The sequence below is a fragment of the Anopheles moucheti genome, chromosome 3 (genome assembly GCF_943734755.1).
Source record: "Anopheles moucheti chromosome 3, idAnoMoucSN_F20_07, whole genome shotgun sequence".
Lineage (NCBI taxonomy): Eukaryota > Metazoa > Arthropoda > Insecta > Diptera > Culicidae > Anopheles > Anopheles moucheti.
In genome coordinates, this window is record NC_069141.1 from 6,446,344 (window position 1) to 6,586,576 (window position 140,233).

General features: G+C 44.7%; 5 protein-coding genes across 8 annotated transcripts in view; 2 read left to right on the plus strand and 3 right to left on the minus strand.

The window, feature by feature from the left end:
• Positions 1 to 9,653, plus strand: part of LOC128302164 (potassium voltage-gated channel protein Shaw-like) — a 16,907-nt gene extending 7,254 nt beyond the window's left edge. The window contains exons 3-7 of one of the 2 annotated variants that reach the window (XM_053038914.1): positions 1,970 to 2,164; positions 3,631 to 3,849; positions 4,425 to 5,043; positions 5,214 to 5,357; positions 9,625 to 9,653. In XM_053038914.1, coding sequence (XP_052894874.1) covers positions 1,970 to 2,164; positions 3,631 to 3,849; positions 4,425 to 5,043; positions 5,214 to 5,357; positions 9,625 to 9,653 — 1,206 coding nt within the window. The remainder of the gene's footprint in view (positions 1 to 1,969; positions 2,165 to 3,630; positions 3,850 to 4,424; positions 5,044 to 5,213; positions 5,358 to 9,624) is intronic. The other variant, XM_053038915.1, reaches the window with a different exon arrangement.
• Positions 9,654 to 40,151: 30,498 nt separating this feature from the next.
• Positions 40,152 to 41,062, minus strand: LOC128305880 (uncharacterized). The gene is made up of 3 exons (XM_053043510.1): positions 41,046 to 41,062; positions 40,805 to 40,957; positions 40,152 to 40,737 (listed from the first exon to the last, which is right to left on the minus strand). The coding sequence occupies exons 1-3, from the start codon at positions 41,060 to 41,062 to the stop codon at positions 40,152 to 40,154; spliced, it is 756 nt and encodes a 251-aa protein (XP_052899470.1).
• A 4,694-nt stretch (positions 41,063 to 45,756) lies between these two features.
• Positions 45,757 to 85,801, plus strand: LOC128301852 (potassium voltage-gated channel protein Shaw). Of its 3 annotated transcripts, XR_008287355.1 has the most exons (8): positions 45,757 to 46,484; positions 49,909 to 50,026; positions 57,458 to 57,652; positions 57,767 to 57,985; positions 58,977 to 59,580; positions 59,823 to 59,912; positions 83,429 to 83,983; positions 84,051 to 85,801. XR_008287355.1 is itself a non-coding variant. In XM_053038500.1 (7 exons), exons 1-7 carry the CDS (start codon positions 46,282 to 46,284, stop codon positions 83,866 to 83,868), a joined length of 1,869 nt encoding a protein of 622 aa, XP_052894460.1. In that variant the 5' UTR covers positions 45,757 to 46,281; the 3' UTR covers positions 83,869 to 85,801. The 3 variants fall into 3 exon arrangements, 2 of the variants coding, with proteins under 2 accessions (XP_052894460.1, XP_052894461.1); XM_053038500.1 differs by having other exon boundaries at positions 83,429 to 85,801; XM_053038501.1 differs by lacking the exons at positions 83,429 to 83,983; positions 84,051 to 85,801 and adding an exon at positions 79,063 to 79,417.
• Positions 85,802 to 88,359: 2,558 nt separating this feature from the next.
• On the minus strand, positions 88,360 to 92,714 carry LOC128304772 (uncharacterized). The gene is made up of 4 exons (XM_053042002.1): positions 92,291 to 92,714; positions 89,826 to 89,975; positions 89,575 to 89,738; positions 88,360 to 89,499 (listed from the first exon to the last, which is right to left on the minus strand). The coding sequence occupies exons 1-4, from the start codon at positions 92,712 to 92,714 to the stop codon at positions 88,360 to 88,362; spliced, it is 1,878 nt and encodes a 625-aa protein (XP_052897962.1).
• A 6,057-nt stretch (positions 92,715 to 98,771) lies between these two features.
• Positions 98,772 to 118,780, minus strand: LOC128303785 (ecdysone-induced protein 74EF). Its single transcript, XM_053040847.1, has 4 exons — positions 117,075 to 118,780; positions 99,685 to 99,873; positions 99,363 to 99,608; positions 98,772 to 99,287 (listed from the first exon to the last, which is right to left on the minus strand). Exons 1-4 carry the CDS (start codon positions 118,347 to 118,349, stop codon positions 98,907 to 98,909), a joined length of 2,091 nt encoding a protein of 696 aa, XP_052896807.1. The 5' UTR covers positions 118,350 to 118,780; the 3' UTR covers positions 98,772 to 98,906.
• Between the last annotated feature and the right edge of the window lie 21,453 nt (positions 118,781 to 140,233).

Genomic DNA, 140,233 nt, shown 5'->3' on the forward strand with positions numbered 1-140,233 from the left:
AAGGAACTGAAACACCCCTTTTTCGCCGGAGTGTCGAAAGACACCCGAACGGAACGGAGCTTTCCCCGTGTTTCACCGACCATGGGGTGGATTGCGTGCCGGCATTAAACTGTCCTTGCGTCGAAAAATGTTTCGCAATGTCATGCCGCTGTCATCGGGTTGACTTTCACTTTTCGGCCCTGCTCGTGGGCTTGTGAAGCGTTTTTCGCAGCGACCGAAGCTGAGAAGAGCTCGCTGTCCCACGTCCGGGGTTGTTTCCCGGTTGCCATTTTAGATACTAACCATGTACTGGTTTTTGACGACTTTCAACGCACGCCCTTTTGTTAAGTACCGTCTTTGGTTGCGGCAGTGTGTAGCCGAGGTGAACAAAATGATACAAAATTGCAAACACACAACCACACACAGAAACAGGCGATGACAACAACAAGCGTGTAAAAAGAAGCCATCCCGTTATCGAGCGAAAAGGATTGTTGGTGCTGAAAGCGAAAGATAAGGGCCGTGGTCTATGGGGCTTTCGTTTTTTTTTCTTTTGCGATGCCAAGGTTGTAATGCAGACGTCGGGTTTATGCGTGTACCGGTAATGGACACCGACGGGACCTTGAAGGTGTCACTCTAATCTAATAATGATGGCCATTTTCACGCCGAACAAGGGTCTGTGGGAACGACACGAAAACGGTGTTCCGTTGCTTCTGTTTATGTGCGGGCAGCAGTACAAAAAGAATATCGGTTCTCTTATCAAGCTATCGGCGTTCGACAGTAACATTACAATATTTATGAACGACAGCGGGTGCTCTACCTTCAATGTGACCTCCAAAAGGGCCATAAATTCAATTCTGTACAGCAAAACGTTCGATGCGAATTGAGTCTTGTTAAGAATTAAAACTGACATGAAACAAGTAAATTTCCACCATTGCTGCCTTAATTTGCTCATTTCTTTCTCCGGTGACCTTGAAATCAGCTTAATCAGCACATCCACGGGACAGACAATGCAAAAAAAAACAAACAACAAACAATTCCTCTCCCAAAACCCCTGCGCTCGAAAAACACCAGGCGTCTCCATCGCACGGCAAACATGAAAGACTCGGAAGTTTGTTTCCAAAAATGATTAATGAATTGCGCCCGATTGTGTTTACTTTTGCATTCTATTTTCCTCCCTTACTCCATTCTTTCTCTCACCCCTCATCGCCCCCGTTGCTTATCTCGCTTATCCTTAACAATCCGTTTGATTTACGAACGGCAAAATGGCCCATCCATACGGGGGACTCCCGAATCAGAGTGGGATTTAGTAGAACTTTCGTCCAAATCCTTTCGTTTCAAGGGCTATACAAAAGTTCTGGGTTATCATAAACCTGGGGGGAATTTAAGAAAAGGGGAATCTTTTATGTCGGGTACCATTGTGGTTCCATTGATTAGTTTTTCACGTCCTTCGAGCTGGTTGCGGCATCGACCTTTAGCGATAAACAACCAAACGTGCCCGATGCGGGAGGCACTCGGGAGGTGAAATGGGACATTTAAATTCGAGCTTCGTTGATAAACATTTGAACCACCCCATCCACGGAAGTTCGAGTTCTTCAACGGCTGTATGATTAATGAACATTTTGGGTAAGGGCCCCGTTGGACTCTCAACCTTCAACCCCGTTATCGGTTACATAAAACGAAACAAATCATCTCCAGTCCGGATGCGATTGGGAACCAAGCTTCGATTGCTGGTTGGTTGTAAATATTCGATTGGATTGAGTTGAAAGCAAAAACCCCCGATGATCATTAATTTTTATCATTCATTCCTAAACCCCACACCTTCGCGGACGTCCATTTCCCACGGGTTATCGCATAGGTTTTCCTATTAAAATGCCATCAATAAAAATATATGCACCCCCATCCATGGCACCGTCGACAGGGGAAAGTTCGTTTCTAATTCACTGTTTTCTTCTCTTTTTTTTTCTTCCCGCACACACACTCACAAATATAGCATCGGAACACACAAGAAACGTTGGCTGTTTTAGATAGATTAGATTTAGATACGGAAAAACCGACCGACGAGGAGGTCGCGAAAAAGTTCGGTTTCGAAGACGCTTACAATAAGGGCAAGGTGAGCTGGTGGCAGCACCTGAAGCCACAGATCTGGTCACTGTTCGACGAGCCGTACAGTTCCAACGCTGCCAAGGTAAGTCCATCCAACATCATGCAACATCTTTCATTCAAATGTCCGGCAACAGGAGACCACTGGCTGGCAGAGCGTGCTTGAGTGATAAATCGATCATATTCAGACAAACTTTTACTTAAAGCCAAACAGCACGAAACGGATGGGAGGGAAAAGCCATTTTCTTAACATCATTTACCATGATCGAAACTATTACTTTTACGCTGTAGAGTGAAGGAAGTTTTTCCCACCCGGGCGCTCTCTCGGTCTCTCCATTCATTAATAATCCAATCTCAACTCAGCCCTCGATGCGTCAATAAACTAATTCAACTTCATTAAACATCTCACTCCCTGGGCACTGAAAACGCTTCGGCAAAACGTTTCGTTAAGCTGTTGCAAGAGTGCGCAAACAGAGCCAACCAAAAAAAAAACTGCATAAGAAAACATCTCACTGAATCTGTAATTTATAACTTTTCCATCGAGTGGAAAACTCGACCCCACCCATTTGGAAAACTTTTACCACTGAGCCGAGTGGGTCCATTTTGTTTTTCCTCCCGCCAAGGCTTTTGTGCCTCGGTGTTCGCATTTTTGCTTGGGTGACGAGTGTGTTTGATATTCATTTTTCTTGTTTTGCATTTTCTTGATGCCCACGTGATGGGTGAGAAAATGATGTGGCCTTCGAACGTAACGAACACACACACACAAATCTGGTTCTTGATTGAACACCGAGGATAGTGGTGCGGCTGGTAAGCCTGGTCGGTGGAAAAGGTCTTCAGTAAACAAATCTGTCAATCAACCAGTCGATTGGGTTTCCCTTCGTGCCCTTCGTGTACGCGGCCAATCAATGATGCACACCCCGACTGATGCTCGGGGCCATTTCGAGCAACCCGGGCAGACGTAAACCGATGTGACGATTACGTATTGCATCCTTTTTTTGCGTCGGTATTGCAAAACCACAAAACGTCCTTGGGTCGTTTCGGTTTATGAAGGGCAAGTAATTCCGATGTGATTTATAGGTTTGTTGGTGCATCCATTTCGGGGTGGGAGCAAAAGCCAATCATGGAGCGGGCGATTGTCCGGGTTTGACCAAGGAATGACTACTGGTCAGTTGGAATAGATTGCAAACAAGCCCCGGAGCTATAACCCAGAGAGCTCTGTTTGCCTGTCTGGTACAAGCGATATCTTTGATCGTCCTTCTGGATGACCCGCAGCGTGCGACGTGCCAGACGTCCACGAAGAGGTCAAGCTGAAACAGAGAAACGCTGTGTTTTATGGTTAAATGCAAATTAAGGAATCGCACTCGTTCTCGACCAACCCGCTCGGTTGAACCCTCGAGGAGATTGATGACGGTTACGGTGGTCAAACGGCCAGTAACGGCTTATGATTATTATAATGGGAAAGGAGCTTAAGACTATACCGCTACGGTTGGTAGCCCCCCCAACTGACTCACTGATCACTCGTTTGCTCTTTCGCTTTCCTTTTGTTTACAGATAATCGGTATCATATCAGTGTTTTTCATCTGCGTGTCGATCATATCATTCTGCCTGAAAACCCACCCGGACATGCGCGTCCCCTACATACGCAACATCACGGTCAAGACGGCGAACCAGAACACGTCCTGGGTGCTGGACAAAACGCAAACGAACGCGCACATTGCGTTCTTCTACATCGAATGCGTGTGTAACGCATGGTTTACGTTCGAAATAATGGTAATTTCTTCTCTCGTTTCACAGTTGACTAACATGTGATTGTGATCGTGAAGGATTTAAGTTTTTTTCCAGTATCTTCGTGTGTCCTGTGGAATCTTTTCTTATTTACTTTTACAGCTAATATATTTTAGCAAACGACGAAACGTAGTTTGTCTTATATGGCGTCTGTCAACGGATGACTGTAGCCCTCTCTCTGTCTCTCCCTGAAAGCGCTAAATTAGTACCGTGATCTACAATTGAATATTCTTGCCAGATTGGAGCCCTGATTAGAGTTAACACACTTAAGAAACTAGCATACAATCGAAAATAAGCATATTCGAATAAGAATTAGCTCACTGAATTAGCTACTTGAGTTTTCTAAACAGCAATGACTGTTAAAAATCCAGATTTCGAAGAGCTCCAGAGGAGAACTTTTTCTAACTAACGATCTACGAAAAGCTGGATGTCTAAGACAATCCTGCTACGCCTTCTTCGTATCCTGACGACGGTACTCTTCATCCATTTCAGTTCAAACTTTCTAATCTTTCTTCTACTATTTTCACACAACTAATACTTCTGATCTCTGCCCCTCCCAGGTACGCTTTATATCGTCGCCAAGTAAGCTAAGGTTCATTACGTCATCTGTAAATATCATCGACTACATCGCGACACTCAGTTTCTTCATCGATCTGATACTGCAGCGGTTCGCATCGCACCTCGAGAACGCGGACATCCTCGAGTTCTTCTCCATCATCCGTATCATGCGGCTGTTCAAGCTGACGCGCCACTCGTCCGGGCTGAAGATTCTAATCCAAACCTTCCGGGCGTCGGCCAAGGAGCTCACGCTGCTGGTGTTTTTCCTCGTGCTTGGCATCGTGATATTCGCCAGCCTCGTGTACTACGCCGAACGGATCCAGATCAATCCGCACAACGACTTCAACAGCATCCCGCTCGGGCTGTGGTGGGCGCTGGTCACGATGACCACCGTCGGGTACGGCGATATGACGCCCAAAACGTACATCGGCATGTTCGTCGGTGCGCTGTGTGCGCTGGCCGGTGTGTTGACGATCGCCCTGCCCGTGCCCGTCATCGTGAGCAACTTCACGATGTACTACTCGCACACGCAGGCACGAGCGAAGTTGCCGAAGCGAAGGCGACGCGTCTGTCCGGTGGAGCTGTCGAGGCCACCCCGGCTGCCAGGTAATTGTAACACAAGTACGTACAACCAATCGCACAGCGCTCTTCGGCCATCCGCACACACCCCCAGACTATGTCCAGAGATACCTATCTTGATGCTGCTTTACTAGAAATTGGGGACTCAACACCCAAAGCGTAGACCCATTCTCTTCTGAACTGTTTTTCGTGGACTCCACAATCTGTTTCAGGTCAAGCGGGCCCAGGTGTCTGTAATACCGGTTCCGGTAAACTTCCTTCCTCCAACGCACCAAGCACGGGCAGCATGGACCAAGCGATCCGGCGGATGAACGCCAATCGAACCATAACGAAGGACGTCATACTGCCCAAGATGGGTAAGTGATTTTTGCCCTGTCCTTCTCTACAATAGACGTTTGATGTCGTTTGATACCTTCACTAACTCACCGTAGCCACTTCTCGTAACTTGAGCTTGAACGCTTTCGAAGTAGCATCCTGCTGGGAGAATGTGTCGATTAATGTACCGATTGCATAGTTTGTCCACACGTACCGCTCTATGCTGCCTTCCATTCGAACGCCTCTCCAACACACTCTGTCTGTCTCTTTGTTTCTTTCTTCTCATACCTATCTATTTCTTCTCCTTCCCGCAGCATGATGTGATTGCAGATTTATTCTTGTCGCTTACTATCTCTCCAAAGCCTAGCGCAGTGTATGGGTGCATTCGGGCACTGTGCGCCAAAAAAATATAAGGAAATGGCACCCCAAAGTGAAGCGTAGAAACATAGAGATGAACATTACATTTGCACCATGATTTTTAGTTCTTCTTCAGTTTCAATACTCCCAATGGGAAGTTCGTCTAGAGTAATGCTTCCGTACAGTAAACCTTGCTCTTTCTAACCATCTGGTGCATCCGCATCACTCACCGTAATGATTTTGCCATGTAATATTTGCGGACTGTATGTATGTGTGCGTGTGGCTTTGTGTACCAAACAAATAAAAACCCTATCCATTACTGTGTGTATTGAGCTGTTGGAAGGTGCACCACTCGGTTACAATACTACCACCTCGAGAACGTCAGCCGAAACGAGTTCTCGAATGTCAGAAGGTCTTTCGGCGAAACCCACAAATCGGTACGAGATGAGCTTGTCAATCCGCACAGTGGATCAATTCCACGTCCAAAAATCCAATCAAACGACATTCCCAACCATCATACCGACGCCGGCGTAGTAGTTGACCCTGGGTTACGTGGCGCGCGTGGAACTCATCATCAAAAGCTGGCAGGCTGTTACCATCACCGAATCTCATCAGATCGTTAGAAATGCGAGGTGGATACTATGAATCTCCAGTAGTAGCAGCAGTAGCAGCAGAAGCAGCACGGTGCAATATAATCGGAAGGGCACAAAATTACCGGAAATTGGATTCCAACCGGCAAAACCGTGCGGATCGATACGGCACGACGGGTACGGGAAGGCATAAAGCTCGGCGGAAGAAAACTTTGCCACGAACGGCGACGTAACGCATCCAGCGACGAACGCGCGTCCGAACCGGACGAAACAAAAGTGCTGCGGTTGTTGTTTTGTAGAAGGTAACCGGATTTCGGAATCGGAATCGGTTCCGTGTGTGAATGTGCCGCTTCGTGCTGACTAGAATGTAGCTTTAGATGTGTAGTAGAGCTTTCGCTGTCCTGTCCGGTATGTTGCTTGATTTTTCCACAGTACTATGCAAGCCTAGCTGTTATATCCCGTATCTAATCACCCTCTCCCTTCCCCGGCCGTTTCCTGTTCCCAGCCCATGAAAGGTGTAGCGAACCGTGTCCTCATTGATCCGATTGCGATTGGGAAACAATCGTTACCTACCAATCAATACGGTGAAACCGAGCAAAAGATTGCAAAAGCGTCAAATTTCGCAACCATTGCGGCAAACAAACACGTTCCCCGTCACGCTCAACCGTTGAAACTGTCGAAATATCTGTTGCATTCGAGGACCATCGTCGTTCCAAGCTGAGCGTCGTTCGGTCCATTAGAATGTCTTCTCCCTCTGTCTGACCGGGACACTCTGTTGACAAAACCTACCCGCCCAACTGGCCGGGCTGTTGGGAGGAGTGTTGGGTTGAATTAGCATAATTTATGCAGACTGTTTGTTTTCGATTTGCATCAAAGACCTTCGCCGGGATCTCGGGATCAGTGGCAGCAATGACTTTCCGTTGGATCCGTTGTATCCACCCGGGGAGAAGTGCAGTGAAGAACAGTAGCGAAGAACCGGCATGCTGGAAGCCACCCACCCGATAGAAGACATTAAACGGCGAAGCATTTGGTTTGTGGAGAACATTTGGTATTCGAGTGTGGAAAAAGAGAAAGTTGGAATTGTTCCGTGGTGTCGTTGGAAATTCGATCCGGATCAGACGCGCAACGAAAGGCGGAGGAGTGGTCGCCGCAATGTCGTTGTTCTAGTGAAGACAAAACTCGGAACCATACGGAACCGGCCGACAAGTCGAGCAGCTCAAATACCGTTCAATGTCACGAAAGAAAGTGGACTAAAGACGGAAGGATCGGTTGACAGCAGGACAGCTTGATCGAATTTTTGGAGCGTCGTTGCCTCTTCTGCCATTATCTCCCAGAATGACGATGTTCCGGCTCAACTTTTGATCGCACGTGGTAACGGGGCGGGACATACCTACACGGTGACATTGACATCCGAAGGGATTTGAATGACAAACATTAGCAGGTTTCGTGTGCTTTCGTTATTGTCTTTAGAAGACCACGCCAAAGGCAACATCACGTTCGTTAGTTTTCGGTGTTGTGAACGCCTCGCCAGAGTGGTTCACATTGGTGCGAATGGTTATGATAATGGGAATAATTTCGAATAAGTTCGTTCGCCGGAGTGTATTCAAATAATGTTCCATTCGGTTGATGGTTTCGCTCGGTATTCCACGTGATATCGCATTGATTTTGTGGAAATAGAGAACCGGTCCTCTGTGGACAGGAGATAGATTTTACATTTTATGGTACAGTAACATGAACTACTTGACTGCCCTAATTAAGTGATCCTTTGTGTCTCACTGACATCTGTTATGTACAACGCAAAAATATCGGGTTCTTTGTGTCGTCGTACTAAATCTCCGATTCCAAAACCGACGCAAAAACGGCGCTAAATCTCAGCCCTCACAGCACCAACATCCAATCCATAAAACCGACACTTTATGAAATCCCATATCCTGACGTGAGTCTAATGAGAAAAACGAGCTTTCGTGTGGGTATACCAAAAAAGAAAAAGGAAACGGAAAAGCAACCCAGCCGCAACTGGTCCAAAAAATGAACGAAACCATTAAACACTTGTAGAAACTTTTAGCCGCTTCATAAAACTGTCCCATTCGCCGTAAACGGACTCACTCTTTTTTTTGTTGCTTCAGAGCATCCCTTCGAGGTAGCAATCCAATCCTGAGACTCCAGTGAAACTATGGTGGCCACGTGTGGTGAAGAAATATTATGTGAGTGTGTCAAACACACGAAGGCAGGAAGTAGATGATTAAAACCATAAACTGTGAAAGAAGGGGCCGAAATAGCAGCAAGACAGGCACAGTCAGTGCCGTGTGTGCTGGTGGGTCCCATGTTTTTCCCATCGGTTGCCCCGTATGCCTACGATGATAGCTAATGGGTATGGGTACCACACCATACAACATGTCCATCTGTAAGATTTCTGTAAACTTCATGAGAAAAATGCTTCTTTCCCAAAAAAAAATAAACGAAACATCAAACCTCAGGACAACTCCCCTACTTCACGAGAATGAAATAAAAAATGTCCTGGTTCGCATCCGATCCCGGAAATGTTATCATTAAAATACAGACCACTGCTCGTTATGGGTGTGTTCGTGTTTGCGACACGAACTCCATGTTGGACGTCATTTTTATGGCCTGTCGTCTACACCGGACATCGGAGTCGGTCGGATCTCGAGCAAATCCCCAAAAGGACACATTGCTTTATCGAGTTTCGGACGGCCACGACGGTACGGGAAAAGGGATAACATTCTGCTCACCAAACGCAGGAAACCTTTTCCAAATGACATTTGGCGCGTATAAAACGCTTTAACGTAACCGTGCGCCTGAGTGCTGTGGTGTGCTATAGGAAATGGAACCACCGTAGAGTATTAAAAGATGGAACATTTCATTAAATTAGGTACAACCTTATCCTCGTAAAACGCAGACCAATCAATACCCGATTGTTTTATGAAAATTTCTTCTCCGCAGCATGTATGAAACCACGCAGCACACTCTGACTAACATCCCGAAAGGTAAAGCTTACACTCCACAATCAATCCACATAATACAGTTTCAGAACTGTCGCTTGTAAATTGCAACGCTGGACAAACTCTATTTCGTAAATCAATACAATTTCCAGCCCGTCAATCGCATCGGCTGCATCGACCGGACATCGGACACGGATTCGCTACACCAGAAAAGTGCCGGCTTCGCTCCACTCTATCCTCAATCCTATTAACTGCAATTTACTGTTACTACCACACAACCTCACTGCTTCACCCTCCGGTGCGACGATCGATCATTGTTGCGTCAGTTGTTACGGGTGAAGTTTCCAACGTCCCGTTTCTGATTGCTCTTTCTCTGCTCTGCCTTCCATTCTTTTTTTCAGAAACAAAAGAACCAGTGGGTAACGTTTAAAACCCACCCGAGGGTCGGCCACGTTACACTCAGACACGGAACAAGGCTACACCGAAGGCCCACATTTCAAACTGTCGAGCGGCTCCAGCAGCACCATGTTCGTCTTCAAGGCGTCTTCTATCCAATCCAGCAAAAGATGTGTGGCGTGAGCGTCTTACCGAACGGCGAGGACAAAGAACATGGAAGGGTTTGGGTTCTGCTACAATCAATGCCCGGCCTTGGAAGTGAACGGATTGTGCATCCCTCGGTATCCCCAGGAACATTTCATTTAATTATCAACGCTGTATTCGACAACACACACGCACACAAATCCGTACGGATCACCAACAACGGATCAGTTTCTCATTTTATCCGTATCCACAAAAAAAGCGAAAAAGTAAAAGTAAAGCCCTCAGTAAACCTTGACCCTTGGCCTTTGATCTTTTGCTGCCTGGGGCCGATTCTTCTGATCCGACCGGCTCTGTAGGGAGCGCTTGGAATGGAAAACTTTCCCGATACAAAGACGGTAAACTTCACATCCTTCGGGCACGCGGCAAGTTGCCCGCCTAGGAACAAGGAACAAGCCCGCTAACTTTGTCTTACCAAGTTGACCAAGCTTCGACGGGAGGAAACGGAAAAGACAGAACGGCACCCGGGAAGTTCTAAATCGTTTAAAAAGCCGGTAACCTTCCACGTCCGGTTGTGTTGAAATGATGGATCGACAGAACATCTCGCCGTGCGTGCGTATGTGCGCCACAGCGGGAAAACAGACCGGGAAGTGGAAAAGTTTCTCCCTTTTTTAAATTCATGTTCCCTTCTTCCTTGTGTGGAGTGATTCTTTTGAAGGTTTTTTTTTTGCTGTCCCCCTCCGAACCAGCGGGTCCCCGGCTGGATGGAGGAATATTCGGGGGTCCTGGTTTGAACGCCCATGCTTATTGCTTTTGAGAACAGCAAAGAAAAAAAACCCTCCTCCCGGCAGATGGCGGGAACAACCTCAAAATGAAAAATGGGCCAACTGGAGTCGGCTAAACCGGCACAGAAACGAAACCGTCTGGCGTCTGTGCGTTACAGCATTTGGGACTGCTTGCTGGACCATTCAACTGGTGGGATGCAAGTTATTGGGTCCTTCGAACCGGATCAGATTGGTCGTTTGTTTTGTTTGCCTTGCCAGAAGGAAATGTTCCTTTTTGCTCCGCAAAGGATACGGTACGAAGACACCATGATTAATATGACGTTATGTTTCTTCTGTGAGGATTTACCTTTTTTTGAGGGGGGAAAGCTCTCACGATTCTCCTTCTCCTCGGGTTTGTTCCAGTGGAACGAATACATCCAATAGATGGCAGATGGTTCCTGAAAAATATGTGCCAGACTGTTGGCAGCCGGGCATGGAAATGAATCAACGCACTCAACTCGCAACTCGCTGCGGTCATGTCGCTGTGGTTGACGCGTGTTTTGTAAATAATATGGATCGATCATGATCCACACACCACACTGGAAGCGATCAGCGCGAAGGGGAAGAAATGGGAAAAGCAAGACAAAATACTCCCGCCAACCGTATCGATAACTAGTTAAGTAAACAAAGAAATAATATTACATTTAAACCAACAAAACAAACAACCACAAAAGCGACAAACAAATGAAATCATCCGATGATGGTCGATGGCTGCGATAAAGTTTAGAAGAAAGCGAGAAAGAGAGAGAGAAGAAAAAACAAACAAACATTGTATATTTTAGAAACAAAAGGCAAATCGAAAAGTGATAAAACAGTTTAATTCCAATTGGAAAAGATGGCGGATTCGAACGAAGAACGGGACGGGGTGGGTCGGTGGGAAAACCTCTGGCCCGCAATGCGTCCCGGAAAACAGCTTCCGTTCTTTTTTTCCATTTGCTCTTACTCTTTCACACACACGCACACTCACACACTCACTGTCACACACACAAAATCACACATACGTACACACAGAAACATACCCTTTCTTGCAATAATTGCTCTTTAATCGTTTGCGCCATTTTGAGCTAAACGTACGTACAAAACACTCGAAAACGGAAACAAAACATATGTCGAATAAAATGTCATTGGCGAAAGTAGTCAAAGATTTCATTTAATGCATCTCCTGTCGAACGAACGAGATTCCGATCGTTCCGTATTGAGTAGTATCGCGTCGGTCGAAGCAGCGACGATTGTACATATTGTTGACCAAAATAAATAGGTAACACTGTTACTATTAAAACTAAATCTCAAGCAAAACGATGCACCTACTATGGGCAATCGGGCAATATATCTCCTGTGTTTATGCATGTGCGTGGAAGGCGTTTGTTTGGAGATGATAGTGTAGATATGGAATGAACGAGAGCCGTACGGATAAGGTACCTTACTTGTACTTCATTTCCAACCGCTACATAATGCCTTGAAACGAAAGCTTCCTCGTTCCTTTGCATTGGCCGGTTAGATTCGTGCGTGTTACATATCTACACCCGCCACATAGAAACTCCCTTTTCCTCAAGTGCTTAATATCGTTCGCCTCCCTGCGATCATTGGTCGAGCCCAAAAGGCAAGCACAAACAGAGCGATAAACTCTCCAAACGAAAAGCAATAGCTATGCAGTCCAAACGTACACATACGTCCGCATTCGATGGCTTGCTCCTCTGCAACCGAAGGCTCGCCGGGGCCGGCGTAAATTAAACAACAAATCTAACTACCAATGGGACCAACAGAACCGCACCGCATAGCACCGCACTCTGTTTTCACCTCTACCGTTGCTAAAGGCCCTCCTCCCTCCCCTCTTATCCTTCAGACCTAAGGGACAAAAAAGTTTCCCCAAAAGCCGATAAAAGCTTCACCCTAGGAAGCTTTCAAACCACCACCAGCTGCAGTGCGAGGCGTGTGCGTAAGGCGGTTGGAAGAATGGACATTTGCATGTTTATAACGGGAAATGAATTTGTTATGAAGCTTCCCAAACCATCCCCTCCTCCTCCTCTTCCTTCTCCTCCCCACCCAACCAAGGATGGATCTGTGTGGGTGGGTGGTTCAGTTTTTTCGAGCACCACCACCGTGAGCACCGAAGTGAGTCGGAGTTGTTGTTGTGCTGTGAGTGAAAAAGTTAACCATCTCACCACACCGATGAGGTAGTGCTGGCGATGGTGAAACTGATTGCCTGGGACACATCTATGAAGCGTCTAAATTGTGTTTTTCTTCCCTTTTTTACGCCAACATGGCACTCTCAACCAGCGCAACTAGAAAACATGTTTGTGTTTGGCAATTTTAATTTGCATTTTAATACGTTTGTAATGAAATATGCAACCATTGTTGGATGAAGCTGTGAGAAAGAAGGTTTAACTTCTTACCGTAGGTTACATGAGATTGTTTATCGAATAATATGTTCACAATCAAGTTATTTCTACATAGGATTGCATACCAACAGGCGTTTTATTCTACAAGTTCATATGAAGCTTTCATGGCGATGTCGCCTGAAGGTATGCAATCGTGATGCATTATGTCTCTTTCTAACAATATTTGTTATTAATGTCTTAGATCGTTAAACAATTCTTCTATATTTCCAACAATGCTCGATGCTGCTAAGTTGTTTTTTTATTCTAAAAGCTTTTATTCATTTTGTATACAAGTACTTCAAAGTTATGAAATATTCAATAACTCTTACCTATATTCTATCTAGTTGCAAACACGATCCTTCCAGCTCGCTTAACTGAAGGCATGATCTTTTATCCAATCTTTCCCAAAAGTGGTACTTTCTCACCCTATCAGTAATCGCTCAAGCATTCTCGTGCTACGTGCCGCACTTGACTAGGCGTCACTTATTGTCACGAAGTGTCCTTTTTTTCGCCGGGTTGTAGGTTGTGTTTTATCTTTTAGTTTTCCCTTTCCGGCAAACCTGCAAACAACACTCACCCCAGTATCGACCCCTTATCATTGACACCACAACTTTTTTCCACCATCGATAGCTGTCGTTCATCGTTTTTCACCTCCTTAATCAAATTCCGATGAGACAAGCGGGGAACCCGTGGGTGCCACTGCTGTTGCCTTGGGACGTCCATGTTGTTTAGTGTGTGAGGGTGTTTTTTTTTGTTCTACAAACATCAAAACATTACCAAACACCCGAATTGTCTGCCTGTGGAAGAAACATGGCAACAAAAGTGTACGTTAGCGCATGCAAGGTAGAAAGAACAAAGCAGCGAGCGAGTGATAGCCGAAAAGATGGAACCATTTCGTGTCCGTACAAGGGGATCGAGGTGAAAAGAATTGGAAAACTTTTGCGAACCACTTCCACAACAGCCACCCATTGACCTACTTCGGTGTCCTGTCCCGATGCTAGGGTGGTTTCCTTCCAAAACCAGTTGAACGCTGGGAATAAGCTTAAGCTTTTAAGGATACGGCGTGTGTGTGTGTTGTGTTTTCCAAGGACTTTCATCGAAGAAGGTGAAATTTGTTTTTGTTTCGCTTTTCTCTTTCATTTTCTGTATGCTCATTTTATTCCACATTTTATCACACACACAGTGCATTGAAGGAGGTGAGGTATACGTTTGTGGGTAAATATCTATTCCACCACACTTTGTTTTCCTTCTGAGCTCAGCGTAAGGTGATAAAAAAGTCCATCTTGATGCTTTATAGAACCATAAGAAACAGGACGGTTTTTGGACGATTTAAAACACACGCATTCAGGGGATCTTCTAGTCGTGATGTATTTGCCTTTGGCGACAAAAGACGTTATTGTGCAAATAAAATACAAAAAGAAAATAACAAAATCGAGCAACAACTGCAAACATATGGGACAAACAATCAACCCGTCGAACGGACGCGCTCACGCTCATGCAACATGGTGACGCCATGGTGACTCCCGCCAGCACAAACAAACCGTAAGATTGCAAGGCAAGAAGAAGCGGAAACTTTACGCTCCAAACATGCGCCCGCGTTTGACACAGAGAACAGAGTAGCATGGTGACTTTATGAGCACAATCAATGGGCCGGAAAATTTATGCAAATAAGCACTGGCATCCAAACTTTTCATTTTGGTTTATTTTACTGCCTCTGTTTGTCACCGTATACTGTTTTTTTTCCTTCCTCATCACACATTTCAAACAGCTGCGGTTGATGGTAGCAAATAGTCGATGGAAGCATTTCCCACACTGCAGATTTAAGAGGTTAATTTTTGTCTCTTTGTTATGATTTATATACTTATACCCTTTACTTTATACTGTGGTGTTGTGAAATAACCATACCATAAAAATACAATAAATTGCATCCAATGGAGACGCCTGGTGCGCCATGCTTGTTACTGTTTCAATAAGGGTAATAATGTCCATGGTATTTAAAAAAAACAACCAACCAAAAAAAACAACCACTGACGTTGAAATGAGCCACCATTAAGCGAACAAAGCGACATATGGGATGAATAGCTCACCATTGTTGGGTGGAATGTGGTACACTTTCCGTTCCCAGTTCTAAAAGGCCTCCTGCCGAGCTTTTCATCTTAATCATTTCTTTCGTCCGTGCCCTTGATGAACTACCCGCACGGAAGCACAAAGAAAAGTTTTGTTTTGTATCACACCCAGCCCGCCATTTGTTCCGTACGAAGCCGCACAATAAGGCACTGTTCACTCAATGCCAAAGTGTTGCTGATTGATTGCAGGCCCCAGACCTTAGCAGCTGCGCACCGTACAATCAATTCGGAATTTCACAAATAAAAAAGGCCAAGTGATAATCGTGCGTTAATGTTGTAGCTTGCCTGCTGAAAGTTACAGCTGGTGGCAAGCACCTAAAAGCAACACAGTCGTTGGGATATGTTGGGTTTACCTCTTTAAGAGAGTGAGAGCCGTTAATGGCAGACACAGCGGAAGGTGATTAATAAGCGGTCATTCCATGTGTGGGATCCGATTGAGCGAGATAAGTGATGGGGACATGGTCCGTGTTTCCGAATATGAAAGAGATGGATTGGATGGGAAGCTATTTATTTTATTTCTGCGCCTCAGCTGATGGCAGCTGTTTTAAACGTCATCATCGGGTTTCAGCTGTGCCAGCAGTAGTCTCTACAATTGCTTGTGTGCTTCTCCTCGCTGCTTCACGTAGCACCTCGATGGCTAATGGGGCCATTTTAAATCACCGCACGGCAGGCGCATTACTTCTCACTTTGATTGAACTGTGATTTATATTAAGCAAAACCGTTATACGCATTTCCAACGTTCGCTCGCTGCTATGCATGAATTATGTTCTATGATAACGCACTCGTGCAGCTCTAGCATAAACTACAACAAAAAACATCAACTGTAAATAACTACCATAGCAAAGCAATGGCACGAAAGCGAAGCGAAAACATTTTAAAATTAATCAGCGCTAATGTATGCTGGTGTGTTTGAGTAAAAACGTTACTAAGCTCTTAAAATGGAACTCACTTCACATGTATGTCGCGACCGCGTACTGCTTCAATATCAAATAGCAAAAAAATACACACACACATACCACACACAGAGCTACAAATCACATTGAATGGAACTAACATTTAGTGAATGAAAACCATGAAAGCAGCAAAATAGTTTTATAACGTACCTTCTTCAAAGCTATCACCACACACAACCAAACACAAGCACACATAGCAAGCTAGCAAAAGGAGCGAATGATATTTATAATGCATCTTAAACGTAGCTCCAAACGTTCATTTTAACTCGTAAGATATCCTTCTCTTGATGTAAGCGAACATAAGAACGTATGGTAAAAAGAAAACAAGAAGAAAGGGACAAAAATAGAAAGTGAATAAAATACAAAACTGAAATAAAAGTACATTAAACTGCAACACAAAGCAAAAGTATTGTAAAACCCCCAAATATCAATCGTTTCACGAACTTACATCGAGCAAGTGAAAACTGAAGGAGGAACTAATAAAAATTCAAAAACATAACAAAACATTGTATGAGCGTAGTGTATTTGTACGAGCGGCAAGTTAGTTAAGGCAAATAAAAATTGCAACAAACGCAAGATCGAACATGATACTCATGGATGCGAGGGCACATTTGATAGGATACAACAACAAACAAACAAAAAACCTTAAACAATAAACAAAACCAAAACAAAACTAATATAAACACTCATCACTAATAATATGCATTTGATAAAAGATAAAGGATACAAGTTGTACATTTGGTTTTTTCGTTACAAAACCTAGACATTGATATCGGAGTATGTAAAGCGAATCGAATCGAGAAGAAATCTTGAAAGCTCCTTTTGCAGAAGGCAATAGAGTCGTGCAGGCTGGAAAAAATGTACATAGAACATACATAAACTTACCACACATGAGCAAAGATAGCAACGCAAGCAACAGAGACTGGATAATGTCTATATTGAATGGGACATGATGTGCTGCGTACACAAACCATACAAACGCACACTAGCTAAACGTGTTTTGTGTTCTTGTTTTATTCCGTATTCGGTTACTGCTAGAATGCAACTAAGTAAGACAGAACAAACGTTTTTAAGAGATGTTACAAATTATATCAGCTTGCTAATAAACTATTTAAAACATTAATTCGCTAATCGTAAAACATTTAAACCAGAGTTACAAAATGCGAATGAAACAAATGGTGAAGAGACAAACTAAAATATGCAATAAGCGTGCGCGTGTGTAAGTGTGGGGTTCTAGAAGGAGAGAATAAAAAAACAAATGAAAGCAGCACAAATAAATCGAAAGTATCACAAACAATACAAACCAAGGCGTGGTCCAAATGCAGAGAATAGCAAGCAAAAAAAAAAAAAGAAAAGAAAGAAAGAAAAGAAAAGAGAACAGAGCAAGCAACAAAAAGCAGAAGAGTAAATAATTTAGAAAACATTAAAATACACACACAAAACATCAACAGAGGAACGCTGCAAAGGAAAAATGAACATCTGGCGAAAAAATTACAATCGGCAAGTTGCACACAAACACAAAAAGGCAGCGGAAAAAGGGAAGCGGATTCGAAAAAGAAGAAGAATAAAACTAATGAAATACTTAAAGAAAAACAAGAAAAAGGAATCCATGTTCCACCACAAAAAAACAACAACAACAACAGACGAATTGTGCAAAAAATAATGAAACAAAATGAATAACTAACGAGTGTTTTTAATTGCTATATAGAAAAAAAAAAGAAAGAATTCGTCCAGCAAACTCGCGCTTTTCATACTTTGAGGAGAACAAATTCAACTCTTTGGTAAATGATGTGGAAACCAGGCGAGCTCTTTGCGGCAATGCGTTCGTGGCGGGTAAGATGTCATCTTGTTTCCGCAACGATGATGAGCACACAACAGACCCGATAACAGTTTGTCGATGGGGCAATTAATTATGCACGTTAGATTTTTTTTTGCTGTTTTCTGTGCATCTTTTTCGATACCTTTTGCTCTCACCGTGTGATCGAGAGTGTGGTTAAGTGCAAACTTTATCTATTTCACACGTTTTGCTAGCACCCGGCGGATGACGCTCGAAAGGAGCACCGTAATGAAAGTATAATTAATTAAATTGCTTTAAATTCTCATATAACCTTAATCACAGTGCGGGTGATGCTTGAAGTAATAGTGTGTGAGGTGCAAGAAATTGGAACGCTCATCTTCTCCGATTCCCACCGACATTCGGTGGCTCATATGTGGAGAAAGAGGTGATAAAAAGAGGGGATCGTTCTCAAGTGTTTTCCTTCCACCCCCATCGTCGCCATACCTTTCCCATTTGTGATTTTTCCACTACCCGTACCGAACTCGTCATATCAACTCTCATTAACGCTAATTTCCATTCGCGATTATTATCATTACCAAGGTCCGATAGGGAGCAATGGGACCGGCGAGGGATGTACGAGTGGCGAACGGTCCGCCATGCTCGTGAGAACACTCTTCATTACCGATGGGAGATGGTTCCCTCTGCTGGAATTAAGCACACCACAACTTTTTGAATCATTTAACAAGTTTTTCGGGTGGAAAATGAAATTTTACGACCAACTCTTAGTGTTAACACGTTTTCCTGCATTCGGGATCATGCCGGAATGGACCACCGTTACCAACCGTGCTTCGAACTATCGAATGAAATTACCTTAGCCGTTTAGATGAAATTTCGCGTTGCACCTACAACATCATTTCTCAAATTTCAAGATGCTTAGCGGAGATGTTAAGATTAATAACAAATGGTAAGTAAATTCCATTTACATTTTTATTATGTTTCAAAGGTTCGTATTGATGACCTGTCGTTTTGAAGGATTCAATTGAAATGGAAATTAATAATAATGGTGGAACTTTTGAAATCCATTTAATTTCAGCTTTTCTGAGGAATGCGGGAACTTTCAATAATCCCTAGTTCTAGTGATTAATATTCATGGTCTTAGAGCAAATGGGGCTTTCTAAATGTTAGCCCCAGGTCGTATTCAAATTGTGGTATTCAGTCTGCATAACTGGTCCTTTTGTACAGTAATAAATGAAGACATACACTTAATCGCAAATTAAAACTTTGCACAGTAAAAGAACGTGGCCGACCCCAAAAAACAAAGATTCATGATCAACCATCGTTGAAGTTATCCTAATTTTTGTGCGAAATATGATTAAACCCCTGCTTTATTAGTCAAAAAACCCATCAGACTACCCGTTACAAGCCCCCGTTACTGTTAATTCAATCAAAAGTTATTACTTTTGCACGGGTTAAAAAGGTTCTTTACGAGTGTGCTCTTGAAATCGAACAAATTTACCACCGCAAAAAGAAAACATTTCAACAGAAAATTCAACCATGGCAACCAAGCGCAACGAGCGTCATTACAAGAATGCCCTCCCACCTTACATCAGTGAGAAAGAGCGAGAGAGAACGGAACAAATGCTCTCATACTCATGCGGCAGAATGCACAAGGAATGTGCTTTATTTCCACTCCGACGCACATTCGGTCAACCATAATGCGTAATGAAGTTAATAGGGAAAATTTATGGTCCATACGGTCCTGTTCACCTTCGGGTTTTTTTTGGACACACCGGATTGCCACCATTTGCACCGTCTCCACTCTGGACCCTCCCTGTTTGAGCCCACATACTGACCACTTTGGGTTCCGTTTTGGCAATAAATTGAAAGATGACTACCAGATGCTGCTCGGCGGACGCTACGTTTCATTCCACCTTCAAAGGCGTCAAGTGGGAAGATAACGTTCCGGGAAGTCGAAATTCACGCGCCCCCATGGGAGACGCATCCAATGAACAAGTGCCGGAACAGTACCGCTTTGGCGGCTTCAAATCAATAACTTCGGTTTTATTATGCTCCGCGCCGGAGAATTGATATATTTTCCCGGTTCGGTTCGTAAATTGTTGCTCGCGCGAGGCCATACCGGAGGATGCCGGATGGAAGTCAGATGGGAAGGTAAGAAAAACCATCCACTCCCGAGCATAACTTCTTGACATAAGTACTTATGCCAGCGATAGAATCGAACGAAAAGTGTAACATCGGAATTGATATAGACAACCGATTCGGGAGAAGAAAAAACAGCGCTGGAAGTCGTACGCATTCGCTATCGAAAGACTTCAAACATCAAACACACATACTTGAATGAGTACCGTCACCATAACGAAAATGAGCGGAATTTAAATTTACCACGACTCGGTTCCGAAGTGATTGAAATTCCACTTGCCGGAAAAGGTTGCCTTGTCGGGAAAGTGATTCTAATGAAGGTCACACTTCAACAAACACGTACAAAAGAGTCACGCCTATCCCAGCGCGTGTTCTTCGTTCCGAAGAAAATTGTTAATGCAGCATGAAATGAAGGTATAAACTTGTATTACTACTAACCTCGGTGCGTGTGTGAGCACTTGGCTTCCATCAGATGTGATGTGATTCTTCTCCGAAGTTAATGATAAAGTGTCGTAAAAAAAGGCTATACTTTTACATGTCCTTCCCGTACCAATATCACATTCCAGCGAACTTTCTCCGTACATCGCTTTTGTCCGTGTTCACTGGTGGATGGGCTAAATGCGCCACACGATTTCCGGAAACCGTCATAAAACCGATACCACATGCTGCGAAACCATGGTTGGATCATTGCAGGACGTACAGCGTTGACGAATGGTCGACCTCATGTTGCGTGTGCATTCTGCATTCAAGCGAAACTCGAACATTAATAATGAAAATTCCAACCTGGGCCCGCCTGCATAGCGCTTTGAAATCGTTGGAATATCGTGCAAAACCCCCGAGCGAATGGCTTTAATGTACGATTATTTTATTGGTAAAATCTGTATTTGCCGCTGTATTTCATGGTTGCGTAGAAGCGGAGTACCGTTCCGTACGATCTACAATGCAAAAAAATGATAAAAGGTTCATGGCAAGAATTCGTACTGATAGAAAAGTTTTACCAGCAGCACGAGCTTTTCATCTTCCCTGCTCTATAGCAACAAAGTTGTTAACACAAAGCGAAGTGCATTGTTATGGAATCACCTCCATACCTGTGCCTATCGTTAAGAGTTGCCGTATTTTATGTTACAGCTCAATTTCACATAAGGTTCGAAGCGTCATAAATTAGTGAAAAAAAATCGTTAATTTTTCGGTAATAATTGTATAAATTTCACTGATTTGATTTCTTTTGACAGCTCGGGTTATGTGTTTATGATCAACATGAGGATCAATATTATGTTTTCATATTTCAGATTGGTAATGCAATTTATGCACGATGAGAAAAAAAGAGTAGAAAACGGAAAGAAAGAGAGAGGGAGGGACGGAGAACTAAAGATCGTACTTGTCTGCAATTTAGTAAAATTTGCTCTAGACTTAAACAGTGTACATTGAATCAAGAGTCACTGAATAACATGCTTTAGCGCCACGCTTCACTAAGCGCCTGAAAGTATGCTAAACATTTTCTGGTGATCGTCATTTATACAACAAAGATCTAAGTTATTTCACACAAATATTTCCCTCTGTAGCCCAATAAATTTTAAAACTGTCTTAGGATACTTTGGATCTTCAAAACCTAGACCATTAACTCAAATTGTATACATTTAGACGCTGGAAAAGTTTCAGCCTCTACAAACCAACAACTCTACAAATATCTCTATAAACACCACATTAACGACCCACACAGGTTTTGTACGTCTCACTCAGCAAAATGGAAATTAATAGAACATTTGATTATCATTCGGAAAACCACCGAAACAATAAACACCCAACACCGACCACCCCAAACTCACACAATAAGCATAATCGTTATCATTTTTCATTCGTTGCCTTCCGATCGTCAATGTCGAAGAATTGGCAAATAATAATGCGCTCTGCCACATTGTACGTGGATGTGTGTATCAAGTTTCCCACACGATTTGCCTGCTTCCACCGCAGACGAATGATCTATTCATCGTTCCCTAGCCTCCCTCAAATGCCTCTATTACACACTTCGTCCCGCTGGAATGGGTGAAATTGAAACTTGCTTCCCCCAAGCACGCTGGGTCGGTAAGGGAAAAGTCGATATATATAATGCGAGATAAAGTTTTGCCATTCGCGGGACGGGTAAAGCAAATGGAACTATGGCAAACCATCCTGTCTGCGGTTGATTGAGTGCTAGCAAAAAGGGATGAGGGGCAGGATGAGCGAAACCAGGCTGGTTTGTGTGTCACAAAGTGAGAAGCATGAAAAGAAATATTATGCTTACGCCGGCAAAATGCAGACAGATTGATAACGTAACGCACGGGAAGCTTAACTTTCCCCCGCTTTCGATGCAGCTATAAACGATGATGAAATATTGGGATGTTTTTTTTTATAACAATCGAACCGAACAACATCCAACAAAAAAGCCCTCCGATGGATGAGATAGAATGTACAACAAATCTTACATAATCAAGTCGGGCACGCCTCGCACATGAGCGTCCATTGTGCGGGAAATTCTGTGCAGAAGTCGTTCGCAGAACGCCAGTTAAATCACAACAACAAAATCTCGAACCACTCGAATCAATCCGGGGCCGATGTTTTCAGTACGAAATATGTGTGTTCCCCGTGAGCGTGATGTGAGCCACTCCTGCAGAAGATACTTTTCGTTTCACTGTATTAAAGCACTTTTTTCCCTGCGTACCTTCTTCAACGCTGCATCATACATGTGTCATCTGATGGCGCGGGTAAGGTTGCGAGGATATATGGGTTTTATTTTTTGCTACTAACAGCTACTACGGTTCGTTTTCTTACCGGATGCCGGTTGTATGATTGATGATGTTTGAGCTGTTCATGCTTTTCAATAATAGGACCGAAGCAGCTAGGATGGGAAAACTGAAAGGAGAATACACGAAAAGCTCGATCACACTCAAACCAGACGGTAGATATTATGTTCGACTTCCAGCTAGCAGTTGCAATGCTATGAAGCAGGCGTATTTCATCACTCTCGAGCTATTCCGCTATTGGGTAGGAGGAGATTCGTGTCTTAAAGTTGTATAAAAAACACTACGGATGTTCAACACCCTCGAGCTCCGCTTGATTTATCCACAGGTTAGTTGTAAAATTGTTGGAAATTAATACCAAAAACACACACTCGCCAGTGATGGTTGATTCCGTAACATCGAAAACTCCCTTTAGCGTAAATCAATTAAACCCGATGATGTTTCAACTGCTCAATCCCGGAACGACCATCTGCCAACACCGCAACGATAATTCCATTTATAGCGTATGCTGTTCGATTTTATCACTTCACTTCGCGCGCGCTTCGCCAATGGTAATGGCGGATCATTTGTTGCGATCTTCAATTAATTACACGCTTCTACCGGATGCATTCCGGACCATACCGAACTGTTCAACGCCGTGTACCGCGCTTGCAAAGCGTCCGAGGTTGGCGTTCGACAACTGGTGGACGTTTCGCTAACGATGGCCGGAAACGATAACTCAACGGATTAGGGTCGCCCACCAGTGAACGTGTACGGAACTGGCCGGAAATTGGAAAATGGAATGAGTGGTAGAAAATGTGGAACCAGCCACAACGGAACTTTTGAACCGAGGATGGAAGGCATGATTTTAATCGAATGATCAAAATCGTGTAACCCTGCGATTTAAGTTGTCTTATTAGAATTATTTCGATTATTCTTCGATATAGATGGTACAATCAACTGATATAATTTGTCGCACTTTACGTTTGTAACTTTCTATAACATTAGATATCACTTTGCGGTTTCGATCAGTGAGTAGTGCATGTTGGATGTAATGGTAACAGTATCAGTTGATCAGTAATCGTTGCAACAAGAGCACGAATCCAGAAAGATCAGAACGAATATCTACGGCACACATAATGCTACTCATTGGTTAATGAGCATGCAAATTGTAGCACTCTCACTGTACACTTCATATTATTTCCATTTCCTACCCAAAGGTCAACATTTACAACCTGTAAATAAACGGGCTAGAATTCATTATTTTCCAAGGTTACGAGTGCGCACATAATTACACCACCGTCTGTAAACCATCCGGGCCAATGCGCGAAAGCCTCACTCGCAACATTCATAAAACAGCGAAGACAAAAATGTCGGACCAAGAAACATTATCATTTGAGCCATTTTTTTTTCTGTTGCTACTCTACACGCAGGAAGGTCAACATTTCACTAGCCGGGCGTGTTCCGCACCCGAACGAACCACTTTGGTGGGTATGTTTTCTCGCTCCACTCGCTCCTCAAAATGCTGTTTCGTCAGTGCGAAAAAAGGGTAACGCAACAATTGCAACAGCTTCTAGCGCGTCCTTTTTGGACGAGTAAGTACCCCGTTGGTGGATTTTCTCACCCAGCCACTATACCGCTACTGGTTGCATTTTAATGACGATTTTCTAATTAGGCCAGCAGAGGGCAAACCGGACCGGGGCGTGTTGTTACAATGCTTCCAGGTGTGCGCTCTCAAAGTGTGAACGTGGAGTAGGCACTCGGCTGTATGCACTTGTTGTTTTGCAAACGAGAAGCACATCATAAAGCGGCGAGTGAAGGGAAGCAAGTTTCTTGGACTATGGGTATCGTTAAAATTCATAATGATCGTCATTTCAAAGGCTTAGACAAAGTTGTAAGGGTGAGCAGGAGATGAGCGACAGCGAAACATTTTTTGCATGCATCCTTTACCAGGGGGAAACAAAAACAGAACAAAACAGAAAGCCACACTCTGGAACCATCTTTCTCTATCAGCATCTACGAGCTGGAACGGTGCAAAGTAAAAACTCCATTGTTTGTGATGCGATTGTAACAACTTTTGCCTTTGTATGGCGCGAGCAAAAGTTTGCAAATTTATGTTTATTGTCTCTGTTTGGTCGGTTTGCGCGTCTGGTAAATTGTTTCGCTTACCGACTCGTACTTGATCATATTTTTAGCCACGATTATCTTGTAGTCCTGCCCCGGCGAATGGGTATGTGCTTGTGTGAGTTTGTCGGATAAGTTACCCTGTGGAAGAAGGAAAAAAATATGATTAAACTTTTCCCTAATTGCAAAACCGTAGTAAGGAAATAGTAGGAAAGATTGAAGAGGAGCTTTTTCCATCTATCGAAGCTAACTTTCGCTACACTCACGAATGGAAGGAGGAAGAGAGAGTGGCGTAAAACATTATTCAAGCACGAGTAACATTCTTGTGCCAGAAAAAGCACATATATCACAAACATTCGCAACACAACAAATGGCAACATAAATGATACTAAAAATTCTTCTTGATTATTTTGCCCATTTTGCTACTCTCAGGCAACCTTGTTCGATAAATACGAAAGTAAAACAATCGCAGAACACTCTCCCTTTTAAGGATTCTCGTTTTATCTCGTTTGCAACAACTTTCAGCATGTTTTGGAGTTATTTTAATGTGTAATATGAGACATATTGAATTTTATTTCAAATGTCAAACACAAACTTTTTTACAAAGCAATTAGATTTTCAGATAGCGATCTTGCTAAACTTACTTAAGGTTCCAGATATTAGTCTATATAGGAAAAGTTGTTCATTCAAACAAGCAAGCTGATGAAATAATTTGCAAGAATTTGCAAAAGTATGTTCCTACTTCCAGACAAGATGAATTGGTTCTCTTAGCTTTCAAATCACTCTAGCCGGTCAAAATCTTGCCAAAGATCGACAACACTTCCGGTTCAGATTATAGCACCACCAGCGAGGACGGCGCTTGCTTCTATGTGACGTGCACCCGTGGAAAGAGCAGCTTGTTTGCACGACGATTATTTACAGAGCCAACTTAAGAAAATGATTAATGAACAGCCGTTGCTGTGCTGTGCCGTAAAGCTTGGAATGAATGGGATAGAGTGTCCCGAGCACACTGAACCATTCCTGCACAACCGAAACATTCGTAAACAAATAGATGTAGCGATGGTGTTTATTACTTTCTCTTTTGCTCTCCCTAGATTAAAGCACATACCGATAGCGTGAAGGAAAAAAGTATTTGTAGAAACTCAATCAACTGCCTTGACATGTACGGGAGCAGAATTCAGAAGCCGTCCAACATGTGTCCTTTGCTTCCTCGTGTTGCCACAAACACACATTTACGCACGCAACATAAAAAAGACTTTTCTTCACACTGGACAGAAACCAATTTTGCTACACAAACAACCAACGACATGCAACAAATAAGAGTCTTCGCTACTTTTCGAACATGAGCGGACACAGTTGGGTGGGACATTGCCAAAAGCATCACACCAGAATCTTAACCATCCCCACCAAATCGATTAGTGCTGTTGTTCTATTTGAACTAGCGGTAATTTATTATATGTACGCCCGTGCCAGCTTCCAGCTTGTCGAACTTGTGCGGTTTCGATAAAGGTGTCAACTATTTGATTAGTTGCTAATTGATTTCGGAACCGATCCAATCGACACTAAAGTTTACCACTAAGCCTATGCGGTTTTTGGTTGTACAGGGATGTAGAGAGGACGAAGAATGGGTAATGTAAATAATTGATTTGCGTTCAGTGCAATAATTGTACATTTGTGTTATAATTTATCATAACCTTAAAAAAATGTGTGAATAATGGATCCAATACAGGTCCTTTACCATGGACAAAAATTTAATCTATCAGGTGCAGTAATTATATTTTATTGGTTTACTCGCATCATGACCATAGTAGAACAATATAGCGGAAATTATACAACTTCAGTTTGGATAATTTTTAAGATGAAATGTTCACACAAATCCTTGTGAAAATAATAACTATTTAAGAAGCTCAATGAAATTCTTCTTGATGCTTTTTTTCTTAAAATAATTATTTTAAACAACAACAACATTTCTCTGTTCCGTTTAACAAATTCCTCGTACAAGTTTTCAACTGTCATTTCAAACATTCAAAAGCTACTGCCAGACAAACGATCAAAACGGTAAGTGCTCCATCCTGCTTCTATCTAGTGAAAACAATGGCTGCAAGCGAGCACGAACATTAATCTGCCAGCATCTCTACCGATGTTCTATGCTGTCAGTGGAGGCGCCTGGTGGTTGACGGTCCGATTTTCCTCCCGGCAGTCAACAGTTTGTCGAAACCGTGCACACTATCGGTTCGCTTCACACTGCCCAGTTTAATCGAGAGTCATTCTTCTCACTCTTTCCCATCCGGCACAAAATGCTGACATTCCGTCGGCTGTCAGCCGTTCGGGTGTTGTTTACTTTTTCCACTTCGGTTTTCCGGTTGCATGTGCCGGACCAAGTGAAGAAAAAAGACAGAGAGAGAAAGAGAAAGCGCGTGCGATGCACGGCATGACTTCCTTTTATCACAGCTCCAACGTGCGCTCGGACAGGGATGTTATTCTATCCTCGTTCTTTTTTCAGCCAAATTTCAAACATGGAAAGCGTGAAATTCGCTGTTAGTCGGTGCCAAATCGTGACCGCGTTCGCACACAGCACAACCCCAGCTAGTCGAGATCACCCTTCGCCGTGCATTAGTGATTGTGTGTGAGTGATGATGCATTGTTTGTGTGAAAATATTGTTCAATTAATGTTTCAATTAAAAGTGAAATTTCATTTTCAAAACAGAAATTCAAACTTCATTCTTTCTGTTATATGAGTGTTAACGTAAAAAAAAACAACCAACCCATCCCGTTCCTCTGCACTCAATCCGCATCGGAGCGTGTGATCGAAGGAAATGGTTAATTTGGCTGTTCGGTGGAAAATTACCCCCTGCACACAACCGGGTTGCCGAAACAGGCGATTGTGTTGCCGTTGCGCCGAAAATGTGTTAATTGAATTCAACATTAGAGTGAAGTTTGTTTTCCCTGTGTGCCCTGCTCGTTAATCCCTCGTTGGGCCATGTGCTGCACCTTTGCCGCAAAGTTTAAAACGAGCAGAAAGAAGCATAAATAAAGCATTTTCCGCACGGTGCGGTACGCGGCACTGTGCGGGTCGTTTAGACTGGTGGGTTAGCTTTTGCTGCCGAGACCGAGACGGTTAATTAGATTATTCCGACAGATCCTTTACTACATCAAAGGCATCAGTTTAATTAATCTCGTTTCCTTAACGAACGCTGAATAATGGCCGTATTAGGTGCCGTGCATTTTTTTTTTTTTTTGTAACTTTCTTTTTTCGTAGTGTTTAATTTCGGTGAAAATTGTGATGCTTACATACCCGAAGAAGCGCTATTTATCCTAGTTGATTGCAATAATTGTACGCCTCTTTTCTTCATTGATTTTTTTCTGCCAGTAACGCTTTCGAAACTTTTCCTTCTCCATACGTGTTTTAATTTCCTTTTGGTTCACCTCGTCTTAGAAAGCTTTAACACGGCCCGAAGCCAACAGCAACCGGCACCAATTACACTTTTCGTAATTATGACACGAAAAGCCGGAACCATTTATTGTATCTGACCCGGCACCATCTTCAGCGCAATTACAGGCGCTCGTGTGGAAAACTATTTGCACCCCGGGTTATGTTGTGTAATTAAAACCGTTTTACGTCCATCCCTTGCATCCGCCGGTTGGCGCATTTGTTTGGAATGCTGGCGGTGTGGCGCTGATGGTGCATCCGATTACTATCTTGATTCATCCGATTTTTCCTTCCTTACCGACCGCAGAACATGTGGGCCAACGGGTGAAAAAGGTCAACCGACAGTGGCTGTGCCGTGACTGTGCGTATGAGAATTTTGTAACGCTTCAAATATCTAATTACACACATCTGAATGTGGTTCGTGCAGGGTTTCGGAAGGAAACATTATCATGTGAAAGTTGTGTGCATGGTGCTAAGGTGCTGGTGTGTAAGATTAATTGGAATTTTACAAGACGTGCTATGAAATCGTTTCAATTTGTGCCAAAATGGAGGAAAGAGTGGTTAAGAAGCATACAAAATGAAGATAAAGTGAATGCAGGCGTTTATAAAAATGAATGTTTTGAATTCTCCGTTTGTTGTGTTTAATAAATCGAGATATTATTCACCATAAATTTCATTAAAGGTATGTATTCTCGAATTTGACATTATTACGACACTAAAGGATAAAAATCGTTATCAAGTTTAAAATGGTTTTGATAATGTACCCGTAGTCCATATCGAAACAAAGCTGTACGACCTTTAAATGTTTCAGAACAAAGGGCAACATTGAAGAGACATAGAAAATGATCTTATTTATTATACGAAAATTTGCAATCATTCGGATAATTAGTTATTTATAACCAATCTCAGAAAATTTTCAATTTTTCTTCAAAAATACAACCATCGTGAAGTTATATCTGTAAATATTCCTAACATTATTAAAGAAAAACATTTGCCTTCGCAAATATACAATGTTATATACAACAAATATACAAATATACAACGCATTATACAATGTTTTATAACGATGCAATATTGTTTACTCATGCCGTTTTCTGCATAATCTCCAATGTCAATTAGCATTGTTTATGCTTACAGTTGCGACATTTCCTAATCAATTTCAATAACCAATAATAAGCCCTTCATCCAAATGGAGTCAAATTGTTCTACACTCCAACTGAATTCCCACAGCAGACCATCGACAAAATGCATCTCGTTTGCATACATTTCGTCGACATCTCGATTAGACTCCTTCCACGCCTTACTTAACACTCTCATTTTCAATAAACAAATGTTCATTACGGTCCAGAGTCCCAGATCGGTGTTCCACATGCCGAGAGCGTTGGTACAATCGGTCCGGACCCGACCATACCATCATCCCGTTTCCATGGTTTAATGAAGTTAAGCCACGCGGTGCAAATTTTCATTTCACCACAAACACACTCACACATACACACGTACCACAACACGACGAATCATTCAACTCAACTGGCTCAACATAACTCCAGCGCCCCGGGCCAGATTACAACCAGCTTGTACCGATTGTGCTGATGTGAAGGTGGTGTACATTTTGAGGGAGAATCGTTTTGTTTCATGCTCGGCGTGTGTAGGCGACCTGCTTTTCTGTAGCTTTTTATTTTTCTTGTGGGCAATTTTCATCAGCTGTACGGTACACCCGTATGAAGCGTACATTCCGGACACCCGTTCGCTTTATGCAGCAAAACGAGCATTTGCAATTCAAATCCCATGTACCAGTCGAATGTCAGCGATCGGAACCAAACGAAAGACTGTGCGGAAATTCGACTCAAATACACCAACATCAGAGTGGTATTTTCCACCGTAAACCCTCCCCGCCTCTCAAAATTGAGTCAGACAGCAACAAAAAACCCGTGTAGAACATTGAAAACAAGAACAAATGTAACGACAATGGTATCGGATCACCAATCATCAAATCCGTTGGCCACTACGAAAATGGAAATCTCCAACAGCAATCCCGTTTCAAGCATTTCCTCCCAACCGTTCATGTTTTTCGCCACACACTCGCACCGGAACACGCGAAGTAATTGAACGCGCAAAACGCATCATCGACCTATGCGGCAGATAATGGATTCTTCGGCAAGATAGAAAACACGCATCTCACATGTCGCCGCCTTTCAACGGCTTTTCATTGACAGGTTTTTTCCCGGCCCGTTACAAGCGTGAGGTGTTTTCCTTCCCCCTTTTCTTCTCACTCTCCCCTGTATGCTCCTTTGCTCGCACTCCACTCCATTCGATTTGGGGCTGCTATTTGCCAATCACAAAAATAAGGGAAAAGTTCATCAACACCCTTTTGTGTCGGAAGAGGACGCCAACGAGGGTGGCTTACAAGGTCACAAACTCAATTTGCTTACGGTTCACTTCGTCGTTTGCCACCAATTCGATCCATTTACGATGGAATAAATTTTCCGTCGAAACATTTTCCACTCGTCGGCTTAAGTCGCCGTCACTGGAAGGGCACGGTGGCGTTGTTTTTCTTTCACCGATTGAACAATCTTCCATTAAACATCCTCAAAATCGGGCTTAAATTCTATTTTTTGACACCCTCGCCTAATGTGTACTTCTTGCCACATCAACCCCTTCGAAGTGTTCATCTATTTTGTTGCAGAATACACTCCTACCATTTATTTGGTCGATGTTTGTGATTTTTCAAACGGAACACATGATCATACTTCTTTCTTCAATACCTTTAAAACTGTGAGAATTGTAGTACTTAAAATGTTTATGTCACTCTTATTGGCTGCCGAAAAATATTTACTCTAAGGCGATCTACGTCTGCCATTCCTGGCTTTCTTGGACTTCATTTACCCGTACCTGGATAGTCTATCCTGCGTTACTTTCAATGCTGTTTGTATTTTTTTTTTAAGCAACAAAAGATGCTATGGAATTCATATTGAAATATTGCCACTTCCATCGTCCAATTTCCCCACCGGAAGATCGATTTTCCAACCAAACGCAACGCAAATTGCGTACCGTTATCACTGAGCCGCGTCAAACTTCCGTTCCAGCTTTCTTAGCTTTTCACCTGCTCACAAATACCACTCACTGGTGACACGTTTCGTCAAATATGGCGAGCGTTCTATTTCGATGAAGTAAACACGTCTATTCATCTCACCCTTTGCTTTCCCTTTGGGCGCCACCACCCTTAAGTTCCTTCGAAAACAATGCTGTTGTGCGTTGGCAACCGCTCCGGAAGATAAATTAAATAAACATAACTCTTGCTTTAGGCTCACGGATATATCTCCCAATTTTTGGAGCTGCGAGAAACAAAACAATTTCACCCAACACCTGGGACACGGCCTAGCGGTACGCTTGGAATGGAAAATCACACAGAAAGCTTTCTATTTCCGCACAAATCCAGTCGAGTATCGCAAGTGCGGTCCCGATGGTTCGTTGCGCAAAAAAGGATTCCCAGCTTATCTCTGGGAATGAAGGTGGCTTTATGCATCCGGAGCCGACTTGAAATATCCAATTTCAATGTTTCCACCAACCGGGAACGGAAGGTGTCCATTATTTGTCCTTGTTTGAAGAGCGCCGCACATAAAATGATGATTTCGTTGCTATCTCCAGGCGATAGCGTTCCTTCTCCCCTTGGAGTTGCTTTGAAGTACGGTGTAGATTTGAATATTTGAAGGAACTTTCTCAGATCAGTCACCATTAATCTCCTTGGCAAAGGTGTGCCCAAGATGCTACTCCAATACATTTATCATATTTGTTTGTGTCGATTAAGGACTACCACAAAAGCCCAACAAGCAATTTCTTACATGGCCAAGCTTCTTGTTGGAAATGCAATTATTGTGGAATGTTTTAAACCTTTTACATCGATAATGAATGACGCAAATGTACAACTGGTCCAAACTCCTTCAAAACTGTCACCACATACTACTTCATCGACGAAGCCTTATACCACGATTACCTCTTAGCTTAATTGACTGGCCATCCGAAGGGAGTCACCGGAAGGAAATCTCGCTTCATAACACCAAACACTAACCTCTGGGAGGACTTTGAATTTAAATTGGATTTGAATTCCTTTGATTGATTTGTTCATGCTGTTGCTGGTCGGATCCCGTTCGGTTGCCCCCGGAGTTGAAATGTACAATTTTCCACACCCATGAGATTTAGTTGGACTGGAGGCCTGGACGGTGCCAAAGGGGGGTTGCGCTGGGGGGTAAATCCGATGCACAGCCGTCTGGACACAATTCTTTCTGCTTGTCTGCGTCCCCACTCCGGCACGCTCAGACGTCCGTCCGTGGTCAGTGCTGAGTGGTGGTAATTTGCATATAAATTCGATCTGACGTCGTCGGTCGAAACGAATCGGAACTCGAATTCTTCGCATGGCCATCCACCCGGGCCGGTTGGTTTCGATTTAGCATAGCGTCCTTGACTGACACATGGAAAACGATCGTCCGTCGCTTGGCCGCTTTCCGGTCCGGGTTCGCCCGAGCAGAGAAGCAATCGAAGCAGTGCGACATTCAGCTTGAACAGTTTGGTTCCGTTGCCGGCACGAACCACACCAGCACGCCTTGCAACATAAGCGCCAGCACCTTCACGAAACCAGGCCTTTGAGGTGCAGAACGGTTCACCTCAAAACGAAACATCAAGAAACATGGGTGCTTCCAAAAATATAACCAAACCCTTTTGAGCAAGAACTCTGCAAGAGCAGCGTTTCTTTGGCCACCCTTCTCGGGAGTGTTTCCCTTTCGGGTGACCCGTTTGGCGACACTGCAGAAATGTTTATTCATGTACTCCATCTTGTTTTTAGTGCCGACTGTTAGTTCTGTGCTGTTGCGGTTAGGGCAGCAAAGCGGTCCCATCTGCCTACCACCCCGCGGCAGCTCCAAACCCCGGGACTTATTTTGGGACCACCGAAAAGACGACCGAGTTGCTTTAACCTTGGAAGACGATTTGATTTATTAGTACCTCTGCCGAAAGTTGACCCTTTTATGCATGTCCCGCAAAAGTGTGATTTAATTTCTTCGCTATGCTGGTTTGCTCTTTTTAAGTGTTCGCTTCCCGTAGTGTCCCCGTTGGAGAACGATAAAGCCTTTTCATACCCATCGACAAGATAGGGAAATCTTTCTTTATGGCAGATTACGCTTATCATTCCGCACCACGCAACGCATCAAGAAGCACCGCGTTGAGTTAATTAAAATTTTCCATTTCCAGTTGTCAGTATCGACGGAGAAAAAGAAACATACAACATCATTTCCAATTTGATCGCTCCGATTGAAATACATTTCGTAATTAATTATCTCGAGCGAGCTGTGAATGGTCCCTTTCAATCGATCAGGCGAAATCGAGACGGAAGACATCGGTCACGTGCTGTGTTGAAAGTAATTATAAACATATTTCTGTTGCTTGCATAACTCACACAAGCTGCGCAATTGTATTTCAGCCCGTTGAAGTAATTAATTGGACAATCGTACAGAAAATGGAATAAAAATGTATCTCAATTACAATGTTTACGACAAAAACACGGGTTCAACAATTTTATTTTCCGTGCGTTGCAAGTTGCCCTGCACGTGTACTATGTTTTATTAATTTCTTTCGAATTTTTGTTGTACATATTATTGAACCCGTATTTTTCACCAACTCGATCGGTCCTCAACACGAGAATATTCCTTCCTAATAATGTTGTTACAACAATGCAAAAGAATGATTTTATTCTAAGTGCACCAGACACATATTTGGGTGACGCAGACGCTCGGCAATATCTTACGTTGCCCATATTTTGGTGGCGCGTATCGGATGTGTTAACAAATAATATTTGTTTACATTATTGAAATTTAAATTATATGCTCACATTTTCAATCAAATTTTAAGAACCCTCTAGTTCATTGGAAATTGTCTTCTTAAATAGTCTTTTATTAGAAACAATTATTTTCACAAATTTAGCATCTTCAAAAGTTACTGAAATGAGCTGATGTAAAGTGTTTATTGCTTTCAATTTCATAACTCATAACAGCAGAGCTATCTCAAATTTTTCCTATCACTTTCAAACAAACATCACAACGCACCGTATTCGGTAGAGTTTCCATTTCCGATCATCCGATCCGGTGCCGATAAACCGACAGGAACAACAAAACTCCCCCCAACAGGAAAAAAAAATCTCGATCGTAAATCTTTCACACATCTGCTCCAAACTGGATCCGCCTGTAAACAGTTTCGTGTGCAGTAACAAAAGCGTACAGGAGCTAAATGAGAGAGAAAGAGAAAGACCAGGCAACAACGACACCCTCCGTTTGATTTCGACAGCTATAAAAAGAACGAGCTGTTAATGCATTGCGTGGCATACGGCACAAGGGAAATGGTGCCGCATGCAGCGCCACGGAACAACACTTCATTTTTCATGACCATACTTGCGGAATGGTTTTTCGGAGAGCTCATCCGCACAAAGGCCACACGATCGGCATGTTTGTGTGGCTACTGATCATTATTTCAACTTCATTCATCTTGTGGTGTCCGCGTAGACTTCACTTTCTCAACGCGATCAGTCAAACATGCTGATGAGAAACTACCATGTACAATAAGTAGAGAAGAACTTGTCTATATATGGCATAATATGATCATATGAGCGCTCCTAATTAAAGCTAAACAATCAAGAGGACCCATACACTCAAAGAGAAAACTCACGAGAATAAATCATGGAATGAAATAATTGCACCAGTGGAAAGTATGTTAAGGACGGTTGCAACGCTTCGCTGTAGATCGTGAAAGCCAGCATATAAAATTTTCCCTTCTATGGGAACAATTTTCTTTTTGTCCTCCCTGTTATGAACCAACCACCTCGTGCAACTCTCCTGGTGGGTTCACGAAGCAGGGAAAAACGAAATGGCGTGATGGAATAAAAAAATAATAATCCGAGATTAAAACAAAAGCGGAACAACTTCACATCCACTTCCACTTATCGTAATAACCCGCATGATGTTATCTCTCGTGCTGCGGGAAGTAAAACGCACCGGTGGAAAACTTTCAATCCCGATATGATGGAAATCCTGCGGAAAGGCTGCATTTATGTTCTTCAATTATTTTTACATCCGACCCTGTTGCCCGATTGCAGCGAAAAGCATTAACTTCTGAAAGAGAAAGGGATTTTACAGCACACTGTAAGCACGGAGTGAGCGAGGGCTAGAGCAGAGTCGCGCATACACAGATACCGTGGGCTATTGTTTATCGATCAATAGACGGTCGCTGAGTGCAACACGATCAACGCACCATGCATTCTTCACTTCGCTCTAATGAACGGAAACACCAGGAAGCTGCTCCACACATCTTGAACCTTTTGCCATGACCATCACCACCGGCCACCCAGCCAGCCAGCTAAGCTGCCTTTTGGCACTGTATTCCCTCCGGTGCATTTGCCTCACGGTGCAGTGATGTTTTAATCTATATGCAAATTACTAACATCTTGTCGCGCTGAGAACGCGGCAGCGAACGATGCCTATCTTAATGCGACGTGCTGCACTGCGGCCGACGGTTATGGTCGCTCCATAAGCGATCGGGGTCGGGACGGTGAGTTGTGAACTGCGGTGTGTCGATGTGCCAGAAACGTTTAAACACACTGCATGGACAAACAGGATGTATGGTTATGGGCATCAAACGGGTTGATTCACACCGAACGATGAATCACGCCACCAGACGCGCTTTTACATCCGGTAGCGAAATATTGGTTTGTTTTACATTCGAACAACGGGGTTAAATAAAATATGGTTTAGCGGCTTCTACCTGATTCACACCATGCAATTGTATCTACAAGCTAAATAATAACTCTTTCGATGGAAGGGTACATCGAAATCCTGTTTTCATTTCCATGGCATCGTGAAATCATGGTGGTGGTATATTCGAAACATGACATTTTCTTCCGTTAGAGCCTTCAGTGTTTTATGTGCTGGAATCAAATTTGATAAACGAATGTTGCCCGGTGTCATTCTCATGACATAACCATACATATATGATCTCTTATCCCTACATGAACTCTTTTATTTATAATTTTCAGTTTAAGATACATTAGAGACCTTAACGTAGTCTCCTAGGTTAGTTCGTCTACAAACAGTTATTTTTTCGAGACGTGAGACACTCCTCACTACGGCACTGATTTAAGATACCGAAAGATAGTTGTTCCGATTGATTGTTAGAGCAAACCGATCATTGAATACCATTGGCTTTACTTAATCGCTTTCCTATCCTTTGTATTTTCTCATTCAATACCAGCGCAGACCACACAACAAACAGATTTAATTTAATAATCTGCAAAAGGCATCCAACTCGCTTCAAGTACTGCAATCACGTTCTACCAACACCAAACAACCACCGTTTGCATGATCTTTCGTTTTCAAAAAGCATAGTTTTTTCCACTCCATAACAAAACCTCATCCGGCACACGGACGCCTACAGTTCCACTGCCACTCTGTGTAGCTAAATTAAATTAATTTCTTTCAATTGAATTATATTTAATTGCTACCAATTGTCACTTGTTCTCTCGCCGCACACTGTCACCGGTGTATGGCCATTTTCAATTTTGCCAAGTTTATTCACTCCCCTTCACCGCCTCACCATCCCCCGCAGAGCGCATCCCGCAAACACAATCCACACCGGAAAACGGAAGCTTCCGAAATAAACCGGAAGCTGTGTGGGGAGAAAACAATCACAAGCACAAAAATACCCCACAACAAAAAAGTATTATAACAAAACCAAAACAAACAACAGCGAAACGCGCCACGGTAGCTGATACGTGCCCCGTGTCTCGGTTGCACGGATCGCCGGAGACTAATGTGTTGTATACGGTCGGTCAAAAGGCATTGGCGATATAATATGCCCACGGCTGCTACCTGCGCCCCGATTATGCTGTGGTCCGGTGAACTAATTTGCCATTGTTTGCAGATCGTTCGGTTTCCGGAGCCACCGGGATGTGGCTTCCGGTGTTGTCAGCTTTTATGGGAGCAACAAAAAAAAATCAACCTCGGGCAAAGCTTGCGTAGTGTGTCGATATGCAATGGTTCTTTAATTAATGGACCAGAGCATTGAAGCTCAGCAACAAGTTCGAGAGGTGGAGAAAATAATTATTTGTGTAAAATTACAATCGATAATGAAAAGCATGTTCGACATGAAGCAAAACAAACATTAATCTTGGCTGTAAATGTGCTTGTGGTTGAGGTTAATCATTGAAGCGCTTCACCGACGTATGCTTAAACAAAATGAGCTGACTTCAAATGGCAATGAAACTTCCGATTAAAAAGACTTCAAACTCTCGGTGATGAACAACCTCTGATGTAAAATTGTATCACTTCTGAAGTGAGGGGCTCTACAGAATTACAAAGAAACTATCTTCAAGACCTGATTTTTTTTCTGCTTCCATGAAATCAAATATTATATTTATAATATAAAAACTTATCCACCCCAATTCACGTGTGAATCACACTTTAAACAACATCGTATAAGCCTAAAAATGTTCCAAGAGGTCATTAAATCAAACGTAACATTGTTCGATCGGAATCACATTTTATCGTTACGACAAAATTGAGCAAATTTCTTCAACTTCATCGATTACCATTTCATTGCTCCTGCTGGCATTTTTCGTTCTCCGCTTCACTTCACATACCGTGTCGCTGTCCATGAAGCGATTATCTAACCCCAAAGTGTTTCGCTTCTCTTTACACGATGCTAATTTATCCCACCATTTAATCAGCACATTACCATCATCACCATCGCCCTCTATCTTCATCCGCCGGGAGCAAATCTAAAGCGGTGCCGGTCTATCCGCCGTACCCCATCCGTCCCGCCATCTCTCCTGGCCCAAAACCATCTTAGCGTTCTGGTTCAAAACAAAACAAACCACCACCAACACCACTTTCCGCACATTGCCCACATTGTAACCGGCTCCGGGTGGCATTAATAGAGAACACCATAAAAATAGCACAAATCGGCTCTTTCGAGCGGAAATCTCACAACGCCCACTGACGCCGGGTACACCGCATCGATTGGTGTCCGATACATCGTGGACCTCATCCGGATGGTTTTGTGCCGCATCTCGACGACGTATCTGGAGCAGATGTAACATCAACATTCGCAACGGTTACGGTTCGCAACGCGTTGAAAGAAGATCGTGTAGAGGATGTCCGTGTGCGAACACTAAGGTTCACACAAATGAGAACTTACTACCGTCAGGGCGGAATGTAACAAAGAACAACTTCAATCTAGAGTGAAATCTTCGCAAGTCATACTTCAACAAGAGGATGCCTTTAAATTCTGTTCCAATAAAATTCCTTTCGGACATCAGAAGGCGGACGGTTTGAAAGCAGAAATTCTTCACAATACATAACCCACAACCCACCGAGAAGATGCTATTGATTTTGTTTGTACGAAAAGCATCCAAAAAGAACGACACCCAGACACCACTAACAGCTTTACAATGTTCCAAACGTTGCGGCAGTGGCCGAAAAACCCGACCCAGCATGGCCGGAAGTGTGCCGTCGCAAAGTGACAATAAGACGATATCAATTATTCAGATTCAATTTACATTTCGCCAGTCACGGGCTCCACTCGCTGCACGGGACGCCGCCGCAACAATGCTCACCACAATGGAATCGCTCCTAAATCTTGCGCCTTCACCTTCGCCAGTGGCCGTGCAGCTTTAAGCTATTACTCTCTGCGGCCCACATGTAGACGAGCAGAAAACGCAACACAGAAAATGACAATCGGATTAGTGGAAAGCGGTGCGAAAGCGGATGGCAACCACGAGGTTGCCCGCAGCCAGCTCGGTGTGCTCATGTTTCATGACGTTCGTTGTCTTCTCGACCGCAAATCGGTCACGTCACCAACTCGTAGAATGCCCACCGGAACCGGGCCGGACACCGGATATCGATTGCAAATCGTGCTGTCTGTTGATGTTCGCATTTGAACTCCCGCAGGGACGTGCCGGTGCTCTTTTGTTGCCTACCGCAAGCATCGATCGATTGATTGCGGTACACCATGCCGCACTGTGTCCCAGGGTGTGTACCGGCCCCTGTCACCAGGGAACCAGGGCAGAAAAATTGCCCAACAGCACCTTCCTATTTGTGAGGCGTGTCATCAGATATGGAGCTGCTGTGCCGATGGCCGACACACACACCTCGAGATGCCTCAGGGGATTACAATTATGCTTGACACAGGGAACAACGATTGAGTTACCATGGATGATGGTTTGCTTTTGGATTTTAGGTTTCTTAAGCCACAAAAAAGGTGGAACATACTTCAAGAAATATTTGCCAGAACAATGTGGACTACAAAGAACAAAAAAGACACACGCTTTATTGAACAATGCCACGCACTTGCATCGAACGTATCAACCATAGGCAAGTTATTGCTCTAATCACGAATAATCGCCAGAATGCTTATTGATTGTATGGTACACATCGAACCATTGCCTACACTTGCTCATTTCGATGTGGTTTGCTTGTTATGTTGATAGACTCCACAGTAAACAAATAGCGGATCGATGTGGTCCCTGAGCAGAAATGGGCTATATTTATTCTCGAGATTTACTGCCGAAGGTCGTTAAAAACGAATTTGCTTCAACGAGCACTCGTTTACGGTGAAAGTAATGGTATGTCAATCTGGTCAATATTTGCTCACATTATGTTTAATGCACACACAGCTAATATTTTCCCTAACCATAGAGACCGACATATTATTTTATTATTATTAGAGGCTAACATTAAAAAAGAAAGGTTCAACATCTTCACACTATATCAACAACGAATATTGTATACAACAAACAAAGGGAACAAAAGGAACAAAGGTAATTAAGGGAAATTTATTGCTCATTAGGCAACAGTATGGCACCAATCCAGCCAAAAAAAATATTCATAATATCTAGCGTCATAATAAATAGATCTAGAATATTAAACTTAGGTGTTGTATCGGTTAAACTATAATCTTTTGGATTGAACACCATTAGGTTATGGTCCACTAGCTCGGTTTCGTCTTCCTCATCGTCGTGCAGCATACTTTCTTCCACCACATGTATCTCTTCGTTGATACTTGCCTTTAACTTTCTACTAGCCATCCAATAGCCCCCGTTCAGAACAGCATTGTACACTAGGAACGCAACAATACACGCCAACAATATCATCGCGCTCCACCCGATCATTCTCCATAGCCACCACAAGTATTCTCTCCAGTGATATCTACACCGCCTGTGTTCGTTGCAAATGTTCACGAATGTGCAGTTTGGATGGCTGGTGTTGTTTCCCACCAACTCCGGATCACACGTGCAAGGGTTCAACTTGTCCGATGTATCGTCATAAATTATGTCGCGTACTTTCGAAGATTTACTGGAGCAAGTGAGATGCGATTTGGCATCACCGATCATCATCTTTCTTCGGGAAACGATAGTTTTTCTGTGGAAAGATATTAAACACCATTTAGGATCAAACATCCAGCATTGAAGAGTCTTCTTTTACTTACCTTTCAATCACGGTTTGTGGAGATATCGAGGACTTCGACATGGGAATTTTTGTGTTAGACGGGGTGCTTGATGCCATCAGTGTGCCAGGCCGGTTCATTTTGGGTCCAGTGAGGATGTGTTCACTTTTAACCCTGTTAACGGAACGAGGTGATCTGTGAAATTGGAATTTTATTGCACGGTGAAACATTTGGCACAATTACGCCCACACACACACACACACAGTGCACTCCAATTACTTACTTGCCAATGGTCGCCATTTTTGTACCACCGTACTGTTGCAAGCTATACCTTTATTTGAAGTATTTTCATGTACGCCAATCGTCAATGGATGCTTTGTTCAGTCGATACCATGGTGTACGCTGCGGAGTTATGAAACGGATTACTCTGATCGAAATTGATAATACTACGTTTTTTTGGATATTAAATGTCACTTACAACGGTCGATCAATTCGAATTGATATTTTCGTACTGTTTGTGTGGGTAATTTTAATCGATTTTTTTATATCACAGTATAGAAATCACAGGGCCACAGAACCCTCTGTTGTGTTGGTAGCGGCGCCGGTCTTCACACGACAGGATCGTTCTAAAATCCCATCAGGAGCAAACACCTATACACAGGACTGAATATTCCGCGTCGGGTAAATAAAGTCAAAGAAAGCCAGAAATGACAGGCCACGATCTCTTGATAATATTATACGCTATACTCACATGTTATTATGATTGTTAGGTATTATTTTATAAAAAAGAACGAATACACTGTAATCATTTCGAATGTTAAATATAATTCCACTTGTAGGATGACTTGTATTTGACAAAGATAGAAAGAGATGATATCATGTTGTTATCATCCTTTTCGAAGAATACGTTAGTTATCGAAAGAGCACCTTCTATGGCACGTGAAGTATGTAATATGTAGCAGAATGTTTGAATGGACATGATGGAAGACATTTTCCACAGTCGATTAGCCTCTTCCATGAATTTAAGCTGCACTATTTAGAGCGTAACATTCCTTTGGAACATTTCTCAGTACAACCAATCCTGCTGAACAGACTGAATATCGAACGATTATAGTTTTCTTTGAATTGAGATTAAATTGAAGGTTGACTCCCGGCTAGAATCCAAGTCATGGATCAATACACTCCATTTTTGGTTCTATCTTATCCCACATAAATCGGATAAGAACGTAAAATTTGTACTTCAATGCAATTTATGCTAGCTCCCAATAGTTCCTCTCTGCAAAACGATGTTGAAGACAGACCGATCGAGGTTATCAATACAATGCTCTTCGACCTTCTATGATTTTATGGCTTTATTTTGAAATTTATACCTCAGAGATCCCTTTGAAGGATACGAAAATTCATACATCCCCTTAGCGTTAATACCCAACCAACCACTAATGAGCTTTTGGGAAGGTAAAGAGTGTAGTAAAGGGAGTCGTAAATTATGAACACGCTATGACACTGCACTCTGCTGGTACGGTTCGAACCGGATCGAATAAATCCTATTTTTCATCATTTCATACCTCATCAATCCTTTTTTATCTAGTCTTCTTCTTCTTCTTTGCGCATAGCCAGCTTTATAAATCACTCCCCCAAAACTTCGTATGTTCCTAACCTGCCACTAAGCGTTGACCCTCGAAAGCCATCACTGGCGCATAGTTCACATCATCAGTCATTTCAAAGTTGCTGGCGTTCTCCTTTTAACGGCGTGACAAACGTTCCATTGAGACGATGGGTTTCCTCCCTTCTTCCCCAACAGTTCTCGGGACTGTCCAATCATTTTCTAAACACGAGTAATGTTGATTGGATTTTTGACATCGCCTTTGCCCTGTTTGCCATTGCACAAGAAAGAACCGGTCGGATTGGCGCTGTACGGCGGGGAGTGCCTACTTGACATAATATTTATCCATGGAGCTCACCACAAACTCAAGCTCAAGCACACGACACTTGAAGACACTACCCAGTATGGAGGACACCGTTTCGACGTGTCATCAGTTTTGGTTCGGGTACAAGGTGGATGCCAAAATGTTACCGATAAAAAAAAAACACGAATGATGAAAATTCAACTTGTCTTTAAAGAAAACAACGAGAATAAACCTGAAAACCGGAGGCCGCATAAGAAATAGAGATGTTTTTCTAGCAAAGCCTCTAGCATCTAGTGCGGAACGGGAGAAGGAAAAAGCGAAACTAATTCTAGTCTAAAGATACCGTACGTAAGAAAATGACAAACTTTATCGAGTGGCTTCACGAACTCAAAAGCCATCGGAAAAACCGAAAAAAAGATGAATGAAGTCGGATTACGTTGCGGAGGCTTTTTTTCCTCTCGTTTTCGAGCATGACGCAAGCTGTTCCTCATAGCATCTGCTAGTATTTCATAACCACCCGAGTTTCGATCTGGTGAGTCGAAACCGGCCCTTAAAGGTTCGTTACTATCGCATGATATCCACAGGGCATAGAACGAAGAGCGAAAAAATACTCAAAAGTGATTAGAACAAATGAAACCTATAAAATCCAATTTGTACAGGATCTTTCTCCCTGCGTGAAGATAACCGACCGTAATTGAACCTTCTGAAAAGAGATGCTGTTTTTTTGTTTTTTTTTTTAAGGATAAAGTGAAGCTATTGAGTTTCTCGCTGTCTCCAGCAAGGTACAATTTGAATGACTGCAGTCGCGCGTAATCAAATACCGTTCCATAACAATATTGCACGTTCCGATACATTAAAACTCCATTTGTCTTCCAATTGCGGCTGGTGTTCTCACCATGAACGAAAATTAATTACTGTTTTGTTTCTAATTTATTTTCCTCACCCACAGCTTAGCTTCAGCTACAACCAACATAACACTCTCAAAATAAATATCAATATGGAGAAACTCTCGTCCGATGGACTCCATGAATTCGAACTCAAATGTACTTTTCAGTTATTTGGTTATTAAGATACCTGCTAAGATGATTTCCTGTATAAAGCTATGTCGTCAAGAGGTCTTTAACTGAAGCGTCCGCTGGCAACTGCTGGCAAGCGTAAAAATTATGAATGAACTTCACATTTACAATGTCTGGTCGAAATGGCAGCTCGAAAGAGATAATTTGTAACCTTTAATGCATCACGATGGTAAGAAATTATAAGCTCAAGGTTACGCTGAGGAGCACCACTTCAAACGCAGCGCGTAATGCGTAATGAAGCCACAACTGCCGCTTTCGTCAATATCAACCACGATTCCATCCCCTTCGAGCATAACACTCGAATACGTTCTAGGGCGGTATTTAGTATACTGGCCTCGTCCTCTACAACTCGCACTCTCTATCTTCCGAAAACACATACATTTCCCGGTACCTTGTTGCGCTTGTTTCGGCTAAATAAACAATCGCCCATCCGACACACTGTTTGAGCACGAGGACTTGTAGCAATAACAACATTGCTTTTGCGCGGAGCGTTTACGAGTTTTCTTGGGACGCTTCACCGACCGGTGATGATACTCTTTGATGAGCGGTATCCGGTGCAATGCCGGAGCTCCAGCAGCACCACTAAACAAGCCTCGTCAACTGGCAAAACGCTTCCACGCAATAAACTTCCCAACCACGGGGAGGGAGAATTAGTTGGGCAATGTTTGATTTATAGCACAGCCAGAACCGCTGCCTGGTTTTAGTGATCTTCAAAGTTTGCCCTTTTATTACGGATAAACATTGGCGAATGGAGACGTCGCTGGTACTGATCGTTGATCCAACGCGTACGTCATGTCATGTGGCTTGAATGGTCCAAATCACCCAAAGGGCACGCAGAGCAGCCTACGGGAGGATGTCTAAGCGGAGTGCACGATTCCTGAAAAGTTTGTTTTGGAATTACTTTGATCTTCGTTTCACTATGCTTCAAACCAACTGCACCATTTTCTAATTCCAATTACATCCATTTCTGGGAACTCCTTTCTGGAACTTTCACTTCTTGCCTACAATTGATTTATTCACGCTCAAAAACTTAACTCATGCATCATTTCTTTCCCTTTTTACATTCCTTCACAGATCACGAGCCGTCCATTAACGTCCCAGTGCAGCGTACACGGTGCGGATAAGACTCCATTTCCAAAGGCCACTGACCGAGATCAGCTTCATTTGCCCACCATCATCAGCGTCATCTAAACTTCGGTGGCTTCGTGTAATAAAGTCGGTCCAATTTGCTAAATGTAAGGTCGGTAATCTTCGCTGGAAGGTAATGGTGAAGCACTTCTGGGTGTTTTACTCGAATGCTTAGCACGAGACGAATTGAACCTGGAGTCTGGTAAGGTGCGGGGGAGCTTTATACGTCTTCGTGAATGATCCTGGCATATAAAACCATCATCAAACCGGGTGGTCAGTAACACAACCCTCTTTCAACGCGACGAGAACTCTTCGAGCACCGAAGCATTATTCAACCCATCAAGCTTCGCACACCTCTTACGCATCGTACGTGACCATAAAAATTGACTCCTTCGATTCATTTCCGTTTCTTATCGTCACTCCCCTTTGGACATCGTTCCCATCTGCAGTGTTACAAAGCATCCGGCATCTCCGGCAGGCGTCCACTCCTATTCCTCAGCGTCATTTTTTGGGAGTGAGCCGAAGTGACAAATCGATCAGAAGTTGCTTCCGTTCAATCGATACGTGTGCGTGTGTGCGTCCGATGCCGGGACCATTCCCGGCCTACCCACGGGAAATGAGAAAACGCAAACGCATCAAACCGTAGCAGTAGGCGACGACGGTACAGTGACCAGCCGGTGTACGTGGTTCCGCTACTAGGTGACGTGCAAAAGTGTTGATCATGCCAACTGCCTGACGGTACGAGCAGACAGTCTGCAAGCGGGGGAGTGAGTGAGTGTGAGTGAGTTCTGTTTTTTTGTTTTTCCTTCGTTCGATTGCCCACTGAAGACATCGCAAGCCACAAGAATATTTTTGGAGTGCGGTGCGTAGTTTGTAGGTGGAGCTCCGTGCAGACTCCGGAACAAGGACCGGATGACGTTGGATGGTCTGCTCACCATTAACTGTGCCCCGACTCACCATTTGAGAAGATTACGGCAAAAGAAATGCAAAACTAAGTGTCACATTACGAATCCTTGCGAAGATGGGACCCTTTTGCTTGGTGATAAATGAGAGCAACCCGAACTCGACCCATCCGTGCAGTGAGTGAAGCTTTCCGTGCGTAAAGTCGATGCTAATGGTGAAGAAGAGCATCAAAAATATCCCCTATAATAGCGTGTCCCCTTAAGCAGCTTAATTTCTGCAATTTACGAAAGTGATAAAAGAGTGTAACGTTGAAGGTCACGGTACGCGATCGAACATGAATGCCACGCCAGTTGCAAACGTACGAAGATACCAGAAAACCATTTTGCGGTGCACAAGTTCCATCCCTGCGTGAGGCAGGAAACAACAACCCCCAAAAATAGGGCCCCACGGTACCGTATTTAATTCATTTACCGCTCAACGCAACCGAACCACAGACGGCTGCACCATGAATATTATGGACTCGGAGAACCGGGTCGTGCTGAACGTTGGCGGCATACGGCACGAAACGTACAAGGCAACGCTCAAGAAGATCCCGGCCACAAGACTATCGCGCCTAACTGAGGCACTGGCCAATTACGATCCCATCCTGAACGAGTACTTCTTCGATCGGCACCCGGGCGTGTTCGCACAGGTGCTCAATTACTATCGGTGAGTATGCATGCATGCGTGTGGATGTGGCACGATAAAATATTCACCATCGGCGCTCTGTTTTGCACGCTCCTTTTTTTCCTCCTGGGGCATATTTATTGGCAGGGGCGCCATAAGAAGTTAATATCGTGTGGTTAATAAATTTCCCTCAAGATGCTTACAAGGGCAGAAATGATATTAGCGAAGTAAATTTAATATTCGCGTAGGAATTAAATGAAGTAACGAATGGTTTTCATTTTTAAATTATTTTCGCTCAATCGCTATACTCAATTACGCCTAAATGTAGGCAATTGAAAATTCATCAATTCAAGCGAACCGTTTATTCAGGAGCGAACAAAATACAAACTTTACGATACAATCTTTACGTCAAAACTTTACATCTTACTATCGACTATGGCATGGGACTCATTATGCAGCAATTCACTTACCACTCCCTGGTACGACTCAAACACTTTCACCAACACAAAACTATCTTTACATTCATTGTACGGCGAAATTTCACACCTCAGAGATTCCAAGCCGATTAGCGCACGGCTTATTTTCGCATCACCTTACCAAGAGTATCCTGCCGTTGCCAAGTACCACCGAAATGGGTGTGAAAATTATCCGGAACACTTCCGCATTTTACGCTCCAATCACTGAGGACCGTGAGGAATGCAGCACGCTGTGTTAAGAATTTGCATACTTTCCGGCGCTAGTGTCCACACACCTCAGCAGCACGATGACAACGCGCGCGCTGTCCAGTTGGCAAGTTGCAGCACGAAAACTCTCCCGGTTGTTTGTTTCCTGGCGAGTGTTGGACTTTGTCCCTCCGCCACGCGCAACTCCTTGCCACCCGAAAATCGGCTAAAAATGGGTCGGAATTTGTATCATCCACCGGCAACAGCTTCGCACCCGTGAACGTTTTGCGCAAACCCTTGCTCTAATGAGCCTGCTTATCGCACACACCCTGGCCACACCATACGGCACGGCGAACTAACAGAGGAGTGCTCGCAGGTGAATAATTTAACGTGCTACTAGCCACTCTTTAGCTACCCTTGAAGGACGCGTCCGTTGTCCGTTTTATAATGCCAGCAAGGCTGGGCTAGAACAGCCGTTTGCTGAGATCGATGTTTGCTCACGGACGGAAGTGCCGGTTGAAAAACGGTTTCCCTACGCTTTAAGCACATCCCACCTGGTGTTGGGAAGTTGTACCTTAGTTCCCTAGCTCTTGGTGGTGGTTCGTGCTGCCAAAAATGTCCATACATATTAAACAACGTCCTGTCGCTCCCCAAAGGCTCATCCCGTTCCATTTTTAATGTATTCTTCAAAATTATGTGAACCTTCCATTAAACTATTCCCTGCGAGGAATAGGACCACACGAAGTTTTCGGCAAGCTTTGGTCTAGTTTGAAGCTAGCCAGTGAAGCTTTACACTGATGGACACAAGTCTTTCGGTTCGATGATGCCTTAACGATTACAAGTGCTTTATCGATCACAAAGTTACAAAGCTATTTTTCATATCTGAAATATCTTCCGTGTTCTGTACCTTCCAACCCGAACACAGCACTGCTTCAAACAACAACGAAAAAAAAAATCCATTGTGTGGGGAAATAAATTGATGATGTGAATAATTCACACGATTTAAGCAAGTAATGGGGCCGGAATGTGCAGTTTTAAACACAGATGATACATACTTACTTGCTAGCACTTTCAACATTTTCCCTTTTAATCATAGTGAACAGTAAGCCACAACAAATGGCTTACCGTGTCGGCGGCATCCGTGCGAAGCAGCGCTTGAACCCCAACTGTCCATGGCGCTTTTCCGAGTTCCGAGAAATTTTAAACACCAGATAAGCGCTCCCACACCGGCACACCGACCGGCGCCCAGACGCTCATAATTTGAGCGAGTTTGGGCACCCGCAAATAAATTTGAAGCTGGTAATTTACGGGTTTCATAAATAAGGGTACGGGACTTTTCCGTTCGGTGTCGGAAACAGCTACCTGGGCAACAGTGTGCTCGGGAGTGTAAGAAAATTTAGTACAGCTACTGTACTCACCCTCAGTGTTTGTATGTTTTGGACGGGGAAAGAAGTTTTCCGGATTCAAATTTCAACCTGATCCACTCCATCATCTTTCGGCTTACCGGAATGGGTAAGCGTGGCAAAGCTGAAGTGCAATTGAATTTTCAAATTGTTTTATTATTTTTTGGTAACCCTGGCCAATCCTGTAACACGCTTTCGGTTTGCAGAATTTCGTGGCATTAAAATCGTTTTCAGTTGGACACCACAACAACACCGGATGCAAATTCGAATACCACGGCAGATACTCCCTTGTAATACATTCCACCAAAAATCATATCCATTTGATTAATAAAAATGAGTCAGCCTCCAGACACGATGCGAAAGGTTCCGGTACGGTGAATGAACGCAGCACCGATTGTAATGGCGCATACTGACAACGGAAAGCCACCGCAGTCCATTTATGTTGCACCATAAATTATCCAAAGTCACAAACGCGAACTCCACCGTGGGTTTGAGAATAACCACGCGCGCGGTTACTTCCACGTAATGAATTTTCACTTGAATTTTTCATTGTGGTTTTGCATACAAACGGTGAACGGTGCGTGAGTGCAAAGTTTGCATAAAAATTTCATCGGTGAAATGAACCAACCAAGTGGCAAATTAAGCGCAGAGAAACAAAAAAAAAACGGGGGAAATGTTAAGGCCAGAATACGTGGTTGAACAGGGCTGTTTTTGATTGTATCGAACGATTGCGAAGGGATACACTTGGTTAACACGAGACCAGAACACTTTTAGGGAAACGCCTTTTAAAACCCTACCCATACGGACATTTTGAATGCATAAGACATTTTTGGTGACAGATCTGATTTTGACAGGACAGTTTTCTTATTGTAATGTATTGTGTTGCAGAACTTTTACTTAACTTTTACATTGCAATGACCCATAAAACATTAACACATAAACCAACTATTCGAAAACGTTTACACAGCGATCAAGAAAGCCTAGACCGCCTTTTAGCTCTGCAGTAGATACCACAAATCTTGCCAGTATTTGAGTGGTTTAGAATTGCTTCATATGAGTTCTTTCATATAAATGACGAGAATAATCATTTTTGATTAAAAAAGCTATCTATTTTTAATAAACACTTGGGATGTAACCAGTTAAGACTTTTGACGAAAACAGCCTAAATGTTGGCAATCCGCAAAACAAAAGCTTGGCCATAACCGTTTTCCTGCTTCAGACCGTCAATTTCTCTGCACAAGGAAAGAAATATTTGCTTTCTAGTAAAATAAATAATTTTCACAATTTCTTCTGATGAAAAGGACACATTTTATCTGGATCTCGTTATCTAAATTTAATCGGGGAAGACTAATGCCTACCATTAAATATTCCTTTTCATTTCGTTCGTTGCCTTCGTTACAGCACCGGTAAATTGCACTATCCAACCGACGTCTGTGGTCCGCTGTTCGAAGAGGAGCTAGAATTTTGGGGTTTGGACTCCAACCAGGTTGAACCGTGCTGCTGGATGACCTACACACAGGTAAGCGAACGTCAGCCGAAAACGAACGAACCACTTTTTTTCCTGGGAATGAAGAGGAAAAACACACAACGCCAACCATCAACGGTATTGACGAAACCGAGATGACATCTAACGACAACGGTTCGTCTTGTCAGGATCGTTAGATTTGATTGATTTGTAAAGTGGCCGGCACAGCATCACTATTTGCTCCTATTTCCATCGGCACACAGCCACGTCCATGACCATTTCATGGTCAGCATACGATGATGAATGGATCCTAATTCCGGCCTGATTGATAGCACGGACCTCACAGCAGGACAAACATTACCGTACCGTACCATTCGCCCGCTGATATTGGCCACTCGGTTCGTCTTTCGGCCCTGGACCACAAACACACGCTTCGTCAAACGCTGCTCGAAGCTACTTTGTGGCCTTCGACATCGTTCATCAAAACCGTACGCAGCCAGGTCCGAAATCATTCCACTTGCCGGATGGACCAAATTGACATAACCACCGAACCGTACATCCGTCCCTTTTTCTGCCAGTGTAACCAGGACTCGGACTGGTCGTGGAGTGGCCGAAATTACCTTCCCCGCCAAATGCTGCCCCTACATGCAGCGGAATGATACGCCGTTTGACATTGCGGGACAAAACCCCGACAAACATTTGCGTGCACGTACGTTCTCAAGGACATGGAGGCTTCAAGAATGCGATATGTCTGTGTCGAATTTCGCCTCTCCGCTCGGGGTTTGCACAATTTATGCTTCAGGTCTCTTCGCAACAAATCGTTTTTTACCTAACGACCGAGCTGGATCGGTGCCCGGCGGCCGAAAAGCAATTGCAACCGGTTCGCTATGGTAACACACTGGCTAACGCACAAATTACATCACGATGCGATAGCGAAATTACGTGCATGGTTGTAATTTTAATCGTAATTGAAAAACATAAATCTACTTGCCAAACGCCAAACGGGGTTGGACAAAATTTGCGATTGTACAACGCAACACAAATCGATACAATGGGAACGCATTGTATTTATCAACCACGAACTGTGATAATTTCTACGATCGGTAATTCATGAAAAATCGCATGTTATGTTGCATCGATACCGGTATATTTATTTCATTTTCGATCCATTAACTGTGAAAATGATTATACTTTATTGCTCTGACCATCCCACACTCCAACACTCTCGTCAGACTTATTCTGTCGGATTTTGCTCGTTTTTGCACGCGAAACAATTTGGCAGCTCTATTCCTCAACTTCCACTGTTTCTGTTTCTTATTGATTCAGGAAGCTCGAAAAGCAGCGTGGTATTTTCATTGTGTCGGCGACGAAATAGCTCATAACTGTGCACCGTTACTATCAAACTCATCACAACGATCACCACCGAATGCCACCTCATGGTACGTTTTTTTCTCGCACTCAATGCACCAGAATCGATCAAAACGGATACCTCACGTCGTTTTCGTTTGATATGCACTCGATAAATGTCTGGGTCTCCAACATCTACCGCGTGACGCTTCTACCAACCACGTACTGCTGTTGATTCAGCTGCAGTTACCGTTCTCACTGCAAGATATCGACAACAAAGACGTAGCGAATAGATTCAGTGAAACAAAGTTAAAGTGATTCACCATTCACTAAAGCTTTTTTAAAGAACCTTCCTGGGGGTGAGTATGCACACAAAAGTTGCGTTTATGCGGTATCACATCGTCACGCTGAGCCCGGCATCAATCGTGCTAAACGATCGATCGAAGAATAAAAAAATACATCACTCCTAATTTGATTTATTCACACCTGCCACAAAGAAAATGGTTCCGTTCTGTTATTTTTTTCGCTTCTCTTGTCGCTTCCCGCGTTTCACAATGGCAGCTCATTTCCAAAAAATGCCCAACCCTCTCATGTGTGTCTGGGGCAATCCGACGCATACGCTTACGCTTTCCCAGCTTTTTCCAACATCAACGTCTAACAGACGAAAGATTGATGAGCGAGAACTTGTTACCGTACGTGATTTGTTAACATTAACTTGGCCGCTTCAAATCGAACGCTCCAGCGCGGTCCCTTGTAACTTTTCCGTTGTGTCGTCATCGCTCCAGCAAAGGGCGGGATAAAATACGTCCCACGAACATGATCGCAATATTTTGATGACGATTGGATAACATGACCGCGAAAAGTCGCGTTAGGAAAATTGGTTTCCATGCGTGGGAAGCACGGTGTTGAAGCGTCCCAACGCGCCGGGGAAACCTTACGCTCCCGACTGTCGATTACATCAAAGTGCCCTCGGGAAGGCTGGAAGTGTCTGTGTGCTCAAAAACGTTTTCCTTCACCCACTCGGCTGAAGTCAAGCGAACTCTGTGTGTGTGTTGCACGCTATGACAAGATTTACATTTCTCAAGAAATAGCAAATCGGTACGGTTAGAACTTTGCATGATAGCCCCGCTTCAGACACACAATTCTACGTAAAGTGCTGCCCTTTATCGTGAAGCTGTTTCAAGACCTTACCACATACACACCACGGCGACTCGCTCTCAATGCAAATAAGAGGATAAAGGCGTGATTTTGTGTCACCCGGGCAAACAATTTCGGGTACTGTTTGCATTTCGCTGGAACGGTTTATCATACGCAATTGATATTCGTTCGAAACCGGTTAAAGCGATATTCACACTTTTTGTGTGTGAAAAAAACTCTCATACATTTAGCACAGCAACCAAATTTTGTTTTATTGCATTTACTATCAAAATTAGATTGAAAAATCGTTTCAGACTTTTCTTATTCATAGCACAGTTGATAAAACATGTAAAAACCTCGTATTATATTTTAATAATGTCAAGGGGTTGGTTTTACAACGTATTCATTTGGAAAAATCCAATTAATATATTTTATACAAGCTCCGAGCCATGTTTCGGAGCATTCACTACTATTTTGCACATTAAGCACGCCACTGATTTAACAGTTTCTAGACCGATTCGAAGAAGCTTTACATGATGAAACTTGTAAATATGGTCCATCAAGCTTCTTCAAGTGTTCCAAGGAGAAATCTTGATATGGTCACCGTGTACTGTGTAACCCCGCAATGGCAGACATCACCGCAGATCCTGAAGATGAAGTTCAAGAGCAAAATAATCTATGAGTACTACTCGTCCAAACAGTGAAGAAGAACCTGAACAAGATCGACTAGAACATTCGCACCTGTTCAGCAGACAAACACCAGAAGAAGCGAGGATTTGTAAAAACATTATTCGAATGGTTAACTATAACGTTGTGCCGAAGACCACCAACCCTTTGAATGGCACTTAGAAGCGTTGGGTTAATTTTTTTAGGACGAATATCCACCAGATAATCAAATCCAATAACTGTGAGGCCAACACGAAGTGAAAGTTGATAGCTAGAGTGACAATAGGTTAAAATAGGTTACCTTTTTTATGTTGGGTGGCATTCGCTATATTTCTGGTCAGTTTTGGCGTATGTTTACCCGACAGGACTTCGGAGCATATTTGCCAGACATTGGAATTACGTCAATTTTGTCGTATTGAATTGTTTTTATATGTTTTTGTCATCGTCATTTGTTCGTTTTTAATTGCATTCGTTACAATAGGCATGTAAATCTAATGTAAAATCCATTAATTAATTAAATACAGATTGAGTTATAGATGTACATAAATTAAATTGTGTTATTTTTACATACCTTTACGCTTCTATGCAGTGCCTAAGTAGTGCCTCATCTTGCAAACACAATGCTGGTAGCTTTTAATTGGATTACACCCAATACATCCTACCTTCATTTGGCTTTGGGACAGTTTTAATATGCAAACTGTATCAACTCCACACGTGTTTCGTACGTGACTGTTTTTCCTTCGAAATAAATCTTCCAAATACCTGCATCCCTCGAAACTCACAGCCACAGGATTTTCAAACTACCTGGCATCAGATTCCCTCGGGCTCGATAAGTAAATGATTAAAGTGTATAATGCACAATACCACTCAGACTGAGAGCAATAATCTAGCGAACAAAGTTTGCTGCTCAAATATGATTTGGCTTCTTCTTAGGGGAAGACTTGACTGTTCCTTTCCAACCCCCCCACAACGTAATTTCTCTTCGTCTATCTCTTCCAACTCCGAAATAGCATAACTTGCTCGCTTGAGAAACCCCTTGCCCGCAAAAGCAAACCCGCTATTCCTCATTCCTTTTTCAAGGGGCCGAGAATTCAAACAAACGAATCAAAACTTTTTCGCTCAAGAATTTATGCTTGCGTGAATGTTAATGCTACCAATGTGCCCCCCGGCAACAGGGGATGGGATGAAAACTAGCAAACGCTCAAAGTCTTCAAGGTGCTTCCGATTATCAGGCAACTTCTCGGTGCAGCTTCTTCGCCGTGTAGCGAAAGAATAGACGCTCCGGGAATGTCTGTAGCAAAGTATTTTCAATTTTCAAGAAAGTTTTCCACCAGGCTATTCATTCGTTCCCCAGCGTTACGTTTGCCCGATGTTTATTTCTATTGTTTCATATGCTCCCGTGTGTCATTGGAGGTCGGAAAAAGCTTTAAAATTGATTCGAAAACTCTCCAGCTGTGTTGTTGCAGAAACTATGTTTCAATCGCTTTGTGTGAATGCTGTGGTACTCTCGGAACATAGAACATTACTGTTCACCTGGGTGCAAATTGTCACCTTTTGCAGTATAATACGTAGAAACTGGCTTCTGTGAAAACTCCAGAATAAAATTTCATACTAAACAGCTTGTTTGACTTCCGCACTAACGATTGAAAGACTTCTTTTTGGTTTGAATTCAACTTTTGCGGTACGGAGAGTGATGGAGAATTGTGCCCACATTTAGGCGCTTGCTCTCAAAACGGAATATTTATTACGACTATCACATGTTTATCTATAGCCTATGAACAAAACTAAGGAGAAAATTTGTTTAGTACTCGCCTTACTCACCACAGTTTGCCTAATACATTGGCAATCACTTTGGAGGCATTCAGACGTATCATCGTACACCGCTAGACCTTGGATCATCAAACCTCAACACTATACATCGCACACACCCGCAGACGTTCTCTATTTGCGCAAACATTTTCTTCCCTTGGCTCTGACGATCAGCTTCCGCCAATCTGTCATACTGCCAATAACTAATCCATCATCAGGGATCGGAAAAGCGCGTGTGGCGTACCGTTGAAACCGCACACTCACTCATCACTCACCCAAACCGTGCCAAGCTGGGTGTCATTCGCGGTTTCCCGACACGCGATACACGATGGCAGAGGGGATCTAAATTTTAAGGCAAAATATTTACATTTTAGAGCACGCGTAGCTCTAGCTTCTCAGAAATACATCATCTCGAGATGTTGTGTTGGATGATATGAATTAGTGAGGTTAGGCAAGTATGCTCGGCAATTCACAAGGAAAACATGGCGCTATTTGGTAGTTCTCGTATCTGAACGAAGAATGTGACGCTATACTGCAGGCTTTCACGCAAAGCCTCAAGTCAGGCCCGGTCGTTTCAGACCAACTGCCTGGAAGATTCGATCATACAGCACCACGTTAATGTTGTACCGAGCGCCTCGAGTGCGAACTTGTCGTCTCGCCGATACGAATGATTATCTTCCATTAGTGAAACTGTTTACCGTCTGCGAGTCCCGCTGGCAGGCGCCAGTGGAAATGGCTTCCATCGGCCGTCCGATGTGCATAGGCACTACAAAGTAACGTACAGCGCCCGGCACAGGACTCGCACACGGGACGGCTTTTAAAAATGTATAATCCCGCCAGGGACATTCCTGGCTGGAGTAGTGCAAACCATCGACTGGTTTTTTGGTGAGTTGTGTTTGATGCGGCCGAGAAGTTCCACTGCCGCATCATGCCATCAAATGATCCGTGCCACTGATGTCCTCGTACACGGCACGTTCATCACCGTAACCTGGTGGCGCCAGTCCTTGGCAAGCGTCCTGCTCTCGGCCGAAAATGTTTGCCAAAGATAATGGTGTTTCCTCTCTCGGGGTTCTGTGTTTCCTTCGCCGTGCCATACCAGCCAGGCACGTGCACACGTACGGTCTCGGATGAGCCGGCAATGTCGTCATCATTTCTCGTTTATTATTTACGCAAATAGCGCCTCGCAACCGTATGGGCACGACTCGGTCTAGCTCGGTCCGCACTGCCCCTTCCATCCCTGGGAAGCCCAGCAGCTGCCTACCCTTTCGTTATTATTACCATTTTTTATGCCTCGTCTAAATCCTGCACTGCAAGCTCCCGACACTCTTCCTCTTCCGGGCGTGGACAACGTCATCACATTTCATATAATCGTTTCATAGACCACAGTGCGTCCGGTTGGCGTGCCCCGGGACGTGCCCACCGAGTTGCTTCGATGTGGCTTTCCGCTTTCATTTTATGGTAATGATTTATTGAGCCGTGTAATATTCTGCACCCGAGGGTCTCCCGAGGGATTCGCCCTCGGGTAGGTACAATTTATGAACCTTGCAAAGGAGAGAACCGAAATGAATAGGACGGCATTGACATGAGGGGAGCTTTGCTATTCTTCACACCGGGTGCAGCTAGTCTGCCCTGTACACTTACCTTCAAACCATAAAAGCTCACAGCTTCATCTAATCAGGATTAGTTCATTGTTTTGTCGGGTCGACTTTCCAATGCGAATATTGCGCCAGGCATGTCAAACATTTCAAAAATTGCTAGTTATAATAATTATCTTTATGCCGATTGCTGGAATCCTTGGAGTTCTTGACAATTGCGTTTGTAAATAAATTCCTTTAGCGCCTGAAAGTATGCAAACCCATTGTGATGAATTCAGATGCAGTTTCAGGAATAAAAGCTTTCATCGTTGTTTTCCGATTCAGGTGTCCCTAAACATAATAAAAATAGTTCATACACTGCAAGTGTCAAGTCAAGATCCAAGATCGATCTTTATTTACTTATTTAACTTCAAAGATATGCTCTAACAGTTACTCAATCTTATTCTGATTACGAAAGAATACTAAAATTGGTTGAAACGCCCTATTGACAACCCTGCCCAAGGACGGCAGCAATGTCCTTGCTGGCGAAAATTTCAAATCTGATACGATCTTTACGTGTGCTAAGATCCAACACCCACGCACACGGTGTGTCCGCAGGAGAATCAACCTATCAAAGCGACGGAAGTGGCATTGCGCAACAGCTCCGAACAGTCCACATATCTTCCGACAACCTATGTTGGAACCGTTGCAACGATTCCATCCAATAGACGTGGTGAAAAATATTCGAAAACACAGCACCACTTATCGATTGACCACCGAGTTAGTGTGGGATCTCCCCGTAAGGCGATAGACCTGCCCCGGTCTGTTTGCCCAATATCGATGCATAATTAATTCCATCTCTACTTCTTCGGCATACTATCCACACGGCACATCTTTCTACATTATGTGTCCTTTTTCCTCTCTCTCTCTCTCTTTCTCCATCTCGTCACAGCATCGCGATACACAGGAAACGCTCGCCGTGCTGGAACGGCTCGATCTCGACACGGAGAAACCGACGGAGGAGGAACTAGCTAGGAAATTCGGTTACGAGGACGATTATCTAAAGGGTACGGTTTCCTGGTGGCAGCACACGAAACCGCAAATTTGGTCGCTGTTCGATGAACCGTACAGCTCCAACGCTGCCAAGGTACGCCGGCGGATGCACGCCACCGTTGCGGCCGTGGGTGGGTGTGATTAACGCCCGAGAATGGTTCTTACTCACGGTTGGCTTTTCTTCCTTCTTGCGGTTTTTGCTCTGCAGATAATCGGTGTGATATCGGTGTTTTTCATCTGCGTCTCCATCCTGTCCTTCTGCCTGAAGACACACCCGGACATGCGGGTGCCCGTTATACGAAACATCACGGTCAAGACGGCCAACGGCAGTACGGCTTGGGTGCTGGACAAAACACAAACGAACGCCCACGTGGCATTCTTCTACATCGAATGTGTCTGCAATGCGTGGTTCACGTTCGAAATTTTGGTAAGTATCTAGTTTCGTGCTACTGAGCACGATTCCGTTCTGCGGGTTTTGCGATGGCGGTGACTTGGTCTAGAAAATGCGCCCGTTTCGGAATCGTCAATATTTGAACATAAAATGACGGTGCGAAGTTTTAAACGATTTGCCAAGCAAGCGCCGCATTCTTTCACCGTTGACAAATATAATCCATTTCGCCACCGCAATGAGCCATAAAATGTCTGTTCTCAAACTGAACCCAGACAACGGGACATTCTCCAGCAGATCTGCAATTCGCGAAACGGGAGTTCCACATTCCAGCGAACTGGGAACTGAAGTGTGGTCGACGAAAAAATAGCCTCACCCACTCCGCACATCCTTAAGACAATGAATGAAGGCAATAAACTGAGATTCCTCCAGTGATCCAGCCTGGCATGGTGAACATTACTCACCGTTGCGTCCCGCTGGATGACGTTGGACAAAGGTAATGTAATTTTATACGCTTTTCCGAGCACCTCCAGCGCCAGCCCAGTGCTTGGAAGAAACAATGACACTCTCTGTTACAACTTGTCACTTGTTGGACAATGGACGCTGGGTGGTATTTTTCTTGGATTTATAGCACGAAAAGCACGGATAATGGTAAATGAGTGCATTCGAGAGTCAGCGTGTAATGGGAAACCACCGCCACAGAGCAGACCTCCGTTTGTTGAGGTGCACCGTGGATGTGGTTTGCTACGCCACACAGTGGGAGTCCTACAGGCCATGCAGACGTCATCGTTGTTCTGTTGGCAAGCAAAGTTGCAGTGCAAAGTGAGACCCCATGCGGAGTGGCACTGTAATGACGACGACCATAAATTGTGGCGAATGGAATAAAATGCTCAGCATGACTTAAATCGTTAGCGCGTAGGCAAGACGGCCGTCAGACCGTCCGCTTTGTGGCTGACGGTTGCAGTAACCAAGATAAAACAACACGCGCACTTTAACGGCTCGGTTTCTCACCTTCCCCAATCTCCAATAGATACGCTTTATCTCCTCGCCCAACAAGTGCGAGTTCGTCACGTCATCTGTAAATATCATCGACTACATCGCGACGCTTAGCTTCTACGTGGATTTGGTGCTGCAGCGGTTCGCATCTCACCTGGAAAATGCGGACATCCTCGAGTTCTTCTCCATCATCCGTATCATGCGGCTGTTCAAGCTGACGCGCCACTCGTCCGGGCTGAAGATTCTCATACAGACGTTTCGTGCGTCCGCCAAAGAGCTAACGCTGCTGGTGTTTTTCCTCGTGCTCGGTATAGTGATCTTTGCCAGCCTCGTGTACTACGCCGAACGGATCCAGGCGAACCCGCACAACGACTTCAACAGCATCCCGCTCGGGCTGTGGTGGGCGCTGGTCACGATGACCACCGTCGGGTACGGGGATATGGCACCGAAGACGTACATCGGCATGTTCGTCGGTGCGCTGTGTGCGTTGGCCGGTGTACTAACGATAGCGCTGCCAGTTCCGGTCATTGTGAGCAACTTTGCGATGTACTACTCGCACACGCAGGCTCGCGCAAAGTTGCCCAAGAAGCGACGGCGTGTACTACCGGTGGAGCAACCCCGACAGCCACGTACCGCAGGTGAGTGGTCCACAACAAGCACACAAACACACAGCAGTAAAACCCCGCCAGGATACCTTACAAAATGGCCAATCTTTCTCTTTTTCCCCCGTTTTTCGTATTTGCTTCATTTGTTCACATTCACGCGCGATCAATTGCGTTCATTTACATGACGTACTCACCGCTTGCTGCTAAACGTTGCTGGCCCGCTCACGCATTATCACCACGCAACCACCGACGTCCACCTGGGCCAATGCCGGCAGGTCAAAGCGGTGGCATTGGTATGCCCGGTTCCGGCCCGATGGCTCGCCGCATGAACCAGGTGAAGACGAAGGATCTGGGACCGAAAATTGGTAAGTTTCATCTGGCCCGAACATTGGCGCTTGTGCCACCACCATCTTGCGTTTCCCTTTACGCTGTAACACGCAACAGGCGCCCTAGCAACAGGCGTTTAAAGCAGCCGTTTACATCTTCTAAATCGGCCGTTAGGTCTGCTAGATCCTAACAATCAACGGTTTGCTACGGTATTGATGTAACACACGCTACTCACGCGATCCTCAGTCGGTAGAAGAAGAGAACAATAACGCAAGAAAAGGAACGACTACAGCTTCAAGTAGACAAACGGTTACAAAAGTGGTGCAAAGCAATAACATTAACATCTCTTCCATTCACGTTCAAGTGCCATTTTTCATAAACGCCCAAACACGTTACACTGACACGCGCTTTCCTCGTGTGCCATTTTTGTGACCGTTAGCATTAGTGCTTTAGTGTGAACGATCGTTCAGCCACACCACACATCACTCATTTTCACAACCACCGTGTCCGTGTGTTTTCCGGTTTAGACTAATATTTCGAAAAATGAACTCCAACACCCCGTTCCGTACATAATTCACTACAAAAGACTACCACCCAGCCACTCAGCCACTCTCACCCATCTCACCACAGCCCAAATAAGCCTCTCCGCCGAGGATTCGTTTTGTTGTGCGATACATTTTCTTTTTATGTTGCCATGTCTTTTTCATGCTTTTCACGAGGAAATTCATTTCCACACCTTATTAACTACCTTCACGCTATCGATACCGTCGATAAGAAGAAATCGATTTTCCACAATGTTTTATTTCCGTTGCTTCCTTCGATGCGATTTCCTTTCAACTTAAGTCCAGAAAAGGCGCAACGTTCTTTATCCGTCGGGTGTTTTTTGTTTCTCTCTCTCCCAGTTGCTTTCATCCCCCTGTCAATTAGTTTGGTTCGTTCGCGCATTCGTTCCCTTTTCAACCTAAGCAGCCTTTTCCGGCAATTTCTTTCGCTTACCCACGAATGTTTGCCACAGACGCTTAAATCAAGTTAATATTTACACTTCTTTTATTTTTCGATTATCCATTCAATCGGTAAAGCTTGTTTGTGCTTCCGTTTGGTTCGAATTTTTCTTTTCGCTTCGCATTTTCTCCTTTCGTTTTCTGCTCTGTTTTGATTTGTTCGAGGAAGTGGAGAGCAAAAAAAAAACGCCAAACGAACCGAAAAAATTATAATTTGAAAGGTAAATCGATGGCGGATTATCGCTGAATGGCGGCCATATTTGAAGTGGCTAAGTGGTTCGATAAGGCTTGATATTAAGTGGTCTACCTAAAGTATGGCTTTGTTACTTTTTTTTGTTTTGAAATCGTTTGAATGGCATGAAATCAATAATCGTCATACGATCCGAGCTGCATGCGGGAGTTTCGGTACTCATACAGTTTCTGCAAATAGAATGATTTAGTTTAATTTTCTCATCACGTAAAAATTGGATTTTCTAACTAAAATGTTTACTTTTTCAATGCTAGTAATGCTGAAATAATGCGGATTGATTTTTAGGGCAGACTTTAACTCTGTTCATTAAGGTACAAGTTGCAGGTAATATTTATTATGCCGAGACTTATGAAGGACAATTTTGATGTTGTCGCTACAGAAAGCATCATCTTTCGAAACTTTAATTTCGAGGATTTCAAGCCACTCTGTAAAGAGGGCAGACAGGAAGAGGGACCACCACCTGGTCCTAGGAGTTCTTCAATAATTCTCCATTTCTCCAAAACATGCTGTAAGCTAGCGTTCTGTCCCACGACAGGGCCTTGCGCAAACTATATTTTGACATAATCATACTAAATCGCTAGATTGTTTCTTGAGCCGTTACTACTGTACTAACAGCAAATCTACCGTGTCTGTTGTTCAGCTTCGTGTATCAATAAATTAGCTCGAGGATGTCCGCTACATCCGACCGCATCAGCTTTGCACCATCACTCCAAATTCCATTTTGCAAGCTGCTAAACACCATTATCTCCAGAGATCACCGTAACCGAGTTGTTCGGAGTTAATCCACTAAAGCCATCCCAAGGCAATTTTCGGCGAACCGATCGAATCATTCCCACGCGGTCGCAATCGACACAGGAATGGAACCGTCTGGTCGGTAACCTCGATAATTACTCCAAAACTTTTCACCCCAAAAAGACACTCTCACTCCGTTTGCCACAATGCGGCTAGCACTCGAGTTTGGCCCACTGTGAACCTAGAAAGGAAGCGTTTGTGCTGCACCGGACGCACAAAACATCGGTCCCACCGGAAGGTTCGGGTGATTTGAGCCATCCCGCACCATCGACACCAGACATCGCCATCAACATTAGCCCAGTGGTCCGTGAATGCCCGGGAACTGAACAAAGCACACGCCATTATAGTCCTTCCGATAGACACCGTTACGATTGAACTTGCAAAACTAACCCGCCAAGAACGTGATGCCCGATGGCCATGTGCTAGGGGTGGAAATAATTAACATGACAGTTGACTCCGTGCCCTGTTTCCTTTCGTATCTGCCAGCACAACGCTACGGGCGCAGGACAATGGCGCTTCCAGTGGTCGTTACAAGGGTGACATCGGTTTGGTTCACGCGCGACCGAGCCCCGGCTACCCTTTTCGCTGAAGGGTCAAACGTGTCACCGGGAAGTGATAAATAAAATCACTTCAAAACAAAAGAGATTCGCTTTTTCTAGCCGGCTACACAATGTAAGCTGCCGGGCTGGTTTGTCCTTTTGGTATTGTTTTCGAGAGTAAAAATAATGTTTCAACTTGTCTCCGGAACGAGGTGTAACGGTGGCCAACCGGCTGACCGGGAAAGTCCATTCTGTACCGGGGTAAAAATAAAACACACTGCCTTTGTGCTTGGAAGTGGAGAAATGGTCAGAAATAACAGAAAACCCCCCACCCGTTTGGTTTTCGGTGGAGTGGAAAAGAAGGAACAAATGTGCCCATTCAGTAAGCCCTTTTGGATGCGTCCATGGGTTCTATTCGTTAGACTGCTTTTTTTTTTCTAACCCGGAAAAGCTACCAAGTGAGCAACCGTCGGTTGACACACAGCACCGTCGTGCCATGGAAAAGACACAAGAGTAAATACAATTTTCCCATAACCACATCGCACAAGGAAGCCAGCCAGGTCCTTGACGGCTTTTCCTATGTCTCCCCGAGACGTCCATTGTTTGCTCGTGTGTATGCCAACGTTCGTTTTGATTGAGTCTCGAATGGAGGGCTGGCGGCCAAGCCTTTGCCGGGTACGTCGTCTGGATTTATTTCCTTTTACGACCACAACAATAAACGGGTGCGGTGCGACACAAGGAAAAACGTGCCGGTGAGCTCCAATTTTCCACACTGGACGCTGTGATTCTGAAGTGAGTGTGGTATTTTTGGGAAGCTTTTTTCTGTTCACATGTTTGCACGGCGCGGTACAACTGTAGACACAGCTCAAGGTCAATCTCATTGAATCAATATTTAAACATTGATTGGGTATATTGGCTGCAATGGGGTAGAAGATGGAACAGTTTATTTCTTTCCTGCGCTGAACTTGGAAGCGTTCGATCGGGAATTCGCCAGGAGTATTGTAAGAAGTCTGGACTACTGGAATTATAGAAAACCCTCCATACTGTTATCAGAATCACGTTTTAAGTGAATTCTATTCTTAATCGACCACCCCAACGGTAATCGCTATTTAAAGTAGCCAGCACCAGCACAGCTTTGTCATACACAATGTGCACATTTGTCATCTGTCATACAACTTCCCAACTTCCACCGTAAGACGGCCGGAAAGCGGTAAGGTCGTGCCTTCGAGCAGCGATCACACGTGTGCTGCTCGTCAGGATTAGGCAACGCTGCAGTGCGGACATGCAAAAAGTCAACATTCCACCAGGCATTGTCACCGGCATTTGGGAGAAAGTTTACTTTACGTTTTTCTTACGGCTCGCCGCAGGGAGTACGCCAGCCAGCGCACCCGTACACAGCACATGCAGCGAAGGGTGAACTTTTCCCACGTCTTTTTGCTACATTTGGCGAAGCATTTTCGATCAAAATCTCATTAGTTTGTATGAACCGGCAGATGGTTGACAGCTTTACAAGTGGCAGGAGCTTTTTCTTCCCTTGTGTGCAATGACATCGTCTACCCTTAGCCTTTGTTAAATTAAAGTTGCGCACTGTTCTTTGCGGCCGGTTTTTGTGACATCTCATCAAAAAGGCGAAAGAAACTTGATTTATGACGGGCTCAATCTGCTCCCTCTCCACCGATGACTTCGTCTGTGATTGTTCTGCAGAAATCATGCACATCGGTAATTAGTCAAACGGGGCAGCGTGATGGCCAGGTGGGTAACATATTTCGCATAACCCCCCGCACTGTTACACCCCGAGGTCAGAATGATTAACATGATTAATTCGTTACACTGCCTATCAGCTAGCTACTCCGAGCTCGCTCGTCTTTTGAGCAGTGATTTTGTGCAAATTCGCCTCCGGCTACGCATACGCACATGATTGCATGATAAGTTTTCCCATCGGACCAACAACCCGGAAAAACCTACCCGTTTCCTGCAGTCCGGTTTCGCGGCCGCCCATTCCTAGATCACCTCCTCCCTCACCGAAACGAAGATAAATGGGAGTGATTATTCCATTTATCACCAACCAACCAAGCAACGGAATCTTCTACATCGGCCTCAACTCGTTGCTTGAATATCAACGGGATTTGGTTGTCGAAAACCCCCAGCCAGAAGTTCTCCAGCAAAGCCTTCCTAACTGCGGATAGCAGAGAACAACGGCAACAGCGAAAAAAACCCCTCCAACCTACAACCACGGTGCACGTAACGAAAGCAACAAATGTGAACGGCTCGCGGAAAGATATTCGACACCATTTTTCCTTCGCTTTCCGGCACCGGAAACATCCGTGCTTTGCGGCACGTTTTCCCTTTCGGAAAAATGAGAACCAAAAACAGGCCTACGCCGGTACATATACGCCGGCGCTCGGAGTTTACCAGCATACTTTACCGAGCTACTCAATGGTTCGCTTTTGGAGCAGTTCGTTTAGTTAATTAGCTTAAAATGGTCGCTTCATCAGCAAATGGATTCGGGCGAATTTTGTACGCCCTCATTACGAGACCGGCTCTGCAACGAAAATGCCGCTCCGTGGAACATTCGTCACTGGATGTTTCTACGCGCGCCTAAAGGTATGCAAGTCACAGGGATGAGTGAATAGCCGGTGCCACTATAGTCATCGTAAATGATGTTAAATAGGAAGCACAAATTAGAACCAATTCATGCATTGGTTAAGAGACAATAATGTTTACGAACTTGACAAAGTTGTTTAATGTACCAACCGGCAGATACTTGCTCAGCCATGTTCGGTGAAAAATTCCGCTTTGCTAGCTCAGTAGTTACCCTCATCAACAACATTTATTTTATTATCCAATCAATGTCTAATAAATCCTCATTTGCGGCACCAGTTGGAAATGTTCTCGATCGCAAACCGGATTAAAGCACCAGATTATCCCTCGTCAAGCCCCCACCGATACATTTCCAAACGTTCTATTTGATTCTTTTTATGTTGCTGCTGTACTTATGCATGGTTGGTAATATGCTTTCGTTTGCCTCGTGAACATGATTTGAAACATTCGCATTATTACTATTTTTAGCTTGGTTTTGTGTTTGTTTAAACGGCAATAAAAATAAATAAAACGATTCTTCTCAAACGGCTTTCGGCTACCAAAACATCACACACTAGCAGAAGAATACACACCTTTTCGTCTACAAAGAAACATATTGAAGTCAACAAACATATCATGCTTAGCGTATTGCATAACTTCAGGCGTTTTACGGTAAAATCGCCTAAAAGTATGTGATTTGTGTCCATAGTTCACTTTTTTAAGTAGTCGCTGTCTCGTTTAGCCTAACTGGTACCCGTTGTACAACGAAATTAGCTTCAAACAAGCTTTTTTAAGTAAAGTGCGCGGAAAAGTGTAACAAAACATCCTCAAATGTGACACTACACAAACACAACATTTGCACAGATTACATTGCTTCATTCCAAGAAATAATCAAAGCTTAACAAAAATCAAAGTTCCACCACCACTTCATTTATTCAACCTTCGCTAATGAAATGCTTCCCTTCCCCACTTTTGCCTTTTGTCTTCGCCCCTCCCTGTGGGGACACCTACCACCTACCGCTACCTCACCCTTTTCGTTTCACCTACCACACCTAGATGCCGCCTCGGCGTACATAGGCAAAGCGGGCGGCAAAATGGCACAGCTTTTATAACGAACAGCTTTTGCGCTAATCCCTGCACGATTGTACGCGTCACGCCGTCCTGTACCCGTCCCACCGCACGCCAATTACGAAGCAACAGCGATCAACGACCCACCAACTGACCGGCGGGAAGGATGCAAAACCTAGCACGGACACCGCAATATCACGTGTGTCCGATGCGCCTTCCGGTGGATAGCGAAAGTAAACAGACAAAAAGAAACAAAGCTTGCTCACGCTCGACACCGTCACATATTGCTGAATAATAGCAACCGATGGACCGATTCCAGTGCTGCTAAAAAAGCGCTTCAGACAACAACAATATTTAGTAGAGATAACAAAAAAAATCCCTCTCGTACGCTCTAATGAAACGTCCATTGCACTTCTGCCCGTGGGCCAAACACGTGCACACACAGTCCGCAGTTTGGGACACCATTATTCCCGGTTAAGCATAAATGCTCACAGTGCGGTCATCCTGCTGGGCCGCTTTGGCCAGGCGAACAAGGAAGTGCAAAATTAAAACAAACTCTTATTACTCCAACGCTTGTCAAGTTGGTGCGCACCGGTTATAAAATGATGCCTTAGAGCAAATTGGGATCACAACTGCACTGACAAACAGGCAGTTATAGAAAAGGGATGCTGGTTCGGTTTCGGTTCTATTTCGTTTTGTCCCAGCGCTAGAAGTGGTGCGTTGAGAAGTATTTAATATCCATTCTGTTTGTGTGTGTCGTCGTATCTAGAAGAGTGAAAAAAATCTTTTCATCAACGTGACCTCTTTTTGTCGCTCTTAGTGATGTCCCACTGTTTGGTGTGTATTCTATGTTTAGTTCCGAGATTAGTTTCCGTGTTGTGTCTGTGTATGTGTGTACTTCGCATCCTAAGAAGAGGTTTACTAATATTACGTTCTATCACTTTCTTTCATTAGTTCTATTCTAAATCAACTGTTTGTATTATAATGAATATTTGGGTATATTTCCTCCAACTGATTGCACAAACTTGTTTAACCCATCACATCCCAGGGTATGAAGTAGCCTTCAGCAAAAAGCTAGTTATTTATTAAAATGAAGTTCCCAGCTTGTTTTATAATAGTTTAATACTTTCTTTAGTGACAGCAAAACTTTGTGCGTAATATCGGTCGTTTATATTGTGTTTTGAAAAGAGCAATGTTCGGGAAAAGTCGAGGCAGAAAAGTAAACTAACGAAATTTTAAAATTTTCAATTTCAACGAATTCTGTATTAATTCAATAAATATAAAAAATGTAATGAACCTATAACAGATAGGTGATAGAATTCGTTTTCAATAAAAACAACTTCTGATGAGTGAAAAACTCATCAGGGCCAATACCCCGTACGCAGGACTAACTATCCAACTACGGGTAAATAAAGTCAAAAAAGGCCAGTAATGGCAGGCCTCTAGAACTCCTGAGGCTGTTGTGCCGCTAATGAACAAGAAGAAAGTTAGAAATGAAATTAAAAAAGCGAAATTGTTATAGATAATCTATAAAAGAACTGAATTATTAAGATATTATTACTTCTGAAGATGGCCAAATGATACTGACATCTTAGTTTTCAGTTTTGGGTCTTCTCTAGAGGAGGACTACAAAGTTTCACGTCATTAGGATTAAGACTTTATTCTCCTGGGGTGTAATGAGTTAACGTATCTTAATTGTCTTCATCTAATCTTGTTTATCGTCAAATTATTCTATTGTTTTGTTTCAGTTTCCTTCTCTTTTGTCTTCTCTTTTACTATAAAACCTATCAACCTACCTCACATCAAAGTGCTTATAAGTTTTATTGTGAGCTTATCTGTAGTTTTACACTATTTTACGTATGTATTGGCTAGTTTGTATTTACATTCTTCTTGATTTTTATATTTATCAATCCAAATAAGATTTTTAAAATTTTCCGCAATTTTTATCTTTTGTAATTATCTTTTGTCAGTTTTCCAACATCTCATGTGTATTAGTCTACATCTCCCTGTGTCCAACTTTTATCACGATGTCGTACTAAAATCTTCCTTTCTGAGTATCTATCGATGTGTAGCTAGCTCTAAGTATCGTATTTGGGTTTACTGTCGCTTCAAGTAAATGTTATTTAAATATTCATATTCCATCTGAGCGTATCAAGCTTGTGCAGTGCTCATTTTCTCCTTCACACGCGCGCCCAGGTAACCTTGCCCTTCTGTCGTACAGAACCTGTCAACTGCAGAACCCACCACCAAACCCGTTTTGCGTCATTCCGTATCGTGCTTCATTGATTCGTCGAACCAAATCAAGCTCCATTAAATGATGCAATTCCACTGTTCTGCAGCACCCACGTTCTTTGCCAACCGCTGCCCGGAAGCAGCAGCTTTCGTCCTGTGCACAAAACACAGTGCTCCGTTCTTGGGGGGGGAAAATCGCTTCTGCAGGAAAAGATCGCCCATAACCATTCGAATCAATGGTGGTGGCACTCATTCGAAGGCGATGTCAAGCGGACGGTTCGACATTACCGTACAGCGCCCACAGCGTGCGAGTGTTACTCCGAGTCGTCTCTCGAGAAATGGGTTGCTGCTAACGAGCGCCGTCGCTCCCGCTGCCCGATTGTGGCCCTGTTTTTATGTGTCACCTTCAACCCTTGAACACGTGTCGTGCTTTCAATAAACGATCGACGAAGCAAAGTTTTTATCACCGGGCTTTCGGGAGGCAAGTGTAAATGGCGCCCATAAGCCAGGGTTTCCACTGTGGTTGATGTGGAAATTGATGAACGTTTGTCCGACCAGCTGGATAATATTATCGACTGTTAGCGCTGGATCATGTTTTGCCGGTGCATAATCTTCTGCGTGATGATATCACTCGAACGGATCGCCAAAGGTTTCCCAACGGCTAATAGAGCTTTGGCGATTCTAGCTGAGCTCTTAAAGTTTATGGTCGCAGTATAAGCTGCCACGAATGTTATATTCACTATTTTGCATACATTTCATTTGGTTGAGAAACATTCCGAATAAAAGGAACTTTTTCACTATTACTCTACTTTAGAGGTGTCGTAAGAAGTTAAGTTCAATTCCCGATTCTAGACTCAAGAATTCTCCATTTTTCCCTCACTCCCTCTCTCTCTCTTTTCTCGCCATAAAATGTCATAAAATGTTAATCATGTTTAGCTGCCTATTGAAGCTAAATTCAATATCCTATGGCACAATTTTATTGCAGAAACATTATGTTCGACCCTGTTCCCATCTCTTTGACCTTAACAACGATTCTCCAAAGCAATTCTTCTCGCTGGTCCACGCGAGTGTAGTGTACGTGAAGGCAAACACCCATCAACTGCTGCCGATGGATGCAAAACATACAAACTCATCGGCCCTTTACGAGTTTGCCGCAGCGCGCTGCAGTAGTCGTAAAGCATGGTACAACAGGCAAACAGACTACCCCAAAAGTCTTCCCTTTCCTATCTCGTGTTCATGTCCAGATTTTGCTGATAAAATTCCATTCTCAAACGTGACCTGGACATTCAGCTGAAGTGAAAAAAAATCATGCCCCAAAAGCTCCTAATGCAGTAGCGACGTACGCGGCACAAAGCTTCCATTCCACCAAAAAATCCCCTTCGTACAAATAGTGTGAAGAATCGTTTCAAAAGAATAAAACGCTGCGGTTAGTTGACTACGAATTTTTATTTTGCTCTTCTTGTCGCGGAACCGTATGCACGAAAATGGAGAACAAAAAATCCCACCTCGTTAGTTTGCATTGCATTACGGATGAAGCGTTCTGGCGTGACTTTCTTCGTTCCAATGTTAATCCACCACTATTACGAGGAAATCCGGCGAAGCGAATGCTACATCCGGTGCAATGCACGCGCACTCAGCCTACTCGTGGCGGAGCGTTTGCGATCACTTCTGCGGTGAAACCGGATGTGAAATGGCGAAAATGGCGGCAGGCAAAAAAAGGCAAACAGCCGAAACTGTTGCAAATGCATCCCCTCCAGGGTGCAGCGTTAATGCCGGGCAGGCAGGGCTCACATAGGACCCGGTGTCAATGATTGTTGTTGTCCGTGTGTATATATTTTGCATAAGCTCAGGCTGATTGCTTTGTAGTCGTACCGCCGAGTGCCGGTTCCGGTATTTCCGGGCACCGTACGCAAACGATCTCACCGAAGCTCGAGTAGAAAACGTGTTGTTGGCGACCGTATGAAGCCTTCTTTCTAAACATATAAGCACACACCCACATGCTCGTACAAAGAGGTACAAACTTGCACAAGAACGGGATTATAGTTTGTCGCCATAATTTGTGCTTCCGCACGCCCCGAAAGCGGTGGTTTGCGTTTCTGGTTTGTTTGTTTTCGAGCTGTCCCGATGGTTCTTGATGGTGCGCAAGCTTGTGTCGAAGTTTATCCGTGCAACATGTTTTCCAAACACGACCGGGGGTAAACATTCGCAAGGTAGCAAACAACGCCTTCCAAACTCATAAACCGTTGATGCTTTATGAATGGAGAGAAATTAGATCCATCGTGCTGGTCCATAAAAACGCCATCTCTTTAACCACCGCCATGGTTAGCAGCTTCCAGGCACCCGGCACCCTTTTCGCACTTTAAATCAGCTTCCGTCGGAATGTGCTAGAATTAAATTTAGCTTCCCATATGAGTATGGTTCAAATTCTATAAACACTCTTTCGCTTGCTGAAGCTTTTGTATCGCAACTTTTGGGTTGGAGTGTGTACTTTTCCAGCAAAAGTTGGCCCATTGTTCCCACTACATCAACAATTGAATTCCGATTTCCAAACAATCAGAACCCCATTTCACTCAGAACAGCAGTCTACCGCAACTGTCTTTCACGCATCACGCATTGGAATGCTCCATTGCTAGGTGTGGGAATTCCATTCTTATCCTCTTACGAGTTTGCTGTTCTTTTCATTCCGAGAAACTCACACACCCCTCCATTCTTCATTCATTCATGCTCACAAACAAGTTAACAGTTCATGCTAGCAAGTCAATAGTCAATCTGTTTTTCTCTACAAAGTTTACATTTTTCTATCTTCCTTTTATTTTATATGGTTCTACGATCTTACCGTTTCGTCTTTAGTAAATGTTTTTCTATTCATTATATTTCCATTATGTTTTCAGTTTTTGCTGTTGGTTTCTTTAATTTTGTTGTTCATTTTCTATTTATTCCTTTTTCTAATTTCCTTTTATTTTCTGTATTTAGTATCTAATCTTTTCATCTATCTATGAAAATTCCACTAAAATTAGTAACCATTTACTATTATAAATGTATTCTATTCCATATAACTATGAAGCATCGCTTCACCAACCCACCAACTAACGCTGGCAATCATTAGCCTTCCCTAGCAAACCATTTAATAGGAGAGAATCGGTTCCAAATTTCGCTTCATTATGTGCCCTAACTTTGCTCAATTTTATTTCCCCGTCTCATTTACCGCCACCCGGTGTCCACCATCCGATGCGTCACCATGGCGAGTGTGCTCCATCTGGGCGGAAAATCGCAATGCCAACGGCAAATAAACTCGTCCCGTAAAAGTAACCATGTTCGTACAAGTGTCACATCGCTTAGCCATATCACGGAATTGGCGATAAACGAATGGCAAAACTATTTTAGGATAACTTTCGGGGCTCCCCGTCCCTGGGGATCGTACGGAGCGGCGGAGGTGGTGACCTCACTTGCCCTGGTGTACATGAAGACGGTACAGCCGTTATTGAATTAGTATCCTTGCCACTCGGCAACGGCGCGCGTTCGTTTTGCTTGGCGAACGGAATTGCTGGATGTCCTTCCGAAGCTACATACATTGCCCACCAGCCCGTGGAAAATATTCTTCCACCCATCCTTCTCACCCTTCCAATTCCTGCGGAGCTGTTGCCAGCACCTCCACCGAGAAGGGTAGTTAACGAAGTTATGCGCTCTGCTGGAAACTCAATCAACACGCACGTCAAACTGATACGGGTTTTTTCCGAAGCAGGCTGTGCGAACGGAATCCGCTGCGACAGTTTTCTTCACGCCTTTTTTTTTGGCAAGTTTGCTTCGACAACTGCACGTGGCATTTCGTTCAGCAAGAAGTTTGATTCGTTTGTTTTTTTTTTTTTTGCGTAGCTCATCTCCTGATATTTGGATGTTTTAGTTGCCTTACTCGCGTCAAGAAAAATAGTTTATTCTATTCATTTTCCGGATCGTTTTTTTTTTCATCTGTGTGTTTTTTTTTCCTTTCGCGCGGTCAATGAATATTCATGAGGTTAGGAAAATCTTCACGGTCGAACTGCGGACTATTGCTGCGGCCGTCATGGTCAAAGGTCACCAGGAGAGCGGTACATTATGCTGCGCTGACTGACGGTACCCGGTGGGTAATGGTAAACGGCAACAGTAATCCCTCCGCTGGGAGGTTTGGGTGGATGCATTGCTTTTTTCGCTGCGCCATTCGGCAAATCAAACAAACGTTAGGAAAACTTTATTGCCCGGCCACCCAGCGTACCGAGCGCGCGCGCGTTAATGGTGCGACGTTAAATGATGCTTACACTGTTGTTGGCGTCGCTGTTACATTTGTTATTACTTTTGGCCAAGTTTTGCTTGTGATTCACGTTGCCGAGTGAGATAAAAAAAAGTTTTACCGTTTTTGCGCCTGGTTCACAATGGATTTATTTTTCTCTGCGATGTATACAATTATGTACAAAGTCCTTCTATATGTTTTTTAAAGACTACTTTTCTAGCAAAGTCTTTAACATAATCAACCAGAGAAAGCTGAAATATTTTAGAGAACTCGAATTTTTAATAATAATTTTATGTAGGTTATTGCATATAAACTGTACCGTGTATTTTTCTAACTTGGTACATACATAATTTCTATCTGTATAATTTAATTTCTCTGTTATTCTTTAAATAAAAATGATCTCATAGGTTTCTTACAAATTATTTTTTTATGATTTCTAATTCTTATTCCTATCTTATTCTACTTTCTCGCTTCAATTTTTCTATACCTTCAAAATCAAAATATTCCATTGGACTAATTTAATTGATTTGATATTAACTCTCTATACCCTCTGATGAGCATTTTGGCACTAGGCTAAATTGGCACTTAAAGATAAGTATGTTTCTATGGTAACATATGAAACATATGCTAACAAAATGTTTAATGGCGAACTGTTTTTCTGTGGGTATAATCATTGAAATACGATAATCGAATAAATTATAATTTTTGCCTACGTTTAGGCGTTGCAGTAACACGAACCGAAACTTACCTTGTCTCTGTCTCATTCTCACGACGAGTGCCAATTAAAGGAGAAACCCTTCCACAAGAAATACTGTTCCACCAGCACATGGCAAATATCAATCTTGCTTCCTCACTACCTTACGGCATGTCTTCATCAGGTGATCGATATTCTGCTCACAAACGTGTCGTAGAACGAGCCAGCGTCTTCGTTCTGATTTGCGAGAAAGCTCTTTGTCAACAGTCATGAAATCGCTGCTAAAACAAACTGCACGTGACAAACACGGGATCGATCTTCGGGTTTCTTGCGCTCGTTCGCAGCTCGGAAACTGAACCCCGGATCACCAGGGTGTCTCGTGGGAGTTAAAATTATATTTACAAGCCGTGTTCAGCATTTATAACGAGGGTACCTAGCCATGCTTGGGCTTGCCAAGCCAGCTGCGTTCATTTCCCACCATTACCCATGGAAAGGGATGAGCGTTTAATCGTCCCATATCGGATGAAACAAAGTGTCTACCAGTTTTTGCCTCTACTCCGGCGGGGCTTCTTATTTATGCAGTCGAAAATAAGATATTCCATTACAATTTTACCTATGTCACCTTCTCACTCTTCGCTTTGGTTTTTTTTATTTTCCGTTCTATCTGTGCCAATTTAACTTTCAACCAGCTGGAATACAGAACAGGTGTGGCGAATGTTATGTAAATTATAACAACACGGGAAACATCCGCAAATCCTTCCTGCACGAACATTGTTACTATCAAGGATCGTTGAACTTCTCCCGGATGGCCTTACCTCCCTGGTTCATCCTGTTGGAACATATGAAAATTTAAATCATAGCCATAAGTCTTTCCCATCGTCTACCACTGCACGAATGTCGGTGTGTGTGTGTGTGTGTGTGGGAAATGAAGGTTCAATTGCACGATTCAGAATTAAACGATCGAATAAAGAACGCAACCCCATCGCGCCAATTATCGGTAATTGATGGTTGTACATGTACGATTATTGGATTTTCGTATGGCATTATGCTGGTGCAATCAAACCATTTCAACTCATGGTGCAGCTTTATTTCTGAACGGATATTGATTTCTATTTCACCACAGTGAAAACAGGATCAAAACGATCGATGAAATGTCGAAGAACAAGATTTTTTAAAGAAATTCTATCAAGTATGTCACGAAACAGCATTAAAAAACCGATATTTGCAGTTTTGCGTATAAAAATCTCCCCTAACCGCATTGCGCCTAAATGTATGCAATGCCGCTGACATCATTACGCCGTTAAGATCATGTTAACATGATATTAGCGTCTCATAAGCCCGACCCAACAGTCATTACGTGCGATTGAAACTTTTCACCACTCGCATTATGGGTCATCCGGTTAGAAACGTTTTATGTACTTTTCGCCACCCCAAAGAGCCCCTAACCTCACCGAAACGGATGCAATTATTCACGGTGATGGTCCGACCACCCAATGCTTTTTTGCATGCGTTCCCAACATTCATCTCCCGGATCGGGCAAATTTAGAGCTGGTTGTTTTTGCTTCGCACCAAATTCCCGATCACTAATCGTTAGCTGCGAGCCCATAAATTTACCACAAATGGGTTTAACCTTTCTGCGTGCTGTTTGTGCAACCTAATATTGGTGCCACCGGTCGGAAATTATAGCCACTAAGATCGGCACTATACATCATCGACTGTTCGGAAAGGTGATATAATATGAACCGCTTTGTGGTACAAATAAAATGTTTTTTTTTTCTGCCGCTCTGTCTGTCTGTCTCTCCACATGTGTGCTGAGCACGAGAACGAACGAGAACTTTTTCAATAAATTCGTAACAGATGCTAGAATGCAAACATATCATCATTGCCAGTGCTTGGGAAGCTTCAGTGCTGCGTGTTTGTAAATCATGTCACGTACCCGAAGCTTATTCTAGCACAAATGTGTTGTTTCACACATTCGGAACTGTTTTAAAGCTCCACTGTGGGTGTTAAAAGTACAGCAAAGGAAAAAAAGGGAAAAGGAAAGCAAATCCTCATAACATATTTAAGCACTACAAGCACTTCCGGATCGATCGTGTGCCCCCCGGGTTCACGTACCGGGAGCGAGTAATTTATGTCGATACGAAGCTGCACTTTCACGTACGTCGGAGCAAATACTTCCGCATTATGAGCACACAAGTGCAATACGTACTTGGCACGAGCGATTTATTATTCCTCCACGGGTAAAAAATCCTTACCCGCGGAGTGCCCAAAATCGATAATGACGCGTAGTGAATAAATTTTAGAATCTTCCACAGTACCTAGAGCATTTCAATCGCTGTACAAAATGTTATTTTATAACATTCAAATATTTAACTTTTTAACATTCGATGGAAATGGTGATGAAGAAAAAAATAAGATGGCAAAATTTTCCATTTAGCACTATACAAAGGATTAAACTTCCGGCCATTACGTCGCTCAGCCAGGTGAAAACCCCATTTACTTCTGAGACGTTTCCTTCCCAAAACTGTATCACGTCTTTTTTGCTGCTTCTTGTAACATCCTCAACCCTTATCGAGAGCGTACCGACTCCGTAAATAAGGCGTAATCCTTTCCTACCGAATGTCTAGCCGAAAAGTTTTAACGCGCCTAATTGAGCACCCAAGTACCCGTTGCGCAGTACTCCGCGACAATCTGATCGTTAAATTGTGAACCCACCGACGAAATCCTTCTGCGTAATGGATCGTAAAATGTTTGAGCTGAAAAATTGAAAATAAAATATAATTTCGCTCCAATACATACGAAAGAATGGGTGGAAAAATGGAAAAACCCTGAAAAAATGGACCATTTTACAGTCGCCCCATTGCGACGGTACTTATTCACTTCAGCGAATAGACTTCCATTTAAATCGCCGATAGCTTTTGCCATAATCCGCTTTCAGCCCCGTTACGAAGGTTTCCCGGTGGACGGATCATTGATGATTTGTTGTGTTGAGAAGCTGGCCGTGTTTTCTTCCTAATCTTCGTCCCGTCACGCAACACCATCCGGCAAGGTGTCCACTGCTGGACGGAAAACGCCACGCCATCCCGTCCGTGGGCAACATTTATTTCTCATCGCAGCTCTTTAAACTAACCCGCCGGTTTCCGAAGGATTTTCCTCAACGGCGCACAATTTATGATCATTATTTATGATGTTTGCCTAGTTTTGTACAAACGGCAGCTAAAGCCCAGGCGATCCCATAAATCATTAGCAATTTGTCAACCAGTCAACCAGGCCAACCTGTTTTAATGTGACCCGTCCGCGTCGACAGGCGGATGGCAAATAAATTATCTTTCGATTCATTCTAAATTCAAATTAAAACCCTTCTGGCGGGACGTTTTTCGAATGGGGCTCCGGAACAGTATCCACACCCGTTGTTGACACTGTTCCGGGTAGGCTACGAGGCCCCGTTCGACGGCTATAAATATTCAAATAATTTTGAACCATTTTTCCCGAACCTAACTCTGGTTGGCACGTGGTGGAATTCGGTGGCTATCGGAAGGCGGTTGATGAGCAGAATGTTGATGTTTTTCGCTACCCTTAAAGTATCCGATACAAACTAATCAAAGACCGGGCCTGATTCCCATCGGACCTGAGTCTATGTAGCTGTTTATCTCTTCTAGCTGGACACAAATCATAAATGTGATTACTGTGCAACATGTTTTGCATACAAACATCAAAAGAAAGAACAAGGTTTAGTGAAGGGGTGAAGGGTTTTTTCATGGCGGTAATTAATCTAAACTGTCATTCACAAGTGTTTGATCGCATACATCAAGTCTTTGACGATGATACCGAGCACTGGTCTTCGTAATTATATTGTTACTTGTTGCCATCATCCCGATGAGTAGTACTATTTCATGAAATATCGTCAAACTTAACCATTCAATCAGTTTCCAAGCTTGATTTAAGGGTTGGCATTATAAGAGGATTGTTTGAGTATCACATCTACTTCGACGTTCTCTTTACCTGTTCCACGTGAATGTCTTGAAAGTCCAATACTTTATTAATAGAACCAATTTTCTCACATATTTCTGGCAGTTTTAATGGCCCAAGGGCCAAGTTGGCTCTAAACAATCCAATAGTTCTTTTCATTTCCTCAAACATTCCTTAAATAGCTCGTTGTGTTGTTCCTGTTCCTCCAGACTTACATGCACCAATCACCTACTGTCCACCCCACATACGATGCACCTTACGATAAGACGCTGTCTGCTGCACCGGTAGCAAAACGAACGTCCAACTACGATTATTTATTATCTTACATCGCTCCAAACACGAAACTCACACACTCCCGGAGCGGAAGCCAACTGGAGCAAACGTTGTCCTAGTTCTCCATTTATTTCCCCCGGGTACGGTTCAACCAAGCCCTTTGCTGATGCTGGATGAACGATAGAAGTGTCTTTTTCGTTACCGCCCGCCAGACACACGAGCACCGAAGATCGAAAACCCCGTCCCAAGTTCCGGTACATTGCCAATAAAGTTCAATCCCCACGACACTGTTCTGCCACTGTTGGCAAGGGAAAGAACAACGTACATCTTTACCGCTGGCTTTCGGTCCCGACGAGAATTGGCACAAGACATACTGACTTCTGAACCTCGCGTCGTCGGTACGTTTGTTCGTTGATCTTTTCGTCGTCGGAAGATGTCAGTGGCCTTTTTTCGTTAAGGGGGGGGGGGTTGCGAACCGAAATTCGTGCTCACCCACTCATCCCGAACTTTCCGAAGGAGAATAAATTCACATCAAATCAGTTACCCTTTCCCCGGGCGGGAAAGAAAGGTACATGTACAGCCACTACTCGAATGAGGCCATCCCGAGCGAAGGGGGAAGGTTCCTTCCATTCGGCGGATAATCCATCCCGTGCTTCGTTTTAGAACGAATGGGAATAAAAATTTATACCGAAAAACCTCAACGTTGCTGCGTGCTGTGGTTGTGATGTCTTTCAAATCAAGCCCTTACGTTACGGAAATGGTTTCTATAACGATATTTAGCGTTGTTGCTCTCTGGCCGCTGATACGTATCCCGCTACTATTCACGAACCCTAACGATCGTTTTATATGCTTAACTTCTCCCTTCTGGTACCATACATCCCAATCAGCTATCACCGGCAGGACGTTTGTGTCGTTCTACGAGTGTACGTACGAGTCCTAAAGGATGTGTGTATTATTTGTCCTCCTTTTCTTCTCATTCTCTCTCATCTCGTTCTCTTTCTGTCCCTTAAATTTCCACCATCACCTCACATTCGTTAATGCAATACAACGATTTTCTTTCCAACTTCACCCATAACCAAAATGGAACAAAAAATCCATCAAAATGGAACCGTTTTTCACCACACCGGCACACCGTTAACGAAACGTTGCTCTTTTACACCTTCTGTTCAACGTTTTATTGTTTCTACATTTTCCACCATCACGACTCGACATCGATCGATGTCATCTTTTTCTACCTTTGCCTCACTACCCTTATCAACGTCCGGACTGAATTTAATCCCCGATTTTGTATAGCTCTTCATTTGGGAGGACTTTCCATGTAATGTCATATCGTCTTCTTAAAAATATAAAACCAAACACTAAAAACCCAATTTCAGAACGCCCGAACGGGAGCTGTTTTTATCAAACGTGTTTCATATCCTGTTCGCTTGTCATTCAGCGAGTTCCAGCTCCAGTGTCTTTCCCACAATCCAGACCGGTTCGGCTTCATCTGATCGTTCCGTGCCCATGGTTTTCTCTCTCCACAGAACAAACCAAACGTCGCATCTCGAATGCCATGAATCTGGTCAAAGTCAACACGAAGCTCTCGAGAGACTAGGACAGAGTGGGGCTGGCCCGGCAGTACGGTTGGTGCAAAAACCCCGAACCAAACAAACGCGTCGTCCATCTCAAGAGACTAACGGGGAAGCAATAAAAGTGAAATGGATTCGCAAATTTGCCCAGCGGTCGAGGAAAACCCAAGATAGCTAGCGAAGCAGCTAAAATAGATGGAATGTGATTTGTTTGGTTTTATTGGGTGCCGACCAGGAGCGCATTTCCGCTGAGCTGCGTGTGCGTGTGTGTGTAATTGTGTTAAAAATATCATACAAGTTGAGCATCCCTCACCGCTGGATGATGATCCTTCAGCGGGACGTGTTGAATGATGCACCTTCCGGGAAGGAATTCGATGCCATTGGTCATCCCCGACGTGATACGACGCCCGGTTTGCTATAGTCCCCCATTGTTGTTCCTGTTCCAAATTTCCATTTGTTTTGCGTTCGGATCAGCATCAGTTGCCTTCCAAATGTTATGTTCAATATTCTGTCAATGTTCCGCGCCTGTCTGTTCCGATCCTCCGAATGATTATAGTGGCTGTGGCCATGTTGTTTGGATTCCGGTTCCCGAAATGTTGTTATTTGTTTGTGAAACTCCCTGTACACAAAACCAGTCCCAGATACCTTTAGATCGTGTTCCAACCGGAAATCGAACCTAGCAACAGATTCTTTAGAGTTTAAACACACTAAACAGCACGGAGAATGTATTTCAACAGTTAACCGTTCGTTAATGGAACGACATCAGTTAAATGAAACTTAAAATAATGCAGTCTTTAAATAGTACATCCCGGCAGTAGTGTTCAGTAGTCCCGATCAACATATCATGCAACGTAGATACTTTCTTCCTGCTCCGTTATCCTTCACCTAAGCCTAATATATTAACCATAAAACAACAGCATCGTGATTAAACTTTCCAGCTATCTAACGACCAGAACGGAACTTCACCCCGGGTTGATTATCCGTTGATTTATTGACACGACCAAAACAAAAGCCCTCAAATCACCACCAAACGCACCAATAGCACGCCATCGTGTTTCACCAAAATAAAAGAAGTTTGTGACGTTCCGTGATTTAGTGGCTTACGGCAAACTTTTACATCAGCTTTCGGGGACCAGTTACAGGGACATTCTAAATAGCCCAACCGACTCGTGGCGGGGATATATGATGTTGTTGTAATCTTTTCACGACCATGTACCTAACAATTTTATTAACATTATTCACAATTAAAATCTTGTACATTAAAATCTCAATCTAGTACATGGACCCAGGTGGACTACCATTTTAAAAGTACCTGACCCGCCATAACCCCCGGTCGGGTCCTTGATTTTTTTTTTGTATATGAAGTAACAAAAACACTTCTGCCCAACAAAACTTGGGAGGCTTCCCAAAGGGAAATCACTGAATATATTATCAAAATCCCTTTGTTAAATTTGAGAATATTTTCTATGCACTATCGCTCACGAAATAGGTCCTCTCCACTAGCTCACAACGTTGTGAAACATCCTCGTTCACTGTCTCATCATCCACAGTGCTGCACTATTTCCACCAACTGCAGGTGCAATGAACACTCTGCACCAGTGGGAAGTGTCCAGAAATAACACTACACCAACCTCACCTCTAATCTGAGCTAGTTTTTCTACATTTTTCACGCCGACCATCCTTATGGTTAGGTGAGCTAACGTCCTTCACCAAACTACCGATGGTCAACTTTTTGGCATCGTTTATCACACCGCAGGTCGAGAGATAAAAAAGCCCTCTCAACGGGGTGAAAGGGCAAAAGCTATTCACAACTAATTCTACCAACCATTATCTCACCGGCAAAGGTTTTTCTTTTCCTCTCTCAACCTCGAGATCCAGGCTGGATGAAGCATCATTTTAGCCCCGGTACAAACGGGGCTGTAGTGTGTGCTTGGCGAATTCTTTCCATCACAACTTTTGTGTAACATGCACGGTGTGGAACATTTTCCACTGACTGGAAAGATAAACACTCACACACACACATCCACATATGCTATTTTTTGCGCCCAAATCTCTCATCCAACCGAATGATAACGTAGCGCAGGGAATGTTGTTTCATGCGAGAATTGTTTTTTGCGTCAATTGACCCTCATCCGTTACGAACTCCATCCATTCCGTGGCTGGAAATGGACGCTAGAAGCATGAAAGAACGAATGAAAAAATACCGGCTCCATATTCCCGGCGGAAATGCTGCTTCATTCGGGATATTTTTCACTTCGCGTACGATCGCGATACACCCCGATGAAAGGTACAGCGCCACAAACAGGGCGTCCAAATATTGATTCTGCTGATACGTTCCGTTTTTGTTCGGCTTTTTTACGCTCCTGCAGCCCAACTCCTTGCGCAACAGTGTGTATGTGTGTCAATATTGAAGCAAAAATGGTACAAATTGCCAACACGAATGAAGTGATTTCAATCATACCCGTGCACGACGCAGTGGTTTCGATGTGCTTTCCTCGGAAAGTAACGTTCGAAAAACGCAGCTAAATCCTACTCACACAACGGCCCCCGCAAGGCACTCAAACCCTGCGTAATTAAATTCATTCACTCCGGCAAACTTTGGATCGTAATTTGCCCTGCCTGCTGCCAGAGACGGGTCGCAGTGCTGGCGCGAGATTATAAGCTTGGCTTTGGAATTATTTTAGCAAACACGAAATACCTTCAGATTTGCAGTGATTGATGTCGTGAGCTTTCCGGCTGGAAACAGTTCACACAGCTGTACATTTTGGCGCAAATTCCTACCGTCGGGATTGGCTCAATGCTCGTAATTCATGGCGCAATAATGAAGCCATATTTCTGATTTACTACACCTTACTAAGTGACAGCAAAGCGTTCAGCGATAGTTGTGCACACTAAACCGCGCTGGTTCTGAGATTTGATGTAAATTTTTAATCGTTCCATAAATAATCCTCACCCTGAGTGTGTGTTATACCCACCAGCCAGTAAACATTAAACACTGTCTCCTTAGATAGCGAATTCAATGTGCGTGATTGTATGTGTTTCTTGTTTTCCTTCGTGTGCTTAATGCCCATCGATAGTTTGATGTCGTCGTCCAATGCCTACTAGCATAGTACCCGTTGTGTGTTTGTGTTGTAGTCCTAGAAGTACAATGTGCTGTCACACCTTGCCCCAGAAACACGTGTCTGTGTCTAGTTATGCCAAACCATTTCCCATCAGCTCATGTTGCCCGGTTGACATTAACATGCTATTTTCCTTAAACGTCACACACACCCATTTACGCGCCCTACAGAGAGTCATCAGTTTTAAGCACGCAAACTTCATCTCCTCCACCTCTGGCATTCACTTTAAGCCACACCTTAGTGACCTGCTTAAAGATTAAAGCAAATTATCTTAAATCTCCACCACGCTAAGCTTCATCATAAATTAACTACACGCACCAGCGTTTTATCCTCTCCTGAAGCGGGCGATTCGGTAAGAGCGCGCGCCTTTCTTATCATGAAACACAAGACAACACATTAACGCATCACTTTCTTGAAACGATCTCTCCAATTTGGAATGATTTCTCAAACAAGTTTCTCTCTTGTTCCTTCGCGTATTCTCAATAAATCGCTCATAAAATCATCTTAACAAAAGAACGTTGGTTGTGCGAATTGCATACATTTGGGCTTCGTAAGGTTTCAATACAGGGCGCCGAAATGTATGCAATCCGTATGTCAAAAGTAACATAATGCAGCTTTTTGCAGCCAATTATCGTCCCCACATCGTTTTATACATGTTTAGTGTGGCAAGACACGATTTCCGTTCCACTCGAATCCTTTCCATTAATTACATTCCAGTTTGGTACTCTTAAAATAGCTAAATACTGTCTATGTTTTGTGTGTGTGTGTGAATGGATTTGTCCGTATTTTTAAAAATCATCATTGATCCGTATAAAATTTGGTGTTAGTATAACAAAATCATTAATTCGTTTTCACACTGTCTAACAGCTCCCTTATTCAATGTAGATCCTTCACGTTGGGTGGTTCGAAAGCAGAATTTTCCTCAGTTGTGTCACTGTTACTTCTCCTTAGTGATTCGTTTGATGTTCCATGTTGGCATCCTTCTTTCGGACCGTGTGTCTTCTCTATCTCTTCAACCTCACTCTCTTTCTTTCTCTCTGTCTCTCTAGCATCTGTTTGATGGTTTGATGATTGTTTGTAGCCATTTCAGGCATGTTGTTTACCTGTGTTTCCTATTTCTCCTCCGACCTGCCCCCGGAAATGGATCCCATTCAATTTGTCACTAATTTTGTCTGACTACTTGTCTGACCCACCCATACCAGGTCCGATCGGGGCAAGCATCGTCGCAATGTGCCCGAAAAACGTTGGCCTTCACACCAACCCAGCCCTTGCCATGTGCAAGCCAACGTTCGAGGTGCGGCCACCGAGCATTGTGCCGACGCCGATGATGCTGGTGCCGCGCGATTCCAGCTACAAACCGACCGTTACCACACCGACGGCAAACAGCGGTACGGGACCGGGTACCCTAGCGGCACTCACCAATGCCACCAGCACCACCAACAACAACAGCACGACGGTTGCCAACAACAACAGCAAGACTAGCAGCACGAACGGTGGCAGTGGGGCCGGCGTGAAAACGATCGCCAACAGCAACAGCCAGTGCAGCATCGTGAAAAGTACCAGCGGACAGCTAGCGAACTCGGTACTGAAGAGCAATGGTACCACCGCTAAGGAGACGGCCGAGGAGAAAAGTTTTCTTTGAGCGTTTGTGGCCAACACCGTCACCGTCATGCATGCACCGAAACGCCCAAAAGTATGCAATCGCCAAGCACCGCCAACGGAATGCCAAACACCCAACAACCAGACTCAACCACACCGTACGCGTAAGCCATGTAAATATGAAATCATGAAAGCTCGTTGTATATGATACTTTACCACCAGCAGAACATGGTGTGATAGCATAGCTCGTTCTATTTCTCGTACTTAAAAGCTCACCAACAAATCAAAACCCAGCTCGTGCTCCGAATGCAAGCAAAAGTGTACGTGTACGTGTGTTTACGTGTAAAATAATTGTCTCAACGCTAAAGATCACTTGCTAGCGTAAGAGTGCAGTGCGTTCGGAAGCTTTGGCACCGAGACGGTGGTTCAATTTTCAATTATGCCTTTTGACGCTTCGACAGCCCCACACAGGCACAGCAATGACACGCATATTTTTAACTCAACTATGTATAAAAATGTAAGCGATGCGCGTATATAAATAAATGTGAATATTTCAACACTGGTGCGCACTCGAACGCTCGATGCGCTACAGTGCTTCGTTATGGTGCTTTGTTTTACAATTCTTCCTGTGCGTTTTCACACAAAATAAAAAGATGGAAGCCCATTGTACAACACAACCATCCATCAACATTGTGCTAAAAAGGTTTCTCTGAATCGAAAGAATTTTTGCTGTACATTTCTATCATCTTTTTCGAGATTCATCCTACCGATCGATTTTGTGTTACGTAAGAAAAAGCTATGAAGTTTGGAATAATAAAACCATTGAGTTTAACATAAATACAAAAACACCTAAGCTCTTCAGTCTAAATCCAACATTGTGTTAAGAAGCCTCTAAACAAATTGCAAAAATTAAGAAAACAAACACAGAATCATAAGCGTTGAATGTGATAAAAGTAGATTTAAAATATAAAAAAGGGAAAGGTAAACCTTGTGTGGCAAACAAACCAAAACAAAAAAAAACAACCAATTGTTGCAAATGTAAAATTTACTACTTGGCTAAGTAATAAATAATAATAAACAATCTAGCAGAAACTTGATCCTCTAACCAAGCTCAAGTGTGCGATGTACTTCAGATGCAAATGCATTCAATTAATGTAAATCAAAACAGAATCAGCAACAGCAAACAAGGAAGGAAGAAAAAGGCACCATCGTATGCAACTGACAGGGCGGAGACAGGCGTAAACTTTTACTTACCGATTATCACTGTTAAGAAATTATGAAAGCTTAACGTAAACAGATTAAAAACATCAAACACTAAAAGAAAATATGCAAAACCACAGACAATGCGATTGCTTGCTGCATTCGAACTGGAAGTGATAGAGAAAAACGCCATAACAAACAAATTCATCTGAGGAAAAGGAAATGAATGAAAGGAAAATGAAATCACACGATGACACTTTACGAGAAAGCATTAATCGAAAAGAAAACAACAACAAGAGCAAAAAACGTCAAGACAACAAAAAGCATTGCCATTTATTGTATTTTTTTCTCACTCCCGTCACGACACGGCACGGTTCTGGATACAAAGAAATGAAAAGAGAATGAAAAATATGAATCGCCAAGCAAACAAAACATGACAAATGCAATTTTATTTTGTTTGAATTTGTTTTCGTTTCGGTCCATTTTATTGTGTTTACCTATTTCTTTCTCATTTGGCATTCGGCGAATGTTTATCCTTGGGGATTTAATCCGATTTATATCGTTATGTTGCTGAGGGTCAGTATACAAAAAAAAACAGCTCCATAGACACTGGGTTTGTTTCGATGCTGGAAAGAAAGCAGCAAACTAAACGCTGAAATACGGTTATGATATCCTTTCTCGAACCGAAGACGAATGCTCGGAAGTGTTGAAGAATTATTCATACAACAACAACAAAAAGGAAAGCGATAACGAAAATAAAAAATTATTATCACAAATGCTACGTGACAAAGTGAGGTTGTTTCTTTTCAACACTTTTCGATTTATTTTTATTTCACTGAGAAGCTCTATCCTATTTTCCATTCCAATGCCTACTGTTCGTTACACCTTAATTGTTTGCACCCTTTACATTCATTCTCGCAGGATATGTTTTTCAAATTTTCATGGTTTTTGGGGGACCATTTTCTTGTTCTTAGAAACAGCTCCTTCAGCATATTCCTGTTTATGAACCACCCGCACGCCCCGACAAGTTGTTCGTGCTGTTGGCTTACTGTTTTCAAGATTTATACTCGGTTTTTCCCATCCCTGGGATGCTTCAATCTGTGCTTCCTGTACAACGGCCACATTAAAATCGTACTGCAATGAATTGTGCCCTTTTTACCTCCATTTTTCCCAGCTGCTACGGTGCCGTAAGGATCCTTGCACTTCCACCAGCTTCCCGTATGGTTGCAATCTTTTCACGGCCGAGGTCGAAGTGGATACGCTGTCCCACTTATTCTTCCCCCCATCCTAGGGACAGCGCTCGCTCGGTGGTAATAAAGTACGAGATTAAAATTTCATTCTGCACAAGAACATCAGCGTGTACCATTGGAAATGCTCCGTTCCGTTTCGTTTCTGCAATGGACACGGCGATAGCCGCAGCAACAACTAAAGTCCTTGGAACACCGAGAACGATGGAGCAGGTCGTTGGAAAACTACATGGCACAAATTGCACTAGCGCTCACCGTCGTTTTTTTTTTTGGTTCTCCCTTTCTTTCGTTTTGAGTATATTTTTTGAACTCGTTGCTCAAAAAGCCATCCCGGTAGGCTCTCGGGTTGGTACAAAAGTTCATAAAGAAACCATTAAACTCAAGTCAATTCGAGAAAGTTATTCCCATTTGCGAAACTCCGGTCCCGGGCACAGTTTCGGTACGGTTCCACCCCGGATGGAATTAAATCAGACCGAACGATACAGCCCGGACCGATTGGATGTTGGTTAGCAAAGGCGGCTCGGAACCGGCCGGCCAATCGAGAGTTGTCCAATTTTGTCGCACAAGTGATTATGTTTTTGGGGAGATGAATAACGTGCGGGAAGTACTATAAAAAACCGGACGGCGCAGAAAGCGATAATGCCAACGGTACAATGGTTTGTACGATCAACTGGGGAATACAATCATGCAATCAGGCAAGTGTTTGAACTTTGCCACTGCCAAAGGTTAATTAAAACATTTTAATTACACTAGTATATTTGCTCGCTTGCTAATCTCTGTGTGGAGATTGTTTTAGAATCGTAGAATACGTGAACTTTACGGAAGAAATGTCACTTTATTGAATACTTTTTTAGGAAGAAAAATATATGATATACCAACCTTTCCAATGAGCTTTTGTCAAGTCCATAAACCGTACCGTGTTAACCCAGCCAAGGGAATCGTTTTTCATGGTACCACTTCATCCGCAAACATGAAATTGGATCAGAAAGCTCGTACGACCGACCTCTCCCCTTCATCGATACGACCTTTATGACTACGGAATGCTCTTAACCTACATAAACCGCCACAATCAATTGTTTCACGGGCCTTCCTGCCGAACCGTGTGTATATATGCCCCAAAGGTAAGGTGAAGTGATAGAAATTATGTTTTACGGCAACCCATCACATAAAGCTCGATTTCCCATTCACTCGCATCGTTTCCGAACCAGCCAACTCGTTTCTGGCCGCCGTTCAAAACCATATTTTGGCCTACATTAACTTCGGAAGTGTCATAAAATACGGTGCTAACCCTGATGCAGAAAGCAACTCTTCTTTTATCTATGTAACTATTGAATTACATTTTCATGATATCGTTTTATTACACAATGTGACGATCACGATGAGATGATGGAGTTGTGGCAGAAGCGGATGTTGTTATTAAGTCGTTAGATGACACATCTGTCCAGCTGCAATGTAAAAAGAACCCACAAACAGTATGAAATCGGCTACAGCTAAACAATATAGTGATCTCAATGCGTACAGCAATGTAACACTTTGCGCCGCAATGTATGCAATTTGTTTTACATTTCTGCATATTAACTCATTCTGTGTTTACTTTAAGTTTACCTAATGGTTTATTTTATTTTACTCATTTAAATAACTCGTACTGCCTTCTACATTATGCCATATACATCTCTAATTACAATTGGATGAACCACACCTACAGAAGAAATACTTTTCTTAAAACTGATTCTGTACATTTCTGCAGTTTTCTACGTATCGTCGAAGAAGAAATGGAGATCTGTATGGACGGGTGTGGATTTTCATTTCCATCTGGAGTATGGTTTTACGGAAGAAAAATAAAACAATTGAAATGCATTTAAATAACTCAAAATGAGTACAAGTGTACGATGACCAGTTCCTAGAAACCTGATGCTTCTTCTCATGCATATCTTATCTACTTTTTTAGTAACCTAACTCTCTCATATCTCTCTCTCGTTCATGGCAAATAAATACGCTGCTCACATTCACGCAAATACAACCTATTTTATACAAAAACAGAGCTCTCTTCCACACTTTCCTTTGTATAAGATCTATGCTATCATATCTTAACCACCACAAGGAATTTGATTGTACCGGATACACGCACCCAGGTTGTCCTCCGGACTACCCCTGTCGATTCCTTCGCCAAAGTGAATACCCAACCGAAACGGTGTTACTGATGTTTCCACCCGGCACGGTGAAACGCCCGGCGGACACAGAGAGTTTCCACAGTGTACCGGCCGGCAGGTGGGTAGATCGCCCATACCAACCCCGATGAAGTCCTCCACGATACACGGTAACGTTATTCGGTCGAGACAGTTGATGCCCTCGAACTGTCGCGCTTGCCAGTCCCGCTTCGACATAGCACGACCCTTCCGCCGTTTTGGGCTCTTCACCACCTCATCATCATCGTCGAAGATGCTGCGGGAGAAAAAGGATGGGAAGAACCCATCGAAAAACCCACCACCACCGGATCCTTCCTCATCAGCTGCTGGTTCGTCGGCGGCTACTTCGGGTTCCTCCTCGGCCGGAACTGGTTCATCCGCGGCCGGTTCTAAATCGGCTGCGGGTGCTTCAGGAGATGCCTCCACTATTGGATCGGCGATAGGAGCCGGTTCCACGGGGATGTCCGCAGCTGGTGCTAGTGGATCGTCCGCTAAAGATGGGTCTGAGAAGGGTCCCGTTCCGGAGATGGGTCCCGCAAGACTGCCTGACGGGGCGATACCTCCCAGTGGACCTCCTCCTGCTCCTCCTCCTCCTCCTCCTCCGAGCGATCCTTGCTCTCCGGAACCTGGTAGACCGATACGGAATGACTGATCATCGCAAGGTTCGTACGATACCGAACACATGCCTTTCTCCTGTCGAATACAGGCTCGATAGTTGTGGTTGGCTAAATAGCGTCCATTTTCCGCAAAGTTAAACGTCTGTATGAGACCCTCGGTGCCGGTGAAGTACTGCATACAACCACTCGGCGAACGTTGGCTGAACGGGATCTGTGACACACGGATCTCCCACAGCCGTTGGGCGAACGAACGCGACGCAAAGTTCATCTCCAGCTCAATCTGCTCCTCGGCCCGACTCTTCGGACTCAGATCGTAGTACAGATGTTGACCCGAGTTCTGTCCGCACAAGTCAAACGGGCTGATGCCTCCGATTAACCTAAACAGATCGCCTTCACACACTCCCGTACGTCGATTCGGTTGACCCTGAACCAAAAAAAACGAGGGCTATTAATGAGCAGCTCCGTTACACGAATCACGACTCACCACCGCTCAACTCACCAAAGCGAAATGAATGAAATCAAACTTTAGCTGCGAAATGTCGGGATTCATCAGCTTAATCTTAAGCTTGCAGCTTCCAACATCTTTCGGCACGATGCCCGGGAAGGCGGGCGACACAAAGTACGTGATGTTGTTCACTATCTCCTCGTTACAGGTGGCCACAACTGGGGACGAAATTGAAATTCAAGCAGACAATATTGATGGCTCATGCTCAAAATCCAACCCCTCAATGGGGGTGGTTGCATACTTACACACACAGCACACACCAAAGCCGAGTGCACACTGACCTCGGGCGGTTCCTCCCTGTATGCGACACTCGTACACGTTCATGCACATTCCCGTCCGGCGGCCATCATCCGACAGGCACTCGTCATCCACCGGCACCGGCAGGAAGTTGAGCACTAGGTAACGGAGGGAAGGGAGGACGAGGGAAAGACACATAAGGTATCAAAATCCGGCCCGGATGCCCCCCAGGAGGGCTAGCGTCGTGTTTAACTATTCATGAGCATCTCGTTCGGATGGAGGGGTAATGAAGATATGAGCCTCGATCTGTTTCGTCGACCGAAGGAACCAACGTGGTCGATAGGAATGCAACGACGCTACTTATTTGCACACAGCAAAGGCAAGGATCTGGATGGGTTACAGAGCACGGTAAGTATCCCATTTCAAGCTTCGGGATGAAACGATGACACCGGAGGTTGAGTTCATTCGATTCGAGCTAAGAAAATGTCCAGCGCCAACAAGTAAGGCGTCTTAAAGTTCTCGCTAGAGCATTGCAAAACTATCACACACTGTCTTGCCAAGGTCTTCATGGCCAAAACTTGCCCTAAACTTTGCATAATAGTATACACAGTACTTAAATATTCTTCCAAAATAAATGACCCCGAGCCCCACGCCTGCTCCACGCCTGCTTTAAATCGGCTTTTCTCTACTAACCTTCGCACCGATCCCCATTATCCCTCTCCCAAACGTCGTAGCCAGCGCCATCTACAAACCAAGGTTCTTACAACCCATTTACGATTACTTCAGCTCGCACCATGGATTATTCAGCACCCAATTAACCACGCCGTTTTTGCACGCCATCCCAAGACGGTCCCCCAGATCGTTTCTGGATCCTACGACCGTGGTGACCGTGTGCAGAGCAAACAAGTGGGAATCGTCCTCCATCTTCAAGTTCCCCCGGCTTGCAACATCACCCTTTCATCATCAAAATCAACCCACCAAGCACCGTCAAGCAGACGAGGGTAAGCTCGTCGTGTGTCTAGAATGTGAACTTACGCTATCCTGTGTGCTGTTCGTCCCCGGACTTCCCACATCACGGACTTGACCCCAGCCAGCCTCTGACGGTAAGGCAGGCAAACTTTGTCCACCCGTTTATGCCTGAGTTGCCTCACTGCTCGTGCTCCTGCACCGTGTACGGAACGTGTTTAGCTTGTTCAACAGCTAGTAGTACACTGGAAGCATTACACTAGCGCTCCCCAAAAACCCAAACCCCCGATCAGACCAGGCTCCCAACTGCAGCTGCAATGCAAACGACCGTCAGTGGCAGTGGTGTGGCGTATTTTTGTTATTGTTTTCCCTATGCCAGCAGTAGAAACTGCACTGCACTATCGTGTAAAGCGCATTACGTCCTAGTTAGGTACTATCCTTACGGATGCTTTCTTCCCATTCTGCCCGTCGGTCGTTTGTTAATTTGGTGTCAGATCTGTTTAACCAACTACCAACAACCGCCTCGCCGTGCGTCAAGGAAATATCAACTTCTTTCGGGCGGGCAGATGCTTGCAGCGATGAATATTCCTTCGCCTGCAACCTTACCCAGTGCTACGTGCAGGCTTGGAAAGTTCGTCGGATCTTCGTGTAAGTAATGATTTAACTTCCGGATTCATCCAATGCATTACTTCTCGATGGTGTAGTAAGCTGTTGGAAAGCGTTAAGAGTGTTTACTGCAACTGGGTGTTTAATAAGTGCATGGAGTTCATTTATCATCGTTTAATGCAATATTGTAGCGGAGTTGCAATATTCACATTGAGAGGATGAACCAATATTTCATATTTTTGTAACTTTTCTAGTGATTCTATTCTCAAGAATCATCCCGATCGCATCTCATCAAGAGTCAAATTTATCAACCAATTTCTTCCTGCATCAAGTAAATTTAAATCATTTTTAAACTCTCAGAATCTTCAGGAAATCTTCAGAATTTGGAGCGCGACGTCCACGTAGCTTTCTTTTTCCTGTAGGAAACATGTATAATAAATCTAAAATGTGATGATGCTTTAATTTGTAAAAACTCCATCCCAAGGAAATTCTGAAGCTTCTTTTGAAATTCTGAAGCTCCTTTTACCCATTTGATTCATTCGCTTTCGAAGAATGCGACCTTCGTTCGTACTTCCAGAACTTTCGCTCGAAGGTTGCAAATACCCTACCCGGCTATAAACGTCCAACCACGTCAATCCGATCGATGCAATCACGCTGCAATTATGTTGTTACACGAAACAAGTTCCCGGACTCTTCCTCCAGCTCATTCTTCCCTGCCGCAACCGTTTTGTTCCGCTACCATACATACCGGAATCCGGTTTCCCCCGCGCCAGGACCACTTTCTCTCAACCCTTATCCAGATCGCGCGTAGGGCGCATCATCTCACAATGACAAACCCCCGAGTAAGAATTCCCTCCACTCCGTCCGCGAAAAACTTTCACTCGGTACAGTTTTAATTTACCTTTCGCGGAACGTCTTCGTGTTTGTGTGCCATCGTCCCGATGCCGGCTTGCGTCACCATAGAAGGCAGCGACACCCGTCGGTTCGCCGTAGCTGTACCGGCTTCGACGACTGGCTCCGGAACCGGTTGCCGCGATACCATTGGGGCGGCTCGAAACTGGGTCAAAGGAATCGTTCGACCTTGCCCCTGACCGTACGCCCGCCCCGTCCGTGACCGTGGGAGATCCCCAAATGTCGTACGTCTTCATCGATGGCCAGGATTTGGCGGCGAGCGATGGTGCCCCGGCACAGCCGGACGGTCCTAGCAGCAGGCCTAAAAGTACCGTGAGCAGAAACGAAGGAAGAGTTGACCTCAAACCGGATGGGATCCTTTTCCTTCGCTTTCGAGTCGAAGCTTTTCCGGTGGTCGTTTGTGGTGTGATCATGCTGACGATGCTTGAAATTCGGCGTCGTTGTGTACAGCGGGTTCAGGAATAAATCGTGGGATGTAAAATTTTGAAGCTACGCTTTCAATTCGTCCAGCCCATTTAGACCATCCTTGGGTTCGCTTTGAGTGTTTTCATTTGCACCGTACAGTCACACAACTTTGCCGGGTTTTGCACATAATTAGGAATTATGGTGAGGAAAACGAACTGACGATGCTACTTTTTGCGTGGCGGCTAGATTGAGTTGAAGACTATTCACAACACCAACAGGGCTAACGTACGCTGAGGACACAACTTTTATAGGTCACACAAACTTTGCACCCGCGGTTTGCTCGTAATATTTTTTACCATTACACTTAACTGAACTGCCCTAATAAACACATAATATGAAGACATTTATATTCGTGCCGTTTGAAAGATGACTTGAGCACAGTATTTCACACCAAAGCCCGTTCTATTCCGATCGTTTGACATTAATTAGGATTCAGTAGCTTTAAAAATTTGATTTGGTTTTAAGCACCTTGCGGCATATAGAAACGTTTCACACTTTACAACACTTATAGTAAAACACGCACACAGCACCACAGATACAGATGGTTATGGAATATTGTTTTAAATTTCGTGTCAATAAAAACCACACACCAGGCAGCAGAACTTTTGACCTGCACAACATTCCACCGGGGAAAACAATTTCCTTCGTGGCGCCTTGCGAGTGAAAGGAAATGTATCCTTATGCTCTGTACCAACATACAAATATATTCACACACTTATACAAACACACACATACACACCTACAGACGCTAGGAACTGTAACGCACGGATAGGCTCCGTAAAGTGAATGCATAAATTATGGCACTTGCATGTGATGAAAATTTGCTCGTCCTTATCGGAGCCGACGCCTCGGTCAGCCTCGTAAGCGCTGGGTTGATGGGAAATGTGCCGTTGGAAAATACGGCGAGGAGAACAATTTTCAGCTCGTAAATTTTTCGCAAACACACTAACACAACACACCGTTGTTGGTTGAGTTTGCTTCTTTTTTCTTTTTTTTTTCGACGAAATGCCGCTTCTCGATCGCATAACGAAACTTTTTTTACTTTGTTTCAATTTGTTTTTGAGTGGAATTTTATTAAAATAAAACATGTTGACGTGCCGGGGCCGCAATGGTTGATTTTCGATTAATTCGGCGAAAATAATTGCATTCATATGCAAATTGCTTGATTAAATTGTTTTTTACATGAGTTGGAGATGGGCTTGCTTGGATTGGATCACCGTGGTTGTAAATTCGGGTGATGAATACTGAACTCATAACCCAATTTCTTGTAGGTTTTTTGAACCACCATCGCCTAAAGCTATGCTATCAATTAATATTGCTGAACGGCTTTGTCTATTGGGCATTAGTAAAATGGTTATTATTCGCGACGATATTTAACATTTAAAAGCTTTGTATACTTCTATCCGGAACTTCACAAATTAGCGTACTCATCAACAATATTCAGAAAAAATGTTATTATTTTTAAATTAAGCTTCAACACATATTTATTCTTTCATTAGTAAGAAGGAAACATCTTCATCGATACCAGTACAATTAATCGCCAATTAATTACACTTTCATTGACCTCCAATCAACAGAGCAATGTGGCAATTATTTCAAGAAAGCATTAGACACGAACCAAACTTTTGAATGAAGCTGCCATCTTTCCCGTTGGATGTTGGTGTTTTTTTTTTTTGCTTCGACTTCCTTCTTGCTTCACGTAAAATTGTCACTTTCGTACGTTCATTATTTCCCTAACCGGCCTGTAGCGTCGGCAGCATCTTCCTCCCGGACCACAGGCGGTTTGCGAACCAGCACGCAAACCGACTTGTGGCAACAAACTTTCTCCAATTACTGTACGCCAACAACCAGCCGTCTGAATGTGTGCATGGGCGAGAGTTTGTCGGATTGTGAACCCGTGCGTGTGTGCGAAGTTGGTCATTCGCTGCAAGCACACTTGTAACCCACAGAAATAATGTCATTTTAATCACTAACCGCGCCACTAATGCCAAGGTTACGGCCCATCCTTTGCCAATGCCAGCGTGTCTTAGTGGACGGAACCGGAAGAATATTTAAAGACTATATTTTTCACTTGCTTTACACTCTATTTTTAAAGCGCTTTTGTGCATTGCTCTTTAAGCACTAATTGCTTATTCCTCTTCCTAATTATTTCACATAATAACTCAACATAATTCTTCACTGTATTTATTTTCACACGCTCATTAAAATGGACATAAAACTCCTCCCCATTAACACCCTCATTCATTAGCCGAATGAGATATACACCCGATGCACTTGCTGCACTTTATCTTCGCAACGCGGAGCGCAAAACAAACCTTTCGCACGATCACGGATCTCGTCCGTGCAACTGCACACGTCTGCTTCAGCCGATCGCTTAAAGCATACTCCCCAAAGCTAACCGTTCGGCGATCACTTTCATGCGCCCAGCCATCTTCTCCATCTCGGAGAAAGAGATCTTTCCTTTTCCTCGCCATGAATCATACTCCCCACTCTTGCTGCAACGAGACACGAGACCATGCAAGATTAAAGATCATCATCGAGACATTTCTGTTTTTTTCTTCCTTTCTGTAGCATTGGCCTCAGGCTCTAGGGGAAGGTCAAATATGTATGCTCACTACCGTTTGCAGCTCGTTAAGAGGGGTTAAGGGTAGGGCATACACGGTTACACGGTGGATACATTGTGCATGGCGTGTGGCTGCTACACAAAATAAACTTCTTGAAGACGTTGAGTGAGATATTCCAACAATCCTTCAAGTCCTCTCGAGTTGATTTTGGAGAGTTCCATGTAATTGAATGTTTATAGCGCTTCCGCTTTGGGTTATGATTGGATTATAAATTCGTAAATCAATTTACCAACTACATTCGACGCGGAAGAGATGTACTGCGTTAATTTAGCCTTAGAAATAATTAGCCCTTGTTGTTAAAAATGGAAATAAACCTAAAAAAACTTATGTATCCTGATCATGGCAACAATCATGTTCATCTCAAAACAAAGTTATTTTTCCAGCTTGTCTTGAACGCCTTTTATTTTGGCCCTTAAATATGGTTTGGGAAAATCTGTATTTAAAATTTATTATTTTAAATAAATTACACTTTAAAATTTAATACATTAAAATAGAACTCTTAAAAACAAATGCTGCTTTGCCGCTCTCTTCTAATCTGCAAATTTAAATTACATTACATTGTAGACATCTTTCTCATGTCGGTTCACCCGCAATACGCCGTACTGCAAATGATAAACGATGGCCATGCGTCATCATTTGATCGATCGGCGAAGGCGTCACTTTGTCGTTAATCTTTTCCGCTTCGCCATCCGCACCGTTTAACACACAAGACGGTTGGTTTTAGCGATCAGGAAAAAATAAAACACATTCCAGCGCTCAACTTTGAAGGGAGAAACCATTAACCAACCCTTCGGTTGGGCGAGTCATCGACCTTTTCTGGTGTTTTAGTGCTTTCCCTTCCTTCCGCTTTGTTACGCTTCACGTTTGCGTTCCGTTGCGTACGGAGGTGTACATTCCACCGTTTACATGACCCACTTTTAATGTTGCTACAGTTTTCTTTCAAACGAAGAAAGCACACGAACGGATTTGTCCGTTAATCTGTTTCGGTGGTGTAAAGGGCATATCAACCCCCGGAATATGGTGGCGACGACACCAACACAGCGGGAGAGAGCAAGTTAAACAACCACACAAGCATCCCGTACCTATGACCTATTGTTTACCTTTATGATTAACTAAGACAACAAACCGATACCCACGTGCAAAACAACGGAAATAACAAAAACACTCTTGAGCCACAAGAAACAGAAGCAAAAACTAACACACATCGAGACACGGAGAAAAAGAGCAAAGAAACCGACAGACCCACTAACCACTAATCACCAACATGATCGCGGGCTCGGAAAGGGAATTATCTTCGTCTGATGGCTTCGTCTTCGTGCGAACACCTTCAATTGCATCTTTCTATTTTGCTTTTGCTGCTCCCATCCCCGACCCGTCCGCGCCATCTCACGCAATTCCAGCGGTATGTAGTAATTTCACTTTTCTTTCAATTTCTGGTTTCCATCAGCCAACCGTCGTGGTGAAGACTGGCACGCCGCTGTACCAAACGTCGCAGGTGGAAAGTGTTTCCTATCCCACTGTTTACTTCGCAGCCACAGCATGTTTCTAGCCGGAGAAGGAGGGCCTCCTTCAAAGTCTCTTAAACGAAAGTCAAGTGCCCGTGGCAAGCAAACACATGCCAACAGTTTGTCGGGTGTGACACGTTTGATGAAATGATCTCGGCGCTCTTCATGAGGTCGTATGTCGCTGGCGGGTCGCAGCGACTGGGAGTTTCCATCAATTTATCCTTCATCACTTTGCTTGCGTGAGACAGGGTGGAGGAGTGTGAAAAACATAATCCATAACGGCCCCGCATGTCAAAGGTGAACGATAGTGAGGATCTGGGGGGTATTTTCTGACGAGTAGCTGCCATGAAGAAAACGAAATGTATATTAAAGTGTGCCATGCAAAGTATTATTAGTTGTGTAACCATTCGCACACAAGCTTACTCACTAAACTTACATTACTAATATTATATTTTATCGTTAAATTTATTGGTGTAATATTTTAAAAATCATCATCTGCTGAAGATGGAACGTTACCGATAGGTGATACCAACAAGAAATAAGTCTAGTACGACAATCAAGGCGAGCATTACCTAACAGATTAAAATTAGTAAATTGAAGCATAGCATAATATTTATGTTAATTTTTTATCCATTTGTCGTTTGTTTATCATCAAATTTTCAAATTTTCTTGCTACGATTTGAGATGTACGAAATTATCTTCAAAAGTGCATCGCTATCCCGATTGCAGCACCAATCTGCTCCACGTTTACAAAGTATGAACTAGACTCCCCGATATTCGAACAGCGCCATCTATGAGTGAGAGTTTCAAACAGAATTGTTGTTGCGTGGTTGATGGGAACCGTCGTTATTCCAACAACTCTGTAAATATGAAATTTTGCCCAGTTTTCCTTAAAAAATGCGGATTTTACGCTTATGTGATAGTTGAGATTGTCTACGAACCCTTTTTTGAAGGTATTCCTACAAAATATCATTCAGCAGCAGGCATTTCGCTAATGCTTACTATTTTCTAAATAAGTTTGGAGATTTTACTTTTATGCGAACCTTTCAAAACACTAATGTGATATATTGAAGAATTAAACAAGTCAATTTCCATCTGTATTTTATGCCATAACAGTTTAAGCGTTTAATAAAGATAATAAAATAATAATCATAGCTATACGAAAAATACACATTTACGTACGTATGTATATGCTTGCGCATCGGAAAGCATACATAAAACAACACTAACAAAGAAATCATAAACGAGTAGTTGTAATTATCGCGCTAATAACGCTCTCAGCGAACTCCACGTCTTGTCCACGTCTGTACATACATTGCGATACTTTTTCATTTCATTTCAACCTTTCCGTATACCTTTCGCCTATCGATTTCTCACGAAAGAAAAGCAAATGCGATACCGAACGTGTTAAAAAGAAAATAAAAATAAGCTGTCGAATTAAAGGGACCGCTAAGCGAGATAACACCATACATAGTTTACACACGCTCGAAACTCGATTGACACAAGGCTTGAACCGCGATGGCCTGATAACGGGTGGCCAGTGTACTTAAAAGGCGTTACCGCTTGCATAACCGACGATAAATATCTAACACTAAAGCTTGTACAACTTGTCCATCGACAAAACGCACGCATCAGCCGGTGAAGGAGCGGGAGAAGAGAGCGCAAGGATCAAAGGATGTGAACGAAAAGACGTCTTGATAACTATTCCGTTCATCGTGCTTCGTCATGATGCGCAAGGAGAGTGGATTTTGCTTCGTACGCAAGATCGCTCTCGAAAGCACACCTCAAATCACCGTTCCGTCCTGAATCTACCTGCCCTTTCTTCCCTGCATCCACTCCACCCGCCCAGGATGTATGCGAATCGCGTCCCGTCCCCTTTATCCTTTATCCCTTGTCTGCTTCCTTGAGAGTCATTATAATTAATTTGTACATCGTCCTATTTGAAATGGGGAGTACGCGCCTTATACAGTGAGCCTCAGAGTTGAACAGAACAATTCCCGTCGAGCCATCGCTAGACGTGCTGATCGATACCGGTATTGGGAGCGTCTTCCAGCTTACGCCACACCACGTTACACATCTCGCGCACCAGTGCCTTCTCGCCATCGTCCAGCTGGTCCGGCGGAGTGTTGCCGATTCGTTCTCGTTCCAACTGTTCGCGTACTTCCAGTACTTGCAGAGCCCGCACGACCGCTTCGGGACGTCCGGATATTGGATCGCTGGTCGATGAAGTTGTCACCTGCACCTGTCCACCTCCGTTCGTGGTTGTACCGGGTGTTGTCGCACTATTGTTCAGCACCACCGCCCGTTCCTCCTCTAGCTGCCGTATCCTAGTCTCGAGTGCCCGCACGTACTGAAGTGTCTGATCGCTGAGAGTCGATCGCATGTTTAGATCCTACGCAAAAGGGGGAAAAGAAACCTTAGAATTCTTCTAGGGGAGACTTTCGGATATTGGAGACAGTCCTCTCACCATTCCGTTGCGTCCAAACTGGGCAATGTTGTGCAGGTTCTCGTCCGCATTCGTACTAGAGCTGCTACCGTCGCCATCGTCCCGCAGAGGTACGGCATTCGCCGAGTTACCGCAGCTGGAACAGACGACCGCCGTACGACCACCTGTATTGTTCCGTTCCTCGTCCAAATACAGACAGAGCTCTTTCAGCTCCAGATTGTCACGGATCAACTCCTGCTGCTTGTCATCCAGCTGTCTCAGTTTTGTCTGCAAAACGAAATCGATGCACGTTAGTATCGTTGGATGTTACGGTAACTGTTGGTGACTCTTGCCAGACACATACCTGATATGCGGAGACTTCCTGTCGCATAACGCTCGCCGTGTATCTGCCAAACCTCTGCCACTCTCGAGCCAGCTTGCGTCCCTTCTGCCGATCGTCGTCCAAGAAACAGCAAAGATCGCGCAGCTCCTGATTGTCATCACTTAACCGCTGATTAGCCTCTTTCAGTGCCCTCAGCTCTGCCAGCAGATTCTGTTAATGTAGACGAGAGAAAACAGAAAGCGGAAATTGAATGAATAAACAATAAAACTCATTAAACGGTTTCGAAATTTGTCCTTTGCTGGTTTATTTTTTTTATAGTTTCGCCGTAGACATAAAGAAGCTTCTCAATGGTGGACTTAACCTACTTCGGCCGGGAGACATTAAGCAAACATGTCTTGCCGGTTGTCTTACACCACAAAACCAAACCCAGTACGGGCACCGATGAGCTACATTTAACAGCGGGTCCATCCGGCCGGGCCCATCGCTGGTACATCTTCACAATCTAACCATGCGTCACGTTTGCGTGATGATACGCAAAACCTTCACCGTGGGTTGGCGAAATGGGCCTCCCCGAAAGAATGCGCGTCGTGTCGTGAAAAGTCACGTACGGTGAGACTAATTTACATTTCATTCTGTACCACCAGTACCTCACAGTAATGATAATGATGGAATCTCGCCCTTTTTTTATGTACACTTTAGCTGCCTCTCCTGTGGCTAGATAGATTTCCCTTTAGCCACACCACGCCGGCACGCCGTGATGGCGATAAAACTAAGCCCCGTGAGGGCTGTTTTTGGGACGGAGTGTGCTGAGAGACACACGATACGATCCAAGTGGCAATGATCGTGGGCATCTTGAAGACGCATCATGATCCATCATTCTTGCCGACAATTCTTCATACACTCACACACACATACGAGATGGAAAATCGTGTGCTTTCCAATTAGGAAATTTTCTTTACCCCGTACCACATGGCGTTGTGTGTTGGACATGGAAGTGGAGGGGAGTAAGTCTAGCTCCCGCGAATTACCTTCTATACCGGGTGGCGAATGTAGGAAGGTATGCATACTTTATGGAAAAACTCCTCTCCCAAACTCTGCACACATTCGTAGGAGATTGTCGGCAAAAGGCGCTTTCTTCCGATCTGCCTCCAGGCGCAGAGAAGATCCGAATTCCCTCGCACATGCAGATTGTGTACCACCTCGCCGATCATTTTCTGGCTGTTGACCTTTCCCTGGAGTGGGAGGAATATGATGATGGAACGGGTTTGGACGGAGGTATATGGAATATGGACGAATGGGGCAGTTGGGGCAGAAATGTTCAGCTACGAGGTGAACGAATGCCCAGTTTGACGGTGAAATTGAATTGATGAAGAATGTGTGTTGAGAGAAAGCAGGAGCATTCCCTTTTTCGGGAGGAGAGATCGTGTTAATAGTGCAAATATAAATATGAGGTATTGTTTAACACACATAAAGCGCTCAACAATGCATAATATTTCATCAAATTATTCAAGCAGTCATTGCAATATGATAATTTTTTGAAGACAAAGGAAAAATATTACACCTCCAAAGAAGATTCCATCAAACCTTCCCTTGAAAAAGTCGTATAGAAAATAAACATCCTCCTACATAATAATTTCATTTCTAACTACGTGACAAATGCTTTACAGCACATCCATCCTTGACTGACTTTAATCTTTGCCAAAGCGTCGTAAAATAACTAATAACTAACTAATTAAAAATCAGTACTAAACCCCTAATGATCCAATGATCCACCCAAAGGAAAATAATCAACCGCGGCAGGTCGCCAAACAACAAATCGCTTACACGCGTTTGCTGCACCCGGCTGAACGGACAGCGACTAAAATAATGCAAACATGTGTACACGGTCAACTCAACCATATAAAATCCGGCCAAACCTACCGAACCGAAGCTCCTACCGAAATGCAGCTTAATCGGACGGGGGCTCAGCTTTGGGTATTAAATGGCCCTGAAAAATGGGCTATCTAAAGTCTTTCTTGAGCGTGAGAGAGGGAGTTACACACACGGTGGTTGTTTATTGTCAATGTCTTGCTGCATCTTTGAGATGATCCTTTCGTCGCTAATGGAGACGATAAAATAAAACTCTAGTGAATTGTTAATTAGGATGTAAAGTTTAAGAAACAATCACCTTGAAGAATTCTAATCATAATATCTCTTCAAACTGACATCACTATTTCTCAAACAAGATTTAACCGAATAGATGTAAGGCTTTTGTTTTTCTCCTTAACGTCTCTGTCTAACAGGCTAATAATTACTCGAATTACACGTTCGAATTACAGTTCCCACCATGATCCGTCCAGCGGTCAAATAGAAACACTTCCCTGTCAAATGAGCTGGGAAAAATGTGATCCAATTCTTCGGATTGTTCTCCTTTTTTTGCCAGACCGCAAAACCGCGCAACACATAATGCGAATCGATTCCGACCACTAACACCGAAAGCGGAATGGCAAGAATGAGTGGAATTAATTTTTGCGCAAAGCTCAACCGGCTCATCGCATCGCAGGTCGGCTGCCCCTCAGCTCGGTAAGCATTGCCGACAATCGGCACTACGCTTCATTCAACATTCACCTACATAGAAGGCAATGCAGCAGCAGCAGCACCACCACCAATCAGGTTTTAGTGCTCACGAATGGAGTAATTTCCGCGCAAAAGAATCCTGTACCCTGCACGGGAGGTTTGGGCTTAAATAGTTGAGCGAATTAAAATGGAAGCAAAAGTGCAGCAATAATTTTCGCTCGGTTGGAATTTCGCTTTAATTATCCTACCCCCATCGCACAACCACCAAACAGCGGGCCCGACCAACCAACAGTGGGCCTACGAGCTACAACGGGAATACATCGACGAGAAGGGAAACGATCGATCGCGAGGTGCGATTTATGAAACGGTAAATAAAATGTTGCTTCCTTTCGGAATGGGGATGGAAAAACACACACCAAATGCAAACATAGAACAATCTACAGCACTCCCCTTTCGGACGGCAGTCCGTTACCGTTTTCCTTCGAGAAAGAAGCAGGAAGTAACGAATTTATCTCACCATCTTTTTCCACCCGAGAATGAATGCTGGCGTTCTTTTTTTTACACCGCAAAATATGTTCATTCGAGTGATCATCTTTTTTACTACGATCAGTCGAAAAAAAACTCCTTCACTCCGAAGGGAATGTATGGGATGCATACATAACCCGCTGCCAATCCATTCACTTTTGAATAAAACGATTTTTTCTTTATTCGGGTTGCTACTTTCTTGCTTTGTTACCGGCTCGCATCCGAGCCCTTTCTGTTCCATCTGTAGGAAGAGGGCTCTGTGAGTGATTGAATTAAATTGCTTTTCCCTGTTCGAACCGGCCAGCAGTGACTTTCCATTACGCGATGCATTTTCTTGTCTTTCTGCCAGAAATAAAAGGGCTCTAATACGACCGCGATGACAATACAGTTCATGAGAGGAAAAAATAATCTTTAGCATTAATTAAATACAATTATTATATTTAAAAAATGGCGACTCTCGCTGTACAGTTAGCCTTATGTGAAATAAACGTTAGAAATAATTAAAAAATGAATATTAATTGGTTTAGACAAGTAAATTAAATCGCATTAATTAATTTCATGAGCTTTATGTACCTTTTGTTACCAAGGGGCACGAGACACGGTCTCCTAGGAATATTCAGCGTCACCGGTGCCATGCTACAAAAACGTGTCAAATGAAATTTTAACTAATCATAGCTGAATGCACTTACATTTAATTGTGCTTTAATTTAAAATCAATTTCTGTTGTGTTCTTAATGATTTGTTATTTGCATTTATATCACGCAAAAATTGTTTGCAAAACCAATCTTAGATAAAATTATTTTGCAATTATTTGCCCTGTACAGTAAAGACACAATCAATCCGAACCACGTTCAAGCCCGGTTGGAAGAAACGGTGTAAATCTTTGTGCTGCATTTTACAACGCTGCACCCCTTTTTTATGTTCCCACTTTGCATTACGCCAAGGAATCCAATTTTCTCGCCTCTCACATTTCAAACAACACTCCTCACTAAGCATTGATCTCTCGCTGGGTGGAATAGAAATCCCCACCACTCGCTGGACGATGGTAGGTCAACCACCAGTCAGATTCATGCCAAACAGATCCAAATCCGAGAATGCTGCATCAATTGAAATTAATTTCATTGGCCCCCGGTACGGTGCAGTATTTGTTCAACCCCAGTTTCTCCCCCCTGGTACAAATCTTTGCCTGAGTCTTTTTTTTTCTTTAATGATCTACTTTTCCGCCTCGATCAGGGTGCTAACCTTCCCGCGAGGTGGACTTTCCTCATCATGCGGCCAGCTAAATGCCAGAAATAATGCCGCCACACGAACAGTTGTCACGATTAGTGCGTTACTCGTTGGGTAATCGCTGGTACCGAACCGGCCGCCAGCACGCAGCTAATGATCGAGTTCACACTTTGCCGCAAGAAATGTTACAAACCCCACCCATAATTATCCAACCCATTGCCCCGGAGCTCGAAAGCGGGTGGGTGGATAGCATTTATGAGCGATTTATTGAGCGATTGTAAATTATAATTCGTTAATTGCTGGCACCTTAGCACGGGGCACTGTTGTCCATCCGATCCGTTCGAATTGAACATTCATGTTCGGCGGGGTAGCGACACCGAGTGGTTCGTGAGAGTTCCTGTGAAGCATAAATCCCAAGCCGGTGGAAGCGGTGACGTTTGGGATCTTGGCACAACCGTTGCCGGGCAAAGGCGCGCAAGAAAAGCGACCTAAAAGGTGAAAAGTGTTTTCGATTTACTGCTGCTAATGTTCCACTTGTGCAAGTAAACATAAACGATCCTACGAAGGGAAGCCTTCGTCTAACTGTTTAGGGAGTTCTTTTTTCCGCTCCATCCAACCTTCAAACCGTTCTCCATTCCCGCATTTCCTGGCGCGGGAGCGCGTTCCAGCGTACTTTTCCTATTTGATTACCATCTCCAGTTTACCACTCTTTTGTCTCCTCTTTGCTTTTATCTCTCTTTCTTTCCTTCCATTTGAACAAATGTTTTTTTCCCGCTTCAATCAATCACTCTCCAGTGTCATCGCTTTTGTTTTGCTTTGTTCGCCCTAAACATTCTCTATTTATTCTAGCTTTATTTCCCTTTCCCTAACTATTTTTCCCATCCGCTGCAATGCACTCACACATCAGAGCCGTTGATGTCTCTGCTTGCAAATGATGGTGGAAAAGGAGGACAAAACAACACAGCCGCTAGTTCGAAGTAAACAAAAGTGATAGAAATTTTCCTTCTAAAAACTGAAACGGCTGGAATTCGAATGTGCAACACACCGTGTACCGAGCACGCGACTGGAAGGGAAGTGGGCAGGCAAACAAACAAACACGTAACCTATTTTCACTCCCTTGTCAGGCCGGATGGTCAACTTTTGTTTAGACTCTTTTTTTTTCACCATGCTAGGGGATGTAGGACTCCCGCTTTCTGTAACAATTTAACCCCATGGTGGACCTCCTCGGGAGGCCCGGCACTTGCGTCAACCGGCTCTTTACAACCGAAACCGTTGCATTTCTCGTAACAGCTGCTTGAAATGCTGGTCAAAATGACTTTTCACACCTCGTTTCTCGTAACACACGGCCTACCGGCTTGTCGGTTCAACACGCGGCTTTAATTCCAACCATATGCGAACGAGAAGGTCCTCTTTCTCGGCTCAATTATCATGCTCCGTGCCGCGTGTAAACATCCCAAAAGGGAAGATCGCCTCCAGAGAAATACGAAACGCTAAGCTTTCGAGATAGAAAATTGACATGTTTATCAAACGCTTTAGATCTGGAATCCGATTCAGAATATCCCGAAAAAAAAACGCAGGGACCGCTCGTGGCAAGATCAAAGAATCGCTCTTGATCGCGGGCGTGTGTGCTGCATCTTCCCAGGCTTAAGCCAAAGATGAGTGGTTGGTCGGTTTGGAATTGATGATTATCTCTTTCTCGGGTTACACATCGCACCGCACAGGATGTCTCGCCGAGACTTTCTCGAAGTGTTGAACGAAACGGTACAGGCGCATCATTCTGGACAGTGGAGCAGCGAGCAGTGCAGGAGTGTCGAAATTGGGTCATTAGTTTGATTGTACATTCTATTTATGGCCTTTTTATTTATCCTATCCCTTTTCCAACCGTATCAACCACGCGATACGTTTCACACATTGCTACCTCGGGTTTATGAGCACGGGGGCATTTACGGGTGTTTAATGTACACGGATGATGTGTTGCAATTGTTGATAAACAATCGTAAGCGAGATCCGCGTTGAAATCGTGATGAAATACTCGATGTCTAGGTTTAATTTTAAACGTAGACACTGCTGGAACTACCACCAAGTAACAATTGGAACAATCAACTAACATTAGATACGGAATGAAGATACCTTGCGACACTCATCAACAAGTCTCAATCAACTATCCACCTCCCAGAATTTAAATCGCGAGAGTTTCCCTCCCCTCATGACTTTCTCCACACGGATTAGCTCGAGAGTCACCCAGCTCACTTCACAGGAAAATAATCACTTCCAATCTTATAAACATATCATCCACGCAGCATAACAACAAAAACCTAATACCAACATCCTGCGGTGTCGGTGATCCTGCTTAAAAGAACAACCACCCCCAACACGCGTAGCGAATTCCAATACCCACAGCGCAAAGATTAACCGTCCCCGGTTGGGTCACCCTGCCGCTTGACCCACTTCGCAGCACGCTGGTTGGCTTCTGGTTGCGGTGTAACCGCTGATTAGCTCAAACCCGTCATAAACACCCCGACGACCGGATGGGAAGGCGGGCAGCGGGACGTGGTGTCCTCCATCATCATGAAGATGAAGAGATTAAAAGTCGTCCAACGGCGAGGAGCGAGGGTCCACCATGCAACGTTCGCCCAGAAACCTGATGCGCCCGTCATCAACCGTGACCGATTCTTGGCGAACCAGTCTGGTGTGTGTTTGCTTGCTTTTGTTTCTCAGGCGAATCAATCAGCGGTACGGTGGCTCCGGTGTTGCGGTCTCATAAATCCAATCGAACTCCCGGTAGCCACCCGGTGCGCTTCCGGAAGTACCCACGACCCGTTGCATGTAGGCCCCGTTTTGCCCTACGGTTTGTGCAATGGGCGCCCGGGTGAAGAGATGGTGGCGATGGTGTCAGTTAATTAAGTGTACGACCGGCCGTCCCCTGTGGAAGCCCGAGGAAGTTGGCTTCTAATAACGAATGCGTCCGGTTGAAGGCCGGCGGCACTTGGCAGCGTCCGGCTTCACCACCGAGATGGAATGCCGCATCGTTCTGCGTCTCCCGCACACACGCATCGGCCGAACGGTTACACATGTTTTGCAGCCCTGCACACGGTTTCTTCGTTCGAACCTTCGGACATGCAGGCTTTTTGTCGCTTCAGTCAGTGGTTCCGTCGCACACCGGCTCATGCCACTTCTCACTTCACCCGAAAGCCGCTGAGAGATTGGGTCGTGGGAACTGAAATTTGAAGACGTCCAGAGCCGCAACATCTCATGCATACGGTTTGGCGCAGCTTCCCAATAGCCGAACTCATGCATGCTCATCCGTTTGGTGCGTCCAGCCACGTCCCAAAGTCAGACGCACACGCACACACAACAATGTAAAAACCTTCCCGACTCTTTCCCCCAGAACCGTGTGCGATGGGAAGCTGGATCCCTTTCTTTGTATTCAGCTCGCGATCGCATGTGGGTCATTTTTTAATGTGATCTTCTTTGCTTATCCACCCGATTTGTCAGTAACTCCCGTCCGAAACGGTTCAGCTGTCGGTCGGTCGGTACACAGCGTGCACAGCGCGCTCACCACCCATTAATCATACTTCCTTCGCGCTCAAAAAGCGCAGGACAATTTGTTATACTTATACCCCGAGCGCTCTAATGCCTTCACAAAAACCAGACCCTTTTGCACCACCGATCCGACATCCTCAGCAAACAGACAAAAAACCCCTCTCTGAGGTTCAGGATTAAAACAAATTCGAAGTCACCGGATAATGATGATAAAATGGTTCAAAGTCAATGTCGGGTATGAAAAATCATTCCGCGCTGGCTTGGGAAAACGTTTCTACGCTGCTCTGCTTGGTTCCAAAATTGTTTGGAAGTGAAGTCGTCACTTCGTTTAATGAGACCGACCTGTCATTACAGCGTGCATTTCAACGCCTTGAACAATCTTCCACATTTGAATGCCTCCCGCAACATGCGGGACGTCTCTCTGCGCCTCACACACACTTCATTGAATAATGGACACTAATGATGATGATGAGTTTGATGATGGTAATCATCTCAAGCAAGTCCAAAACTGTAACCGTTTAAGTCGCAACGCTCTCGCATTTTGACCATTTCGCAACAACGCTTTGCATCCTGGAAATGCAATTTTGCACCATTTGTACATCTTCACCGTGTTCCCCCAAACGGTTCCCAACCTTCTTGTGAGAGTCACCCAACTAACGGAAACACAACCAATTATCGATCAATTTCGGATCGGAAGTAGACAACACCGCCCGCTAAAACCATGTAGTTGGATTTGCTGATCATTTCTTCCGGACATGGGCAAATGGGAATTTGCTTTTATACGTGTATTCGATCACTTAATCAATCTCCGTGTAACGCGTGAGATCTCGCCAAGCACTAACTGCACGCACTACTTCTGCTGGACGTTGAGCAGAAATTGCACAACAAATTACCAGCATGTTAAAGCTCCCACATGACAACTCCGGACAACAGCAAGTTATTAACCAACGCCAACCATCAGAACATGAATGAACACATTGTTGGCGATGTTTGATTGGAGTTGGCAGTGCAACACCCTGGTGCTGGTAAATATTTGCCATAATCTGCAATACGCTGCAAGGGTGAGCCAGCTGCCAGCCACCAAAGGAGAGAGTTTGAGTGCGAAGCACGGGGAAGAAAGATCGATCGAACAGGAGACTGACCCTGACGGAGCCGTATTTACAGCACCACCGACTATGTTGCCCACGATCGATCATCTGCCAGTGTGTAGCGTTTGCGAGGAAAACAGGGAATGCGTCCCGAACAGCGCCGAACGGAAAGAATGCTTCACCTGTCTTCGGTGCGCGACGGGAAACGCCAAGAAGAAACACACACACACCTGTGGTGTTGTGAAACGGGTCACCGATATTTCGACGTCTGCTTCACCGCGTATAAAAAAAAAAGGAGCAACCCCAATCCCCAACGACTTCTGGCACATCGTTCTTGGAGAAACCTGTTGCAAGTGGAGTACTTGGTATGACCCCTTCGACTCGAACTCGTAACGTTCCTCACATCGGCCATAAAAAGTTTATTGAACTTGTGCTGGGGCCTACAGTAATTTTGCACGATGCAGCGAGAAGTATGTTTTATGATCGATTTCTCACTTTCTTTGCGTAACAACTGCGAAATTCTGTTTATGATGCCACGTGTAAAATGCTCCAACAAACAACACAAAACACTGACGTTTACCTAACTCTCCATTTAACAACAGGCTATTTGTGCGTTTACAACGCGGTTTACAAGATCTTTAAACAATAAGTGATCAGTTTAAAAAGTCTGATGGCTTAAGCCGAGCCGAGTGGGTAATAAATACGTCACCAATAAAACTCTCCATTCCTGCTGCCCATACGACTTACTGACAAGCGAAATGACATCCATAAAGCGAACTACTGCACGTAACTCAATTCCGCAAGTCGCCCTCGGGGAAATGGTGGTCGTAAAATCTTGCCGTCTTTCCCTTGTACGAGGAAACTGGCCCCCGTGCAGGCATGGACTTTAAAGTCATTCGCATTGCACAACCGGCCTATCCATCAGGCTCAGCCGAACATGTAATTATAGGTGTAATTGTATGTACGTCCTTCTCGGATGACCCTTAACCCAGCGCTCCGGCAAAAGATGGATCCCTGTCTCGTACTCAAGATTTCACCCTCTACGACAGAACACTTTCCATTTCTTCTTCGCCAGAGGGCGCTATAAAGAGGCAGCGATGGGTAATGCACATTCGCCGTTGAAAAGACCAGTGCTCCTCGTGGAGGAAAAAGAGAATTACATGATGAAAGCTGCCTCAGAATCTCTTCAAGCATGTCGGATTCTCATGCTGATGACGTGATTTGAATACATTTGTAATAATTGCGGGAAAAGGTCTCACTTTCCTCGGCGCGAGACGTTCTACTGCTCCGTTGTCCCAACCGGAACTGGGCCGACTTTTCACATCGTTCCACAACTCCCCGGATGGGTATGGCAGTGGTATAATTAAATGAAAAAAAACCATCGCTCCTCTATAACACACCCAGAGATCTCGTTCTAGATTGCAACCTTTATTGCACATACAAGCACCACACCTCGCTTTGCAAACCGCCCTATTCCGTCAGCCGACCTCGTTCGCTTGCAGACGTGTACACTTTCACCAAAGGTTCGGTTCGAAACTGGAGCCTTGCAGCGTGCAAACCCACCCAGAACGCCTCCAACTGGCCAGAACTTCTTCCCACAGAATTGGTGGGCTGCACCGGACAACCCGGCACTGCGCTGCAAAATGCAAACTGCGCCGGTTTTCGGTCGGTTGCGCCGACACGGTTCGGCGATTTTGGACGATGGGAATCTGATGAATGAATTATGTTTTGTTTATGCCGCGTTTCGCGTATGATTGCCGGCGTATGAAAACGGCTTCCCAGAAGAACGGCTGGAGGTGGAGAAGGGAAGAGAGGACGGAAACAAAGTGGGTGAAATGTCACGCATGTGCATTTATATGCGATCGTAAATTGATCGCCCCACGTCCGAAAAGTGAGCCGAGGAGGCGTTTATTCGCAAGAAACGCGTGTGCTGTTTGCGATTTCTTTGCAAACGTTTTTCACTCTCGCTGTACCTTCATAACTTAAAGGGACCGATCGAGTGAACTCAACGGTGCCCTATCTGGAATGTATCACGGGCTATGATGATAGCTTGACGAACAGGAATCTCGACGCCCAACCCTCGCGCACGCGCGCTCCATTTGCGTTGGCTGTGGTTGAGGTTTGGTTCGTTAGGCCTTTACGACATGACTCACCCGCCCAATCACGCGTGTTTCATGCTGGAACTACACACCAGTGTACTCTAATCAACAGTCAAATCCTCACGATCCTTCAATCCAGCCCGGGTTTGCAGCCTCCATCAAACGCCCAAGCACTGGTAGTGATTATTGTCACCAAATAGAAAAGAGGCGAGACGAGAATCACAACCGGCCCATCAGCCTAGATCAACAGCGTAAATTCGGCAACTAGAACCCGTGGGCGATCGTTACACTTACGCTGATTAACGATCCAATCTTCGACCGGAGACGGAGCACACGGAACGGGGAAAAATTAAACTGCCCGAAATAGGGAGTGTGCTAGACGTGCCCAGCCGATCCATCGCGTTGCTCTCGTGCTCACGTAGCAATAGATTACGAAATGGAACCATTTGTTCGCTACACAACGCCACGGCTAGAACCCGTCGCGTGGGTGTATAATTCGATTTCCTGCTCATAAATTGATTGGACGAGTAATAAACAGTCGCTCAGCGGAACAGTGTTGCTGACACTATCAGATTGGGGTTATGAAACATGCCGAGCATTAATGAAAGAAATACATTCTCCTGCACAGATGTTGATGTTGGGCTTTTTCTCTTGATTTGTCCTTTTTCGGTGTTAGGGTTAGGGTATAAATCATTGGAATGAAATAGCTGTGTTTTCTTCACAAGTTTGAAAACACCACGGCCTAGTTTCAGGTGAATCTGATTCGATTCTCATTGAACTGAATGAAAGAATCTGAATCTCTGATCTCTGAGCGAAACATCAATCTTAAAAGCCTCAACTCGAAAAAGTTTTAAAATTATCCTAAAATCATATTCTCGAGAGATTCGCGGATCTTTGAGGATTCATGAAGCTTCACAAATTCTCAGAAGTCATATGAAACTTATTTTCATATGAAAACTCACCTATTTTATCATTAAAAAAAATCATATAAATGCACGATTTGAAGATTCTTTTAGCACAACACTACCAGAGACCATACAACACTAACCAGTACAACAGTAAACCTCAGAGAAAGCCATTGTAACTGACTGATGGTCTCAGAGCTAGAGATTTCGTCTATCACACAAAGTGTCACCGGCTGTACCCCAGCAGCATATATCCTAAGAAAACAGAGTGCGATAAGCGACTTGCACTAATGCTCCTGTAACTTAAATTACTTTCGAAATGTTCGTGCGAACCAAACCGAACAAACACCGCTAAATGCCACAGCAACTACGGGGGTTGCGTGTTACACCCAATTTTCATTCAAATTGGGAACAAAACTACATGCTAATTTATGCCTGCCCGGCATAAATCTCATCTCACAAGCACTCCGGGTCTGGGTTGGGCTTCAGTATCGCGCCAAGTACGCCACACTGATTTCGGTTGAGCCATTTTCTGTTGACCCATCGTGTTTTATATGCGTGGGACTGCCTCCCATCGTACCGTGGTGTAATCAAACCGACAGTATAACCCAAACCAAGCACAATGGCTTCGCAATTCTTAGCCGCACCGTACTGCTCACTCGCGTATCTGTGTGATCGTTTATTTAACGCACCGCTGAAATGACGAAATTGCCACAACCGCAGCATGCGTAAACAATGTTTATTTGCGTATGGCGTGATTCGAGCAACTCAACAAACTCAGCAAACACCGCCGGGACACAGCGGGCGCTAGTGAGAAACGAAACAACGGAGCAGCACTAAGCGTTTGCATTGCATGTTTGTTAATGCAATTAAAGATGTTGTTGTTATGACTTTACTTTACTTTATTATTATCTCTCACTAGCAACAAACACCGGTGTGTCTCTGGTTATGTTTTATTTAGCATGTTTCGTGTTTTGTTGATTTTTTGCATTCATGTTTTAGTTCTGTATTTGCTTAAATTGGTAAGGTGTGAGCCATGCGGGGCACAAACGAGTAATGGTAATTTTCTGCCAACGAACTCGCGCACCACATTCCAACACCACTTCCACGTCTGCGAAAGGAAACCACACTCACGGGCTGGCCAATTTTGTGTCCAAGGTCCACACACCTAGAGGAAGCGACACAGTTTACTACACGCTAACGATTGGCCATGTGAATGTGGCGAGGTTGCGATCTTCCACACCAAGGTTTGGAGAAAAAAAACCCCAAGCCCCAAACAATCCGCTCGGGTGCGTCATAATTTTGGTCATTATGCTCGGTCAAACCCGAAACGACGGACAAAAATTAAGATAATGCTCAGATTTATCGAGGCTAGGCATCCCCGTTGCATCCGCTTCCAACCCTTTCAAACGAGGGACTGGGACGGGGGGTGGGAAATGGGAGGGATAGGGAAATTTTTTCGAAAGGAACCATTCGGCATAAGACAACAACAACAAAAACACAAAAACGACGCACAAAACCACGCACCGCAAAACGCAAACGACGTCGAAAAGTTCCCAGCCAACCTTTGGCGACCCTTTTGTGAGCGGAGGCGATCATTAGGCTAACCGGATTGCGCCGCACGGAATTTCGTTTTTCCGCAATTGCTAATAAACGGGTGCGAAGTGGAATGGGCATGCGTGTTCCCTGTGCACCGGATTGTGTGCGTGGAAAAACTGACAAAGAAAAAAGCGTAACAGAGACGCAGAGATGAGAGTGAAGCAACAACGATGAAAAAAGCACTCACCAAAACTGCTTAATCTTGGCGTCGAAGTTTGGCTGGGAATGGGCTTGGAAAACAGACACACTGAACATGCAATCCGATCCGGGCCCGAGCTTGACCGTGAAGTTGGCTTTAGCCGGTGGAATATACGCAGCAAAAGGCACACACGCGAGGAAGAAAACAAACCGAAGCCATACAACACTCGCCCCGAAACCATTCGGATGCAATTAGACGGTGATGGGAAGGCGAGATGCCACCGAAACGAGTAATTGAAATTTCATTAAAGGTTTCCACTGACCACCAGTTAACACTCGCAATTGCACACCAAAAAAAAAAAACCCAAACCCAACTGCCAACAGATGGGGCCAATCCGGGCAAACCGATGTTCGTACGAAAGACTTGAGCATAAGCGACGAACCTTGCTGTTGGGAAGGAAACCTTTTTTTTTCTTTCGTTGCGTTTTTTTTTTTTTTGTTACTCCGCACTGAAACCAAAATCGGAACCATCATACGTCATAAACAACAGATTGCGCCGTCCGTTTGATGATGTGCCCGCACATCCACCAGCAGCACCGGCAGCAGATGAACAACGAAAAGCATTTAAAGTGAAGCGCACCCAGCTGGTTCCGGTCATACAGAACCAAGTGGCCGGGTGGCCATACACGCGACCACACGTCCAGTACGGTATGGGAGGAACGCTTCATTCTTAGGCGCAAGGTGTTCCATGGATGTGCTATTGCTACCGAAAAGGAAACGAACTCAAACGTCCGGAAATAATATGTTTTCGTACGTTTATGCACAAACGGATGTGTATCTGTGTAGTTTTACGTCCTCCCTTTTTATTATTACCTGTCGCTTTCATTATTAGCAAGGGAAAAGATAAATTGGGCCCGATTAGACTAGCTTGCGCACTCTCACTTTTTGTGTCGAAGCAGTACGCCATCACGTCCCTTGGTTTTTGAGAATGGGAAATAAAAATTATACGCAACAGAGCGAACACAGTAAACCTTCGAATGCCCTGCAACTTCTGCTGATCCGTTTTTTTTTTGTTTGAACCACACTTTGGGCATGAACATTTTTATTGCCTTTTCTACCTTCCGGTAGTTTTATTATTGAACGAACGGTGTGTTTCAGTGATTTAAAGATAAATGAGTTTTATTTTGCATTTTGGAGGTTTGTTGGCCTGTTAGCCGGAAACCGTGTGAATTGGCACAGTAGCAACGTAAATGGATACTATTTAACAGCAGTTAGTATCCAGCCAATTTAGGTGATTTAAAACACACGATAAATTATATGAAATAAAGATATCAAGAGGTCTTCTCGCTCCCTTTCCTCAATGTTGATGGTTTTAAGAAAGAAAGCACTGGAAGCCTGGACCGAAAATTCTTTACTTAGTTTTTCTCGCTCGTGTACAGAAACCGCGCAAGCTATTTCCATTCATACTGCTCATCGTTTTACTCACACAACCGTAGCACATGGTGTACAGCGCATAATAATGCCGAATGAAATTAACCTAACGGAGCAATATGATTGCCCGGTACAACAGCACGAGAGAATATGTATGCATGCCCCAAAGCCCGAATCCGCAAGCCAAAAAGCAATCAGCAAAGCAAAACCCAAAACAACAACAAAAAACACACACACACACACACTGCGGAAAACAACAAGAAACTGCGCGTTTTCTTCCTTCCCATTTCCACCTTAAACACACACACACACACACGCATCATCATCATCATCAAACGCAAATGCAGCGATCTCGTGCAGTGCGCGCAGCAGTGCTGCTACAAAGTAGAATCATTTGTTTTTATTGCCCCACCTCGATCGGCCACCGATCGCCGGGCCCGCGCATGGAATGCCACGTATCGACGGGCCCGGCAACAGGTGAAAACGGCCCTTGTCGGAAGCTGCCCAAGCGGGTGCAGCGGGTGGAAAGGTGGAAGGCGCGCTGATTAAGGGTAATTTTTTTCGACTTAATGAAATAATCGTGCAAATGGCTGAGCCCCAACCAGCAACCGATACTTCGGAAAAAGAAGCGAGAAAGCGATGACCTTTTCGGAATGGCAGCGGAAAAGGGACTTGTCGATACGTTTCTCACAGTGTGTTGGTTTTGCTGCGCAAAGAGGAATGTCACATGCGTAAAAGGTTTCCAATTTTGCGTATCATTATCAAACCTTTCCAAACAACCACTTTCGGGTCTGGGAAAGTGTGAACAATGCAACGTTGATGGGTTCGTGTGTGACGTTTGATTATGAAATTTCTCCTCCGAGACCTTTTCAACTCTTCAACGCGAAAGAAAACAAACGCCTAACAACAACCAAAACCATTCCACAACAAAGTAAATCCAGCACCAAATGAATTACCCAAAGGTATGCGCAGGCATTGTTGGAGAAAATTTCCACCTCAACAGCGGCAACACGCCTCTAAACCCGGGAACAATTTGTGCTGTCACAGTACACATGATTGTAATCCATTGCCGTTCCGATTGCGGGTCTTGTTGGTCGGCTTCACTAATCGCAATCACCTTCCTCAAAGCAAAACTCATTCATCATAATCAACCTTCTATATGGGCGGCGAATGGGACACAACATTGTTGACGTTGGCGAAAGTCAAACTGGTGGCTGGAAGGGGCTACAATGGGAGCAAACTCGTTGCAGGATGCCCAATCCAGTCGGTGTGTCCCCATAATGGAGCGAGATGCTTAATCCGTGACTCCATCGCACCAGAAACCATCCGTATCGAATTGACAAATTGTTTGCTGACTCGCGGGAGATCGCAAAAGCGACCGAAGAATCAAAACACAGCGATGACTCTGCGGTGACAAATAAAAACTAACCTCCACAAATGACAACGAATGGCTGGCAGATGGGTGGTGGAGATCGTGTTGGAAGATAACTTTCCTTTTTTTACGTTTGTATGCCATTCAAAACGGTGCACAGACACACGCATTCGGATGGGTGGATCTTTAAAACGAGTTATGCCGCCTCCATCTCAGCCAATGGAGAGAGTACGGCACCTTTGAGGTGTACGATCGTTTGTTAGGTCGGAAGAAAATCTTCCCAAATCGTACACCTGCCGTTTGGAGATACTCGATCGCAGGGAAATCGCATCGCAATAGTGCGAGAGAACGAATGGGATGGAAGAAAATAACGACGACGGGGACATTTTTCGGGTGAAATTTTATCAACTGATAAACGTAGCCGGGAAACAACTTTCGAACCAGTTACCTACAACATGCCAACACGGGACCGTTCGCTATCGCCTTTAGGCGCCCAGCTCCGGGCGTTCGAAATAGCCAGGCTCCAAATAAGAGGCACCGATCGGATCCAACCCAACCCAAGGGAGGAAACAACGTAGGAAAAGGTCAAAAACTTTCTCCTTCGTTTGGGTTTGGAACGCTGGGCGTGCTGTTTCGGCTGGACGATCGGCTGGAACTCCTCCTGAAGGCAGGGAGAAGCTGCCCACCGGGCATTGCGAAAACAGGTTTCCCATACAGAGCACATGCAGTGAGCGTTGGGACTCACATACTCGCTTGCAATCCCATTAGCTCCGGAGAGCCCCGCTTGTGGAAAGTTCTTCACCCAGTCAGACTGGCTGGAGATACCTCAGATATTCAAGATTCCTCAACCTGTCTCCAATTCCGGATATAAGGTGGATATATTGGTACGATTGGTAGATACGTCTAACATAATTTTGCACTAGCTCACCTGGAAATGTCGATTCTGCTCCAGTGCCGAGATGCGTCCACCTCCACCACCTCCTCCTCCGCTAGACGAGGTCGGTGTGGAGGAGGTTTCGGACTCCGCTTTCCGAACGAACTTTAGCATCTCCTGGTTTTGCTGCTGTGCTGATTGCTGCTGTGACTGGGACGGATGCTGGAGTGTGTGAACCGGATGAGGCTGTTGTTGTTGTTGCTGCTGCTGATGATGTTGTACACCGGTAGCAGTAGGTAGATGTGACTGCTGTGGAGGTTTTAGATGCCCCGGCCCACTGGAGGTGCTCGTTCCGTTCGAGTTGATACTGGGGTTGGGTTGACTACTTTGATGCACTATCGCTTTCGTGTGATGAATGTGACCGGCGGATGGTCCGTTCGGTACGGTGGCAGGTTGTTGCGTGGCGTTGGACGATCCGCTTACCGCCGATGCCTTCGCGTGGGCCAGATGTGCCTGTAACGATCGCGTCGAGCTGGTCGTCTGGTCCTCGGACGACGATTCCGAGCTGAGGCGTGCGTGCGGTGCCGGCGGCAGGTGGTGAAGCGTTTGGATCTGTTGCTGCTGATGATGGGCAGCGATCGCAGCCTGGTGCGATTGGGTCGGCTGACTAACGGCCGCAGGACCACCGTTCACCAGTGGAGGTAGATTCGAAAAACGGATGTGCTGACGGGGTGCCAGCAGGCGGGAAGGATTCGGCGGTCGCTTCACGTTTTCGCCCACGTACCCCTTGGTGCCGTTGTACGCAAGTCCACCGTTTTGTGCCCCGTCCGGACGTTGGTATGCCGCTTTCAGATGGCCGTTCGTGTAACCGTTCTTAAGGATGCCACCCGGTGGATGGGGCGGTGGTTGATAGCGGGGTGGAATGTGGCTACCCGGTGCCTGCCCCGGAACGCCGGCTGTTCCGGTTGCAGTTTGCTGGGGGATTCCACTACCCCCGGTCAGTCCACCAGAAGGTTTCACGAGTCCGCCACCATTGAGGGCGGACGTAAACACGCCACCGCCGGGATGATGGCCGACTCCGTTCGATAGTGTGGTGGTCACCACCGAACCTTGCTGGAGTTGTTGTTGCTGCTGCTGTTGAAGGTGATGCTTAAGTTTCTGTTTCTGCAACTGCTGCTGAAGATGATGCTGCTGTAGCTGGTGTTGGTGCTGTTGCTGCTGCTGCTGTAACTGCTGCTGCTGCTGCTGTTGGGTGTGCGGTTGTGATTGTTTGCCTGTCAGACCTATTATATTTCCAGATAGCTTCAGGTTGCTAGTATTCGTTGTCATGACGACGGGAGAAGAAACTGTGGGCTGGCAAGGAAATGATGATTTGATGGGTGTGTGTGTATGCACGTGTAAACGAAGCTACGTCACAACGACTCTAAGCCTCCGTTTAATGGTTCTTCAGCGCCGGTTCCACGATAGTACCTGAAAACACTCTACGCCACTATCGCTGTTTCGCTTTCCCTCCTATACCTTCACTTCCAGGAAATCGTGCAGACTTCCTATTCCTGACTAATATTCTCGTAAAACAGACCACTTCAGACGGTAGCGATAACGGCTCCGACCACAGCTCAAGAATGCGTGCTAGCTGAGTACGAACCTTGTACGCACTATCTGCAGACACAATTTCCGATAAAACCACTCCACTGTCTGCACTAGGATGCGCACTCTTATTTCTCCCGCTAACGGATGCACTCAAAACGCAACGCTCGAAAAACCACAATTTTCCACAATATTCGACCGGCACACTATCACGTCTGACGGGACAGGCGGGAATGTGGGGTTTTCAATCACCAAAACACTTCGCCTTGTGGGGCGAACACACTATACACCTCTCAGATATCACACCGCACTGCTACCGGACGACACTCGGCACACGGGACCTTTACCAGCGACACCATCGGAACACACGCAGTACCGATGACCAGCATCACCATCCTTCGCAACCGCACCAAACATTGTCATCGGCAGGTCTCACGTTCCTTAAGCCCGAGTCACCGCGACTTCGAACCCAGCAGACAGCTTCCTTATCATCACCCTTTTCGAGCGGCACACAACGGACCGGCTATCCTATCGGCACTGTTAATACCTGTCGTGCTTCTACGCCACGGTCTAGACAGAAACATTCACCGGCCGCCCGATAACAGCCACGGAACGCGGGAACATAAACGAGCTTTTTCGTGTTTTATTTCACTATCACTATCTAACACACGCACTCCGGGCTCAGAGGCGTATCCGAGGCCCCAACAACCGAACAGGGCGCCGGGAAACACCGAAGACCGGGAGGTCCTTCCTGGGCGCGAGCGGTTCAGCGCACGGTTCGCGGTGGTCCGTCTGCGACGATCGTTTGTCGATCACTGATCGGTGTGGTTCGGTTTGAATTTTCGACTCCTCGCCGAGACCACCGTGATGCGGCACTGTGTACGAAGCACGGGCACGGGACGGTTGGTCCTCGTGGTCCTCCCGCGTGGAGTTGGCGTTGAAGTTTCGCGAAACGATAAACGAACGTGAAGGGGAACACAGTATGCCGTTGTTGACCGTTGGCGCAGGTACCCGCTGGAGAAGCCTAAATTTTGAAAAATGGAAACGAAAAACAAGCGAAAAGAGAAACGGTGAGTTGGGAAGCGTGTGTAACCGGCATGTTGGGGCGGTTGGTGTCAATCCACCTGCAGCGCGCTCGGATTCGGAATGTGCGAGGTGCGAGGTGCAAGAGTACATTGGATCATGTTTCAAGCGCAATCGTGTTGTGTTGGGAGTTCCTGTTTTTCCTCGCAGACATGCTTTATCGTACTCTTCGATAAGTACAATCTCGATATCTAAATGGAGGAACAAAAAACGCGGCCCGAAAAAAAAACCCCGCTTTCCGAAAGCTTGGCTTCACAGCACTACCACTTCAAAAACAAGTTCGTTACGACTTTAAACTGAATCGAAAGTACCTCCTAAAACACCGCCCGCTCATATGGAGGGAGTGTTGGGAGCTCCCTGCTACTCTCCTTCCTCCTTCTCCGCCCTTTCCACCTCAAAGAACGTCTTCATCTGATACGATTTATTTGCCGCAACTAGGCAAAAACTGTCCCACCGGCCGGACCACTATTCAAAGACATCCCCAGGATCGACCCCAGAGAAGTCTCCAAATTCAACGGACACGAAAAAAAAACCCAACACGCACACACACATTTGCTGAGCTGAACCACCAAACGAGGCGCGCTTTGGGGAGCGTTCATGGTATGCGGCAACATAACCGGCAAACGAAACCGCGACTATGCTGCTCATGTGGCGAACGCTGGATGGACTCAACAAGTCTTCCCCCAGTGGGGCTGGGCTCGGGTACGGACGGAAGGGCAGTGGTGTACTTCATTCGGGAACCGGTCTTGGCGCGCTTTGTAACAAGAACAGCAGACAGCAGGAAGAACGATTGCGGCAGGGCCAAATCAGGTTCCCCTCAATGCTACTTTCGACAGGGCAGCATCTCCGTCGACATCGATGACGACAAGCTCACAAACACACCGGGCCCGACCGACAAGCGTGTACTTTAAAACGCTACAAACGTGGCGACGATGGGGAGCCCTTCTCCAACACACACACACATTCACGCACGCCCTGGACGAAAAAAGGGCCTGCAGAACCCGGTGCCTGATGCCCCAACCCGGGAGACCAAGTTTGTTGTGGTTTCGCGAAAATGCCGTGCTTTGCCATGGGGTCGCGTACACTCACACAAGCATCTTCAACCAGGGGGTGCGCTTTTTTATCTCGCTCTTCCATCCAACAGTGTATGCTGCTCCCCAACATAATTCGTTTGGAGCATGCTTGTGCTGGCAAACGGCACGATCGCGCCCGAAGAGATCTTCATGGACGTTTCGCCTTCTTGGAGCGAAGACTGCAGAGGGTATAGGAGGAGGAACATCCCGAAGCAGCGTGCGAAGCACAACACACACCAAAAAAACACAACACGCTCAAACATAAACCTGAACCTGACCAAATGCGACCAAAATGTGGTTCCTTGCGCTTCCCAGGAGTTGGTATGCGGCGCAGTTATGTTGTGTGTAGAACGGCCGTCTTCCCGGTTCGCGTTCGCAACTCGGCTCCAGTTTTACAAGCCGTGAGCTTGTGAGCGCGCTTTCGTAACGATGACTTCCCAAACACTTTGGAACCCGACATCGGTACACGGGGCCCAGCGAGCCACACAAACAAAACTGCAACCATATTGCTTCTCACGCATCCCCATTAGTTCCCCGGCTGGCTGGGAAGCGGTTGCACCATACCGGATAAGGGCATCGGAACGCGCGAATGTAACACAGTTTTCGCAAGCGAACTCGGTCCCCGATGGTCCGCGGAAACCGGAATGTAACACAACGCCCGGGGACCACTTTTTTTTGCTGCTCTTGTTGTTCTGGAGCACTTTCGGAAGATATTCGGCAATATTCCTTTCGCTCCGTCCGAGCCCTGGGACTCCAGCGTCGGTAATGAATCGTGCCGCATGAACGATCTTTTTGGTTCTCTAGTTGTTGTTGTTTTATCTCCCAAGAGGCGCTTTTATCGGGGCGGAAACCACACACGCAGCGTTATATCCGATTTTGGTACTGAACTTGTGTTTCGTCCATGTTTGGAAGCAGAAACTTTTTTCGTTCTTTGACGAAGCTACTTTTTGAGGCGGATTTATTTTTAGACTACTAAGAAGATGTGATTCAACATGGTCAACGTTTATTCGTATTTATTACCGAATATTTACACCTTTAATAGAATTCTGAACATCTGGTAGACGACAGAGTGATCCAATCAATTCTGGGATTACTTTGAGATACCCCTATAAACATCTCAGACTTTTTGGTGAACTTCAAAAGTCGTAAGGTTATCAGTTACAAGAACCTTGAAAAAATGTGTTTGAAATCTTGAATCTTTACGATGCTCATTCATATCTATTTCCGTATATTCACAGCTTATTCTTCAGACTATAATTCATGAGCATCTAAATATCAGAATATCAGAAAAAGAATTCTTGATATCTTGTAGAAGACAAAGCGATCTAACCAATTCTTAGATTATTTTGAGATGATTATATACATCTCAAGCTTTCAGTAAACTTCAAAAGACATAAGGACATCAGCTACAAGAACCTTGAAAGCTTTAGTCCTAACGAAAAAAAGTCCACGAACTATATTGGAGAAACCATTAACATTAACTGTTTTACCTGTTAAATATTACTTCTTGAAAGTCTTTCAGTTCAAAACATCTCCTTCATTCAACAGCAGCTGCAAAACCTTCACCCAGTGCAACATATTTATAATTCCCGTTGATACGCACCAAATTCGTCATGATACACACCGTTCCGTTGAGAGATAAAATATCGCACTCATTTCATTACAAGATCCACTATCAAATTATTAACGACATGACTGATCAAGAACAGCACGAACCTCTCTAGCCTGAAGCTTGTGCGGCACGGCAGCTTGTTTATACACCGTCCGGGCAAAAACATTGTCTCGCTGAACGCCCGTAACAATATTGTTGGCAGGCATAATTTGTCCGATCGACCCTTTCCGTACCCGGTCCTCCGGCAAGCGGCTTGCTTCAGCACAAAAAAAAACTTATCAACAACACATTAATCAAGATAAAAACTGTTACAACCGTACCCGTGCTGCTACTGGAAGCATATTTCATAAGCGCCTGGGTGGGTTCTTTATTTATCCGCTGCCTTGTACGCAATGAACCCATGCGTGGCAATGGAAAACGGAAGAAAATATGCGTTTCAATGCAACACTGACATGTTTAAGCGTGTAATAACACCGGTTGACCTCGTTCTTACGAGGGGTAAGGGCGCTTTAAGATAAGCATAAGTCTCCACCAGCAGAATGACAGTGGACACGTTCGAGGGGGTTTGAGATGAGACCCATCATCATCCGAAGCTGGCCAACACGTGTGACTGCAAATGGGACACTAACGCCCGAGCCATGCTAGACCACAGCCTCGCATTCCGTTCCGGAAGATTGCACCTCTAACAGCTTCTACTGAGGTTGACACGACACGACGCTGCAGCTTCAACCAAGTGTAACAATCCGGACAGATTGGCACGATTTGCTATGCACCGTCGATGCGTCTGACCACAGCAAACAAGCACACAGGCGCCCGAGCGGCAAAAGGTCAGCATCTAATACATGCTGACGAAGATGAAGCAAACAAAACCCGCGCCAAGACTGCTGCAATTGTAAGGCCTGTTGCAGTGTGGAGCTGAAACAGGGGAAGAACTTTGCACAAAAAAACAAAACAAAAAACTACGCTTCATTGCAGGGCGAACCCAAAACCACAACCACTCATTTGCTGTTCCGAAAACGGCGGGAATGCGGTGGAACGCTCGGACCCCGAGTGCTGGGATAGGTCTATAAATTTCCTCTGTTTATTAACCTCGATCCGTCGCTTTTTATTCGTCCCCTTTTGTGCAGTGCAAAAGCGGCACTCGGCAAATAAAGCGGTGCAGTCGCGCATAAAATCCTATAAATCTCGTCCTCCTCCTAGGTTTTGCAACGGTTCCAGAACTTTGGGCCAACGGCGCACAGCTCTCGGCTGATTCCTCCCGAGTACTTTGCGGTACTTTACACTGGCAAACGCAACATCACACTGGGACGGTGATGTAAAAGGGTGGCTTTCCTTTTTGCACGATCAATCCATCTCCAGCCGGGACACACGGTTGAAGATCAACCGACGCTGATCTTGTTTCGACGTTAGGTAACGCTCGCATGGAATTCCTTCCCAAACCCAATCATCATCGTTGCAAAAGTCAACGGACACCGCACCCTTAGAACAATGACATCGCGTATTGCATGCTGGAACTATGCGGCTAAGAGAAAGTACTAACACATTAGCTTCAGCGCTAGCGAATGCACTTAAATAAATACCCCAGCATGACATTCTAGTTGCAACACACGGGCGGGTAACTCCATGCACCGCTCACCCCGTTCGTTACCAATCGTACGTGATTTTATCTTAAATCAACCATTTAGATAAAGTCCAAGTAAAGCACCTCAAGTCAGTTCATTCTCCTGCATGACATTCTGAATTGCTGTGATTGATGATCCAGAATGTGTTGTCGTTTGAGATCTCGAATCTTTCGCAAGTTGTCTGGGTACATCACTCGCAAATGTCACGCTCGAGAATTGATCGATCAATCAAGATCGTTCAGTTGGAGATGAAGCAACGAGACAAAACCCCGGCAAGGCCATTCTGATTTAGCCAAAGATCACGACTGACACTGTTTCTGGTAATGGATGTTTTTACTTTTATTTGCACTCCGTTGGTAGTAGCATTAACTTGAGACATTAGACATTTGATTCTTGTACAACATCAATAAACTTCCAGAGGCCTTCAATAACCACAAAATGTCCTTCTCGTCTACATTAAAGCCACTCCTTCAAACATAGACAGGTATCCAACAGAAAGCCACCAGCAACAGTGATCGATTGAGTTATTTTAATTTGTGGTGACATTCTACACTTTCTCGAATGTGACACATTCCACCACTGGGTTCGATCGCATAAAACAATGACCCACCAATGATAGACGACCGGTAATTGAAAGTCTTAATCCAAGTGTGCCTTGAAGCCATTTCCATCTACCCTTCACCGGAGTGCCTACGGATAACGGGGGATTATAGTACACATTTGCGGCTCCAATCAACAATGACCGGGTCCTGACCAAAGTGTGTAATAACCCGTCATCATTTCACCGAGCTCTCGAGGAGCGTAAGGGTACTATAATTATCCTCACTCTCTAGGCGCGAGCTTTCATCTTTTTTTTCACCCGTTCAAGGCCATCTTTTTTAACGTCCCACTGGACAGCAGACACCCCTTAATCGATAGTGTAATTTTCCTCTCAAAGTGACCCAAAGGTAGATCCGCTCCTCGGTGGACGAACTAGACCCATCCGCAGGCGGGTCATTTCGATCAGCGAAAAGCCATTTTTAATAACGTCCCATCGAACCATGGTGACATCGAGTCGTCAATTATATATCCTCCAGATTTCCAGCTTTCATCAAAAAAACCGATATCGACCCTCTTAACTTCCACCTTTAGGGGCTGAAGTGAAACCCGCGTTGAACGCAATCATTTGCATTGAAAATGTCCCGACCTTCGGAGTGTGCTCGCTTAATGGTGAGTGTTCGCTTAAGATCCGACATTTTCACCACATGTCTGATGCATTTTGCCCCCCTCATCCCCGACTCACTCACCCCAATACACCCCGGGACCTCAAAATACCCATTCCCATTCATGAATCCCAAACGCCAAACGGACTGCATTTGAGCTGTTTTCTGTGGAACCGCTTTGCCCAGAGGCGGGTGAGCGCGCGAGTGGAATCGGGTTTTCGCGGTCCAAAACAGGAAAACCTGTTCCGAACCACCCTTGGGTTTGCTGCGCTGTGCAACCTGCCGAGGGTTGGCGTTGGGACAAGCGACGATGTTATCGACATATCTGCCGCTAGTCAACACAAAACGCGGAGGTAGAAAGCTGTCGGAGTTGTTATCATTGAAACGGTTGATATGCGTGCCAAAGTCCAAAGAGAAAAGCCGGTTCCGTTCTCGGTAGGAGCTGCTTCGTTGGGCTCATGTTGTTTGCCCAAAGGGAAACCGGGTAGTACCGACGATGGAGGCGAGTTGACGATGTTATCGAGGATCGCGATCAGTGTTCGAGAGCTTTAGTGGACCATCTGTTCTGAGTTGTCCAGATATATTGTACTCGAGAGACAAAAAAAGATGACGCTGTTGACGGTTACAATTGTAAGGTATTGTAAGACCTCTCAGAAATAGATCATCTCCAAGGAAAGTTTCTTCATGGTCTTCCCAATAGCTACCACTCCTTGCTAAACGTATTCAAATGTCCCTTGCAACGTGCGCTAGTTATCTGCATACGATCCACAGATAATTGTTACACTTTCACAGCCCGCACACAGTTTCCAAACGGAAGCACAACGCACGTCACGGTACGGATGCCGTCCTACATCTGTACTCGTCCTATCTGGGCAAACAGGTTCCCGCACACACTCTTCTCGCCTCTCGCAACAGCATCCGCTGATTTATGGATCGGGTTCGATCGGGTTTGGATTAGACGTATCGAACATGGCAATGAGCAGGAGCCCATCACCCCTAAGGGATAAAACAGTTTCCACTGCGCAAGTTTCCGGCCATGCGTGACAAAAAGTCAACCGCGGCGACATTTATGGGGATGTAGATCATAAATAATCGCCGACCTGCCTTTTATACCGCGTCGCGTGTACACGATCCTGGACGCAGAGGCTACTAATTTTCGTGAACTGCATACCAAACACGAACACCGGGCAGAAACATCCCCGGTCCCTTAATCGGGTCCTCCGGTAGATGATTAGACGGTGGTGATGATTTATGGTGCGTCCGTCGGGGTACGATTGTCCGAAGCAACTGGCAACGATCTATAGAAAAACGGATGCATTTAAACACGCGCTTGTGTGAAACATATTATTTTATCACGTTACAATATTTATTGAATGTTTCCCATTTTGCTGCCCGTCAAATGTGGCGCGAATAGGGGAGTTGAAGGCCTTACTGCGACTATAAATCATGCTGCTGAAAAGCAGGGGAAAAGATCAACGGAGAAAGCTTATTACATACACTCCGCAACATCGGAGCACTATCATGCGGGTGTAGAGTAAGCCAAAGTCACAGAAAGAGGGCGTATGAGGTTATGTGTTCTAGTTAGTCTAGCAGTGCGTCACATGTGTTACATGATGACCCTTATCTACTGAGACAAAATTGGCTTCCAGTATGTTGTGTTTTTTGGAGGAGAGTTCCAATACCCAATGAGGATAAATGATCTTGAACTTGCTGTGTATTGGTGATTTACATTTCTGACAATTAATAAGTTATTAATTGGACATTGATTAACTGTGCGATGTTATTGTCCCACTGTTTGACAGCACAACTGACTGTCTAACTGCTTGATACAAATAGCTCTCACTGACCTAATAAATCGTTACATATATACTTCAGGAGATGTATTCTTGAGCATAAGACTCCCAATTTCACCATGTCAAAACCTTAGTGAAGTTTAGAATAATGGAACCTGTCAATTAAATGATTAAGTTAAATCAAGAATAAGGCTTAATTATTTGACTTACAATACCCAACACATTTATTCTTCGCTTCTCCTTAATGATACTTTCCGTTTTCTTGAAAACAGATTCATTCCAATTCTTCTTGGCGCTTGCAACGATACCCTTCAACCCGTGACTAATAACAACAACTTCAAAAACCCATGTCAAACATTGCCAAACTCGATAACTCCACCTACGGGGAGGGAAAGACATGTTATGCAAGGCATTGCAAAATATTTCTCCACCATCTCCATCTTCTCCACCCCAGACCTCGTTTTCCCTTCCTCCCGCAAACCCGAACCCTCTGGTCCACGGATAATTTAACCTTCAATTCTTGCTTCCCGTGTGTGGGTTTTTATTTATTTTTTTTTGCCGGGAAACCGTTAACCATTTCCTTCGCTAAGTGGTCCATCATTTCTTCTCGTTTGCGTTTGCGTTTCGTGCTGCCGTCCTGCCACGTTGACCTGCATCGAATTAGAAACCCTTTTCCACCCGTCCACCACGACCGTGGGGTTTGGTATTCAAAAGAAGCAGGCGAGAGAAAGAGAAGCAGTGATCAAACTGAAGAGAAGAAAATAAATTTGATGCAGCTCCCAATACGCGCATCAAATTCTGCTTTGTTTCTCCAATCGGTCGGATGCTGCTTAGAGGACAGCATCCACTCGACGTCTCATTGAACAACTCTTCCACGTGAAGCTCGTGAGGCTGTTCCTTGCCTTCTGCTTTCTTCGCTCCTTGGAAGAAATTTATTACAACAGTCGGCTTCGGTTTCGCTCTATCGAGGTTTTCCCGCAGCAAAACGCAACACCACCTTCGTGGTTGGAAGTCGGCCAGGTTGTCTCACGACTGGTAACGGCCGTGCTCTAGTAGCCGATCGCAAGATCATCCACCAGATCCACAAATGATCCCGTTGCGACAGCGCTGCGTCCTCCTACCGGCCATGCTCCCGGGCACAGCAAGGGCAATGGAAGGAGCTGGCTATCCTCCAGCCCAATCGGTTGCCATTGGGAGAAAGTTCACTGAACCCGACACCCGATCACAGAAGTTCAAGCGGTTCGGTTCATTCAGAGGCTCTCGAACCAGGCAACTACTACTTTTTCCTACCTCGCGGTCAACTTTCATAACGCCAGCCAAAGTTTCGGGACGGTTTGGCGCTTTTTTCGTTTACTGCTGTTATTATTATCTTTCTCTCTTCATTTTTCCAACCGCGCATGTTGCTTGACCGTGTTTTTGTGCCTTTGTGTGTGTGTTCCTGTGCGTGTTTTTTTTTCGTTTTGTTTGATACATTCACGCACTTTTTTATCTTTCATTTTGCATTTCTTTCATGCTACTTTTCGTTTCTTTTTTCTTCTCTTTTGCTCTTAGATAGTTTTCTTTTCTTTTCCTTTTTCTTTGATAAGCTATTTTCAGCCTTTCTTTCTTTCACGGTTTGTCAACGCGATTTTCTTTTCTCCCATCTGACCATCATGCACCTTTTCTTTCGACCTGATCGTATCATAATTTCTTCTTTCATCGATCACTTTCGTGCGGAGTGGATTGGTGCTACAGAAAACTACCCCAAAACAGGTCCCATCAACCTCTGCTAAGGAGGGGGAGTTTGAGGAGTAAAGAAAGGTGAAACACACACACACACACGCACGCACCTTCCCGAGCCCCCAAAATCGGCATGTTTATCTCGCGCTCTTTCTCTCTTGATTTCTCCACTCCATGAAAAACAGGCTATTTCTATCGGTTCAGGTTCAAGTTTACTTCGATCGTACGTGGTATCGCGGTCGCAGCTTCCAGCACGATTCACCTATCGAACTGAACGTCCCCCAAAAAGCTCGACCCATGCCAAAAAAAAAACCACACAGCCCCCAAAGGCTACCGCGCGCCGGGTCTGAACTTTCTTTTTGCTCCGACGGTCCAAAAGAGGAACCGCCGAAATGTTTTCTGTACCCCGATTCCAATCTTCGGCGGGATGCGTTCACCTATGCGTGGACGGCCGTCTTTCGATACCGTGCAACCTTTAAACTTTCCCGCCAACATGACACCACGATGTGCAGGGATGGGGATGAAAATGCGCACACTTTCACAATGGTTTTCCTTCCCGCATGTCGCACGGGTTGGGATTGCTGCAAACGCACATCACCTCACCTGCAGAGGACGCCCCTGTGAGGCGATCCTAGCCATGCTGGGAAAGTCTTCACCCGAACTCATCCCGCTCCTTCTCTGTTGCCCGCTTGTGGCCACCATTTTCCACAACCACAACCAAACGCTTCTGGTCAATATCTCATATTTCGCTCGGCTCGATCTCGAAACCCTTGTGTCATCTTCGGCTCTCCAGAGACTTCATACTTGACGGGACATGACAGACACGATGCCCACATCAACGGTGAAGTGTTTCGCTCGAGCTCATCTTCCTCAATCGGCTCGGATGTTGGCCCTTCCCCTATCCCACCCCTCATCGGCAACATGCTCTCACGATGCAACCCCTTAACCTACCGGCCCCGTGATTCGTGAGCATTGATCGCAATCAACCGCAGGCATGTCCACAGCCTGCGACCGTTCCCACCGCACTCGATCCGCAAGTTATTCGTTATTATTATTATCATATTTTATTTCATCGTTTTCGACTCGACGTGGTGTTTTGTTCATTATCTTACGAGTACATATTTCTCGGCGGCAAAGAATGCAAACCCAGCACGCCGCAGCACTGCTCTGCCGCTATTCCGCGGGTGTGCTCGTGTTCGTCGGTTAGGAAAATTGAAAACCAGTAGGCGGTCATAGGCAATGGCATCTTGCCGCGGGAGGATGCTAACCATCGGTGTGCTGTGGCTCGTCGCGAAATGTCTGCTCGGACACGGAGGGAACGAAAGCGAAAGCATGCGTTGCAATCAAAGGAACGGGAATGGAACTATTGGATGCCATTAGCAGAATGCCATTAGCGGGTCTGGAATGGTTCTGCGTTGATGATGGGGATGATAACGCCGCTAGCTTCAAGACGAAGCAGAATAAAGACACAAAAGGACTCATTTCCGATTAGTTGTAGCAAATACTATTCTCTACTATTACTCTACAATTCCGTACACAAGGGTGATGATCGAGTACTTCAAAGTTGACTAGAATAGCTACTACCCTTTTTGGGGTCATTATTTCCACCTGTCATTCGTTCAATGTATCGTTTCAAACGCCCAATAATCCTCCTCTGTACATCATTAAAAAATCAATTTAAGGCCTCCCGCCGACCAAAAGGAACGTGACATTGAACCACCGAAACAACATTCCATCCAATTTCAAAACCAACACCCCCCCAGGCGTTCCAACCCACCAGCGGAATGTCCGCTCTCCAAAGCAAAAGTGGCTCCAAAGCTTCGGAGAAAAGGATAAAACATCACTTAAGAAATCTAATTCACTCGTTCCTCGTCATTCACCACGTATCGCGATCCGGATAAATACGAACGGAGGAGGGTGCTCGCACGACTCGCGGGACACAATAAAAACACGGATCGCTATCACCGCGCGCGGACCATGTTGACAGAACGGGGAGCGAAAAAGTGCCAACGAATGGAGCAAAAAATGTGACGCGATCTTCACCATACACCGTACCAGATATGTTTGCCCAGGTGTTTGCGAAGAATCTCTCTCCAGATCGGTCGTTTTTTTTTCTCGTTTTGCTACTACGGCTAGATGTTGCTTCATCGTCCTTTCGGGCGGCAGAGGGTGTTGTTAACCAAACCCTCACCGAGTGGGCTCATCAGCCTTCACTGGAAGCAGCCAGCACGACAGCACGGAGTACAAATCATAGTAATAATGATTTACCAATGTTGTCTCACCGTCATCAGCGCACCACAACACCTCGCGTCCAGCTCGGGACACCGCACAGGTATTCCCAGGTGGTACTTTCCAACCAGACACACGATCAGCTGAAGATCAGCCGCCGCTAGCGCGGTCACTTCTTTCACCCCTTCTTTTATGTGTGGCTTGATACAGAAATTAATGAAAGATTTTTCAGCACCAAAGCGACCGCACGTACAACCGCCGGGCGAGAAGCGAATCGGCGAACACTGTAGAGTGGCGTCAAACGCTTGCCCGCTCGGCAAGTAGCACTCGATACCGCGATGACGAAAGAGTCCGATCGGACCGATGTTCGAAAAATGCCGATTACAGTGGAACGCGAAGGGCATCAGACATCAATCGGGAACGAAGCCCTTCCCCGACGACAAGGGCGAAACCACACCGTCACGGACAGGAAGGTAAAATAATTACGACAAAAAGGCCAACATTAATTCCGACGCTATCAAACAGCAATCAGTGACGTGGCGAGTGGATGGTTGGAATAGGTAGCGAAAGATCGTTTGGCGCGTTTGCGTTCCTTCGGTAGCGTTTCCCGCTGCTGCTCGAGCTCGATATCATACATCTTCGGGACCGTTTGCTTTTCACCGTTTACCTTCCAGAGTTCAAGTGCTGGTTAGGATGCGTCTCCGTCTAGAGAGGGTATTGGTGTAAAATTGTCGCCACATTTATGAGAACCTCCCCGCTCAGAAGCCCTTAGTACACCGTCGGGAGTAGCTACTGACGGAGCTTCCCGTTCAACTCACAGACGAATGGAGAGCATCTCATAATGGGAGAAAATTAGCCCGAACCCCAAAGGTCCGCCTATTCCGGGCGGCAATTCCAACACCGGGACCGCTTTTCTTTATCGCTTTTCCACTGTTCTCTCGCATCTTAAAAACGAAAGATTCTTCCCCCCATGACCGCATAAGCGACGAACCTCCTTCGTACATGTGTTGCTTTAAACGAACTTTTGCGGGGATATCTTCAGACAAAACAAAAAAGAACAACGGCTCTGCACAATCACGTACCGTGTCGGAGAGCCGGAGGTCAAACTGGGGACCGGGACTAAACGCAGACCAACTTTCTCCGAAGGGCAACCTCCCGGCGTGGCGTTGGCAACAATGTTACACACCAACACCGAACAGCACAATGGTTCGGAGCGCCACAAAATCATCAGTGGCGCAATTATTCGCTATCGCCAATGGAACCCAACCACAAAGCAGGAAGGAAATTAATGTGCCACCACCAGACCAGAGGGTGAAAAGATTCTCCGGATAATGTTTGGTCGGAGGCTGTTCGCGTACCGTCCGGTTTTGTGCAATAAAGTTACGAGAAAAGTCGACTCAATTACCCGGGTGTAGGTAGTTAAGTGGTTGATAAAGGCAAGTTGGTTCATTTATTTTTAATCACCAGCAGCATCGTCTCGATCGCAATTCTTCGCTTTATTGAGTGAAGCAATGAAGTAACATTTGCACCGGCATTTAACCACACTTGCCACGATTTCATTGACGCGTCTTATTTTCTGCAAGCGTCTATTGTGAGCAGTACACTGTTTTACTTCCTGCCTTTCAAGTTACCAAAAAACAGCACAAAGCGAGTGACGAAATGACGGCAAACAATCACAATCACTTTTCCTGCCATTATCCTCTTCCCGCCACGATTGTGAATGAAAGATAGCCAAGCGTGCCCGTCACATTCCGTGTGCTTTTCCTTCCAAACTACGATAACGATCTAAACCAATTATTGCATAACATACGCGCAACTCCTATCCCAAAACTCATCCCCCAAAAAGCGCAGAAAAGAAGCGAACGCTCCCAAAATCGGAGTAATTGTTTTATGGCTATTCGTTCCCATTCATAGGAACTACGTCCCGGTGGTTGACTTTGGCTGTGAGAAAATCTCTCAGACACTGCCAGTAGATATGGCTTCCCTTTATGTGTTCTTTATCTTCCTTCACCCTATAATCGGCTGTCACGATCGTCCAATAGCACCCGACCATGATCATATCCGTGAGATTTGGATTTATGATCGCGTATGTCTTCCCTCGGCAAGCGATCAAATCTGCCGATCTTGGCCTGTGAGAAGTGTTATATATTCTTGCCAAAAAACAAAAAAAAGCCACCAACAAAAGACTTACGACACACGCACACACCCCATCAATTCACCCCATCAATGTTGTGGAATTGATGAGAATTTCCCGTCAGCTCAACAATCAACCGAACCGTCACTTTGCTAACGCGATCTGAATGTACCGCCTACCAAACAAAACGAAACTGTCCGTGAAACTAAATTAAAGTTTATCATACAAACTGACACCGCCAAATAAACTTCAATCTGTGCGAAAAACAAAGCAGAAAACACAACAACACACCTAGCAAATCCTTCACCATTATCTACGGATTAGGCATTCGGCATTGGAGGCGCTCGTCTACGGAGGTCTATCGAGCCGGGGAAACATTAACCCATCATTAGCGCACGGGGGTGCTTTCGGTGCTGGCTGCTTGCAACATTTTCTGATTCAATTTGGTTTGTGTGTGTAGCTGTATGTATGCTTCTCGGTCTTGAAAACTATGCTCACGGACGCTTTTGGCTGAATCACGCATTAGATTGAATAATTATTGCGTCTTATTACTCCCAGGATCTGTTGCGTGTGGTTGTTTTTTTTTTTTGCGTGTCTCACAGACGCTGGCCGTTCCCAAACAGTCCCACCGACCTTGGAATAGGTGACTTCTGACATGCGAGCTCACAACTTCCGCTCCGTTTAGATGCACGATCAGATTGGGCAATCCGATCGCGCCACAAATCAAACCGGGCCACAAATCGCGCACAACTTACCCGGGGATAATTACCCGGCGAGCTGAGCAATAAACGAAGTTTTGAATCATTCTAACGAACAAACCATTCTCACCGGGTTGGGAAGAATCTTGGGGGAGTTCGGAAGTTTCCCGGCATTCTGGCCGGATGGTAGTAATTTGTCACGAAACCATCCAGCAGGTTAGCTGCTTTGCTAACACCAGCCCTACTGTTCCGAGCATCCAACTCGCGGATAAAGATCTGCCGGTGTTCTTCCGAGTCTCTGTCTTCGACCTTTATTCGCTCGTCTCCCATTTCTTTGGGCTTCGGAGAACTTTCGGAGAATCACTGCAGGAGAAGATTTTCACTTTTATGATCACTCATTCCCACATTAGGTGAGGTTATTTTTGTTCCCATCCCATTGCTGACCTTATGGTCAAGAAGGCCCGGACATCATCCGGATGTGCTGTGTCGCCCAAAGAGGACCAGGAAACATTGCTAGAAATAAACCCCTCGGAAGAAACATTCTTCCGTGTTTTTTCCTTGCTTTTATGTCGACCCCGGAAACAAACCTACACGCATTAGACGATCGTGAAAGGGATCGTCCCGGTACGGGGGCTGCTACGTCTACCATCAATAATTCTCCCACATCTCTCAAACTTCTAAACTCACTCGCCCGAGCCGAGAGTGTGCGCGCGCGGCAAATAAAACCTCCGAATTAATCCTCCAACGGATCGGAAGCCTTTCGATTGGGGTGGTCCAGTCTGCCGACTTTCGTGATTGAAGCAACAACAACAACAACAAAACGGGAACAAGAAAGACCCGCCAGACACGGCGCACCTCCGACACCCGCCTCGTCTACACCGTGGCCCAAAAGGCCAACAGGTCTCGACCCGGTTTTATTGCTATTATTTTATCCCTGCTCCTCCGCCATACACGCGCCATTCTCCCGGACGTGGTCCGTACAGCTTCTTCCCCGATCACAGGCAGGATCGTTTGATCTTTCATCGTGCGGCTGTTACGGGGCGTCCAATTTTACCATAACCGCTACCCTGCTTTGCTGCAAGACCCTTTTGCCCGACCTTTCTCTTGCCCCTGCTTTGTACGAGTACCGAGCGATCACCGATCGGTATTTTATTTGGAATGTTTCAGAGTTCGATAATGACCGGATTAAGAGATTACTTCTCCCCAACGACAGTCCGTGGCGAACCGATTTGGAGGTTAGGCTCTTCTCTTTCTCCTTGCAACGGGTAAAATACCTTGACCGTGGACTATTGGTGCATTCATGGTACCATAAAACCCATTGCACGTTGGCCGAAGAATGATTCTGGTGTTATGTTTGTACGATGCTTTTGCCCACACTGCAGTGCCCACCGTACACCATTTTACGCCACAATCGCGATCCAACGCACTATTTCGTCCGGATTAAAGAAGCCGATTTTTACGTCTAATCGGCCCTTTGCTTTATACCGGCTCTTAGGAAAGCAACCGACTGATGATGATGCAACGCTAAGAATGATTTGTTCGATGACGCATTCGTGATGGCGCACACAAATCACCCGAGCCGCGGTTTCCTCCACACTAGACAAGACATCCCGCAACTATTCATTCCGTACGATCGTTTGTGAGCAGACGCATTGTCAAAACATCGTCCAGCTATCGAACGCTATATGTCGCCGCCGGTCACAGAAATCGAAATCCATTCCGGCTGATGACCAATAAGCGGCTTTTGGGTAATGATGCCCCTATTTCCAGCGAACGATGCGAGATATGGGCTGCATCCACCAAACCACCACAGAACAGTTTCAGGTCTCAACAGCATGGTTGTAAATACTCAAATCATCCGGCATTTATTATCGATCCAGTGCGTTGTAAGCACGCTAATATCTTGTACGCAGTAAAACCGCTAAGCTTCGAACACATTTCGAGGTCTCGCTATCGCGCCCGAACGGGAAACAACGTCCTCCATCGTACGGCATGACATTCCGACCCAGAGTGTCCATGTTTATCTAGCCGAGCTTTAAAGGTTGTACATCCGGATGCTGCCCAAGGCAACAAGATAGGGAGAATGGGGCCACATGGCTAATTTCACGGAGATTTTCAGACCGCACCGAACCGATCCGCCACATTGACATGAGACTTCAAGGTGGGTACGAGTTGAAACGAACGCTAACGAGAGGCGGTTGGTGTTCACTTCTACGGTTGTAATCAATTTTTGCCATTTCCATACGGTTATTCGGCAATGGAGACGGAAATAAATGTCTGCTGACGACGACAAGTGTGCCAGTTTATTTATCTAAAAGTTTGGAGGATTTTAGAAATTCCCTCAATATCGTATACAAGCTTAGTTACTCACTTATCAGGCGCCACAACGTGGTCTTGACCTGCTGCAGGAGTCTTCTGAACTGCTCACGCTCGAGAGCCTTCGTCTGCCAATCCATAATTCCAACCTCAATGTGGGCCTACCACACCTCATCTGTGCATGTCCTAAAATCCTGCTGAGCATCTGTTCGGTTTATACCAAAATGATAATTTTCAGTTTTCAACTATCTTTCATTAGGAGTTCAATAACAAATGCAGTTAGTCTGTAAAATCAATGCAAAATATTGTTCTCTTAAATAAGATTTTTAAGAAGGCATGAGTCTCGTACGAACTCCTCCTTCGAAAGGAATTCCAATTGCTTATTTTCACAATTTATTGATTGCTCTGACTTCGAGTGCATTCGCCAAACATGGCGGAATCCGGCCCTTCATGTGCCGGATTGTGAGGAAAGGGATGGCCACGGAATGGGGCACGATAATTGACGATTGGCATGAAAATAAGCACTCTTCCCGAACGCGCCCACCACCAAACGAAAATCGATCGTCCCGACCGGTCTCAATCTCTGTCCATCAACTCGCGTCCACAACCTGCACCACCCCGGACTCGCCCGTGCTCCGGCATCGACTGAACCATAAAACAAAGGCAGTTTAAATCACTCAACATTCGTGAAATTTATTGATTTCGTTCACATTGACAAACGCCGCAGTTGCAGGGGAGGCCCAGACGCTGGATGCAATTGCGATTTTCTTCTCAACGCAGCGACGTGATCCGTGTCGCCCCGTCACCACAGCCAAGGATCGTTGGAAAATGGATCGTTCGTTTACTTGTTCGGTCGTCTTTTTTTTTTATTTCGGACCGTTTTTCCACCCCTGCAACTCGAGCGATCGCACAGCGAATGGAAACATAATCAGATACCTACAGGAACGTGACAGTTAAATGTGCCAACTACACCGGTATGGCGTACCCGATGCAAAGTTCTTTTGTGTGAGGTGACGCGTTGCATGCACATCCGGAATTTTTGCATCACTCTGACAAAACGAAGCGAAACTTCATCCCGTCCAGCGTAGGGGTCGAAAAAACGGGCCAAATTTCCTACCCAAAACTGCGGCTGTCAAACGAAGCGCATCGAAACGGTTCCATCTGTCAACGCTGGGCAAGACTTAAAAAACCCGACACCAGTTGACACAAAACAAGAGTAACCACATCGCCACACAGTTCCACGGGCGCAAACGAAGTAATGAGTTTGACATTTAGCGAACTCCCCGCTTAGTAGACACGGGTGAAAGCGAGAGAAATGTGCTTCCCATGTGCTTTCCTGACCGTAATTTTCCTGTCTCCAAGTGCTCCGGTTAGCTTTGATTTTTTGTTCAAAACCCCATTTAGTGAGCCCTTTTTTTTCGCGCGCATCTCCCAAGCCCTATTTGCCAGCACCACCATTGGGTTGTTGGGGGATGTTGTGGTAACTCTTTTTTTTCTGCTCTCTTCCTGGAACACAGATCTCGATTGTGTGGTCGAGCACAATTGTTCGTTAAATGGGGAATAGGGGGAAGATAAAAAGGGACGCTTCCTGGGCGTCTCATTGGCCACCCAAAGTCACCGGAGCATGCAAGCATACCTGGTGGTGAAGAAGCAACTAGCGAAAAGCGAAAAAAACGGCCCAATCCCTTCGGGTGAGTAATGTCGAGCAGCGGGGGATGGAATATACGGTACGGATACGGTTCATCGGGTGCCGTCGATGCGCCCGGTTAGGTTGCATTTGCATACCGGCTGTCGATTGGGGAGGTTGTGCATAAAGGGTCGGACGGAATTTGGACCGGATCATGCTTTGGTGTTGCTTGCATCGGTTTACCTTCATCACCGTCGCTTGTAACCGGTGCGGAACGAGTTTTTCTGGTGTAAATTTGATTATACAACGACTTCGTTTTTGCATTTGAGAACTTCAACAACTATTTTTTAACATAGAGCATCAAATTCTAGGAAAGTATTAGTTTGAACGTATGCTTGAATCTTAAAAAATGATGAAGATTAGCAAAAATCTTACGAATATCTCGAGTACTTTCAGGAATTTCTGAACTAAATACGCCTAACAATAACTACAACTGTTCATAATCATTGGAGTTATTGAAGAACTGCTCACTGATCACTATATCACCAAGTCAAGAATATCCCTATCTAACATGTATCCATATCCCTCTATAGCGTAAAAAAGACGCTATCCATCTAGCTCCAAGATCTCCAATTAGTTATTCAATAGCAACAAAACCACGACCATGGAACGATACACCAACGCTTAGTGTATCCTGGTCACGGCACCAGGTTTGCTAAATCACCCACCGATAAAACAACTACCAACAATGTGGCCAAAAGTCACGTTCACGTCGATTACAAACGTCGCCTGCGGTTCCCCTGTGGGGCCGTTGATGATTATTTCAACTACACCAGCGTAATTTCTCTGTCCAATCTAAAGAGCGGACCTCCCACTTGTCCAACCCGGAGGCTGGCGGAGGCATTAAAAATCGTACCAAAAATACAATGTAACCGAACTGATGATCGGCCCTCTACATCCCGATGATCCACCGATTCCACTCGGCAACGTAAAGTTGTCTCGCCTGTCAATCACAGCCTGTTCCTTTCTCAACTGGAGCGTGTAAATTGATGGCCTTTTAGCGGTGGTGAATGCTAGTTGCCGATTTTACATATAACAAAAAAGAAACAATCGATCGAATTGGATTTGTAATTTCGAGCAACAATGAATGCGCTCATGCTAATGGCACCGATGCAACTCCTGATTGCAGTTTCGTAATGTGCGCGAATGGTAATGGGATGAAAAGGTACGAAAAGGTACTCAAGGAGTGTGACGCTCGCAGGTTCAACTCTGGCAGAAAAGACCGATCCACAAACAGGCTCCTTCCCATTCTCAAGTAATGAGTGTCCTTCTCGCACCGTTCATACATTATTCAAACACGAAGCACATCATACACACTAAAACAAAACCAAATCTGCTGTGCAAGAGTTTTACGGTTTCCTACTTTCGATTTCGTACGCTAACAGCACCGAGTCGAGATTCCATTCTCCACACCCCGGAGATCGGACGACTCTTAACACGCTTGAGCGAGCGTATTTGGTACGCCTTCACTTTACCGTACCAGATCGCCTTTTTTCCACCATCTCGATCCGTCTAATGAGCGCGAGTGGAAGTGTCGCCCCTTGCATCGTTCGAGGTTACGGGTTTGTAAAGCTTGAAAGATGAAAAAATCCTCCAAGCGACGTAAAACTTCATCGCATCTTTTGCGCAGCGATTGTAGGTTGCCTCTCTGCTGTTAAGCAAGGACACATCCTTTACCGATTGCTCAAGTGCCAACAAGCATGTGGACCCGTTTTAAAACGGAGCAAGAAGCAGAACCATACAGCTGCGGTAGCTTAAAATCCCAACCCTCCACGTACTTCCAGAACGTTGCTGGGAACTTCCCGGCGATTCAGAGTTTGTGCCCAATTTTCAAGCTTCCTTCAGCTCAAGTGCGCGTCGAAGTGTTTTTGTAACGGGTTACAGGATTCGGCTGCGTACTAACAGCGATCGCTTTCCACTTTGCATCGCATTCTTGTGCTTCTGGCATCACCGAATACCTTCCCGGTTAATGGTTGTCTAATGTTGTGTGTGAGGTTTTCTTTTTCGGCACAGACCACTCCACGGCTCAAACGAAATGCGGCAAGCGAATATGAACTTGACCTAAGCACCTAAGCCTCGAGAATTTGTTCGAACCGTCGTTTCGCTCGTCTACTTGCTTTTTTTCGGTTTCCGTACTCCGCTTGCGAGTTTTATGCTCGGTTGCGTAGTTGCCGGCTTTCCGAATCCCGAAGACCGAAGGTCCCGTTTTGTTCACCTTCTTTCCCTTTTAAGGCGGTAATCCAATAATAAAACATGCAGTTGTGTTTTGATACTTTTCACCGTGCGTTGCCACGTCCTGTTTCGTGCGCCTTTTGCAACAACCCGGGTACGAGAGTGCCCTCGAGAAGCGGAAATTACCGGGCGCACCCAGAACATGTACCGGTGCGCCACACTTTGCTCTTGTTTTGAGAGGGGTTCGTTGCTTGGTACCGTTCTAGCTCCTTTTTATGACAGTCGT

Excerpts from the sequence above, each read along its gene's own strand:
- LOC128301852 (XM_053038500.1), top strand. The coding sequence starts at position 46,282 with ATGAATATTATGGACTCGGAGAACCGGGTCGTGCTGAACGTTGGCGGC. Across the intron at positions 46,485-49,908 it reads CAGGTGCTCAATTACTATCG|CACCGGTAAATTGCACTATC; the intron begins GTGAGTATGCAT and ends CCTTCGTTACAG. Across the intron at positions 59,913-83,428 it reads GGATCTGGGACCGAAAATTG|GTCCGATCGGGGCAAGCATC; the intron begins GTAAGTTTCATC and ends CACCCATACCAG.
- LOC128305880 (XM_053043510.1), bottom strand. Across the intron at positions 40,738-40,804 it reads CCACAAACCGTGATTGAAAG|AAAAACTATCGTTTCCCGAA; the intron begins GTAAGTAAAAGA and ends ATCTTTCCACAG.
- LOC128303785 (XM_053040847.1), bottom strand. The coding sequence starts at position 118,349 with ATGACAACGAATACTAGCAACCTGAAGCTATCTGGAAATATAATAGGT. Across the intron at positions 99,874-117,074 it reads AGCAGAATCGACATTTCCAG|AATCTGCTGGCAGAGCTGAG; the intron begins GTGAGCTAGTGC and ends CTACATTAACAG. Across the intron at positions 99,609-99,684 it reads AGGAAGTCTCCGCATATCAG|ACAAAACTGAGACAGCTGGA; the intron begins GTATGTGTCTGG and ends TTCGTTTTGCAG.
- LOC128304772 (XM_053042002.1), bottom strand. The coding sequence starts at position 92,714 with ATGATCACACCACAAACGACCACCGGAAAAGCTTCGACTCGAAAGCGA. Across the intron at positions 89,976-92,290 it reads ACGAAGACGTTCCGCGAAAG|TGCTCAACTTCCTGCCGGTG; the intron begins GTAAATTAAAAC and ends TCCGTTACCTAG. Across the intron at positions 89,500-89,574 it reads ATTTCATTCATTTCGCTTTG|GGTCAACCGAATCGACGTAC; the intron begins GTGAGTTGAGCG and ends TTTTTGGTTCAG.